This window comes from Medicago sativa, chromosome 7, assembly GCF_051527215.1.
Source record: "Medicago sativa cultivar Bolivia chromosome 7, Bolivia_mono, whole genome shotgun sequence".
In the NCBI taxonomy this organism is placed as follows: Eukaryota; Viridiplantae; Streptophyta; class Magnoliopsida; order Fabales; family Fabaceae; genus Medicago; species Medicago sativa.
In genome coordinates, this window is record NC_140755.1 from 17,128,311 (window position 1) to 17,250,605 (window position 122,295).

The 122,295-nt window shown below is 34.9% G+C and overlaps 6 protein-coding genes, 2 long non-coding RNA genes and 1 other non-coding gene across 11 annotated transcripts; 2 read left to right on the forward strand and 7 right to left on the reverse strand.

Annotated features, from left to right (window-relative positions):
* The first annotated feature begins 12,739 nt into the window (after positions 1-12,739).
* On the forward strand, positions 12,740-12,813 carry TRNAI-UAU (transfer RNA isoleucine (anticodon UAU)). Its single transcript has one exon. It is a non-coding gene; the product is annotated as a tRNA-Ile (tRNA).
* Positions 12,814-13,624: 811 nt separating this feature from the next.
* On the reverse strand, positions 13,625-17,899 carry LOC146904678 (protein CLAVATA3 INSENSITIVE RECEPTOR KINASE 5-like). The gene is made up of 11 exons (XM_085731095.1): positions 17,451-17,899; positions 17,232-17,364; positions 17,030-17,101; positions 16,696-16,839; positions 16,529-16,600; positions 16,371-16,430; positions 16,173-16,270; positions 15,938-16,087; positions 15,445-15,786; positions 14,461-14,840; positions 13,625-14,179 (listed from the first exon to the last, which is right to left on the reverse strand). The coding sequence occupies exons 1-11, from the start codon at positions 17,557-17,559 to the stop codon at positions 13,859-13,861; spliced, it is 1,881 nt and encodes a 626-aa protein (XP_085587221.1). The 5' UTR covers positions 17,560-17,899; the 3' UTR covers positions 13,625-13,858.
* Positions 17,900-65,019: 47,120 nt separating this feature from the next.
* LOC146904679 (small ribosomal subunit protein mS81 (rPPR8)-like) lies at positions 65,020-67,584 on the reverse strand. 2 transcript variants are annotated; one of them, XM_085724676.1, is made up of 2 exons: positions 65,508-67,584; positions 65,020-65,084 (listed from the first exon to the last, which is right to left on the reverse strand). In XM_085724676.1, the coding sequence occupies exon 1, from the start codon at positions 67,460-67,462 to the stop codon at positions 65,576-65,578; it is 1,887 nt and encodes a 628-aa protein (XP_085580802.1). In that variant the 5' UTR covers positions 67,463-67,584; the 3' UTR covers positions 65,020-65,084; positions 65,508-65,575. The 2 variants fall into 2 exon arrangements, with proteins under 2 accessions (XP_085580802.1, XP_085580803.1); XM_085724677.1 differs by having other exon boundaries at positions 65,020-65,252.
* A 5,560-nt stretch (positions 67,585-73,144) lies between these two features.
* Positions 73,145-74,251, reverse strand: LOC146904680 (uncharacterized). The gene is made up of 3 exons (XR_015017733.1): positions 74,143-74,251; positions 73,909-73,982; positions 73,145-73,662 (listed from the first exon to the last, which is right to left on the reverse strand). It is a non-coding gene; the product is annotated as an uncharacterized LOC146904680 (long non-coding RNA).
* A 2,336-nt stretch (positions 74,252-76,587) lies between these two features.
* On the reverse strand, positions 76,588-87,523 carry LOC146904681 (uncharacterized). The gene is made up of 2 exons (XR_015017732.1): positions 87,269-87,523; positions 76,588-86,026 (listed from the first exon to the last, which is right to left on the reverse strand). It is a non-coding gene; the product is annotated as an uncharacterized LOC146904681 (long non-coding RNA).
* Positions 87,524-87,985: 462 nt separating this feature from the next.
* Positions 87,986-89,494, reverse strand: LOC146904682 (pentatricopeptide repeat-containing protein At3g02490, mitochondrial-like). Its single transcript, XM_085728341.1, has one exon. The coding sequence runs from the start codon at positions 89,492-89,494 to the stop codon at positions 87,986-87,988; it is 1,509 nt and encodes a 502-aa protein (XP_085584467.1).
* Positions 89,495-94,851: 5,357 nt separating this feature from the next.
* On the reverse strand, positions 94,852-96,429 carry LOC146904683 (uncharacterized). 2 transcript variants are annotated; one of them, XM_085727381.1, is made up of 4 exons: positions 96,279-96,429; positions 95,744-95,851; positions 95,244-95,312; positions 94,852-95,139 (listed from the first exon to the last, which is right to left on the reverse strand). In XM_085727381.1, exons 1-4 carry the CDS (start codon positions 96,330-96,332, stop codon positions 95,062-95,064), a joined length of 309 nt encoding a protein of 102 aa, XP_085583507.1. In that variant the 5' UTR covers positions 96,333-96,429; the 3' UTR covers positions 94,852-95,061. The 2 variants fall into 2 exon arrangements, with proteins under 2 accessions (XP_085583507.1, XP_085583508.1); XM_085727382.1 differs by lacking the exon at positions 95,744-95,851 and having other exon boundaries at positions 96,279-96,391.
* A 2,531-nt stretch (positions 96,430-98,960) lies between these two features.
* Positions 98,961-101,682, reverse strand: LOC146904684 (S-adenosylmethionine decarboxylase proenzyme-like). Its single transcript, XM_085723487.1, has 4 exons — positions 101,585-101,682; positions 101,415-101,487; positions 100,517-100,672; positions 98,961-100,402 (listed from the first exon to the last, which is right to left on the reverse strand). The coding sequence occupies exon 4, from the start codon at positions 100,218-100,220 to the stop codon at positions 99,138-99,140; it is 1,083 nt and encodes a 360-aa protein (XP_085579613.1). The 5' UTR covers positions 100,221-100,402; positions 100,517-100,672; positions 101,415-101,487; positions 101,585-101,682; the 3' UTR covers positions 98,961-99,137.
* A 3,953-nt stretch (positions 101,683-105,635) lies between these two features.
* Positions 105,636-108,270, forward strand: LOC146904685 (S-adenosylmethionine decarboxylase proenzyme-like). Its single transcript, XM_085723489.1, has 4 exons — positions 105,636-105,733; positions 105,826-105,898; positions 106,628-106,783; positions 106,886-108,270. Exon 4 carries the CDS (start codon positions 107,068-107,070, stop codon positions 108,151-108,153), a length of 1,086 nt encoding a protein of 361 aa, XP_085579615.1. The 5' UTR covers positions 105,636-105,733; positions 105,826-105,898; positions 106,628-106,783; positions 106,886-107,067; the 3' UTR covers positions 108,154-108,270.
* The last annotated feature ends 14,025 nt before the right edge of the window (positions 108,271-122,295 follow it).

Consider the following 122,295-nt stretch of genomic DNA (forward strand, 5'->3'; position numbering starts at 1 on the left):
AAGTACCACACTTTGCATTGCATTTCTGCTTGAATTTGCATCATTCTAACAGGTTTGTTTTCCTTTTCTCCTTTGCTTTAATTGAATTGAAAATATCATGCTTTTAGCAATTTTAGAAATGGTTAGGTTAGGGTTAGAATTTTGCTTTGTGATTAGAGACTGTTATTCATTGATTATGGTTTGAAAAGGAACAAGAATCATAACCCACATGCAACAAACATTCATCTTTTGATTTTGACCCATTTTTTAAAAATTGAAAAATAAGGGTTTTGAATGATTTGTGTGCCAATTTGTAATTCTGATTCCTTTTCACTATTATATTGTGTTATAGAGACATAGGATGAAACCTAGGGTTGAAAATTGCTGGTGTGTGCTGTAAAATTGCAGGAACAAGAATTTTGAAAATTTGAAAATTGCAGGTACGAAGAAATACGCTAATAGCGAAATTTACGCTAATAGCGAAATTTTTCCAGAAAATTTAGCTATTAGCGTGGCATGCGCTATTAGCGTGGTTCTTCATACTTGCCCAGATTTTCAAAATTTTTGATGTTTTTAAATGACCAATTTTAGTTTGTGCTAATATTTTCTATGCAATATGTTGGTGTTTCCTGGTTTTGTTGCAGATGGCACCGAAAAATGTTGAAAAAACTACCGGGACCAAACGTCCAAGAGGCAAATCTGCCTCCACCTCAGCCCCACCAGTCAACCCTAACCGTTTTCCCACCCATGCCCACTCTGCCAGGTTTAAAAAGATGGCACAGTACAAAACCTGGCATGAGAGAACATTTGACATTCAACCAGGTGGTGAATACTCTGATTTACTCCACATTTTCACTGATTGCAAGTGGACCAAACTCCTTGTTCCCCATACTGAAATTAACACTGACCTAATCAAGGAGTTCTATTGTAATGCTGTCCCTGATGCCTCACCCACCACCCTTGCTGATGCTTTCTCTTGGACTTCTTATGTCCGAGGGAAGCAAATCCCATTTGATAGGGATTCCATTAATGATTTCCTTGGCAATGCTTTAAACCTTGAGCCTTCACCTGATCCCACTATGCCCACTTTATGTACTTATGCTAAGAGAAATGTTCAGGGGAACTGGAAGTTTGACCAAATTGAGCGGGATATCATGAACAAGGGTAGGTGCTTTGTAAAGAATGATAGGGGAGAGGTTAGACATGCACTCACAAAGGAGATGACTGCTAAGGCCCGCTTAGTCTTCCAGTTTCTTGTCCACAATGCCCTTCCTAGAGCCCATACATTCGATGCCCCAAAAGCCGTTCTGCCACTCATCTGGTGCATTATGAAAGGAGTGCCTGTTGATATTGCTCGCATTATAGCCAATGAGATGAAAGATGTGGCTTTGAAGGTTGCCACAGGTGCTAAGAAGGTTGCTTTGTTCTACCCGGGACTTATCATGGGATTGCTGAAGGTCTATGGAGTGCCCATTTCTGGACCCTTTGATGAAGACATTGAGGGGACCATTACTGACACTTCTATTCGTACCTGGGCGAAAGCAGAGAATAGGGCAGCTCAATACCATTTCTCTGATGATGAGGCTGGCCCATCTGAGGGCACTGGTTCTTTTGATTTTTCAGGTTTGCAGACCTTTATGCTGGAGCAGCAGATGCATAACCAGTACGTAAGGGACCAGAACAGCTTTTTGATGGATCAAAATGAGGCAATTTGGAGGAGCAACCAAGGCATTCATCAGAACCTCTATAATGCTCACATGTATCCGGGAAATGCTGAGTACCCGGTTATGTCTCCTGACCAGTATCAGAGCTTTGTTCATTGGCCTGAGGGCAGGCCAGGACCTTATGTGGGGGTGGCAGATGCTGTTGATGATGAGGCTACACCTGAGCCTGAAAATGCTGAAGGTGAAGATGATGATGTGGAGGAGGATCTAGAGATGGGTGATGCTGATGATGATCAGTAATTCATTGGATTTTTAGTGATGTTTTTTCTTTTCGCTTTCGAACTTTTGCTTTCCTTATTTCATGTTGGAACTTATTTAAGTGGTTGTATTTTGCACTTTGGTTATATTTTGTACTCTTCGAGCACTGTGGTTTTTAGTGCTCGACCTGATACTTTAGTACTTTATATTATTATGGTTTAATAACTTAGCTTGTGGATTTTAACTTATGTTTTGGATGAATTTTTTTTTTGTTTACATCTTGCTTGTGTTTCTCAAAAGAAAATTGCTCATTAACAATAAATCTTAAAGTGCTCCATTGAGCCAATGTTTGAGCAAAAGCAGGTGAGTGATAATGATATTACGTGTGAAAAAGCGTAAAGCCAAGGTATTGGTTTCCTGTTATTTTAGGTTTTTAATAAGAATTTGAAATTTGTACTTTGCACAAAATATATATCATTTAATTCTTGTCATAAACATAAATATTTTTGAACCACTTAGTACTTAACATAAATGTGAGGTAACTTCAATCTGTTGTATATATGCTGGAGACCGATAATCACCGTCTAACTTGTTTTAGTTATGTTAAATCTGATAATTATTTTGAACTGTTTGAAAGCATGGAAAGGATCAAGGCACCTTTTGAATTGAGAGTAACCTACTAGACCACATAAAGCCTACCTGTGAGAAGAGCGGGTATCTGATACCCCAATCTGAGCCAAATGAATCAAGTCCTCAAACATGAACTGTCAATATTCATAAGCACAATGCTTGTTGAATTTGCCTGAAATTTTTCAAAAATCCAGTTCATGGTTGAATCTTATAGGACTTTGATAATTTTACTTTGTTGAACCCTTAACCTTTTTGTACTTTGTCCCTTGCCTTAGGATAGGGGAACATTCAATTAGAGTTTTGTTGTATTCAAGTTGGGGAGAAAAAGGAGGTATTATTTGTCAAGTTTGTGGTGAAATTGTTAAAATAACCTGACAACATTGAATCAAAGAAAAAGTTGTATATTTAAAAAGAAGAAAAAAAAAAAGAAGAAAGAGAAAAATCAAAAATAGAATAAGTTGTCAAGGTTATTGGTTTGATTGTTAATCACCAAAGGTTGTAATTCTTGGTAGGAAAGTATATGGATTTCAAGTTGTGATACAAAAAAATGTTCCTCTTTGATAGGCTTTCTGATCAATTGCCCCACATATGACATTTCTTTTGTAGCCCGGCCAAGTTATAACCCTTTCAAGACCTTTTGATCCATGCTTTTATGCTTTTTGAGACGATATTTGGATGGACACCTAACTTAAATAGGATGTTAGCATGATTGTTGGATGTGTGTTCATTACCTTACTCATTGTTATCTTGGTATTCCATTTACTTTTAAAGAAGTGTGTTAGGTGTGGTTCATAGATAGTTATGTTTATGTTTTGAAGTTTATGATGTATAGTTTGTGCTTAGGACATATTTCGCATTCTTAGTTTGTACCTAGAGTATCGGAGGACTTCATGCTTGTCCACGCGATCATATTTGAATCACCATTTGTTCATTTTTGTTTTGAATTGTTTGACACCTTGTTGAAAACCTTGTCCAAAGCTTTGTTAGTTTCCTTTTCAATTGATTTGTTTGAGGACAAACAAAAAGCCAAGTTGGGGAGAGTTTGATAAATGTTTAAAAGTGATATATTTCATATAGGAGTTTAGGCATTTTAGTGACTTGTTTTGCAAGATTCTCTATGGAAAACTCCAATTATTGTGTAAATATGACATTTATGCTTTTGAGCCTTATTCTACCCTTTTTGTGCAGGAAAATACAAGCAAGGAGCAAGAAACGTCAAAGTTCAATTTCATACGCCATCAGCGTGTCCTACGCTATTAGCGTGATGAGGAAATGCCCAAGTCCAGAGAGGTACGCCATTGGCGCACCTGGGGCGTGCATCTGGATCACTCCTGAAGAATACGCTATTAGCGTATACTGCGCTATTAGCGTACAAGCTCCAGAGAGCTACGCCATTGGCGCACCTGGAGCGAAGCTGTCATGAAGAAACACGCTATTAGCGTGGTTTACGCTATAAGCGTAGAAGCTCCAGAGGACCACGCTATTAGCGTAGCTGAAGCGTAGAAGCAAGGCAAGGCCAACGTGGCACAAGCCCATTGGCCAGATTATAGGCCGACATACCACGCTATTAGCGTATCTTGCGCTATTGGCGTAGGTACAAAAATACAGGCCATTTAAATAGCATTCTTACCTCTCTTTTAGGTCATTCACTATTCCATTAAAACATTTTATACATTTCTAGAGAGAGGTTAGAGCTATTTCAAAGAGAGAAACACAAAGCAAGTGATTAAGGAGTAGATTCAACCCTAGATTCATTGAGACATCAAGGATCTTGGCATGGAATCTTCATCTTTCCTTCATTCCTTGCATTAGTTTACATGTCTATGTGTAACTATCATCTTCTTTGTAGTATTGAGGTAACAATCAAGCTATTATGTAATCTTTTGATCTTTTAATGTATATGGTTCTAGCTTAATGATTCAATATTGTTGTTATTCTTGCTTTTAATGCTTTCAAAGAGATTCAAGATGATTTGGACACAAACTCTTGAATCTAGAACTAGAATAACAATCTATCTTATGTTATATCACTCTTGACAAGTTTGTAAACCTTTGATAATTACTTTTAATCAAGATTTTAATGCTTTCGGATACTTAATCAGGCTGGATACGGTCGATTAAGTTATCCGATCGACTTTGTTATCGTTTAAGGAATTTGGACACGAATGTTTAAACGCTAACTTAGAAATAACGATGTCGCTTTGGACACGAAGGATGTTGTAGAAATGATTGTAATAATATTGGTTATAAAGCTAGAGTCTGTTAATCGATCGAGAGATTGTTGCTGTTATGCTTGCTCGTTATCTTATACCGCAAGCGAAATAGTTCGATCCCCTCTCGTTTTTACTTTTATGTCATCTGTGGATATAGTGTTGCAAACAAACAAATTATATCCAAACCCTTAATGTGAAATATTGTGAAAATGCTTATGATTAACGTAACTCCCTGTGGAAACGATCCTATATATACTCACGTGTACATAGTTATATGACATGTAGAAAAACTACATCAATCGTGAACCCGCGCTTCGCACGGGTCAACGATGACCACAATAAGGATACATAATGTACCTAGAGTCTTGGCATAGAGTACATATATTATATGATCATATAATTGTTATCAGACTATATTTGTATCCATTGGAAAAAGGGAAAAACAGAGAGAACAAATGGTCTAAGATTTTATTTATATACATCATTTGACATGCTGGCAGCATCCTTTTTAATTAGCTTGATCTTTTAAACAACTGGTTCTGTGACGGCATCTCAAAGTTCAGTTCTGTAAAGCATAACAATATCTAGATTTTCTTTTCTGCATTCAATCGGCCTTAGCTTGGACAATTTGTTACCTAGTTGTTTAAAAGTGAAGCTATTATCAATTCTTTTTTCCTTTCTCTTCCTTTGTTTGTCAGACCAACCATTCCTGATATAAATCTGCCCATTCTTCTTTTCAACCCGAACCTCAAACATGTTTTTTTTGGGTCACGCACCATAACGATGTCATCGACATGTAGGCCATATTCCTTCGCAAAACACGCAGGAATCCTCGCCTTTGGCTGTCAAACATAAAATGAACAATATTATACTTATGAACACTCAACTATTAATAACATAAGATCAAACTCCTATCAATCAATATCCCAAAATCAGACTTATAATGTTTCCTTGACAATCAAGTAACCGAAAAGTCAGCCCTTAAAGTAATAATAGACTCTAATTCTCAGGCAATTTAGATAATAGCCAATGGTAATGATCTCAATCACTACTGCCGATGCTGGTTTTACAGTCATTCAACGCAATCATATGAGGAATATACAGAGAGTACAGACAAATTCAATGGTGGACCTTAATGTCTAAAGTGGTAACCATTACTTTGCCATCGAGTAATCAACCAAATTATTATACCAAGGCCAGACTTTGATCCGATGACTATTGTGAAATTAGTCAATGACAATAATTTCAATTAATGGCCTCAGACAGATACAAAACACTTACAGTTGTTATCTCAAACTCCACATGGTGCATATTCAGCTTTAACATGTCCCTATGAACAGATGCAAATTCAACACCAGCCGTCGTTCCTGAGAGGCTGTCAATATAAAGAATTAAGTATCGTACCCTAAATGAAAATCATGGCATGCATATATAATAAATGCAGGTAACCAAAACAAAGACCTGATGGAGAGTACAATGCTAATACATTATTCAACAAAAATATATTGATAATCAAGCAGAAGCATGAAATAGAGGAAATGAAGAAAGAAATTTGGCGAAAAATGAATGAAGTAGTAGAAACGTGAATCTCAATATGGTTACACAAAATAGTTCATGCTACTTCATAGGTTGTAATCAATATATGATGAATTTTAACCCACTTGGGTTGGCCTGGTGGTATTGGCTTGGGACCTGGGAGTGTGCTCCTCCTCAAGGTCTCATGTTCGATTCTCCCCGGTGCCAATTTAGGTGGGCTAATTTATTTAGCTTATTCAAAAAAAATATATGATGAATTTTATTGAAAAACACTATAGTTGACATAAAGTTTAAAGAATAAAGTTTAAGTTTAAAGAATAAAGTTTAAGGAACTTTACTTGAAGTTTTGCAAATCTTTAAAAAAAAATGATATAATTCTTCGTTTAACTTCCAATTGTGTCTTTTTTCTATCAAGCTGCATAGTCATTTTTATTTGAATCTTCACAATGTTGAATGTGTGGCAATCTAAGAAAACAAACAGAAATGATCTCTATATAAAAATCTGAAATCAAAAACTCAAATATTACCATAACAGCATATACCTTGTTTGGTTGAAGAACAACAACCTTAGCTCACCTCAAAATGGACCCAAAGCTGCAACGAAAATTACAGCCGTATCACACCTCAGAACACCAAAGTTGAAGCACTCTGATGCTAACTTGCAGACCGTGATAAAAAAAACTCAAATTCTATTTGAATTAACCTCAAAGTGTAAAACAAACCGGTAGCCGAAAAATAAAAATAACATAATTAGTCATAACCTTAAAGCATTCACAAATGCCATCAACGAATCAACGTCTCTCTTTCCTGAAGGATACTTAATCAGCCAGGAAGAGTGTTTGGGGAAAGAAGAGTATTGTGGGGAAGCTTCCCAACCTAGTTCACTCTTTGCACATTCTTTTCCATCACCGTCCGCTCTAAATTTTCCAACCTTCACTCCTGACCTTGCTAAGTTCTCTGCCAAATCCACATATGATTCCTCCATAGCCTGTAAGAATTTAGATTAAACATGTTATTAATTGAAATTTCAAGTCAAATGAAGTAATCCAGCTTTTATAAGAGAATGGTAACATAATATTGAAAGTTCAGGCATATTTGCTTATAATAGTGACCACAAGAGTACATTGAAAACAACATTAATGCACTTTATTCATTCACTGTAAATTATTCCCTACTTTGTAAACTATTCCAAAGAGTTACAAAATGCTAATCCCACATCATAAACCTAAATTATACTATTCTCTATACATCAATCTACAATCTCTTAATCGATTATGTATTTCACTCAGACCCAAAAGCAATTCTATACAACAAAATCAATCAAAAAACCTACTAAGAATAATCAAATCAACCTGAAACCACTCACATGATCAAGCAAACCCAACAAAACCATAAACAAATTCTACACAACCTGAATCATTCAGAAGCACACTTAGAATAAAATAATCAACCTGAAAGCAATAGCAATATCAATGCCAAATTTCTCAAGCGCCCTGTCCATTATTTCAAGAGGTGAAGCAATTTCAAAGTTTTTCGCTAATTGTTCAAAATAGGGACTGGAGTGAGAGAGAAGAGGGACTGAAAATGGAAGATAAATTTCTCAGATTAGAGAAAAATGGGCGTGAGAAGAGAGGAGAGAGAGGCGGCGGTGGGAGGAGGTCGTAGTTGTTGAGGGAAAAGGAGAGATGGAAGAATGAGCTTAGAGAGATAGAAAGAGGAGCAGATTATGTGGTTGTGAAGGAAACTACCAAACTACCCCTTATCACCTGAATTTACCAAACCACCCCTGCCACATCAGCGGGTGTACCAAAAGGGTGTACCAAAAGAGTGGTTCACCAATCTTTTTCCAACATGGTACATTCCTTGTTGTTGTAAATAAAGTTTGTACTTCAAATTTGGTTTTGTGAATTCCTCTAAAGGCCACTTTAATGGCTCATAGGCCAATTTAAGATCCAAAAATGCCCCCCTCATATCGTAACTGTCGAACCTCTGAGAGCCTAACTTTCAAGAGTATTACTTTTCCCACCCTATGTCTTTCCTCGCGCGTCCTATTTTTTTCCAATTTTACCCCTGGTCCGGATTACGTATTCCGGAACGTATTGTTAGTATTCTTCAGATGTTTCCGGATTTTAAAATCCGGAATAGTATTTTAGCAGAACTTTTGCAATTTTAAGCTCTACAATTCGTAAAATAAAATCCGAATAAAATAAAAAACAGAAATAAAAAGACACAAACATAAAAACAACTCATTTTATTAATATATGAACAATACATTACAATAATTTTCAAGCTTTTTAAGCTTATTACATAAGACCCTAAATCTATTTCTAATCTCCTAAGAGCCTAACCACTGCTATGTGATAGGATATAGCAGTAGCTTGGCTATTGGAGGAAAACCGGAGGAGGGCGGAAGAGGAGGGCGGGAAGAAGAAACCAATGCCCCTGAGGGAGGTGGGTGGTGCTCAGACTTACGCCCAGACAGGCGAAGCTAAGAACCACATTGACCCACATGACCCTCAGATTAACCGCCCTTCGTTGCAGCGCGGTTCCATCCTCATTGACAGTTCATACAAAACCTGAAAGCTTTCAACGAGGCCCTTATCTATGAAAGGCCAACGATGGAAAACCATGGTTGTAGAAGGAAGAAGAGGAGGAGAGGGTTGGTGTGAGAAATGGTGGGGTTTGGAAGGGTATTTATAGGGAGGGGTGGGTGAAAAATGGTTGGGAAGTCATAAATGCAGTTAAAAAACGTGGTAAAACACGTTTTTTTGACTTGACCACTGTCAAAAACGTGTGGTGCAGACCACCGGCCATGACACTGACGCGGTCCGGAAAATACAATCCGAAATTCACCTTTGGTTTTCGGGTTATATTTTCTGGATTAATGTGATTACGGTGAACGAGGGAAAAGTTAGCACTTCTTTGTAGGGCTAAGGACATTCCGGAAAGTATAATCCGAAATGATTCAGCACTTTTGAAAGAGAGCCATTAATGTGGGTTTGGACGGTTACAACCACTAACACGTTTTCATTGACTGTATTAATGACCTAGGACTTGTTTTAGGCTATAAATAGGCTTCCATCTTCAACAAATACCTTCATTCTTCACTTCACCTCTTTTCTTCCATTTTCTTCAAATTTTTTAAGTTTTGTAGGAGTGTTTGTGGTGTTATGGTCATTGTTGACCGTTCCTATGAACCCTGCAATTGCATTGCAGCTTGTGTGAGGTTCATATAACGGTCAACAGAGACCCTTGACATCAAAGAAAGACACAAAAAAGCACATAACATTTGGTCCGGAGTACGTTTTCCGGAAATCACTAGCAATCTTGTCCGGATTATATAATCCGGACCAGAGGTATATATTTGGAATTTTTGCAGGGTGTGCAAGAAGGTCATATGATGGGAAAAGCAATACTCAACTTTCAATCACTTAAGTTCGGGAGTTATGACCCCATCCGCATCACTTACCTACAGAAACATAAGCTATGAGTTTCATTTGTGTTTCAAACAGTTACTTTACACTTTCCTTACTCCGATAATTGAAACTCAAGCAACTGGCCTCAAGGACATTGCATTTGTCGTGATATTCGTACCTAAACTCAACAAGTCAGTGTTAAATTTTTCAAACTCTACACATTTCTTCTCATTTTGTAGGTAAGGGTTTTTGTAGTTGATAAATTAGATTTCCCAAAAAACAAAGTCGGTTATCTTGTATCAAGTGAGGCATAGAAGGAGGAGCTTTCAGGAATTGCACACCGAGCAACTTAGTGGTTAGATTTTTTTTTATGTATCTTGATGTTTTCACTTGACATTTTTGTAAATTGGTATTTTAATGCCACAACATTGAACATGTTACGTTTATGGATTTTATTCCAACTTAAGAAACATGTAGTCAATTAGTAAATGCTAAATTTGACATATTGAGATCTGAATTGTTATTTATTAAATTATCAATGTTGTTTATTATTGAAGTATCTCACATATTTGGTTAAGCATAGTGTCGAAACACTTTATTTTTGTTCAAATAGTCTAGTGGTTAGAGCTTACACGTTTAAATATGGAGAAGTGGGGTGTCCGGAGTTCGAATCCGGCCCCTGCATATTTAATTCTAGTTATAAGCATATGTTGTTTAGTTATGAAAGCAGTAATGTTGTCTTACAAATTTGTTTAAAGTTATTTATTATGTACTATGCACTCTGCAATTTAGGCGTATCAGATCATAACTCGCAATCCATGATCGACATTTATCCCTTGAGAGGTTCGGTTCTTAACTCCCAAAACACAGCGACTTTTAGAATTTCAAATGGATGGTGAGCAATTGAAGGGGCCTATTGAGCATTTTTGGGAATGTACTAATTGGTTTTGGGCGTTACCTTACGTTGATATGTTTGTTATTACACCTAGATTGTTTGAAATTTTTTTTGAAATGTGCTCTTCCCCCATCACAAAACACTCGCGCTCTGCAGCCATGCCCAAAATGCCCATGCGTTAGTTAACTAGCGCAAGTGTAAAATAATGCGCTAGTTAAGTTAAGTGGCGTAAGTTAAGTGGCGCACAGTGGCTAATTTTTTTTACTTGTTCACTTTATTCTAAATTATTTATTTTCTAAATTATTTGTTCACTTTATTATAAATTATTTATTTGCTATATTCTAATTTATTTATGCACTTAAAATAAATTCGAAATTAGAAAATAAATTCGATTTTATTTATTCAATATTTATTTATTCAATACATAATCATAAACATAAAATAAATGCAAATATAAATACAAATAAAAAAAAATTAATAAATATAACTCTCGTTTTATTAATATCAGTCAAACATTACAATAATCAATACATATATTTTATTTGAATTCACTAATCTACTTATTATCTTTTGTCAAAAAACTAATCTACTTATTATCTTTTTACCCTATTGGGGTAAAAAATTAATTTTACCCTCTTCGGTATATAGCAATAGCTCTTGGGGAAAATAGTGATCAGTCTTGTTGGGGAAAAAGACATCAAGATCCTTTGAGGTAAATTTAAATTTGGTTCCTTTTATACCCCCATGATGATTCTTTTTACCCGCGGTAAAAAGATTTTGGGAGTAAAAGGAAGCAAACCTAATTTTACCTCAAGGGATGATGTCTTTTTCCCCAACTCGACTGACCACTATTTCCCCCAAGAGCCACTACTATATACCTAAAGGGGTATATAAAGAGCCTAGAGACTATAGAAGCAAAAAAGAAGAAGAGAAAGAGGGGGAGAGAGTGGGAGGAGATAATGTGAGGAAAAGAGGAAGTTTGTGAGGGTATTTATAGGTAAAAATGATAAGCTAGTTTGTATCTACCATAAATATGGTCAAAAAAACGTGTAAAAGTGGTTGAAAACATGTTGGTTGAATGTTGAAAACCTGACCAAAGTGAAAAAAACGTTTGTTCTTCAGTTTTGACCACCGGCTAACATGCGTGAGTTAACTCGCGCAAAGGTTCAGTGGTGCGTGACTTAAGTCACGCAGAGATTATAATGTGTGTGAGTTAAGTCACGCAGCATGACTTAACTCACGCAGGGGTATATTTGAAAAACATGATGGGCGCGAGCAAAATGTGCTGGGGGAAGGGCAGAATTCAACTTTATTTTGGATGTGTATTTTTTAATACATATTTTTCTGTCGAAAAGTAGATTCAAAAAACATAAGTGTAGTAGCGAAAATGTGGGGTGTTAGTAGCTTTACTTATAAAAAAAAAAAATGGATCGGATAAAGCGGAAAAGAAGTTTAAAGGCCTTTTAGATTTGTCCATATGGGTTTTTTTTTTAGGGAATATGGGTTCTTTTTTGTTGATTTAATTTAATTTTTAATCAATATGTATGTGGATTTGATGGCATCTTAATAAAAACAAAAATGTATTAAAAGTAAGTATATTGGTCCCACAATATAAGCCATTTTAATAAAAGACACTCACATATATATTAAAAAAATTATAAAAAAAATATATTGAAAAATGTATTTACTTTTATAAGCATATATAATACTTCACAAAATTACTCTTCATTAACTAAATTTATGACTCCTAGAAAAACCTAAATTTACGAATTATAATTGAAAATAGATTGTAAGAATCATAATTACAATAATAAATTAATATGTCTTGGTCTGGTGGCATTGACTTGGGATCTGGGAGTGTGCTCCTCCTCGAGGTCTCAGGTTCGATTCTCTCCATTTGGGTGGTTTTGAAGAAGCAATAATCTCTCCATTTGGGTGGTTTTGAAGAAGCAATAATGTAAATGACATATTAATTTTTTTTTTTGAAGAAGCTAAATTGGGTGGTTAATTTAGCTTCTTCAAAAAAAAAAATATGTCATTTACATTATTGCTTCTTCAAAAAAAAAATATGTCATTTACATTATAAATGATATATAATATTTTTGGTGGTGAATATAAATCATATATTAAATAAAAATTTAAAGGCAATGGTCCCGTAGCTCAGTTGGTTAGAGCGTTGGTCTTATGAGCCGAAGGTCGCGGGTTCGAGCCCCGCCGGGACCATTATTTTATTTATTAATTATTTATTTCTTAATTATTTATTTCTCCTTCGGGATTAATTCCTTATTTCTCCTTCTGGATTAATTTATTTCTTTATTTCTATTTCTTTCTAATTTCTTTCTATTTCTCCTTCGGGATTATCTCCTTCGGGATTATTTTTTCTATTTCTCCTTCGGGACCTCGTTATTTTTTATTATTTCTTTTTCTCCTCCAGGACCGTTATTTTTTATTATATTTCTCCTTCAAAAAAACTATTGAACGGCCACTACTAAGAAATTACGAAGCTTTCATTCGATTAAGTTTTGGGGATTGTTTGGGAGTTTAGAAAGGAGGAGCGCGGATGGCTTTGGGGATATAGGAGAGTGAAGGAAGAGAGATAAATATTTCACATTTTTTTATAATTTTTTTTTATAGATTGAAAATTGTGCTTATTTTTGAGATTTTTATATTAATATATATTGAATTTAAAGAATTTATATAAGCTCTCTAAAATCATCATTGATTACAATTGTTCAGTCCCATCATTTTAAAAGAATTTTATACTATAAAGACAAATAAACCCTCGATTCAAGTTGGACCCTATCCTTTTTTCTATTTTCCTTTCCTCTTTCCTTTTACACAAACTCTCCCCTCCTAAACTTCCTAACAAACCCTTAGGCTTTGTTTGAGAGTTTGGAGAGGAAGGGAGGGGAGGGCTTTGGGGGGTTTGGGGGGTTGGAGAGGAAGGGAAGAAGTGGAACAGAGACAAATAGAGTGCAATAGAAGTAACAAACCTCTTGTAAACATTGAAAGTTAGAAAAAGAAGACAAGACCATTGTACAATATAAGCACAAGATTTTTCACCACAAAACCAAATAACCAATACAAGTTTTTGATGTTGATTTATAACATTACAAAATTTGCATTACAAATTAACATTCAACAAATCAGATTATGTACATTTGAAAGTAAACAAAACAGACTCAACTATCATATACTCTTAATTTCATACTCATTCTTTAGAAACACTTTAACATAAAAAATAAAAAAAAATAATTGACTAAATCATTCACCTTGGTCCTGATAGCTCCATAGCTTGGACTAATAACAAAGAATCATCAGTAAGATCAGAATATCTATCTGATAAAGATGATTCTTGATGTTTGAATTTGGAAGTGTCGGTTTTTTGAGAAGCTTCCCATCTTTCGGCTAGTCCATCACCTTCGAGCATGCGTACAACCTCGGACATTTTAGGTCTATGGCTTGGAAGATATTGAGTACACAAGAGTGCCACTTGAACCATTTCTTCAAGCTCAATTTTGTCATAGTTGCTCTTTAGATCCTTGTCTACAAGTAATTCCAGTTTCTTCTCTTGATGAATTTTCTTCACCTGAATGACACCAATATAATAAGGTCTCATGGATTGAATGCAATTATATGTGTTAGTGTCATGTCAGTGATGAACGCTAACACATGTCGGACATTAGACATGACTCTAACATGAAGTGCCAGTGCTACATAAGTATATATTAATTGAACCTACGACCTCGAGGTCAAAAGGCAACAACCTTACTGTTGCTTCAAGGCTAACCCTCGATAATTTGATATAAGTATTAGGGAAAATAATTTTAATTAATAAATACGAAAGGGAAAATAAGAAGCATTAGTTACCCAATCAAGCATGGCTCCTTTTTGGTTAGCTGCTTTTCCAAATTCTAAGGCTCTCTGACCTGTGATTAACTCAAGGAGAAGAATGCCAAATCCAAACACGTCAGTCTTCTCGGAGGATTGTCCTGTGGAAAGATATTCCGGTGCAATATGCCCTACAGTTCCTCTCACTGCAGTTGTGACATGTGAATCTTGATGATCCAAAAGCTTTGCCAAACCAAAATCACCAACTACAGCTTCATAATAGTTATCAAGCAATATGTTTGCAGCTTTGACGTCCCTATGGATTATCTTTGGATCACATTGTTCATGAAGGTATAGTAGTCCCCTTGCTGCTCCTAATGCAATGTTCTTCCTTGTTCCCCAATCCAAGACTGGTTTACCTGAAAAATCACAAAATTGACATCGGGATTAGGTAGGGAACTCTAAATTTTCATATGAAACTGCTTAGTAGATGAAAGATCTAAAGTGGTCATTGAAATCGTAAAACTGTGTCAATCTAGTATTTCACAATTTCGATATTCCAAAATGGTCCCTAAAATTGTAAAATTTTGATCATATTTGTCCCTTTGTTGGAATTTTCAGGGGTTAGAATAACATTAAGTTGATAATGTCATAATGAATTTGAAACTATGTGAATAATGTTAGCGTGATCATTAGAATATTGATAATGTAAGTGACTAAGTTGTTACAATCCTACAATTTCAAGGACCAACTTGAGCATTTACTCGTGTTGAGTATGACTCATATTCCCTGATAAATGAGGAAGACGTTCGAGCATAGAGGATTTGTAATCTGTAACCCTAATTTATTGCAAACCGAGCAGTAGTATTTAAACAAAGCTTTGTACTTTGCAACTGTTGGTATAGATGTAAGCAGAAATGGCCGAACTATGTGATCAATTGTTTGTCTTCTTATGCATTTATTTATCTGCTTACTTTAGAACCAGAATTACTAATCTAACAAAAAGTTTACAAATGAACTTACCTTTCAAACGGGAAGCAACACTTCCATTGCACATGTAAGGATAAACTAAAAGCCTTTCTGATGATGTCATGCAAAATCCATAAAGTCTGAGAAGGTTTCTATGAACTGCAAGGCTAATCATTTCAACTTCAGTCTGAAATTGAATCTCTCCTCCAATTGCGTTGCCGTCTTTAAGCCTCTTTACGGCTATTACAGTGCCATCTGAAAGAATTCCTTTGTAGACATTTCCAAAACCACCTTTTCCGACTAAATTTTTGCTGCTGAAGTTATTTGTAGCAACTTGGAGTTCTCTGAATGAAAACCTCTTCAAGTTTCCAAGGTAAACTTCTTCATGGTGCCGGTCTAAAACATTTAATTATATGTCACAAATTCAAAATTATGAATTTATTCTACTTCCTCTATTTCAAAATAAATGTTGTTTTAGCATGTAAAAATGTTTCGAAATAAGTGTGGTTTCGATTTATTGCACATGGAAATTCTAATGGAAAAGTACCTTTGACATCAAAGAATGCTTGTTGATTATGCTTGTGTCTCCACCAAAGAACAAGTCCAAAACCAATGACTATTAGGCATAGACATCCAAGACTCAAGCCAAACACAATAGCCATTTTATGACCTTTTGGTTTACTTGGTGGTACAGAATCTAGGCAAGCAAAGATATTGTTATCAGCATTAAAGCAGTAACAATGAATGTACCTATGAAATGTCGGTGATGATTAAGATCTTACCTTGCGTATTGGTTAAGTTCATGGATATTGGCATCAATGTCATCCCATGACAGTTTGGTTCATTTCCAGTAGCACAAACAAGAGGATTACCAACAATGCTGAAACAACCAAAAAGAATTTCCAAAATCTTTCAATTAGTACTCAATTTTCTGTTTTCCATCCATGCAGAAAAACGCATACATTCAGAGAGAGAATTACCTAAATGATTTCGCCAAAATTCTTGGTACTGGTCCACTAAGATTGTTGTAGGACAGATCACTACATTGCGAATCGCAGAAAAAAGAAACTTTAGTAACACAAAAACTATAAACAGAATTAAAGAATAATGAAACAAAAGAATAGGTTGTGTATATTACAGTAAAACAAGCTGTGTCATGTTAGCTAGTGATTCTGAACATTCACCAACAAGACTGTTATTATTCAACCTCCTGAAACAATTTTAATAACTTTTCAGCTTCAAAAATCATAGACTAATACTAAAAAAATAGCTTAATCTTAAAATTTCAAAATCAAATATCCTTACAAGTATTGAAGGCTTCTTAAGTGACTAAGAGAGGTAGGAATTTCACCAATGAAGAAGTTATTAGACAGATCAAGAGTTTGAAGCTTAGGAAGTTTTCCTAACTCCGAAGGGATTGATCCGGTTATGTTGTTATTCTGTAGCAGCCTGAAAAAAGTAATCAAGAACAAATAACCTTAGTTCCTTTTTAGATGACTTAAATACGCGAAGAGGCATTGTAAGTGACAGAGTGACATTCCTGTCACGATCCACTGAGATTCAGCCTTTATCACTTCCATTCGTCAAAAATATAAATTCTTAGTAAATTGCATAATTTTTATGAATGCTGATTACTTACACCATCTGAAGGTTGGTTAAATTCCCTATGCTTGGAGATAAAGTACCTGATAAACTTTGACTTGGAGTGCCCCTAAACAAAACAAAACCAATTTCATATATTTGTTAAAATCAATTTGTAGCTAATTAACCGTAACTGCAATTTAAAACCGCCCATTTTTTCATCTTGATATAGAAAATTGAAGAAAAAGTTTACTACTTACAAGCCAGTGACAAGATTCTCACTAGAACATGTAACCATAGTCCAACTACATGGATCAACTGCATCACCATCCCAATTTTCTAGAACACCATGTGGATCCACTAGAGATTCTTTTATACTCATTAAAGCTTGCACTGCAAATACCACAAGAAAAACACAATTCAAAACTCCACATATTGAACTCGTATGAAACTCCACATATAGAAAGTTCCAAATTTACCTTCATAGTTTACTCCTTTAGAAGAAAGCAAAGCATTTGAACTTGAAAAGCTCAAAAACAAGAAAAACACAAAACAAAGAAGAGATATAACTCTTCTTGGCTTCATCATTTTCAGTTGGAATTTTGAAGAAACAAGACAGAAATATAGTACTAAAACTTTAGATTCCTTAACTAACTGAAACTTATAATGATGATGTTGTTGAAAATATGAACTGTTTTAAAATGGATGTTGTTTCTTAAATTTGATTTGATGTTCAAAAGAAGAAAAGAAAAAGAAAAGAAATTTAGTTCCTTCTTTCCATGGTAGAATAGAATCTTATTCACCCAAAAATCTTGTGTCAGAGTAAGTGAGTGAGGGGGGGAAAGAAAAGAAAAGAGAAAGATGATGTGTTTTTGTGCAGTATAAAGGGAACTAGCATGCCTGTCACTGAGTCACAGAAACTTTAAACAAAATATTATACAATGGTTTAAGTATTTATTTGGTTATGTAGTATTAAAAATTAATTTTGAATTAATTGATTTTGTAACATTATTATGGTTAAATGAGAGTTTATGTTATAATACATTCACGAAAGGAGGAGCGGTGAATAATAAATTTTAAGGAAAGAATCAATTATAAGGTAAAAAACATCAAATTTTAACTTCCAACTTTGCCTAAAACACGTTATAGTTAATTTTACACGTCTCGAATCAACTTTGCCTAAATCTTACAAAGAATAAGTGTATGTTTAAAATCATGATTAATTTGATAAAATCACCTTAACATTGTAATTTTATTGAAGCTGCAAAATGTAATTTTAGCTAAAATTACCATGCACACTGTTGTTCTGCCAAACACACCAATCAATTACAAAAATGGTATGGATTGAATAGGAAATTCACTTGTGACATAATCATGCACATAACCATAAAGTAGAAAAAAGATTTCATGAATTATTATCTATATGCATTAGCACAGTAATAAATAAAGGAAAGAAAAAAGTATTGGATGTTGAGGAATATGAGGTATCATTAGATTTTATTAAACATAAGCATATCCATAGATAGAATCAAATACCACATTGATTTTCTTTTCCCTTTTTTTTTTTTTGGTGAAAATGACTATATTCTACATAAATTATTCATATAGTGGTGTGACAAAAATCTAATAGTTAATATGTAGACATGACCAAAATTAATGAAAAAGTTATTTCAAACAAATTATTGTCACTTTATTTATCTACTAAAAAATAATAAAATCAAAATGTATATCAGTTACTTTACCATGGGCATTTTCAAAATTCTACAAGCGTATGGATTGTGCTTGGCTTTTTGGGAATGTGGAGAATCCAAAAAATTTCTGAGTTTAGCCATTCAGTAAAGTCCTAAATTAGAATTTTTAATATATTAAGGTATAGAGAGAATGTGAGAATCTCGAGGACGAGGAAGTAGTGGAGTGTGTACTGGGCGAACGAGATTGATGATGGATTTTGTGACCCACCAAATATAGATGAACCATGAAAATCTTTGGTGGCTTTCCTTTGTTTTTTAAACAAATCAATAATGTCAAATAGGCACTATTTGAGCTCAAATTTAGTGAAGGACTATATGTAAATTCTAGTTTTTTGAAAATTGGATAGAATCGGTAGATTTAACTGGTTGAACCGTAGTTTATCTTACTCATCTTTTTTATTAGAAAAAAAGTTTTTATATTTATCCATTTTATAGTCATTATGTTTAACCATAGTTGAATCAATTTAACACCATAGTTGAATCAATTCAACAATGACTCATAAAACTCGTTGATTCGATCTCTAGCTCGGTTCTCATGACATGATAATTCTATTAAGGTAAGGTTTACAGTGGTTCTTGCTCTTGAATGATGAGTGCCTCTCGGAACTGGATTTCCTGCTGTAACTGCTTCACGCAGTTACACGCTAGTTAATCTCAGCCGTAAAAAAAGTAACATAACGGTTCAAATTTGTTTGACCAGTTTTCCCATAGTTTGATCTCAGCCACCGATTAAAGATCTGACGGCTGAAATTAACTACTGCGTAAAGCAGTTAAAGCAGAAAATCAAGGTATGTGTCTCTCTTAATCAAATTGTTTTTTTATAATAAAAAATCATATGAAAGTAATCATTTAACAGAATTGATATATTTTTTGGTATAAATTAATGTTGGTGATGGTAGCATGGGATGTGCTTTATAGATTCCATAAACCACTATGAGGTAAGTACAATCACACTTGGGTCTCTTTGGTCAATTACGAAGCAGACAGTCATTCCCCTAAAATTGTTCTAAAAGAGAAAAACTTTGAAAAGCAAAAGCTGCAAGTGCAATTCCTCTCTCTCTCTCTCTCTCTCTCTGACCCACACATCTCTTTCTGCAAATCATTTTTGTTACTTTTTTGTGTGCTTAGCTAGGTAACTTATTATTATCATGGGGTCACCAATTAGCAAGTACATTGTAGTTGTTGCACTACTCTTCTTTATTCTACGCTAACAAGGGCGCGTGCTTCATTATATTCTAACAAACCAAAGTGCTTCTCAAGCAATTTTGCTAGCAAGAAAAAACCAAGTGCTTTCACATTAAGAAATTACTTTTCTCACTTTTTAAATTACTTCTTTTTTCAATTGTTATTGATCCAGCTACAATTAATTGTTGTTCGACTCTCCAATAACATTTTAGTGTCGTTGAACATTTTAAGACCGATTAAAACCGATTTAAAAAATGATTCAACCGTGTTAAAAAATGTTCAATGACATTTAACCGTCGCTGAAAAGTTGAATGATAATTAACGTATGTTTTTGAACACTTTAAAAAGTGAAAGAGTAATATTTTTCACATTAAATTTTTCACTCATTTGGGCTTGGACAATCCATATTTTACTATATAATCTAAAGTGTTCAACTTATATTTTGAAATCGTCAAACAAAAAAAACTTATATTTTGGATTAAATTGATTTCGATCCAATGGTCATTGATGTGTTAATTGTATGAATGTTTGAAACTTACAACTACGAATAATCTGAATTCATACTATTAATGTAGAGGATGCACTTGCACTTGCATTGTTTTTTTTTTTTTAGGATAAAATTGTAGTTGCATTGTTGTTTTGACAACATCAAAAACTATGGTATCATTTCTTCAACAAAAAGAATATTATATCATTGTTAATATCGTGGAGGCAAACCTTAATTTTATTCTTTTGTGGTGAGTGGGTTCGAACCTCAGACCTTGCATATATTATGCATTATCCTTACCAATTGAGTTAAGCTTACGGGGACAGACAAACCTTTATTTAAAACTACGGTACCACATCAGATATTCATTCCTTGTCTCGGATTCATACTAGCATATGTTGGCAACAGTCGCGGTTACAATGGATGCGAGAAGGTGATGCAAACTCGAAATATTTTCATTCTATTCTGTCTAGTAGGAGGCGAAGGAATGCTATTTCATTGATTTTTGTGGAAGGTGAGGCGGTGGAGGGAGTTCATCCTATTCGTCAAGAGGTTTTTTCTCATTTTGCGTCCCATTTTAAAGCGCAAAATGTCGAAAGGCCGAATGTCAATAATCTTCATTTTAAGAGATTGTCTCTTTCAGAAGGAGGAATTTTGATCAAACCTTTTTCTTTGGAGGAGGTCAAGTCGGTTGTGTGGGATTGTGACAGTTACAAGAGCCCGGGTCCAGATGGTATTAATTTTGGTTTCATCAAGGACTTTTTGGGGTGAGTTGAAGGATGACATCATGTGCTTCATTTCAGAGTTTCATCGGAATGGTACATTAACTAAAGGTATAAATAACACTTTTATAGCTCTTATACCAAAAGTTGATAATCCGCAAAAGTTGAATGACTTTCGCCCTATTTCTTTGGTGGGAAGTATGTACAAAATTCTGGCTAAATTCCTTTCAAATAGATTACGGTTGGTTATTGAAAGTGTCATTTCTGAGTCACAGTCTGCTTTTGTGAGAGATAGACAGATTCTTGATGGAATTCTTGTGGCAAACGAAGTTGTTGATGAGGCCCGCAAATGTAGAAAAGAGCTTCTGCTATTTAAAGTTGATTTTGAAAAAGCTTACGACTCTATTGATTAGGGTTACCTTGATGCGGTCATGAGCCGAATGGGTTTCCCAACGTTATGGAGGAAGTGGATTAAGGAGTGTGTGTGTACAGCTACGACGTCAGTGCTGGTGAATGGTAGTCCAACACCTGAATTTCCGTTAGAAAGGGGTTTAAGACAGAGAGACCCGTTATCACCTTTTCTTTTTTTATTGGCTGCTGAAGGATTGAATATTATGATGCAGTCTATGGTTGGAAATAATATTTTTACTGGTTATTATGTCCGGGCGCAGGACTCTACGGTGGTTTCCCATCTTCAGTTTACGGATGATACACTCCTTGTGGGGGTTAAAAGTTGGGCAAATGTCCGTGCTTTGAGGGCTGTCCTTTTTCTTTTTGAGGCAATGTCGGGTCTGAAAGTGAATTTTCATAAAAGTTTGTTGGTTGGGGTAAACGTCTCAGATTCCTGGTTGAATGAAGCAGCGTTTGTGCTTGGTTGTAAAGTAGGGAAGGTCCCCTTTTTGTATTTGGGCCTTCCGATTGGTGGTGACCCGATGCGTTTGGTGTTTTGGGAGCCGGTTTCGGATTGAATTAAAAAGAGGCTATCTGGGTGGCGTAGTAAATTTCTTTCATTTGGGGGTCGTCTGGTTCTCCTCAAGTTTGTCCTGTACTCCATTCCTGTCTATGCTCTTTCCTTCTTCAAAGCCCCGTCAGGTATAATCTCTGCCCTTGAATCTATATTTTTTTTAAAAATTTGGGGTGGGTGTGAGGATCATAGGAAAATTTCTTGGGTTGCTTGGAATAATATTTGTGTCAGTAAAGAGTCTAGAGGTTTGGGGCGAGGAGGATGCGGAAGTTTAATATTGCCCTGTTAGGAAAATGGTGTTGGAGGTTATTAGTCGATAAAGGAAGTTTGTGGTATAGGGTGTTGAGAGCTTGTTACGTTGAGGAGGATGGGAGGTTGGAGGTTGGGGGCCGAAGTGTTTCTTCGTGGTGGAGGGAGGTGGCGAGTATTCGTGACGGGTTAGGAGAGGTCGGTGATTGTTGGTTTAAGGAGAATGTTGTGCACAAGGTCGGTGACGGGGGAAATACGTTGTTTTGGTTGGATCCGTGGGTGGGTGATGCGCCTTTGTGTGTTCAGTTTAGCCGTCTGTATGACTTAGCAGTGAATAAGTCTATTTCGGTGGCTGACATGTTTTTGTTAGGGTGTGAGGAGGGTAGGGAGGCTTGGCAGTGGCGTCAGCGGTTGTGGGCTTGGGAGGAGGAGTTGTTAGGGGAATTTAGGATTTTACTATCTAACATTTCTTTGCAGCAGACTTCTACAGATCGGTGGGTGTGACGACTTGATCCGTCGAATGGTTATACTGCTAGTGGTGTTTACCATTTGCTAACCATTTGCTAGTGGTGTTTACCATTTGGCACAAACAGGTTCCTTTGAAGGTTTCTGTTCTTGCATGGCGTCTCCTTTGAAATAGATTGCCGACGAAGGATAATTTGTTCGCTCGTAGTGTTATTGCTCACGGTAATCAACATTGTGTGGCGGGATGCGGCGATGTCGAGTCACTTCAACATTTGTTTATTTCCTGTCCATTTTTTGCAGCCGTGTGGGGATACATTCGGTCCTTGTTGGGAATAGCCTCAGCTGATCCTTCTCGAGTGTCGGAGCATTTTTATCAGTTTGTTTACTCCGCAGGTGGCTTGCGTACTCGTCGTGCATTTCTGCAACTTATTTGGTTATGTTGTATGTGGATTGTGTGGAATGAAAGAAATTGTCGGGTCTTCAGAAATTCAGGAAGTATCATTCATCAATTGGTTGATAAAGTCAAATTAAGTTCCTTTTGATGGATGAAGACGTTTTCTAATTCTATTCGGTATAATTTTCATATGTGGTGGTCATGCCCTTTTGTTTGTTTGGGCATTGGCTAACCTATTTTTTTCGTTTTTTGACGCCTTGTAGCTGTATACTTTTGAGCTTTCTCTAACACACCTTGTGCTTGAGAACTCTCTTGTGTTTCTAATATATTCCATTTTTGTTTGTTCAAAAAAAATTAAAAAAATTAAAAAAATTGGCTGAAGGTTGTATTAAAGGAAATTGGATCCATACCGTATAAATGATATTTTCTATAATTATAAATGATATTTTTTTATGATGTTGTTTTATGGTGTCAAAGTTAGTTACGTTCAAATAAGATCACTCTTATTATAATTATCACGTGCACACTTTGCATGTTTTAACTTTTAAGGCATCTTCAATTGGAAGAAGAAAAAAAATACGACAAAAAATATGACAAAATTTAGGTGCATATAGCATATTCTTTAATGGTTTTTTTGGTTCTTCACATAAAATTCATTTTTTTATTTATAAACTTTAAAAAATTTGTGGATTTGATAAATCATTGACAGTTAGGAGTATTTTATGCAAAGAACCGCATAAAAAATATTTAAAAAATGCACCTAAACTTTGTAAAAAAAAAAAAATAAGCAATCAACTTTGAGTTGCAGTATACTTAAAAGTATATATCATTTATAATTATTGATATGATTTAAAAAAATGCACCTAAGTTTTTAAAAACTAGTTACTTGGCACCTATGAAGTTTCAAAGTTTTTCATATTGTTCCCTATAAATCTAAAAAAAATATTAAATTAATCCCTATATTTGAAATTGGTCCCTCAATTTTTGGAATTTCAAATTCGATCCAAATCTTTAAAGTTTTCATTTTGTATTACTTTATTACATATTTATTTTATCCCAAAACTTTTAAAATTTATGAAAGTGTTCCAACAAAGTTTAGGGATGAAATTTTTTATTATTTTATTCAAACAAACATTTTTTAAATGACGAAATTTAATTTAGTCGTTTGAATTGCGTAAAATCTAATTTCTTTAGAATTTTCAATTACCTCATTCAAATACACTTTAGATAAAATATTCCTAAGTGTTGGATCTTAAGGGGGTCTTGGAAGATCATCACGTTGAGCTAAGAGCAATTGCATGAAGAGAATTTGATACCACATCTTAGCCATCCAATAACAGATTTCAAACTCACACTTGTTATACCAACAATATCATCCTCTAGTGTGAGTTCATCCATTCATCAGGGTATGCTCCTCCTAAGCTGGAACTTTTTCATCACCATGCACTTCCGTCGTCGTTGCTTGCCCATAAACGGGACACGCTTCCTGATCACCTTGGCCATGAAAACTTTTGATTCAAGGATTCAGTCAAATCATCGCTTTGATACCACAGTTAGATCATAGGGGGGTCTGGATATGATTACAATTAGTCTTGAGCAACCAAACAAGTGAAATTAGACACCACATCTTTATTGAAAACCTTAAGGCTTTTGGTGGGGATGTAGTATCTCCCTCTCATATGGTTCTAGAGCAATTGTAGGTTGTTGCTCCCCTCGTTCTCCCAGACTCCCGGAAAAAAAGGTATCAAGCCTTAATTGGGTTTGGAAAGAGAGTGAAAATTGGATACTGATGTTTGGATCAAGCATAGGATGCGAGAGACTCATACTTTAGGCGGACAATATTGGGTTCAAGTTTGAATGATTATTACTACAACAACTATGAATGAGAAAAATGTAGATATATAAGAGATGACGCATATTACAACATCAACTATTAATGTCTTAAGCTATTGAGATGAAGATGTGTTGTCTGTCTCTCTTGTAGTCCTGAAGCATTGAATTGTTGTTGCTCTCAGAGCTTTCCAAGTCTCCCCACATATACAAATACTTACATTGGGCCATGTAAGATTTGAGTGATAATTAGGGATGGCAATTGGACCCAAACCCAATGGATACCCGCAAAAAATACCCACGATGGGTAGGGTAAAACCCCGCTTTCATGGGTATGGGCACGGGTCCGAGTAATACCCACAAATTTTAATGGGTATGGGCACGTACTATACTGCCCAGGCCCGCATCCCCGCATATACATATGTACTTGCAAAAAGTACGGTAAGGATTCTAGGGCTAAGAATCGTATGCTAGGGTTTAACCTGATGATTGGATGCCTTGAGAAAGCCCTCAAGAGTAGTATTTATAGCCTGTTATGGGCTTGGGTTTTGGTTGCTTGGTTTCCAAGCAACAGGGGTATTCTTGTATTTTAGGCGGCTTCCAGAGACTTCTAGAAGCTTGGAAGGGCGGCGCCTTAAGGCGAGCGCGCCAAGGTCTCAGGAGCCTTTCCTGAGGGCGCCTGGGCCCTTTTAGAGGCCTTAAAGCCCTTCTGGAGGTCTTAGAGCCTTTCTGGAGGGCTTCTAAGCCTTTAGGAATATTATGACGGTTCACAGCCCCCCAAGCACAAGTCTTGGGACAAGGCGAAGTGATGACAACATGAGTTTGGACCTTCTGGAAGTCATTAGGTCTTTAGGAATATTATGACGGTTCAACATATTTATATAATATCATAAATAATTTATTTATTTTTTGTGTATAATTAATTAATTTATTTAGCTATTTAAGCCTATACCTAAACTTAAACAAAAAAACTACTTAATATAATAACAACTCCATCATGCCGGTGTACAATTTTTTAGGGATATTTTGGATGTTTTTCATTTCACTAAATACTACGATTCGAACTATTTTTTGAGTAAATTTTATAAACTTTAGACCGTAGTTTTATTTCAATTATGATGTTTTTATTGTCTTTTCGTAGTTAAAGTGCAGGTAATGGGCGCGGGTATGGGCCCTTAGGTACCCATAGGGTATGGGGAAGGGCACTAAAGTTGTTGCCCGCGAGGGTACGTGCACGGGTACAGGTATTTTTTACAAATGCGGGTATGGGGATGGGCACTATAGTACCCTGCCCATAGGGTACCCATTGCCATCCAATAGAGAGAAAATTCTATAAATGAAATTTTTGCAAGTTGAGTATGTCTCTTTGAGTAGAATTTTACTCCTGAATGAAATAATTTTTGACCATATTTTATTTACCTTCCGACTAAACTCAGAATCACTAAGACCTTATTCTTCTGTAAATCGAAGGGCGAAAAAAAAGTGAATAAGTGGATAAAGGAAGAAAATTAAGAGTTGATATTCTAACCACGTTCATTTAATTTATTATGCATGTACATGTAATATCAATCATCGATTTATTTATTAATGGTTAATGTTATTTACTTACTTTATTAGTTTACTCTCAATGGTGAATTGTTTATTTTAGAGGAGTTTGAAGGTGAGAAAAACACAAGAAGGGGGGGTTGAATTGTGTTTTGAAAAATTCTTCGTTTCTCCTAAAAACTGAACACACTGATCAGAAGCTAAGTGAGACAGCTTCTGAAGTGATAATCAGAATCTAAATGCAGCGGAATAAAACAGAGAGAGAGAAGAAGAACGACACAAAGCAATTATACTGGTTCCTTCCACAATCCGGAAGTAGTCCAGTCCCCCTTGCACTTCCAAGGAGATTTCACTAAGAGTAATATCTGATTACAATTGCTCAAGCACACAAGCAAGAGACTTCCTTTGCTCAAGCACACAAGCTAGAGACTTCCTTTGCTCAAGAACACAATCAAGAGACTTCCTGCTCAAGCACAACTGCAAGAGACTTCCTAACTAAACAAAATTACACAGAAAATTGTTTAAGGTTGAACACTTGATATACAATCAGAGGTGCTCACAATACAAATCAGATACATACTCAATGGACTTCAGAATTTCTAAGATATGACTTTGAGACACAGAAATTCTAAGTGAATGCAGAACAATTTCAGCAGAGGTTTGACACTTGTAAAAATATTGAGAGTCTGTCGTTCAGCATTAGCGTTCTTGCATTACCAAAACTCTAAGTCTTCACTCCTTTATATAGAGGTGTGAAAGAGACGTTGTGAAATTGCCAGCACACCAAAGAGTCGTTGTTTGATGCTTGATCTTTCACCAATGATCTTTTGCCTGATTTGGTTGTTGTCCTATGAAGAACCAATTTGAAATCCATTCCTTATCCAAAGGAACATCTATGCAGGCGAAGCCGTATTCTAGAGTTGTTTTCTTGTCTTGTAGCGTGGGCACAAAACAGAGTAGTGGAGAAGGTGGTTGTACAGTTCGTACAATAGTACAATGTCAACGCTTTCGTCCAAATTGCAAGCACATGCCTTCAAACACCTTTGAAATGACCGTTGCAATGTTCCACTAATTTTCTGCTATGTTTTCGAATCCAATAGACAGCTTTTGCAATGTAGATTCTTCAATCTTTGAATCTTTTGCAAATTCAGTTGATCTTCAGCTTCTGGTGAAATGACTTCTGATGAGGCAGCTTCTGATGATGCAGCTTCTGCAACTTCTGATGGTGCAGCTTCTTCAGCTTCTGATGATGCAGCTTCTGATGATGCAGCTTCTGATAATGTGGCTTCTGGACCTCTTGTCTTCAGGAGCACTATTTCTTCAGGAGCGCTTTTACTATCTTCAGGAGCAGCTTGACTTCAGGAGCGCTTTCCACTTTCAGGAGCGTATTGCCTTCAGAATCGTCTAAGCTTCATTTTCTTTTGCCCTTTATTTGCTCATTCAGAACCAATTTATGATGTAACTTTTTAACTGTGCTCCTGTACACTTGAACAAATATTAGCTAGTCCAATTTACAATTTTTAATACCTTGTTATCATCAAAACTCTTTGAGGTTCATTGTTAAACACATTTTGTTCCAACAGAGTTTATTCCCTTGAAGTAGACATGTACTCGTGAAGGCAGAGTTCATATATTTTAGAGTTTAATATATTTGTACTTATGTAGTCCTTGTCTTACACTTATTGAATCCTACAGCATATATATCTCTCTGCCTTGTATATATACACATATAGTCTCATGCAAAAAGCTTTGAGAAATATTTAATATTCTCGAAATAAATTCATCGACCTCACCACTAGGTAGACTCAATGCATGAAGCTACTTCAACATTCTTCTTTTCGGAGCACCGTTGGTTGTGTATCACATCCCCTTGGACACCTATATTATAGACGTACAATAATGTAAATAAAATGTACTATATATTATATGTTTTTTTTACAAGAAAAAAAAAAAAATAATCTACTATATATATTATATGTTATATGTTGCTTCTTTTGTCACATCAAATTATTTCTTTCTTTTGGAATACTCGTCAGATTCATTCTATTTAAGAGGAATTATCTAATAAATGATGAATGATTTAGATAAAAAGACAACTAATTTAAAGATTAAAATAAGTATAATAATAATCGGAGCGGTTCAGGTGGTAAGACCAATAAAAACCAGGAACTAGACCCATGTCCGGTCCATCCTAGCCTCAAAATCGCTCGAGTCCAAAATCGGGTAAAAAAAACTAGGAAACGGTCGAAAATCGGGAAAAATTAGCAAATTCGAGAGGAATAGCTGATCAGTCTATATTTTTGCTTTTTTATATAAAAAACAATGTTGTTGATACACAGCAAATGCACGAGTGTAATTTACTCTTTATTTTATTGCCTTGTTAATAGCTTTAAAAGATAAATGAGGAAAAGGAAAAATGAATAGATAAAAAGGTTACCATAAAAAAAAAAAAAAAACAAACAAACAAACAAAGGACCTCAACAAGTTTTGAATTATTTTTTCCTCAGGTCATGAACGGATTTTTTTTTTTTTTATGTAAACCAAAAACACGTAAATTTTGGAGCATTGATATGTTTTCTTTATAAGTTGGTACGATCTGTCGTTTAATAATTTTTGGAAACTAAAGTAGTCAAGGTTAATTTAGGTTTTATAAGATTTAAGTCTAACGTACTTTTAAAATGTTAGAAATGATCTTATTGAAAGTCCTTTAACAATCTACTTCGCAATTTCATTACAAAAGACTATATTTCTAATCAAGTAATGTAGGCTTTCGTAAATAAACAACCAAACTAATAGATCACTGTATTTTATTATGACATCTAACACGACATGTAAACTGTTGGAGAGTCTGAGGAGCGCTAAGAGCGGTAATATGTTAAACGTCCATATTACTAAGAGACTTGTCATGACATCTCCACTCAAAACTTTAAGATATCAGGTATATGGATCTTCTCTTTTATATATCCAACATTTCCTCATTTTTTAGTCGATCTCAGACATAATCACTCATACTTGATTTTCCAACATAAACAATTTAATATTTTATATGACATCTTGTTTAAAATAAATTTAATAATACATTTAAATATGTCAAAAATTGATCTATGTGTGGCTTAGTCCCTCTTCCATTAAAGGACGAAAATAAAAATGATGTATGTCAATATGTTTAAATTACATTAGAAAATTTATGATTTAATCCAAAATACAAAATTAAAAAGATAATAATAGGCAGATAAAGACTAATTACTATCCTTCAAAAAAGACTAATTACTAATTAATTTAGAAATTATGAAAAAATAAGTCATATGCACTAAAGACTTTATCTGTATGGTGGAGAGCAGTAGGGCAGGGAAAAAAAAACTGGTGGCCAAAGCAATAAAGGAAAATAAATTGACTTAACATAAGAAAAGAACATAGCACTTAAATATTACAAAATGACAAAACTATCCACAAATTAAGGACCCATACTAAGTGATAACAGCTATAGGAAGATATTGTCACACACCTCAACCACAAGGTAAATAGATAAATGGCTTCTCATTTTAGTTAGGACCATATGCAATCTTTGATCAAGTTTAAACTAAATCTCAAATAGTTTTTATTTTCTGTCTTTTCTAATATTTTGTCTTTGACAATAAATATCACAATATGGTGACAATATAGTCACGGTCACATAAACATGACAAGCAATAAAAATATGACATAGAAGCTATAGGTACTTGGACTTAACAGAAGACCTATTGTAATGAGAAATCTTATTGGAATTAAACGGAGAAAGGACATTACCTGGTTCTTATAGTATGTACCAAATGTTATCAATAAAGTTATTTACGTAAAATAAAGTATAATTTGAAAACAATTAATCAGAAATGAATTCTTTCAACTTATTTTCTCTCATAATTTTCAAGTGTCCACATCTTTACCCTTCAATTACTCTCTCTCTCTCTCTCTCTCTCTCTCTCTCTCTCATTTTTGCAAACCTAGTATTCTAATTATATATGGAACTAATTCTTAAGTCGACGATATAACATCAATTTTTCTCAAATACATGACTTACGAATCAAATTCGAATTCTTTTTCTATAAGAGAGTCATGTCACCAACTCATTGAACGGGCTAGTCTACCGTTGGTTCAACCACATTTCTTTTTAAGTCATTTATATTCGGATCAAGCTGGTTTGAACAAGTTGACCGTTGTTCAACCACAGCTGATTAATCGGTTCAACTTTTCAAAAAAAAAAATCAAAACTTTTTAATATTTATTTTTATTTATCATCCGATCCAATTGTTGTTCAACTGACTGAACCAATTAAACTATGATCGAAAGTCTCATCGGTTCGATTTTCGACCTGAATTTTAAAACATTGATTTAAACCAAGTACTTGTGGTGTTGGTTATAATGTACCTGTGTGAATGGAAGAGAATTTATGGCCACAAACGAATACTACTACACTCACTTCCTATTGAAAAACTTGAAGAACTAAAATCACATGATTGAAATTTGACTGTGTTATTTATCGAGTTAGAAGACAATGCATAACATCCAAGCTAAGCTCAGATATATTGGACCCCATCTATTTGGCCTTTTATTCATTGCTCTTTTCAATAATCTTAAGTTGATGTAATTTATTCATATTCTTGAAGGTGTTATCTTCATGAAAATGGGCCACTTAATATGATCTCATGAACTACTAGTAATAATGCGTAACGTATTGTGGATCTAACATCATCATCACAATGTTCATTTTGGATAATATTATATTCGCAATGCATAGACAATCATTCTACACATTTTTTTGGGTTAATATATTGTAAAAAGGATACACTTTATTTCATTTATGTTTTTATTGTCATGTAAATATAACTCAGATGATAAAAGTCAACAGAAATATTTGATGTTGAAACGTAAATTTTAATATGTAATATCTTATTTTACACACTTTTTTTTAAAGATATTCTACGCACTTATTATGTGTGAGTTTTTCTTTTAAGCTTTTTAAAATAAAAAGAAGAAAAATATTAGTGCATCAATTTTTTATATATATAAGCATGCACTAGAGTTTTTTTTTAATATTAGAAAAACATTATGAGTGATTAATATATGCTGAAATTTGTCTTCTAATAATTATTGACAGGGGATACTGTCCATTTTATGTAACTATAGTAGGGAACTTTTAAGAAACAAAATGATTACACACATGATTGTCAATTTTTCAAATGTTATCCTATTAATAGTTTCACCACTTATCAACTTTCATTGAAAGTAAGTATGTTTATGAGGGGTGTAAAATTTAATATTGTAATCTCATGTATAGTAAAATTGATTTACAAATTGAATTTAGTCAAAAAGAAATTTCAAATTAAATTAGAAAAGAAATTAAAAATAAATTTGTTTTGATCAATAAATATAAAATTGTTATTATTCATATGGAGCTTTTTGCAGCACATGGACAACATTATTGAGCTTCGGCTACTTTATGGTTTAAATGCAACCTTTTTGACAAGGTGCGTTACTGTATTATTCATGTCTTTAATCAAAGGTCTTTGAGAGAATGTTATTAAATGAATGTTTCTCTCCACTGTATTATATTTTTCTAACTACTTTCTCCATTATTTTTGTTGGCACCTCAGGTGGCTACATTATTTGTCACACTAATGCTAGGGGTCCAAAGCCAATCACATGTCTCATTATTTTATTTGAAGATCATTAGGGATGTTTGGAAGCCATTGATAACATAGGATCATGTCTTAAATAAGTCATTAATACACAATCTTACCTTTTCATAAGCAAGAGAGAATGAGGTGGTAAATAATTTTTAGTGATACAACTCTACGAGACAAATCTAAACATATTTTTAGAAATTTATTTTGGCATGGTTTAATGAAACCATGTTTAATCTCACTTTAGAAAGTGTCATAATGATTTCAAATATTTAAAATTGATTTTGAAACAATGTTGCATAATTTTTTATTAGATCCGATTCTTTCTTGATTTTCACTTGAAACTACAATTTGTAGTTTTTGTCCTCAAACATGAATTTTATATAAATTTATTGTTCAAATCACTTTTATGTAAACGTATAATAAAACACAAATCATTTATCTCAAACTCACTTTTAATTAGTCAATTTTACAAAATCAGTTTAATCTATTTCAATTTTCATGTTGAAATTGTAGTGTGTAATGCATAGACCAAGTGAAAGACTAGAAATGCTCTTCCCAGAAAGTGACACCACTTACTAGTGGCTTAGAGTCTAGGACCTTGTTATAGTGATTGTATCTACAAGTTATAGTAAATAAATAGATTAACCACACAATATGGAACAAATAAGAGTACTAAAAATAGAAAATTTTCCATAATATTATGGTTTAAGTGCATGGCAATTTGCAAATGTGACTGTGTCCTAGACAAGAAAGTAAAAGTGATTCTTATGTCCACAAGATAAAAGACAGTGATGGAGCTGAGATAGCTAAGGGAAAAGATTGATTGAGGGAACACCTTGTCCTATTTTCTTACTTTTTCTTTTTGACACACCCCTCTACAACAAAAGTGTCCCATTTTTTCCTTTACTTTGTGAGAATGATGTTTTAACATTTTGAAAAGATTCCAATAACTGATCACCTGTGAACTTCCAAACACAATAATTCAGTCTTTGGTCCTTTCATTCTTATTTTTACTTCCTACCAATGTAAAACAATGATTTTTTTTTTTTTTTCACTCAATTATCCAAATTAACCTTTTTTCTTTCTTGGTCCTTTTGTAAATTAAAGAGCCAGTGTGTAGCCGTTTATGTATTGATGAGTATAAAACTTTTGAATGGTAATTGGTGATATTTCCACTGAAAATTAAGCCTAAATGGTTAATGAGTTTACTAAATAATGAATCATTTGTGAGAATTCGATTTCCACTTTTGAAAGAAACAATTTTTGATCCGGTTATATTTACGTTACGGTCAAACTTTATATTATCACACCACAAAAAAAGAAAAAATTACACCATTAAAGGAAGAAAAAAATGATATGCTGCAATTACACACTATAAACTTAAATGATAATATGGGATATATGACTGATTTGGTGGCTGTGGTGGGAAAATTAAGTAGTGAAATGATAAGAAAGTTGAGGGTTCAAACATATATAATGCCAACATATTAATATTGATCTTTAAAAAAATCACTTAGAATAGTTGAGCTAAAATAACTTTTACTAAAGAAAAATATTAGTTAGACAAATATGATGCAAGAAATTGAAGTGTTGAATGAGTATAGGAAATTTCTGAGTGTGTTCAAATATTATCGTTGTTTACCAAATAGTTTGATCTAAGTTTTATGTACGATAACTATCCGCTATAACTTAACGCTTTCTCTAGAGCTTTTGTGAAAGGAGGATGATAAAGAGTGTTTTAGAGGCATTTGATTAAGCAATTAAAACAAATAAATTTGTATAAAAAAGTGGTATAATTATTACTTGATCAAATATAACAACTTATATTTTGAAAACCAAATTTCTATTTATTTATTTTTTGAGGGAAAAACCAAATTTCTATTTATAAATTTCTTAATTGATGTCCTTGCGCAAAATTAACATATTAATTGTTCATAGAATCATATTGTTTGGTAGTAAAGCAATCCTACAAGAAGCCGTTATTCACCTGGACCATTTAAACTGCTTTTTCCATCCACAAAGCAAACTTCAAATCTTTAGTTTCAAGCAACAAGGTTTGAAATAGACATGATTAAAGCTATGATTAAGTTCCATAATCCATTCACAACAGAACTCAAAAACAATCGGTGGTTATCTAATTTTAATCTTGCTGCATGAAAGGTAGTTTTAGAAATCGCGGTTGGGCCTAACACAATCCCACAAAACCGGCTTGTGAGGTGGTGATTGCCCTCACTTCCAAATACATGTTCAGGCTATATTTTGTCCGACGTGGACTCTCTTTACACACCCCCTCACGACCAACACTATTGAGCTTGGTTCGTGGACATAAATGGTGGGTCGTCCGATAGCGGAAATATGATAGCAGGTGACCCAATGGATCTTAACAGGGGCTCTGATATCATCTTAGAAATCGTGGTTGAGACTAACATAACCCTACAAACCCGGCTTGTGATGTGAGAATTGCCCCCACTTACAAACACATCTTCAGACCATATTTTGTCTGACGTAGGACTCTTTTAACATGTAGTAATACTTTTTTTTTTTACAATAATAAATTAGTTAGCTTGTTAATGTAGCTAAAACTTTAGTCACATGTACTTTGCATATTGATAATAATAAATTAGCACATTTGATGTTTTTTAGATAAAATTTTCTATTATTGTTATGAATTTAATGAACATGCACAAACTAAGTAAAAAAAAAAAAAATAGTGTTATTCAATCGGATCTCACTATATACAACACCATTTTGTTATATTACTTTCTAAAACTTTTTTACAGTGCATGTATGCAGGTGAATTATTTAGAGTTAGCATACAACATAAACCATATTTAGCCATGTGAAATGCCAAAGAAAGAACTAAATCTAGAAAGGGTGGTAAATGATCAATTCCACTTCACCAGAAACCAAACCTTAGCCAAATATTAACAACATAAAGTTGAGTTCAGTGTTCGATGTACACATTTAAATTTTGTTTCTTCACATGTTTGGTCCCATCTTTTCTTTGAACAGATATGCATTAAATTCGGGGGGGGAGTAATAGTTACTAATCATACAGAGATGATGGCATTGTTGTCACATTATCTGTAAGGAACTGAATGTATAACTGTAGAAAGTTCCAAGAAACATTTAATTCCATTTGGAAAATTGGTGTAAGGAAGCACTTAAAAAATGAGGAATAGAATGAATATAAAAAATCTAATACAATAAGACATTATATTTGTGCTTCTATTGTCACACTCAACTCTACAGTCATCACGTTTTGTTTGTTGTTAGGTCTCATTCAATCCCTTATGCTATCAGAAATGGTAATGCTGTTGGCATGGCATGAAAATGACTTTTTATTGAATAAAATCTTTCAGATTTCAGAAGAATGAGGCATTTTCGAGCAAATGAATAGTATGTTCATTTAATGTATCATTTTTTATATGCAACTCAAAACATGCTTATATACATGTTCATTGAAAACTAGTCAGTTTTTTTATGACAAATAAATAAATATAAATAAATGAAAAGGAGAAATCTAAGGGTAGAAATAGTTACAAATCATGCGTAAAAGAAGTACTCAAGTCAAGCAATAACAAATCCAACAAACCCAAGTCGAACAAGAGAAAGACTAGGAACATAATCCTAAAGTCAATCAAACCTTAGACAAATCCATCACATGACACTATCAGCGTCAACATAGGATGACTTCATGATCGCACTCGTAGAAGGAGCAAGGGTGACCAAAATGTTTTTTTAAAAACCATTTTAAAGAGGTGAATTTAATCATATCAACCAACAGGAGCATATACGTCTCCTGCCCCAAAAAGATGTGAGCATTTTGAGATCTCCACAAGGACCGCACATTTGTCAGACTAATAAGAAACCTAACCTCTCTTTTTCCCCCACCTACGTCTAACAAAATACTAAGAATACTCGCTAAATATTGTTTTATCTTGGTTTTTCGGGTGTCAAACATTGATTAAGTTTGAACCTTTTGAACCTTTGATATCTCATTTTTTCTTGGGAAGGGAAAAAATAAGCAAAACCCTTGAGAATCGAGGTCCGGGAGTTGGTTTTGCTATAGGAAGGTGTTAGGCACCTATAGCAACTATAGTAGTCTATAGGAACCGTCTTTACTTTCTACGCGCGCGCTTTATTTTTAAAGGCTATTTGAAAAATGATATTTACACCTAAGAGTTTACTAAGTGAAGAATTGGAGGGAGAAGAAGATGTTTGAATTTTTATTTTATTTGAATTGAAGGAATTTTGGTTCCTTGCCTACGTACCCTTTTAAGGGATCAAATCCACCGTAGTTCTCTTCCAAAAAAGGTTTTTGTTTTTGTTGGTTGATTTTAATTTTGAAAACGGGATTTTGAAGAATGAGAGAGAGAGAGGCCTCAAGGGCATAAGATTGTGAAAATATGGGGTTGAATTAGTCATTTTTGCAAAAGAAAGTCTAAGTATTATTAGAATTCATTAAGGTTTTTATTTAAGAAAAGAAAAGGAAAATTCAATGGGATAATTTGATCCCAAAGTTTATTTGGGAAAATTATTTGAGTGAAGTCGTTCATATTATTTTTTTTTTTGGAAAAGGGAATTTTTCTAAGTATCGCGATTCCTAAGCATACATCTAAAAATACATTCCCTAAACATACATCTAAGGCATGCATACCCTAAACATACATCTAAAATATCTATGTGATGTGTGTACATGTGTCGGTGCTTGTGTCGGTGTACATCATTAGAGTCCATTGTCTTTTACATCATTTGCCTAAATACAAACTACATCCCTTGTGAGAACTTAATCTCACATAAAAATGAATTAAAGCCAAAATAAAGTGCAATAGAAAAGAAATGGAGAATGAGGTGAAGATGATGAGGGATGCTTATGAAACAATGAACAAAGTGGTTAGTAATAATAGGCATAGGATGATAGAAAGATAGGCAAAGAAATATTAAACAAAGAATAGCAAAAATAACAAGAATAAAGTGTCAAAATGCACTAAAATTTACCATAGCTTCTCAATGTGCATATGACTTATAGTCCTCATATCATGACAATTTTCTAAAGGGGTTTTATTACAATCAATAATATGGGGATTATGAGAACACATTCAAATCAAGAATCATGATATATCTTAGACATATTTGGCATTTTATTTTCACAAACAATTATTTGTATGACTTGTAACACAAGAAACCAATGCCAATGCTATGCATCACAAACAGTACCAAATACACTAAACTAAGGACAAACATATCACAAAACTCATCCATCAAGTATCAAGTACCATGAGACAAAACATTGGAACCCAAACCATGCAAAAAACTTCTCCAACATTGACAAAAAGCACCAAAAGAACACAAGGAGATTTACCTATATTTTTACTCATTTTCTATCATGTAAAATCATCACAAACCTCACGAGTACATCAAAAACATATAGGAATTGTTTTTAGTAATTTTCACGAAGTTTTGACAAGAATAGAAGACATTAAACTAACAAGAAACAAAAATATTTTCCCACATTCACAAGTCAAAATTAACATGTAAAAATATTCAAGAACAATTAAAAAAAACAAGAAAAGTCTTAATAATTTTTTCTAAGAATTTTTTGACCTAAAATCAGATACACAGGGGTTCAGATAGCAACACAACAGGTGTACATAGCAAGAAACCCAAAACAGACGAAGAATACAAGCCCAAACCCAAACCTGCATGGATCCTGGATCAAAAGGGAGATTATGGAGCGTTGGATTGATCCAAACGGATCAAAACCTAGATCCTACGGCTAAGGATGAATATAAGGTGGACCAAGAATGAACCGGACCGGTTCAGGGGTCTATAAAACCCCAAACCTACCGGTCCAATTCTTTTCCTACGTTCACTTCTCTCTCTTCTCTCATCCTAGTGAGAGAAACTCTCACTTCTCTCTTCTCCTCTGATCGTCTTCTCCGACGAACACAACGGAGGAGGTGCGGTGGCTCGCCGGTGGCGCCGCCGCACCTGAGTACTTTTTCTGGAAATTCTTACACCGTTGTGTTCGTCTGAGACTCCTCTCTATGATTCTGGAACTGTTTTTTTGAAATGAGGCTTAGATATGAGCAGATCTACGCTTGAATCTTACGGTTTCTAGGTTTTCAAATCTTTTTCGAAACTTCTTGAAACGAAACCCTAATCTATTCTATTTTCTACACTGATTATGGATATGAACTTAGATTTCGCAAATAAATGGTGAATCTCCATGGATTACATTTTTAGAGTTTCGGTTTCAATCTTTTTCGAATCTTTTCAAAGTTCTTTGAAAGAACAAGTCTGAGAACTTGTTGATCTACTTCGATTCACAGTTTATTTGTATTTGTGGACCTTCGTCGAGCGTTTGCGATGAAAAACGAAGAAGTTTTGGTGATTACCTGGTTTTGATCGGAGATTCGAACGAAGAGATCCTTGAGAATGTTTCAGATCCTTCTGGTAAGTGCTTGAACCGAAAATAAATCGGTTATTCTCTTCTTCTTCTTCACTGGTTCAAAATTTGCTTCGATTCTCTCTTCTTCTCACCTCTCTGAACTGTGATCGCACAAATTCGTTGAATTTGTGCTTGAATTGCAGTTGCTTCAGTTCAATGATGAAGATTCAAGTTCGAATCTCTGAGAACTGCAATGAATTGGCATCAATTCGATTCAATTTCTTGTTCTGGAAACTTAGGGTTTGATGAATTGGGGATGAATTTCTGGGTTTCTTTTGTTTTTGATCGTAACTGCCAAGAGAGAGAATGTGTGATTCTGTTTCTGTGATTGTAATGAGTTGGCATTGAATTAATGGTGATTGTGATGATTTGATCCTTTTATAGCTTGACATGTGTATTTGATAGCCAATGGGTGCTTGCCACGTTGAATTGGACACTGGACTTGACTTTGGACCAATCTGCAAATTACGAAAACCTAAAGCACTAATCTGCAAATAACAAAATTAAAAGGACTAATCTGCAATTAAGTGAAAGGACGAAAAATGAAAACTTGCAAAATTTGAGGACTGTAATGAAAAGGGACTAATCTGTAATTTTAGAAAAAGGCCTAAAAAAAACAAATTTAAAACCAAAAGGACTTATATGCAATTTTTGAAACTTTGAAGGACTAAAATGAAAAAAAAAAATTGGAATAAAATTGGTAAAATAAAAAACGTAAAGTGAAACGATTAAAAAACACAAAAAGGACTAAAATGAACCAATTACATAAATGGGGTACTTCAAAGTAGCCTCTCTCTGTCAAAATTTTGTGTGAAATGACCAAAATGCCCCTAGGGACTAAACTGACTCAAAATGTCTCAGATGCAATTTTTGAAATTGATTTTGGCATGGAGTTAAAGCAAAGATTTACAAATCAATTGGAAAGACTCAGAGACAATTTTCAAAGATCAAAAGGGTTTTAACACTGGAAATGACTAAAATGCCCCCTAGGGGCTAAACTGACTCAAAATGACTTCAAATGTAGTTTTTTGGAATGGATTTTGACATGGAATTGAAATAAAGATTTATACAACCAAATTGAAAAGACTCAAACAATTTTCAAGGACTAAAATGAGTTTGAATGCAGGAAATGACTAGAATACCCTTTTTCATGAATTTTGCAAACAATATTGAAATAAAATGCAGAGAAATATGCAATTGATCAGAGACAAATTCAAATGACTTGGAATGCAAGAAAAATGTTTTTGGATGACTTGAAATGCAAGAAAACATAGACAAATACACACTTGAAAAGATTTTTAAAGCTAAATTGAGAGATAAAGCAGGGTAAAATGTCAGTGTAAACAATAGCAAGTTGGCAATTCTTCAAGAGTAATAGACATATATTCAAGATAGGAGAAGTATTTTGAATAAGTATTTTTAGGTCCAAAATTAGGGTATAACAGCTGCCCCTATTTAAGTTTCTTTGTCCGGAGAGTCAAGAGACGAAGTCTTTGATTTGACAGGACGAAGATACTTAAATATTAACATTTGCACTGTTTTTGGACATAAAAATACGCTTTTCACATTTTCAAGAAACATGAATGCCATGCAACATTTTGATTATGAATGCAAGACAAACAAACTGGAGTCTACAGAGCATGTCATATCACTGGGGACCTAGGTAGACATTGACAGGGTAGACAAACCAGGGGACAAAAGAGAGGTACAAGCTGTTCTTTGGATCAAACTTGCCACTTGACCAAGAAATACAAACAGAGGGTGAGTACAAGCTATTCTTTGGATCGAACTTGCTGCTTGACTGGGGAATAGAAACACGGGACAAGTACAAGCTGTTCTTTGGATCGAACTTGTCACTTGACCGGAAACATAGACATATAGGTAGATACAAGCTGTTCTTCAGATCGAACTTGCTACTTGATTGAAGACACAAACAGATAGGCAGGTACAAACTGTTCTTTGGATCGAACTTGCCGTTTGACCTAGAGACATAGACAAAAGGTTGATACAAGCTGTTCTTTGGATCGAACTTGCGGCTTGATCAACATCACAACATGTAGATTGGTGCAAACTGTTCTTTGGATCGAACTTGTCGTTTGACCGGAAACATAGGCATATAAGCAGGTACAAGCTGTTCTTTGGATCGAACTAGCCACTTGACCAAGAACAAGACATACAGCAAGATACAAATTGGAAGTTTGATTTGAAAAGATACAAATTGAGAGTAAGTTGATATTGACTGTATTCGAAGATAGACATGACCATTTTTGCTGTCCCAAAAGCAAATTGGGAGTGGATTAACATTGACTTGAATTGAAGTGAAAGTTGACATTGAAGGAGACATTGAAAGTTGAAAATAATCAGGGGCGTAGACATAGACATTGCATTGAGAGTTGAAATTGAATTGAATTGGAAATTGAGATTGAATTGAGAGTTGAGATTGAACTGGATTGAAAGTGAAGATTGAGTTGAATTGAAAGTTGAGATTAAGAATGCAACATGTATGTATGGTATAACAAGATTATTAAAGGGATGAGTACATAAAATGCATGATTATGCATGTATGAATGCTTGAAATGCATGATTGGTTTGTAGTTTGACAGAGAAGTTTCACAGAGACAGACAACACATTGGAATATTGGGCACGTAGTGGCTCGTGCTATAACATATTCATATGGAAATCCTCTTTGGAGAGACCGTCGTTGAAAGACGTATCAAAACCATGGCTGAGGGCAATAAAACTTGTAGAGGAGGGACCTTGGAAGATTCTTTGAAACAAGTCGCCATTGCTAGGCGTGTCAGTGCTGGGTAAACATTTGGATGTTTGCATCTGCGGTCAATGCTTTTCATTCTTTCATTCTTTCATTTTTTCATTTTTCAATCCCATTTTTGCTTGAACCGCCCTTTCGGGTTTTCGATTCACCGAGAATAAATTCTTTTCATTGCCCCATTTTTGCCTGAATTGCCTTCATAGGTTGTCAATCAGCGGGGTGCTCATTTTTGCCTAAGTCGCCCTTTCGGGTTTTCAACTTAGCGAGCTTTTCATTTGTATTTTTTTTTCATTCTGTTTTTTCATTCTTGCCATTGACCACAGATCATCCTGGGGGAACAACCTGCTTGTAACACGTATTGGAATAGACATTGACGCTCATTTATTCATGCATGTTTCACTGGAATGTACCTTATTGCTCAGGTTTGCTTTCAAAATAGACGGAAAAGATTTTTCAATTTTCAAAAATGTTTGTTTCAGACATTGACATTATCAAACAGAAAGAAAATATTTTGTATATAGCGTTGAAAGTAGAAAGAGAGTAGAGTTTCAAACAACAGCACAGGCTCAAATTGATGTAGAAGAGTGAGGGTCAGCCAAAGGCATAACTCCATGGATTTACAAAGCTTGGAAAATGGTAATTTTATTGGTTGGTGGTACATTGAACACGATGACCGCTATATTTCATAGAAATTTTGAATTCACAAGTACAGAAGCTTCTGATGAAGACGATCATTGACAGTTGCAGATGCCCCAAGGAGTGATGGTGATTTGCCAGATATAGTTACTTGTCTTTTATTATCAATCTCATTTTTGCATGAACCGCCCTTTCAGGTTTTCGGCTCATCGAGACGCTCATTTTTGCCTGAGTTGCGTACAATCTCAGCGAGCTTTTTCATATTCATTTTTTTGTCCCTAACTTTTGTCTGGATCGCCCTTTCGGGTTTTCGATCCACCGGGAAGCGCATTTTTGCCTAGGCCGCCGTTTCGGGTTTTCTACCTACCACGTTGTTCTTTTCTTTTTAGACAAAGTATTTATTGACTATATCGGCATTGACAGGATTCGGAAGTTCAACACCATCCATGTGTGTAAGGATCAAAGCACAGCCAGAGAAAGCCTTCTTGACAACATAATGACCCTCATAGTTAGGTGTCCACTTGCCCCTTGGGTCGGGTTGCTGACTTATCATTCTTTTCAATACAAGTTCGCCTTCCTTGAATTCTCGAGGTCGGACTTTCTTGTCAAAAGCATTCTTCATTCGTACTTGATACAACTGTCCGTGAGCCATAGCATCCATACGTTTCTCTTCAATCAAGTTCAACTGATCATACCGACTTTGACACCATTCAGCCTCAGTTAGTTTTGCTTCCATGATCACTCGAAGAGAGGGAATCTCCACTTCCAGAGGGAGAACTGCTTCCATACCATACACCAAAGAGAAAGGAGTTGCCCCGGTTGAACTGTGCACTGTAGTACGGTAACCATGCAAGGCAAACGGTAGAATCTCATGCCAGTCTTTGTAAGTAGTGACCATCTTGCTTGGTCAAATTTGCATAGGAAGCAGCTTCAACCCACTTGGTGAAATAATCAATTGCCACCAGAATGAAACGATGCCCGTTAGAAGCTTTTGGTTCAATTCTCCCGATCATGTCAATACCCCACATAGAGAAAGGCCACGGGGAAGAGATAACATTGAGAGCATGTGGAGGCACATGGATTTTGTCAGCATAGATCTGACACTTGTGGCATCTCTTGGCATGCCTGTGGCAGTCACGCTCCATAGTTGTCCAGTAATAGCCGGCTCTTAACAGTTTTCTTGACATAGTGTGACCTGTAGCATGGGTCCCAAAGGTACCGTCATGTACATCATGCATCAATTTCTCAGCTTCTTGTTTATCAACACATCTCAACAAGACCATGTCATAGTTCCTTTTGTATAGGATTTCTCCGTCCAGAAGGAATCTGCTAGCCCATCTCCTCAGGGTCTTTTTATCCCTGTTGGAAGCACCAGGTGGATATTCATGGTTTTGCAAGAACTGTTTGATATTATAGTGCCAAGGTTTTCCATCATTCACATCTTCATCAGCTTGATCTGGCATATTTTCAATAGTAAACACATGAGCGGGTCTATCAAGACGCTGCACTTTGATTACGGGTACATCATTCCAGTGGTTCACACGAAACATTGAAGACAAAGTAGCAAGAGCATCAGCCATCTGGTTCTCATCCCGGGGGATGTGGTGCAGCTCAATCTTTGTGAAGTATGTCAACAGCCGTCTTGCATAGTCACGGTAAGGGATCAGCTTCTCATGATGAGTCTCCCATTCACCCTTTATCTGATTAATAACAAGTGTAGAATCTCCGTAGACATCAAGGTGCTTAATTCTCATATCAATGGCTTCTTCAATGCCCAAGATGCATGCTTCATATTCAGCTATGTTATTTGTGCATTCAAAAGTTATTCGTGCAGTGAAAGGAATGTGGTGCCCTTGTGGAGTTACAATAATGGCCCCAATCCCTTTACCGTAAGCATTGACAGCACCATCAAATACCAATCCCCATTTGTTATTGGGATCTGGCCCTTCATTAATCAGTGGTTCTTCACAGTCTTTTGCTTTTAGATACATAATCTCTTCATCGGGGAAATCAAATTTGATCGGCTGGTAATCATCAAGAGGTTGACAAGCAAGATGCTCAGCAAGGATACTTCCTTTGATTGCTTTCTGAGCTTTGTACACAATATCATATTCGGACAACAACATTTGCCAACGTGCAATCTTTCCAGTAACAGCAGGCTTTTCAAAGATGTACTTGATTGGATCCATTCGGGATATCAACCAAGTTGTATGATTCACCATATAATGACGCAGGCGTTTGGCAGCCCAAGCTAAAGCACAACAAGTCTTTTCAAGCATTGTATACCGAGTCTCACAGTCGGTGAACTTCTTGCTCAGATAGTAGATAGCATGTTCTTTCTTTCCAGTCTCGTCTTGTTGACCGAGGACAAAACCCACTGAATCATCCAACACTGACAGGTACATAATCAAAGGCCTTCCTTCCACTGGTGGGACAAGGATAGGTGGTTCCAACAAGTATTCTTTAATGCTATCAAAAGCTTCATGGCACTCATCATTCCATACAACAGGCTGATTCTTTCTCAGCAACTTGAAAATTGGTCCACAGGTAGTGGTCATGTGAGATATAAATCTTGAAATATAATTCAAGCTTCCGAGGAAACCTCTGACTTGCTTTTCAGTTTGAGGGGCCGGCATCTCTCTGATGGCTCGGACTTTGTCGGGATCAACTTCAATGCCTCTTTGACTGACAATGAAGCCCAACAACTTTCCAGATCTTACACCAAATATACACTTGTTAGGATTCAACCGCAGTTTGTACTTTCTTAATCTTTCAAACATCTTTTTCAAATACACAACATGCTGCTCTTCATCACTTGATTTCACAATCATGTCATCAACATATACTTCAATCTCTTTGTGAATCATATCATGAAACAGAGTAGTCATACCTCTCTGATACGTTGTACCAGCATTTATCAAGCCGAACGGCATCACCTTATAACAGAACGTTCCCCACGGAGTGATGAAGGACGTCTTTTCTCTATCTTCAGGTGACATTCGTATCTGGTTATAGCCAGAGAAACCATCCATAAAGGAGAACACTTTGGATTGGGCAGTACTGTCAACAAGCACATCAATATGAGGTAAAGGGAAGTTATCTTTCGGACTGGCTTTATTTAAATCTCTGTAATCGACACACATTTGAACTTTCCCATCTTTCTTTGGTACTGGTACAATGTTGGCAATCCACTCAGGATATTCAACTGTCATGAGGAAACCCGCATCAATTTGCTTTTGTACCTCAGCCTTGATCTTAAGAGCCATGTCTGGACGAGACCTTCTCAATTTCTGTTTGACAGGAGGGCATTCAGGTCTTGTCGGTATCCGATGTTCCACAATCTTGGGATCTAGACCCGGCATATCTTCATAGGACCATGCAAAGACATCTGGATAATCACGGAGAAGCTGAGTAATCTTCTTTTTCACCTCTGGCTCAAGTGCAGCACAAATCTTGATCTCTCGTTTGTTCTCTTCAGTACCCAGGTTGATAAGCTCAATTTCTTCCTGATGAGGCTGAATGGCTCTTCTTTCATGTTCAAGCAGTCGAGTGATCTCATACGGTATCTCTTCATCGTCCTCCTCATCTTCAGCTTCATATACAGGGAATTCAAAATTTTGAGGAACCATAGGGTCATTGTGTTCAACGAGTTTATTATGGTTCGATCTGCATAATATGATTGGGATGGTTTTAGAAAAATGTTTTTCATGCAGATTTTTGAAATTAATAAGAAAATACAGATGTTTTGGTTTTTTCTGGCATTACCATTATTTCCAAGAAAAAGGCACTAAAAAGTACAAAAACAAAGAGTCGCGGAAAAGACGACAACTTTTATTGATAACGGCAATGCCGAAACAAACATGCCCTTACAAGGATATCACTTTCGCCTGGGGCAGAGCGAAAGGATTGTTATTTTGAAAACAAAGAAAAGCATGAGCAACAAGACACATTACATGGAAGCATGCATGACTAAAGGAACATCAATGGCCTCCCAATTTCTCACAGTACCTCCTGGTACAACAAATGTAGGCACATAACTACTTTCAGCAGCATCTTCAGCAATAGCATTAATGAACCCAGCACTATAGAAAGTTCCTGTCGAAACGCCTGAGGTCGGGGAGAACCCAAGACCCTCTTTGCGCTTGTTCTCCAAAATCTGTATCACTTTGCCCCAGCCAGCAGCTTGCCCTTCTTGAACAGCTTTCTGGGCGTCTTTCAATGAAGTCCTACTAGCACTAGCCCTCCTGGACTCTGCGCCTTCAACAGTCAAGCCTTGGAATGACGTCCCTTCAGCGGACCCTGCTTCAACACAAGAGAAAGATGACACTTGGCTAACCAGATATGCTTCTTCACCATATACAGTTGTTGTGAAAGTGACTCAAAATTGGAGTTTGGAGGCCAAAATTGATGTTTGCTGAAAGTACAAATCGGTGGCCGATTTGGAAAATCGGTGGCCGATTTTGGCTGCCTTTTGGGAGGCTTTCTGTTCGGGAAAAATCGGTGGCCGATTTGGAAAATCGGTGGCCGATTTCGCGTGCTGTTATTTTTCAGAAACGTATTTTTGGGCCAGATTTGTTACAATTTTATGGGAGTTTCTTTTACTATAAATATAGGCCTTGTATCAGACTATTTAGAGAGACAGAGGGGGCTGAAACAAGGGTTTAGAAATCAAACTAGGGTTTGTATAGAGTTTGTCTCTTGGCAACAAACTAGGGTTTGAAGGTTGATTCACCTTGGGAAACACTATTAGGATTGAGTCTCTTGGTTACGGGAAGAGGCTGGGATTTGGGTAGAATTAGGCGGGAGACTTATTCTTGTAACCCATTGAAATCTCTTTTGTAACGTTACTCATCATATAGTGGAACGGAGGGCTGCTCTCTCCCCCAGACTAGGTCAATTTGGACCGAACTGGGTAAACAGATTCTTTTGTGTTCTCTCTGCTTTTCTCTCGCTGTTTTTCTACTTTTGCTTGTTTAATTGCAATTCACTTTGATATTGGTTGCTTAATTATCCCTTGCTCCACACATCAAGTTTGTTATTGGTGTGTTTTCTCATCGAATCCGCAACAATTGGCGCCCACCGTGGGGCAAAGGTCAAAGGATAATCAAGTACCATGGGTTCGAAGTGGGATATTGAGAAGTTTACCGGAGATAACGATTTTGGGTTATGGAAGGTAAAGATGGAAGCGGTGTTAATACAGCAAAAGTGTGAGAAAGCTTTGAAGGGTGAAGGTTCGTTACCGGTCACCATGACACGAGTGGAGAAGACCGAGATGGTGGACAAGGCCAGGAGTGCCATTGTCTTGTGCCTCGGAGATAAAGTTTTGAGAGAAGTAGCAAAGGAACCAACCGCGGCATCGATGTGGGCAAAGTTGGAATCTTTGTATATGACAAAGTCTTTGGCTCATCGGCAATTCCTAAAGCAACAACTCTACTCATTCAAGATGGTGGAGTCAAAGGCCATCATGGAGCAACTTACGGAGTTCAACAAAATCCTTGATGACTTGGAGAATATTGAGGTGAATCTTGAGGATGAAGATAAAGCTATACTCTTGTTGTGTGCTCTACCTAGATCTTTTGAATCGTTTAAAGATACCATGCTCTATGGAAAAGAAGGCACTGTTACCTTGGAAGAAGTTCAAGCAGCTTTGAGAACCATGGAGTTGACTAAGTCGAAGGACTTGAGAGTTGATGAAAACGGGGAAGGCCTAAGTGTTTCAAGAGGGAATGGTGGAGGTAGAGGTAACCGGGGAAAGAGTAGTAACAAGACAAAGTTTAAATGCTTTAAGTGTAACAAGATGGGTCACTTCAAGAAGGATTGTCCGGAGATTGGTAATTCCGTACAAATTGTCTCTGAGGGTTATGAGGATGCAGGTGCTTTGATGGTGTGCTGTTTAGAGGATGAAGGTGATGTTTCTCACCTTGGGGGTGATGCCTGGTAGAGCGGTGATCGTCTGGAGAGACGTTAAACACTCAACATCAGCCTGGAGAGGCGGTAGTAAGAATACTCATGATCTACCGGTTGAGGTGGAGGTTCAAGGAAGACATAGTGGGATGTACTCATTTGCTAGTTGAGAGGTTGGAAGCTCAGCTTTAGGTGGAGTTGAACACACCGGGAGTGGTACGACTATGGAGGACCTTGGGTGCTATGCTCTAGTGGTGAGCAAGGGATTTCTTCATGAAGACGGAAGGCATTCCGGAGGTTGAAGAATGTATAGCAGGACTTGTGGAATTACCCTAAAAGTCCAAGGGTGATTGGATGCAAGGTGATCTTCAAGGAAGCGGGAGATGTCTCGTATTGAAGAGGTATGGTGAATGCTTGTGGAACTACCTAAAACTCCTAGCGTAGTTGGACTGCAAGGACCCTTCAAGAAGGCGGAAGACATTCTGAGGGCTGAAGGGGTTGAGGTGTATACTTGTGGATTACTCTAAAAGCCAAGGGTGATTGGGAACAAGTAGATCTTCAAGGAAGCGGGAGATGTCTCGTATTGAAGAGGTATGGTGTAGTCTTGTAGAACTACCTGAAATTCCTAGTGTAGTTTGGATACAAGGATCTTCGAGAAGGCGGAAGACATTCCGATGGCTGAAGAGGTTAAGGTGTGTACTTGTGGAACTACCTAAAATTCCTTGAGTAGTTTGGACACAAGGATCTTCAAAGGGGCGGAAGGCATTCCGATGATTGAAGAGATTAGGGTGCAAACTTGTGGAGCTACTTGGTGTAGTGGGAAGCAAGGGAAAGAGCAGCAAGGTGTTGATGTTAAATGGGCATCATCACTAATTTGGAGTCAAGGTGGAGATTGTTGTGAAAGTGACTCAAAATTGGAGTTTGGAGGCCAAAATTGATGTTTGCTGAAAGTACAAATCGGTGGCCGATTTGGAAAATCGGTGGCCGATTTTGGCTGCCTTTTGGGAGGCTTTCTGTTCGGGAAAAATCGGTGGCCGATTTGGAAAATCGGTGGCCGATTTCGCGTGCTGTTATTTTTCAGAAACGTATTTTTGGGCCAGATTTGTTACAATTTTATGGGAGTTTCTTTTACTATAAATATAGGCCTTGTATCAGACTATTTAGAGAGACAGAGGGGGCTGAAACAAGGGTTTAGAAATCAAACTAGGGTTTGTATAGAGTTTGTCTCTTGGCAACAAACTAGGGTTTGAAGGTTGATTCACCTTGGGAAACACTATTAGGATTGAGTCTCTTGGTTACGGGAAGAGGCTGGGATTTGGGTAGAATTAGGCGGGAGACTTATTCTTGTAACCCATTGAAATCTCTTTTGTAACGTTACTCATCATATAGTGGAACGGAGGGCTGCTCTCTCCCCCAGACTAGGTCAATTTGGACCGAACTGGGTAAACAGATTCTTTTGTGTTCTCTCTGCTTTTCTCTCGCTGTTTTTCTACTTTTGCTTGTTTAATTGCAATTCACTTTGATATTGGTTGCTTAATTATCCCTTGCTCCACACATCAAGTTTGTTATTGGTGTGTTTTCTCATCGAATTCGCAACAACAGTGACAAGCTTACCATTCCTCACAAACTTGAGCTTCTGGTGTAGCGTAGAAGTTACTGCCCCAGCGTCGTGAATCCACGGTCTTCCGAGGAGACAACTGTAAGAAGCATTGATGTCCATGACCTGGAAAGTGATCTGAAATGTCTCAGGACCAATGGCAATTGGTAGGTCTACCTCCCCAAGAACATCCTTGCGAGATCCGTCGAAAGCCTTAGCCAAATAGTTACTTCCTCTTAGAGAAAGTTCATGATGACTCAACTGTCTCAGTGTAGACTCAGGCATTAAATTTAAGGATGATCCAGTGTCCACCAACACATTGGATATCATGTCAGACTTACAGTGTACTGAGATATGCAAAGCTAAGTTGTGGTGTTTCCCTGCTTCGGGGAGTTCATCGTCACCAAACCCCAAGTTATTGCAAGCAGTAATGTTACCCACTATTCCATCGAACTGATCCACGGAGACTTCGTGATCAACATAGGCCTGTTCCAGTACTTTCATCAACACTTTCCTGTGAACTTCTGAGCTCAGGAGTAAAGACAAGATGGATATCTTTGATGGAGTTTGCAGCAGCTGGTCAACAATCTTATAATCACTCTTCTTAACAAGCCTCAGAATTTTATCCAGATTAGACTCTTCAATAGACTGGCCTGATGGGTTGGCATTCTTGGTAATAGGAGGAGCAACTGGTGGAGTTATTGTAGCAACAGGTGTAACCACCTTCTTTTGGAACACAGGTGGACGGACTTTTCCGCTTCTCAGAGTTGTAACTTCTCCGGCAACGTTATCAACCGTAGCTGGGGATACCAGAGGCACTTCCACCCCATTCTCAATCATAGTTGCATCATACTTGTAAGGGATTGCCTTAGTAGAGGCATAAGATACTGGGCCAGGTAACCTGATCACTAAGGGTTCAACATTCTTTGTCTGAGATACACTTTCAGCAGGAGAATCATGAAACACTAGCACAATCACACAAACGTCACTGGCAATCAAGTGTTTATCATCCATTAGGCTCTGTATATCATCTTGCACCACACAACAACCCATGGGATTTTGAAGACATTCTGAACAAGAAGCATGATCGTGATTAAACAAAGAAGCCTGGCAAAGTTTGACATGTAGTGGCACCAAAGGAGTAGCAACATTACGGACATCTAACACGGGAGCCTCTCGAGGAACACGAACTCCTTCGAAAGCCTCGATCATATTAACGGCAGCATGGTTTGGAAGTGGGTTGTCAAGAACATGAGGAACACTATTTTCAAACGTCAACCGTCCTCTGTCTATCAGGTCTTTTACCACATATTTCAGAGCATAGTAACCCTCAACATCGTGGCATTGGGTGCCCTGATGGAATTCACATGTGAGATCCTGTCGAAACCTGGGAGGCAATGGTGTAGGTGGAGGCTTGCCTGGTCTGGTGACGCAGTGGCCTTTAGCAAGTAGAGTTGGGAGCAGATCAGCATACCGCATTGGTATTGGTGGGAAATAAGTCTTGGGCTGAGGACCCTGTTGTTGTTGCTGTTGAGCAGGAGGATGTTGTTGTACTTGCTGAGCAATGGCATTAACGGGCACTGGTGATTGACCCGGTGGCAGAGGATATTGCTGGTAGAATGCTGGGAAGAAAGGATGTTGAGAGTACTGCATATATTGGTAGGGTAGAGGTAACTGAGTAGCAGCTGTAGACTGGTTACCAGATACCATCCCTACTTCGGAATCTTTCTTCTTATGGTAGCCATTACCATACTTCTTTGGCGCGCTAGCTGACGACTCACCTTTTTCAAGAACAATGATACCTTCTCTGACAGCCTCCTCTATACGAGTTCCCATAGTAACCATGTCGGAGAAATTATTTGGAGCAGAGACTATCATTCTTTCAACATATTCCTTCTTCAAAGTTTTCAGGAATGTCTGTGTCAGTTCTTCCTCATCAAGCCGAGGAGAAACCCGGGCAGCTGCCCCTCTCCATCTCTGAGCGTATTCACGGAAGGTTTCATCTGACTTCTGAGATAAAGACTTAAGAGAATCCCTATTTGGCTTCAAGCGGGTGTTAAACTCATAGTGATTTTCAAAAGCAGCAGCGAGTTCCTCAAAAGTATGGATATTGCCTTTGCTTAAGCCAGTGTACCAGTCTGCCGCATCTTCCATCAAGCTATCCTGGAAGCAGTGGATCATCAGCGCATCATTATCTGCGTAGTTGGCCATCTTTCGGACGTACCGAATGACATGGCTATGTGGACAAGAAGTTCCATTGTATTTGTCAAAATCTGGCACTTTGAATTTCTTAGGAACCTCAAATCGGGATACTAGGCATAGATCACGAGTCTTAGCAGAAACACCGTTCCAACGGCTGGCTTTGACCTCACGGAGTTCTCCAGCTAGCTCTCTTAACTGTTTTCTCATAGCCTCCATTATAGGGTCTTGTCCACGCGGAGTGTCAACATCGATTACCTGTTGCACAGTGTGTACAATAGGATCGGTAACAACAGTAGTCACTTGAGGCATAGAGGTAGACGTAGGAGCAAAAGTTGCCACAGGGATCTGTCCTTGATTGCCAGTACCAGAAATACCAGCCGCCGTATTAGGAGCATAGAAAGCTGAGAGTCCATAAGGGCGTCCATTGGGCATAACAAACCGAGCATCAGACAACACAGTAGACAGTGGGATAGATGGAATCATTTCAATAGAAGCTGGAACAGATGTGGCCGGTTGTTCTTGTGCAGCCATCATGGTAGACATAGCGTCATGAGCCTTAGCCAAGTCTTCTTTCATATCAGCCAATTCGGCACGAAGCTGAGCATTTTCTTCTTCAAAGTTAGCCATGTTTCTTCTCTTGTACAATCTTGTTTGATGAACTCTATCTGGTTGGTAAACCTTACGAGCATGAGCCACTTTTCAGACTGCGGCAGAAGAACCAGGAGGCAATGAGCACGAGAGAAGTCTTTTGTGACCAATGAATGCATATGATACATGAGATGTGTTAATGCACATGCAAAAAGACTCTTTTTTGTGTTATCGAAGGGTTTTAGACAAATTAGAAATTTGTAAACATTACTTAAACAATTGAAACATCAAAACCAGACAAAACAATCAAACATCACAGAGTCTTACAAGATGATTCCCTTTGAAATACTAAGCCAAGGGATAGACTTTGAAATGTAAAACATTAATAACAACTGGAAATAACAGTAGGAAATAGAAATCCTCAAGCATAGGAAGTGGAAGCATCATCCTCAGACTCAGACCCAGACTCATAGCTGCAGTATCGTGCATAGAAGTTACGGGCACCCCTAGCCCGCTTGGAGTTTCTCATAAGCAGCTTATCCTTTTCTTTAATTTCTCTCCTAGCTTTAGCCAATTCTTTTTTCAATGTCAAAACCTCGTGAGTCTTCTGTTCATCTTTCCCATCCAAAGTCATGATCAAATTCTCAGCCTCATAGTATCTAGTCCTCCACTGATGTTTCTCTCGGCTCTCCATAGCTAGATGCTCCTGATACATCTCCTGAGTAGGTGGAAGTAGAGGCAAAGGCATGGTTGGAATAGATGCAGACACGTATCTCATGGCGGGGTAAGGCATGCCAATCTTCTCAGCTTGGTTTATCACCCACTGAGTATAGGCCTCATGAGCAAAACCGGACCTCACACCCATATGCTTCACCTCTTTCTTCCGAAGGTTAGACCAAGCTTCTATGAAATCTTCTCTTATTCCTGTGGGTGCATTGGAATAAGGGAAGAAGTAAGGAGATGTAGCAAGATTGATGGGCTTCTCTTTCATCGGGAAACCAAATTGTCGCAAGGCGAGCTCCGGGTTATAGTTGATTCCACCTCGGGTACCAAGGAGAGGTACATTAAGAAACTTTCCACCGCCAAGGATAATTTCTTTGACTCTAGCAGCGGGAGTGAGCCAAACCACTTCATTAGAGGTGAGAGCCATGATCCTTTGTGAAATAGACCAATTCTTTGGATTATCATGGAAGGACTTCGAAAGGTGCGAAATAAACCACCTATAGAGGAGAGGCACACAACAAAGAATGTATCCACGACCCTTGCCGGATCGATCGTGAATAGCATGGTATGTGTCAGCTAGCAAAGTAGGAACCGGATTCTTGGAGTGGAAGATCATAATAGCATTCATATCCACGAAGCCATCAAGATTTGGAAAGAGAATAAGCCCATAGATGAGTAGTGCAAGAATAGCCTCGAGAGTGTCCTGACAAGTGGTTTTGAGGTTGGCTTTCTCAAGTAAATACTCCAAAGTGAACCCTCGGATGTGAGCCTTAGTGACAAGATTCTTGGAGACATCGGTGGTCTTGAGATAGAGATCCTTAGCAATAACCAATGGAGTAGGAGGATTCTCAAGTCCCACGAAGGGTACCCCCTTAGCAATAGATAGATCCATCAAGCAAGAATAAGCCTCGAGTGTGGGCACCAACTGAAAGTCGGGAAAAGTGAAGCACCGATACTCCCGATCATAGAATTGCACTAGAGTGTGCACAAGCTTCTCATCCACATTAGTCTGGAGAAGAGTAAGTAAAGCCCCGTAACGATGTCGGAAACCAGTCAGATCCTCGATCTTGAGTGCCAAATCTCTCAAACTAGCCAAATCCACTTCCTTGAACTTGTAGGACTTAGTCTTCCCCATTCCTACAATGTTTACAAATTCAATTTGTCTAAGCCCTTCAATAAAATGCATGGAAAAAGTTTATGTATGTATGCATGTATGCATGATTATGTTCAAGTACGGGGAAAACATGGTGGGTTGAAATTCAAAGTCAAGGAGTCATGGGTGGACACGGTGTCCGGTGAATCTAGGGCTTTGGATAATAGTAATCGGGTTCTAAAAAGTTCCCAAGTCGCAACCTCTCCGATGTATATCACGGTGCCACGAGACAAACACTCGCTCCATGATCATCCGTAAGAAGGTCTAACTTGAGTGTAGTATCGCGTGACGACTAAAACTCGAGACAACACTCGGTTTAGTCTCCGCACTACATCCTAGAAAATGGCCATGGATGGGTTTGGTTATCTACGGTTCATAGCGTCATAGAACAATTAGAAGTAAAGTGCCTAAACGCGACAATAAGCGCCGACAACATCACCCCCAAAATGCCTCAGCTATGTGGGATTGATCGCATAATCCAATACACGATGCAACCCTCGGAATGAATTGTCGATTATATCCCCCCTAAATCCTAAGTTCACTCAGCCCGGGTGTAGGACTTTTGATATTCTCACCCCACACGTTAGCAAGAATTTAAACATTTATTCACATAAGGAAGCAAGTAAAAGAAGCAAGTAAAAACGAAAGCGCAAGCGTGGAAATAAAGACTAGGCGTAACTCTCGAATATCCCCAGTGAAGTCGCCAGCTGTTTTATCTTGGTTTTTCGGGTGTCAAACATTGATTAAGTTTGAACCTTTTGAACCTTTGATATCTCATTTTTTCCTGGGAAGGGAAAAAAATAAGCAAAACCCTTGAGAATCGAGGTCCGGGAGTTGGTTTTGCTATAGGAAGGTGTTAGGCACCTATAGCAACTATAGTACTCTATAGGAACCGTCTTTACTTTCTACGCGCGCGCTTTATTTCTAAAGGCTATTTGAAAAATGATATTTACACCTAAGAGTTTACTAAGTGAAGAATTGGAGGGAGAAGAAGATGTTTGAATTTTTATTTTATTTGAATTGAAGGAATTTTGGTTCCTTGCCTACGTACCCTTTTAAGGGATCAAATCCACCGTAGTTCTCTTCCAAAAAAGGTTTTTGTTTTTGTTGGTTGATTTTAATTTTGAAAACGGGATTTTGAAAAATGAGAGAGAGAGAGAGAGAGAGAGAGAGAGAGAGAGAGAGAGGCCTCAAGGGCATAAGATTGTGAAAATATGGGGTTGAATTAGTCATTTTTGCAAAAGAAAGTCTAAGTATTATTAGAATTCATTAAGGTTTTTATTTAACAAAAGAAAAGGAAAATTCAATGGGATTTTGATCCCAAAGTTTATTTGGGAAAATTATTTGAGTGAAGTCGTTCATATTATTTATTTTTTTGGAAAAGGGAATTTTTCTAAGTATCGCGATTCCTAAGCATACATCTAAAAATACATTCCCTAAACATACATCTAAGGCATCCATACCCTAAACATACATCTAAAATATCTATGTGATGTGTGTGCATGTGTCGGTGCTTGTGTCGGTGTACATCATTAGAGTCCATTGTCCTTTACATCATTTGCCTAAATACAAACTACTTCCCTTGTGAAAACTTAATCTCACATAAAAATGAATTAAAGCCAAAATAAAGTGCAATAGAAAAGAAATGGAGAATGAGGTGAAGATGATGAGGGATGCTTATGAAACAATGAACAAAGTGGTTAGTAATAATAGGCATAGGATGATAGAAAGATAGGCAAAGAAATATTAAACAAAGAATAGCAAAAATAACAAGAATAAAGTGTCAAAATGCACTAAAATTTACCATAGCTTCTCAATGTGCATATGACTTATAGTCCTCATATCATGACAATTTTCTAAAGGGGTTTTATTACAATCAATAATATGGGGATTATGAGAACACATTCAAATCAAGAATCATGATATATCTTAGACATATTTGGCATTTTATTTTCACAAACAATTATTTGTATGACTTGTAACACAAGAAACCAATGCCAATGCTATGCATCACAAACAGTACCAAATACACTAAACTAAGGACAAACATATCACAAAACTCATCCATCAAGTATCAATTACCATGAGACAAAACATTGGAACCCAAACCATGCAAAAAACTTCTCCAACATTGACAAAAAGCACCAAAAGAACACAAGGAGATTTACCTATATTTTTACTCATTTTCTATCATGTAAAATCATCACAAACCTCACGAGTACATCAAAAACATATAGGAATTGTTTTTAGTAATTTTCACGAAGTTTTGACAAGAATAGAAGACATTAAACTAACAAGAAACAAAAATATTTTCCCACATTCCCAAGTCAAAATTAACATGTAAAAATATTCAAGAACAATTAAAAATAACAAGAAAAGTCTTAATAATTTTTTCTAAGAATTTTTTGACCTAAAATCAGATACACAGGGGTTCAGATAGCAACACAACAGGTGTACATAGCAAGAAACCCAAAACAGACGAAGAATACAAGCCCAAACCCAAACCTGCATGGATCCTGGATCACAAGGGAGATTATGGAGCGTTGGATTGATCCAAACGGATCAAAACCTAGATCCTACGGCTAAGGATGAATATAAGGTGGACCAAGAATGAACCGGACCGGTTCAGGGGTCTATAAAACCCCGAACCTACCGGTCCAATTCTTTTCCTACGTTCACTTCTCTCTCTTCTTTCATCCTAGTGAGAGAAACTCTCACTTCTCTCTTCTCCTCTGATCGTCTTCTCCGACGAACACAACGGAGGAGGTGCGGTGGCTCGCCGGTGGCGCCGCCGCACCTGAGTACTTTTTCTGGAAATTCTTACACCGTTGTGTTCGTCTGAGACTCCTCTCTATGATTCTGGAACTGTTTTTTTGAAGTGAGGCTTAGATATGAGCAGATCTACGCTTGAATCTTACGGTTTCTATGTTTTCAAATCTTTTTCGAAACTTCTTGAAACAAAACCCTAATCTATTCTATTTTCTACACTGATTATGGATATGAACTTAGATTTCGCAAATAAATGGTGAATCTCCATGGATTACATTTTTAGGGTTTCGGTTTCAATCTTTTTCGAATCTTTTCAAAGTTCTTTGAAAGAACAAGTATGAGAACTTGTTGATCTGCTTCGATTCACCGTTTATTTGTATTTGTGGACCTTCGTTGAGCTTTTGCGATGAAAAACGAAGAAGTTTTGGTGATTACCTGGTTTTGATCGGAGATTCGAACGAAGAGATCCTTGAGAATGTTTCAGATCCTTCTAGTAAGTGCTTGAACAGAAAATAAATCGGTTATTCTCTTCTTCTTCTTCACTGGTTCAAAATTTGCTTCGATTCTCTCTTCTTCTCACCTCTCTGAACTGTGATCGCACAAATTCGTTGAATTTGTGCTTGAATTGCAGTTGCTTCAGTTCAATGATGAAGATTCAAGTTCGAATCTCTGAGAACTGCAATGAATTGGCATCAATTCGATTCAATTTCTTGTTCTGGAAACTTAGGGTTTGATGAATTGGGGATGAATTTCTGGGTTTCTTTTGTTTTTGATCGTAACTGCCAAGAGAGAGAATGTGTGATTCTGTTTCTGTGATTGTAATGAGTTGGCATTGAATTAATGGTGATTGTGATGATTGGATCTTTTTATAGCTTGACATGTGTATTTGATAGTCAATGGGTGCTTGCCACGTTGAATTGGACACTGGACTTGACTTTGGACCAATCTGCAAATTACGAAAACCTAAAGGACTAATCTGCAAATAACAAAATTAAAAGGACTAATCTGCAATTAAGTGAAAGGACTAAAAAATGAAAACTTGCAAAATTTGAGGACTGTAATGAAAAGGGACTAATCTGTAATTTTAGAAAAAAGCCTAAAAAAACAAATTTAAAACCAAAAGGACTTATATGCAATTTTCGAAACTTTGAAGGACTAAAATGAAAAAAAAATAATAAAATTAGAATAAAATTGGTAAAATAAAAAACGTAAAGTGAAACGATTAAAAAACACAAAAAGGACTAAAATGAACCAATTACATAAATGAGGTACTTCAAAGTAGCCTATCTCTGTCAAAATTTTGTGTGAAATGACCAAAATGCCCCTAGGGACTAAACTGACTCAAAATGTCTCAGATGCAATTTTTGAAATGGATTTTGGCATGGAGTTAAAGCAAAGATTTACAAATCAACTGGAAAGACTCAGAGACAATTTTCAAAGATCAAAAGGGTTTTAACACTGGAAATGACTAAAATGCCCCCTAGGGGCTAAACTGACTCAAAATGACTTCAAATGTAGTTTTTTGGAATGGATTTTGACATGGAATTGAAATAAAGATTTATACAACCAAATTGAAAAGACTCAAACAATTTTCAAGGACTAAAATGAGTTTGAATGCAGGAAATGACTAGAATACCCTTTTTCATGAATTTTGCAAACCATATTGAAATAAAATGTAGAGAAATATGCAATTGATCAGAGACAAATTCAAATGACTTGGAATGCAAGAAAAATGTTTTTGGATGACTTGAAATGCAAGAAAACATAGACAAATACACAGTTGAAAAGATTTTTAAAGCTAAATTGAGAGATAAAGCAGGGTAAAATGTCAGTGTAAACAATAGCAAGTTGGCAATTCTTCAAGAGTAATAGACATATATTCAAGATAGGAGAAGTATTTTGAATAAGTATTTTTAGGTCCAAAATTAGGGTATAACAAATATGAAGGTAAAACAAACTCTCATCCCAATCACCTAAGCACATAGTATCATATCAGACTTAAAAAAAGGACATCTAACAGAAAGGTGATAAGTCGACTCTACGGACTCATTATAGAAAACACAAGAAATAACCCCAGAGTCAAATATAATCCTTTTATAAAAGAGATTATGTCGGGTCAGAATCCTATCATGAAGCAGCTATCAAGAGAAAATTTTCACTTTGAGAGGATACCAAGACTCGCATACCCTTGATAGAATCTGCTCAATTTTAACTTCTCTTTTATCCACCTAACTCGCACTCTTATGAAGTAACATATAAGTTCTCCTCACGAAAAAAATACTCGATGAATCATTGCTCCATACCCAAAAGTCTACACTTTCAGAGAAGATCGAACTCTCCAAAACATGGAACAACTCACCCAAAACAACTAACTTCCACTCAAAAAGATCTCTCTCCCTCACTTAAGATCCCAAGCCCACACGGATCCCTTCTCAAACCCATATCAATCACTTTAGCTTCTTTTTGAATAGAGACCTGAAACAGTCTGGAGTAACGTATCCTCAAAGAAATAACACTCAACTGGAGGTCATTCAAAAAAATTGTAGATCGACCATCTCTAACCTTCCTCTAACCTTTCTGACAATAGAAATTTTTAAATTGAAAACTAGTTGGTGTGGTGAGACATTTTAAAATTGAAATTTATAATGTCAAATTAATTAATGATAAATTATATGATACACTTGAATTTCAAATGTACCATAGAATTTGTCCTAAATTAATCAACCTTTGCAATTTCAAGAACTAAAATTCTGATTTACTCCTAAAATTTATCTTTTGTGTATTAATTAACTATAAAGTCGTTTTGAGTAAAATAAGGATAAGATTAGAGAAAAAGCACAAAGCTCATTGGATTCTAATGAATGGATGTAGAAAATGGTAAGCCAAATGGCCCTAAAATACCAGACATTACAAAGACCACACACACGCATGCAGAATGCAACTTGGAAAGGCAAAATGGAAATAAAAGAGCATTTTGAAAATTCCTTCCCTCCTATGACTGAAACTTTACCAGTCTTAAGCATGTATTTTACAGAACAACAAAAAGCATATGCTTTGGTCCCCCCCCCCCCCCCCCCCAAGTCCCCCCAAATACACCCTTTTTTTTTTTTCTTTTTCTTTTCCTCCTTTGACGGCTTTGATGCAGCATTGTTGTGATCTAAACCCAACGTACATTTTTATTACTGAATGTTTTCGTCATGAATACATCAAAGTGACAAAGTTTTTTTTTTTAAAAAAAAAAAAAAAACATATTTTAAAACTACCCAAAATGTGTTTTCATCATGTAGGCATGCCATACTATGTAGTCGCAGTATCGGCCGTAGAGAATCTAAATCTCAAACTGATCTAACGGGAATTCGAATTTAATACCTCGAAGTTACAATGTTAAGTACGACTGAGCTAGCAACTCAAGTATACCGTTATTTTTTCATATTTAAGAAAAGAAAAAATATAGAGAAATTGTCACATCGCGCATAGTGAATAATTGTATTTTGTTTTTATTAATAATATTTGGATTGTTGCTTAACGAGTAATTAAGGAAGCTTCCAGCTACATTAATCTTTTTGTTTGATAATTAACATTTTTTGTAAGGTGTACTCCCTCCATTCCTTTTTAAGTGTCACTTTTGGAGAAATTTTTTGTTCCTTTTTAACTGTCACTTTCAAAGTTCAATGCAACAATAAATGTTGTTTTACCAACATTACCCTTAGTTATTTATTGTGGAGAAAGAAATATATGAAATAAGATATTAAATGACTAAGGCTATTATAGTAAAAGTATAGATTATTGTATAAGAAAAAGTAACATTTATTGAGTGTCTTGGTTTGTGTAAAATGTTAAAAAGTGATACTTAAAAAGGAAGGGAGGTAGTATTAGTTAGGGGAACCTTCAATAGCCAGCCGCATCTTGCTTTATTTAAGAAAAACAATTTTTCATGCAATTTATCTAAAGAAAGTGGAAACAAAAAAATAAAAGAATCAAATTTTATGAACGTTAGTTTTAGATTCGGTGATTAGTTAAACAATCATATCAAACTTGAACGTGCCCAAAATATTGTATACCATGAAAAGGAAATATTCAACTCTACTTTGCTTTCAAATAAAGGAAGAATGTCTATATAACTTAGAAATTAGTTTGGGTTGTTGAATTTGGAACTATCATATTTAGGGGTGGTTGGAAAAGAAAAAGAAAATACTTATACTAAGTAAAGAGACACACACCTTGGTTGGTAATAACTTGCCGTAATTATTTTATTAAGCAAACGTGGGACATGAAAACAACTAGACAGGAGAATTGAATCCATTTCATTTATAGGACTAAATTTAAGTTATTCTTGTCATTTTACTAATTACGTTGAAGAGATTTTTAGCACAAAAAATAGAAGAGTTTTTCAACTTTGTTAAATAAATTACCTAAGTTGATCTTAATTTAAGTTAGTTAAACACGTCCCGTTACATTTTAAACGGTTGATTAACTGACGTTCGACTTTTCTAGCGGTAGTTAATTGTTTAAGATAAGTTAAATCGATCTAAAAAGTGATTGAACCGCTTGAAAAAGAGTCTCCAACGGCAGTTAACTGTCGTTGGTAAAATCGAACGACGGTTAAGAATGATAGTTAACTGTCATTGGGGTAGTTTTTGAGCTATTTCAGAAGTGGGAAGAGTAATTTCCATCAAATTATTCCTTTTCACAATTGGGCTCCTAACAAGCTTTAATGGGCTCAATCGACTATGGCCATGCAATCAGGTGAAGGGGATTTCTTTTCCCACCCCTGACTCTTCTCGCGCACCCTTCACTCAATCGACTTTGTGTTTTAACGTGTTTTGGAGGGCATTTAACATTTTCAAATTATAAAATTCAAAATCTTTATGGCACATGAGAAACTGGTAATGTAGGAAAAGAAACACCCTCATGAAATCAGAGATAGAGAAGACATTGAAAACTTTTAAAAAAATAAATAAATAAATAAGGAGACCTGATGGAAAGTACATATGGTAAATTTAGAGTATGTTTGTGTCCATAAATCCTAGCTCAACTGACAATTAATTTTGGGTATGTTTATGTCCGTAAGTCCAAGCTTAACAAACAATGATGTCGAAATTGTTAAGTCGGACGCCATGATCGGAGATCGAACCCCATCACCTGCTCTTTTGTATGAGTTTATAATGGCTTTGACATTTCATCTATGTAACAAACAAAAAAAAAATATTACAATTTTTATGTATGCAATGGTAGTAACAAAGTTTGAATTTATAATCTCACGGTCTACTCAAAGTTTGAAAAAGAATTTATAATCTCACTCATCTTCAAAGACAGTTGGATCTTGGATTATCAAGGGCTTAAGCTTTAGTGGCCGGCATGGAGTTTGCCTCCAGAGGCAACAGTTGGTTTTTCAATTGATGAGGATACCCACCAGAAACCATTAACAGTTACATTGCAAAAACAAAAAACAAAACAGAATGTCCTATCTCATGGAGAAGTACAGAAGATAAACTTATTTGGGAGAAGAGATAGATGAGCACTCAATTAAATCAGCACACCATATGCTGAGAGAAGAACAAAAAAAATGCTTCCAGAAAACTCTAGTAGTCGTGAGAAAAGTGTTTGGAAGAGAATTTGGTCAATCCCTCTTATTCCGAGTGCTGAGAATTTCTTATGGAGACTAGGCAGTAATATTCTCTAAATAAGAAGCAATCTTTTGAAAAAAAGGTCATTATTTTTTCAATCCTATGAGTTTCTCGCGCACCCTATTCGGATTCTAAATTCTGAAATGTTTTAATATTTTTATAGAATGTTTATGCCGTTTAGATTATATAATCATAACAAAATAAGACGCGCAAGAAATCAATATGGTTGAAAAAAGAGTCTTTAAAAAAAAGGCATCAATCTCTAACACTGAAGAAAATACCCATCTCTTTATAACCTATAGTGCTCTATGGGACTGTGTGACCCCTAATTTTGATTTGCATGAGTGGTTACTGCAATGGCTTTCATCTACAGACAGTTTGGCACAACAAGTATCAAGCATAGTCTTATGAAAATTGTGGCAACAAAGGAATGCTGATGAAAATTGTGGCAACTAGGAATGCTTGTGGCACAACAATATTAAGTATAGCCTTATGAAAGGTGCACAATTTTATCCTTTCATGGTAGCAGCATCGACAGCTCCTTTGTCGAATAATACAACAAAGCAAACTTAAAAGAATGCAGCCTCCACACGCTGCTGCAACTCAAGTAAAATGGTTACCACATCCAGAGAATTCCAACAAAATAAATGTAGATGCAGGGCGTTTCTCAAATGGAAATACAGGTTTGGGGTTTGATTGCTAGTGATCACTGTGGATCTAATTTGTTTGTTGAAACAAGACAAGAAGATGTTGTAGTCTCTCCTTTAGTAGCAGAAACCATGGGTCTGTGCTGAACAGAAAAAACTCAGGAACTTCATCATTGAGATGGATGCTGAAACAGTAGTAAGGTGTATTTATGGTGCTGGAAAATTTACTGCTATTGATGATTTAATCATACTGTTTAGCTATAATGGCAAGATTAGGAAATGCTAGTTTAGCTTTGTTAAAGAGAAGTAATGTTGTTGTACATAGCCTTGTTGGCTTATCAATTCCAGTTGGTTGTATGTCATGGAAAGGCAATGTTCCTGTCCATATCATGACTACTCTTCATAGGGATTTCCAAGTTAATCAATGAAATTAATTCACTGTCTAAAAAAAAGCATCTTAACTCTAATTCAATACAAGTGATTTTTTTATTTGTTTTAAATCCAATAATAAACTCTGAACTGATAGTTTTCAAATATATGCAAATTGGCATTGTTGTGACATGCTTATGACTAATGTGGTTTAAGCAATTACTTTCCACATCGGCAAGGCCAATGAAAGGATAAATTATTTGAATCCATCTGGTTTTAGGATAAATTAATTCAAGATCAATTACTTTCCCACTATGGATTTTTTTTTCCTTCAGAACCAAAGGATTTTTTTTTTTTTTTGGCATAATTACCCCTTAAAACAGTCATGTATTCCTAAACGGCTAAAACATGTGATTGCTCAAGAAATCTTATTAACAATAACATCCAACCAAGTTTAACAACAACTCTTGAAGTCATCAGGCTAAACCAAATTGAAACACACACCCCACCCTCGAGCAAGAACAAACTGTACGAATTCGGTCTATATCAGAATGATAAGAGAACTACAAAGTGACTGATATGAACCACAGACCAACGCATATGTTTGTTGTCCTTCAATAATTGATAGTGATGCTTGAGACAGGGGAGTTACCAACATGTGAAACATAAATTGCATGGAAAAAAAAACTCAGATTGTCAAATTTATTTGGGTTCTTTGGCCTTATCCAATTTCTCACCACAAATTTCTGAACAAATGTCATTGCATAATTTTCTGGAGAGTACATTATGAGATAGATTTTGAACCATTAAGCAGCCAACATACCAGAAGCAGCAGCTTTTTTAGAGTTCGTGGAACAAAAGAGATCCAATACATCAGCACGGATGTGGCGTGAGAAAGAGGTTTTTTAGTAGACATTGTTAACAATATATTACAATTCTAATTCCTGTATGTGCAACGGTAATAATGAAGTTTGAACTTATAAATAATCCCAAACAATCTACTCAAATATTTACCACCAGTCCAATTTAAGTGATAGTAATTAATACTCTAAATTTTAATTAGATAATAAAAGAAGCATGCATAACTACTTTATTAAGAGTATGAACAACTCTAAAATACTGATCATTAACATTCATAGCTTAACAGGATGACATTAAAAGAAAATTATCTAAACTATAGAGTAAAAAGCAACAATTTCAGTTGTTTTCGTCCAACAGTCATATGCTCCTAAAAGTTAAAGGTTCCGCAGCAAACCATGTCACTGCTCAAAAAACCTTATTAAAATAACTAACCAAGTTTAACAACAACTTTTGAAGATTGCTAAAAAAAAACCTTATTAATAACTAACCAAATTTAACAACTCTTGAAATGTGTTGCATTACCATAATTCAGGCTGAAAAACAAGTGGTATCCCCATCTGAAAATTGTTAGTTCCAGGAGAAACAAAGTTACACATTAAATTGAAGGCATCAATCTCTGATAATACTGTTCAAAATAACAGAGGGCCAACCTCATACAGGAACAAATTGTATCATTTTTGTATGCGTAAAAGTGCTCCTCATATAGCATTATCTTGATCTACAATCTATACTAAAACAGTTTAGTAAATCAGAATGACGAGAGAACTACAACGTCCATTGATATCAAGCACCAACCAAAGAATATGTTTGTCGTCCTTCAATAAATAATGAAGCTTGAAACAAGGATTATCGGGAACATGTGAAAAACAAATTGCATGCATAAGATTGTAAAAAAATTATTTGGGTTCTTTGGCCTAATTGAAAGCTAGATTCATCTTGTCATATCAATATTTTAGATGAAGGACAAAATAAATTCTCACCAATTTTCCTTAACAAGTGCCATTGCGCAATCTTCTTGAGAGTACAATTTGAGATACATTTTGTAAACTTAAGCAGCCACCATACCAGAAGAAGCAGCAGCTTCTTTAGTGTTCATGGAACAAAAGAGAGCCAAGACGTCAGCGTCGTCACGAATGAAGCTTGGACATTTTGACAGGAAATTTTGTGCTTCTCCATGCCTTCCTTGCTTGAAGAATGCACTAAACATTACATGGTACACAGATGTAGATGGAAACTTCTTTGAGGTCATTGCCTTGAGTAACAGAACGGCGTCATCACCACTTCCACGCTTTGATATGTGTTCGATGAAGGGTTCGGTAAAAGGAGGGAAACCTTGGGTTCTCATCAGACCCAAAAGATTTAAGGCATCTGTGAATCCTCCCTGAGCCAATAACTTAGTTACCAAAAGCTTGTAAGTAGAATGTCGAGGCTTTAACTCTTTTTCGTTCACCCATTTACAAAGAATCTTGTATGCATCTTTCGCTCTATTCATTTGGCAATATGAATTCATCAACACATCAAAAGTATAGCCCGCAGATGCAACTCCCTCTTTCTCAACCATCTCTTTGAAAGAATCGAAGGCCTTATCAAGGTTCCCACCTACACAATGCCCCTCAACTAAAGATTCCCGCATCTTGCGGTCTGTACTAGACCCATATGCTTCAATTCTATCCACAAACTCATTAGCTTGTTCCTTGTTACCGGTAGCGCCGAGTCGAAATGCAATTTTACGCCTCAAACCACCGCTAGCAACAAACCCACAATCTTCTATTTCCTTCAAAACCTTATTCCACTCCCCAATCCTACCAACACTTGTTAAAGATTTCAGTACAGCATCAGCCATAGAATCTGTCAAAGCATTCCCGTTCCCGGTAAAAACCTTCAACACCCTCGAAAACAAATTCATATCTAACTCCTTAGCAGAAACAACCTTTCTCAACAGAAAGGTAAAGCACGGCGGCGTAGGCTTGTTGACACCAGCCATAGCAAACTCGTATAAATCAACAGCATCCTTAATCATTCTCCTCTTACAAAACCGTCCCAAAACCTTAACAAAAGTCTCCTCTTCCATCTCAAATCCACCACTCCTCATATCACCAACAACCTTCCAAAACCGATCGATCGAATCCTCCCTTCCAAGCACCCTCGCCACCGCATTATAACTCCCTACATCATGCTTAAACAATCCACTCTCCTCCACCCACCTAAAAAATATCAACGCCTTATTCGGCTCCGAACCTAAACTCTCCAAAACCAACTTAACCGATTCACTCGAAAACCCAACATCCAAATCCCTAATCTCCTTCTCCACTTCATCACTCCACACATTTTTCCTCACAATCCTACACAACCTAGTAAATTTCCTCTCAACTGTATCCTTACCAAACAACTCCTTCAACTTCACAGCATCATCATTCATTCCACCCTTTTCAAAATACTCCAACATTCTATCCTTCACCCATTTCGCAACACCAAAACCCTTTTTCCTCATAACAACAACCAAATCCCAAAACTCATCAACAGCTCCATTAATTCCCAACACTCCCAGCATCTGGTTATATGATTTCGAACTCAACTTTTCCGGACAATTCTCCGATACCCATTTGAACAATCTCCGCGCAGAATCAAGATCAGAATCAAATTTCCTCAAAACAGCGTTAACAGCATCGTGATTGATCAAATCAAGGTGTTTGTTAACTTCATTAAGATCTATGGATTTCGAGAATATATCAACGATGACGGTGTGATCGGGATTGGGTTGTGGGATAACTGGTTCGGAAGAGAAATGACGGAAATTAGGGTTTATAAGGAATTTGGAGTGATTGGTGTTGAAACGAAGGGGGGTGAAAGAGAAAGAGCGAAGTGTGTGAGATTGATTGGGGATTTTGTGGTGAGTGCGAAGAAGAAGATGAAGAATGCGCCATTGATTCCTCATTGTTGTTGTGAAGAATGAATCGAAGGATTGAGAGTTGAAATTGTAGTGAGATTTTGAGTGAGAGAAAGAGAGAAATGGGAATTAGGGTTTTAGGGATTTAGAATTTTTTGCTTTGGTTTTTGTTTGGGTCGATTTTAATTTTCAATTTGGTCCTTTTGTAATTGGGCTTCTTTATTATCTCACACCCTTCATGCTTCTTACACACCATTTGACTAGAAATTTGTTGTTGACACATCATCAATGGCTGAAAAACACATGTAAATGACGGAAACGCCCGACAGCAGTTACCTGCCGATAAATAAAAGAACCGGATGCAGCTAACCACCGATGGAGCCGGCGGCAGTTAAGTTCCGAGGATTCCATCGGCAGTTAAGTGCCGATAAGATCCTGATACAAATCCAGGCAGAAGCTCTCTCATTCATTATAACTTTCAAAATCTCACAAAATTTTCCCAATCTCTCTCAAAATCTCTCTAAAAATCTCAATCAAATTTAGTCAACAAAATCACAAGTAAGTAATCATAGTACTAACTTACATTTTAGTTGTTATAAATGTTTTTCTTTTTTAATTTTTGAGTAGATTTACATGTTATAATTCATTTTTGGAGTAGATGTAAGTTGATTAATTTTGTTAAAATGTTTGCAGGATGTTTATGTTATAGTTTGTCCTCTTGAGCTTAGCTCAGTTGGTTGGACAATGCATAAAATATGCAAGGTCCGGGGTTCAAACCCCGGCCACCACAAAAAAAAAATGTTATAGTTTTGAATTTTATGGTTATTTTAGATTTTGGTGTTTTTTAAAAAAAAAAAATAGTTCTTTAGTAGATTTACAAGAGTATATGATTTATTTTAAGAGTAGATATAAGTTGATTAATTTTGTTAAATTTTTTGCATTTTTATGTTATAATTATGATCTTTAAGGTTTATGTATATTTTGCACTCCAAGTGTTTGATGAAATGTCTGAATGAGTTTTTCATTGATTGTTTACTTTTTTATGGTGTAGATTTGAAACAATGACCGATTTGTTCAGTGTTAGCATACGCTTCAATGGTGGAAATTCTCAGATGTTCAAGGTTCGGTACATTAATGTCACGTTAAAAGGTCTCAAGGATCAACTGGATGAAATCAACCAAGGACTCAACCCCGGAGACACAAGGAGGGTGAAATACATTTGGTATGAACATCCAACGTTGGACGATGGGAGAATAACAGTCGGCTAGAAATAAAGAACGACGACGACGTGAGGAGCATGTTCTCGATTTTTTGGCAGCACAGCATGGTTCCGTTGATCGATATGTTTGTCACGTTGCAGAGATCAACTGAAGATATTCTCAACAGTATGATTCCGCCATAAGATTGTGATTAGGTAGGGAATGCACCTTCCAACTACAACAATTGTCTTACCTCTGAAATTGGATAAGTTCAACCTGTTAAACAACAACTCTCAAGCATTCACCTGGGAGTTCTATTGTTTCTTTCAAAAGATTAAATTCTTGTTAGTTTGTTGAAGATGTTGGTATTGAAGTGCCAAAAGATTAAGAGAACACAACATGTATTATGCAGAATTAGTTATAAATTCTTGTTACTTTTACGTGCATTTTTCATACTTAACCTTGTTAACATGGTATGTGAAACATGTGTATTTAGATCCCCGAGAGTCAATATGCTCCCAGAGTGAAGGTGATCGCTTTGTTTAACGTACAATATGTTTATTCTTCTTTTGCGCCCCTTTTGTATTGGCCTTTTTTGGAGGTGGATGCATAGAGGTCATCTATTACAAAACAAACTGTTAAAATTGTTCTTTCATGTGTAGCTTCATGTTGTAGTCGGCATCTTTGAACCGAGCATGTATTGTATACAAAACTGTTAGTTGAAATGCAGTAAAAAAAACCAGTGAAAATGCATTATGTTCTTGTTCTAAGACGTTTCAGATTATATAATTCAAATATGTAAGACCTAGTTCGACTTATCTAATTTGAAATGTCCCAAACACCCCTCCTACATGCAGTCCAAGTATGTTTACATGGGGCTTGAAAATTGACCTTTCAGATTATATAAGTCGGGGAATATATATTTTGTTCGACTTATAGAATTTGAAATGTCCTAGAACCATAATAGAGTGTAGAAAACAGAAATTCAACCAAACACAGTTTGTTAAAAGGACTTGAAGCAAATCCCATTATGGTAGAAGATAGATGACTGCCTTTCTATCCTTAGGATCACCTTGATACTGAAACTGCAATCTCATCCAGTGGGTGTGAATTTCATCAAAACAGAATGGGGTGTTGTTCTTTATCTTCTTGGCAATCGCACACGGTAATTCGTATGTGATGAAAATTAAGCAGCCACATTTAGATTTATCCATATCACACTCAACTGCTCGATTATCCTTGTTTGAGAGATAATGTAAAACGTTCGTTGATATGTTTCTAATCAACTTAGACCACAACATTTTTCCTTTGAACCAATGTTCAGGCAAGATCATGCTCGGGTGTTTTGAGTATGTTGTGACTCTAACATGTTGTGATCAGATGACCACTTTGTACATAAATCGCTCACACTACTAGTCAAATTCTTTTTCAACCAACTGTGCGCAGATTCAACTCTTTTTGTCGTTGTATTTCCCATAAGCATTAATTTTTTTACTCAAAACCTCACAACTTATTCTTGCACCAGTCCCAAATAGAGTTGGAAATAGGTCAGGCTGGCCTATAGGGGTCTACAGCCTGGCCTGTTTATTAAAAAAGTTAGGCTTAGGCTTTTGAAAAAACCTATTTAAGTAAATAGGCTATGCATATGCTACCAAAAAAGACTACGAAGCCTGATAGGTCAGCCTGTTTATGCATAATATTAAAACTTATTTTTTATTTATATTAAAATATAATTTATATTAAACATAAAAATCAAGAAACAATTCAAATAGTGAACTTTTTAAATATGTTTAAGACCTTATATTGAAACAGGATTTTAAGGTCTTATAGTGATAGACAAGCCTTACAGACAAATAAGCTTTAAGGCCGATTTAGCCTATTTAAAAGTAGATAAAATGGATTATTTAATGACTTTAATATGAAGTAGACCTGTAAATAGGCTTTCAGGCTAGGTCAGGCAAAAAAAAAATAGGCCTACGAAAGGTCATAGAGCAGGCTAAGGTTGCAGAAAAAATTCGTACGCCATGCTCAAGCCTATAAAATCCCGGTCTGGCCTATTCCCACCCTAGTCCCAAAATAGTTGTTTTAACATATTCCAAAAATTTATGAAACATGTTGCATATAATTTTGAATTGGTTGTAATTATCAATATACACCTGCTTTGTATCTGAATTCACAATACCCACCCAAGCATTCATTATCGTCTTTACCATTTCTCTTGAATTGTTATCTTTCCCATCCAGCCCATTGAGCTCCTTAACTTTGCAATTTGTCTTACATTTTTCTCTAACATTTTTTCCAATGTGATACTCAGACAACATATTACTAGCCTCTGGGAATACAGTATCAACAACATTCATCAAAGCATTATCCCAATAACTAACAACAAATTTGGGTGAAATATCTTTAAAATTCAACAGATCACGACACATCTCTAGAGCCCAATTGACGTTATATTCCTTCTTATACATCATATAAGCAAAGGCAATATAGAATTTACACCAACAAACTCAAGCAATAGAAGACGATATATGTTGGTCCTATAAGTGGAATCCAACACGAGCATAGTAGAGAACATGTTAGACAACTTAATGGAATCCTGATGCGCCCAGAAAATATTTCTGATATCATCAAAATCAACATACTTCCTACAGTGATACACATACTTATTCTTAACCAATGAGTTCATGAGATGGTGTATATATGTACTCGGACCCGTAATAGACTACCTATACCTATGACATGCATTATAAATATGTTTAGTAGTAGTTGAAGTTCGACCAGTCCTATTCCTTAAATTGGTAAGAATATGCCTCGAAGGAACCTTCAAGTCTCTAAGCAGATGTCGAAAAGAAATGTTAGGAATATGCTTCATTGAATCAAAAATCTTCACTAACAGTTAGGAATAGGAAACTGTTGCGCGAATTTCTTAGCCAAGCTCGTACACTCTTTAAGGGTATGTGTGGCTCTTTGGCAAGCTCCCCCATCGAAGTTGAAGTCAGTGTTGAGGATTGATGCCCCAGGCTGAGCCATGTTTTTAGTATTTTTTTCCCTATTTTTCTTTATCATTCTACCAAAATAAAGATAAATCAATTTCGTAAAAACCATAAATTAAGAAATTTTAGTAAAATTATAGATATGATAAATTCATAAATGATTAAAATACGCAAAATTATGTGTTTCCTCTGTCCCATATCAAGTGACCATATTAGATAATGCACATTATTTACATAACATATTTTGATCATATTTTTCTACTAATATACAAAGACAAAATAACATATAAGATGTTGTTGAGTTTGTCTCGATGAATATTTTCAAAATATCAAATTTTTATAGATTTTTTCTAATGAATAATTAAAATATTAAAGATCGCTTCTTAAAAAAAAAATTAAAGATCGAAATTGTGCATCGCATGTGTGACAAAGTTAACTGCGTTACCAACAATGAATTTGTTCAACTTGTGCCCCTTAAGCATCTAATTAGGGAGGGAAGTCCAGGCTTATGCGATTGGAAAAAAAAATCCGCTTGGAATGGGTGAACCCGCCTTGTGCTCTTGGCTAAGCGGCGGTGGAAATTTTGTATCAATATCATGATATCTGGAGAGAGAGAGAGAGAGAGAGAGAGAGAGAGAGAGAGAGAGAGAGAGAGAGAGAGAGAGAGAGAGAGAAAGATATTCAATTGTGTCACTTAATATTAAAGATCGAAAATATACATTAACATGTGTGACATCATACAATATAATAGAACAATGTTAGTACTCTGTTAAGTTTGTCATTTATCACTTAGATAGAGTGCTTATCTAGTAATCTTTTCTATTATTCTTTATTTTGTAATTTTTAATTGAATATCTAAGTTTTGGTGTTAATAGTATTAGTTTTTTAAAAATAGTTTGAAAGTTGCACTCTTTTTATTCAGTACAATGCAACTTTCAATGTTCTCTCAGCAAATCGAATGAAATTTAGGGGCAACTTTCGAACTATAGATTTAAGTGAGCACTCCTAAATGTACATATGAACAAGAACTAGGAAATCTATGATTAAGAATTTACTGTGTATGCAATTGCAAGTAGTGTCACCTGCAATATTATGAAATTTTATCCGACTTTCCATTTGTGAAAACATAGATGATATTCATCTCAATACCTTTTGCCTTAGGTAACATATATATCAAGTTGTCTCTTTATCACTACAAGAAAATATGTGATTTGCTACGCCCAATTTAGTAGCGAATTCTCAGCTAATTCCTAGCAAACGAGTTTAGCTAGGGATATACTACGGAATACCTATGGATTCGGCCGTAGCATGAATTGAGAGACAAACTTGCTTGGGAAATAATTTCAAGTAAGTCCGTAGCTAGTTTAACAAAAATCCTAGCAATTCCTTAGATAATCCGCAGCAAGAAAGCATTGAAAATGAATTTTCCGTAGCAAAGCAACTGTAACTTATCATAGCAATTTCGCAATAAATGTACAGTAACATAACTATGACTTTACGTAGCAATTCTGTAGCAAATCTACAGCAAAAATTTTAAAAAAAAATTAATGAATCCTAGCAATGACGAACTTTTATCCTTTTAAAAAGTAATATATAAATGGTCTTCCTACTGCCTATTTTCATGATACCCGACGGGTACACTTAAGAAATGACAAGTTACCCATATTTGGAAATATATTATTTTGGGATAATATGATCGATTTCTTTTTCAAAAGATCTTTCGCAAAGACTATGTAAGGTATAGATACACTTACTGACAGTAAAGGCACTAAACTTCGTACAATATGATTCTCGAGAGTTGCTCATCCTCTTCTGTTTTGAGTGCTTCACTAATAGAAGAGGTTGTATCTGTTCATGGTTAATTATCAAATTCAAATAAGCATGATGTTTGTAATGAACAGGATCACATTCAAAAGAAAATAAGCCAAGAAAAGTGTATACCATACAAGCGCACGCGCAAATCCTTCTTTGCTTCTTCAATGTCTTTACCCGATTTCCTGATAATATAACAAATCCTAGCATGTGCGTAGAGCAAATAAACTGCGGTATTCCCCTGTTACACAAAAATCTTAGGAAAAGGTGAGACATAAATAACTTCAAATTGTAAAGTTACCCTATACTTCAAAGGGTCCAAATATAGTGGTATTTTAATCCATTGTTATCAAAAGTTACCCTATACTTCAAAGGGTCCAAATATAGTGGAAAACGGCCTAAATAAAATGGCTACTAAATCTACCAGATTCTTTACTGTAAGTTCACAAGCCAACTCTCAATTTGTATGCAGTGAATGCCACCTTACCTTATCACTAAGCATGTGCTTAAAATCGAATGTGTGATTCGTTAATCTGTTGATCTTCAAGTCAGCACATATACCTGTAAACACAGATCAAAAGAACGAACATAAGGGACTATAAGCCTACGAGTCATTTAGAAATTGCAAGTGACATGCATGATTGTAAAGACTTCCATCACAGGATGTTGATTTTGCTTTAAAGCAGGAGAATGAAAAAGGCTTAAAGTTAAAGAAGCTTACTTAGCAGCCCCGTAACCAATTGTCTCTGATGTTTTCTCAATCTCCTCCTCAGACCAATCATTAGTTGTATCTAGAAGAATATAGAATATGGAATGATACCTTTATGGTGTCTAGACACTAAAATTATTAATGTCACCAATTTTCTTTTCAGTTCAAAAATAACTATTTGGAAATAGAATCAACATAAAAACAAATTAGTTAGTTACCTGGAAGAAATGAATGGGCAGGGAATTCCAAGATTTTGAGGAATGTCAAAGCTGATAAAAGAATTCAAGCTGATAAAAATGATACCATCAAAATTGATCAGGGCAATGATGGGTGACGTTACGTACATGGGTATTGATCTGAGCAAGGTTTGTGAAATTGAGAAAATCATCTACATTTTTCATGATCTTTTTGAGCTTCTTGAATCCACTATAGGGAGCTTCTTCTGCTCCTGAGCTTGCATGTATTCCTGATAGGTCCTGCAGAACTTCATCTTCTCATACAAACATGAGAGAAAGAGAATTCGAACAACATGATTATTAATAGAAAGAAAATAAACAAAAGAAAGATAAACAGGGCACAAAAGTGAATAATAATAATAATAGTAATAGTAATAGTAATAGTAATAATAATAATAATAATAATAATAATAATAATAATAATAATAATAATAATAATAATAATAATAATAATAAGAAGAAGAAGAAGAAGCAGAAGGAATGGGTTTGAATTTGAAGTTTGAGTTATAGTTTCCCCATAAACATATCTATCTCAAATTATTTTTGTTCTACGGAACATGTTAACGGCTTGATGTGTGAATTAAGGATACTATTGTACTTATACATTACTCACCATAAAAAAGTCAAACATTTGACTTTTTACTTTAATTATATATTTGTGTTAAAATCAATCAGTATTATAATGAAGCTAAATTACACATGAGGTCCTATTTGATTATAACAAACTGGTCCTTTAAGTTTTTTTTTTTTGGTATGCGAACGAAACAGAACTCTTTCATTCTGGAACCAAAACGCACCACTTTCCTTACATTATAATCTATTTTATTCCCCTTTTAATATGCAGCAAATATATAACAGACTACATATATTATACTACGCCATAATCTAATCAATCTACCAAACACTACCTAAATCTCATGCAACAACGTGTAAGTTTAGGAAAAATGAATGGCATTTGTGCATTAATTGGTGTCAATGACCACCGTGTCATCCTTAGTCAAACATTGAAACAAGAACTATGCCACTGTCAGATTAGTCAAAATGATAACCTGTTGTGCCTACTTCCTTTCTATCATCATCAATACCAAGATATATTCACTTGCACTCCGGCAGTCAATAAAATAAATGATCAAATTTTGCATCAATAGAAACAATATTATGATTAGTCTACTAGAATAAAACACCAGAAGTCATCCCCACCTTCAATACTTTTCTATATCCATTTGGCCGTTCATAAGCTCTTGTCACTATTTCCAACAAAGAGACTTCAGAAATGGAAGCTCACCATGAAAACTAAAGTTTCTGCTCGTAGCATTCAGGTCAACCTAATTAAGAAATTTTGATGTAGCTGCTTGACAAATACGCATACACCATAAACAATGGCTGCAAGGAAACTTAATTCATGACATATAAACACCTGATAGAAACCCACTAGTTGTTGCATTTTAGATGTCAAGCTTTACACATAGCAACAAACCGTATCCACCCGGTTACCTTTACTAACTGATATTTAGAGTTTAGGGACAGCAAACTCTATTCATACACATATAACACTGACCATGAACAACAGCAACATATATGACAATTCGAAAAAAAAAATCATTTAAAGCAATTGAATATTAAATCATATCGCATATAACTGATGTAGTATTTTTACAACAATCAAAAGTAAGTATTTTTGTGTATCGTCTCCACAGGGACTAGCGCGATATTCAAGCCATTCAACAATCAATATTATTCTAAGTGTATGGTTTAAAAGTTTGTTTGTTTAAAACTATTCTAAAAAATTTACGTTAAAATAAATAGAGATGAGATAGGGCAATTTCGCTTGCGGTTAGAGACACTCAACCAAGCGTAACAACTGCAATCTCACGATCAAATAACAGACTCTAGCTTTATAACCAATATTATCACAATCATTTCTACAATATCCTTCGTGTCCAAAGCGATATCGTTATTTCTAAGTTATCATTTAAACATTCGTGTCCAAATCCCTTAAAAGATAACAAAGTCGATCGGATAACTTAATCGACCGTGTCCAGCCTGACTAAATGTTCGAAAGCATTAAGTTCTTGATTAAAAGTGATTATCAAAGATTTACAAACTTGTCAAGAGTGATATAACTTAAGATAGATTGTTATTCTAGTTCTAGATTCAAAAGTTCGTGTCCAAATCATCTTGAATCTCTTTGAAAGCATTAAACACAAGAATAACAACAATATTGAATCATTAAGCTAGAACCTTATACATTAAAAGATCAAAAGATTACATAATAGCTTGTTTGATTACCTCAATACTACAAGAGTAGATAATAGCTACACATAGACATGTAAACTATGCAAGAGATGAAGAAAAGATGAAGATTCCATGTCAAGATCCTTCGAGTCCAAAGCGATCTTGAGTTGAATCTACTCCTCAACCACTTTGCTTTGTGTTTCTCTAGAAATGCCATCTCTCCAAAAAATGGTGCTGCTTTTACAATGGTGTGATACCCTTTTTTACTCCAAAATGTGAATGTTCCTGTACAAGAAAGCTACCCAAAAAAACGTGTTTTTGCTCTCTGCCAAAACAGTATATGCCGCCCCCTTTTTATCTAGCATGATGCCTTTCCTTTGTCTTCTCTCGGGTCAAAATCTCTCACTTGGTCAAAGCCCAACTTTTCATCTAATTATGCATATATTTCTATTCACACCTCCATTTCTTGTTAGACTAGACAAGTGGTACAACACTAGTTGTTTCTCATTCTCTTTAACCATAAAAATATGTCACACTAATTAACCAATAATAGTAATAATATACTACTTGATTCAATAAATCAAAAAGCGATAATTTATTTAAAATGAGTCTAAAATTAAACACTATACTAATAGAAATAAACTAAAAACTTAATGAAAAAGACTCTAAAAATGTGATATGACGGACTGTCATCACAACCCCAAACTTGAATCATTCCTTGTCCTCAAGGAATTCACTTGTAATATTGACAATCGACAGTCAAATAACAATTACCTAATCAAGCGATAGTACACAAAAGTTCATCTCCCTACTAGCTAAAAATGAGCTAGTTTGACTTGATTGCATCCACCATACACAACTCCACTCAACAATTTGATAAGGGTTCACACACAGTCGACGTGCTGGTCTACATATTACCATACGCTTGAAAAGTTTCTAAACGTCAATTAAAATCAATGTCATTACACACTTTGAGGTCTTTAAGGGTTATAACGGGGCTTAGGTAAAGGTGGGATAATATTTGGATAAGTAGGCTACACAAAATTTGAGTTAGTCACTCCTACGGAAATTAAAGCACATATTCAATCCCTCATCCACCCTTTGAAACAACAATTGTAAAGGTACTAGAGATTATTTGTAACTATCGGGACAATCGAGTTTGAAATTACTCAGATTTTTCATTGTTTGTCCCCTTTTTCTTTTCATTCTATTTTTTTTATACACCATTTTTGTGTGTATTTTTTTTCATGCTTTGTTCTTTGTTCTCTAGTACCCCACCCCAAACTTAGTTGGTTGCAAATTACAAAAGCAACCCCAAACTTATTGTTTAGCAACACCCTACTTAGCCTAACTCAAATATAACATTTTGGGTTAAATCCTAAAAGTCTCTAGGCTAAATATGTAGTTTGTCACCGAACAAAAAGATTTAAACCTACCGGCTCAATTTGGCTTTCAAAAAGGATAATTTCAAATTAAATAAGGGTAGGCTTCAAAGGCTCACAGGACCAAGCACTTTCGCCTCGGTGTGTAAATGACAAAGACCAATCAACAATAAAGAAACAATGCAAGTTCTAGAAATGTAGTTGCACGAAACACTCTATATAAGTAAATTGAAAAATAAAATTTGGCTATGAACCTTACAGTGTTAGATTTCTGGGAGTTGTGACTACCTATCACATATGCCGTACACTTCGCCTTTGAATTTCAAGTCACTACCTCCTTATGAACTTTTGGAATACCGCTTGACTACACAATTGTTACTAAACTGGAAAAAGTCAATAAACAAGCAAATTCATCAATAATTAACAAGTTCAAATTCAATTACATAACAGGGGGTACACTGAATTATTCAAATAAACAACACAACAATTAAAAGTTAAACTAACACAACTGACATCTGACAAATACGAGTTATTGTAAAAGAACTGATGTGGACTTTGATTTTTTTTTCGTCCATCTTTTCACTTCTTTTTTTTTCGAATAGAAATACCTTCTTCCCCTTTTGTTCGCATAATTATTTCCTTGCTAAGTAACCGTTCCTTTTTCTCTGCAACCATCATCACTTCTTCAATCTGAAACGGATATAACTAACAAGAAATTTTTCTTTGAATTCCAAAGAGGGGTTAGTGCAAACAACTATACAATAGCAAAAAATATTTACAAATTATATACAAATGCTCAAAACAATACAAATTGTCGTGATGATTAAAATATCTAAATGCCAGTCCCCGGCAACGGCGCCATTTTGATGTAGTATTTTTACAACAATCAAAAGTAAGTATTTTTGTGTATCGTCTCCACAGGGACTAGCGCGATATTCAAGCCATTCAACAATCAATATTGTTCTAAGTGTATGGTTTAAAAGTTTGTTTGTTTAAAACTATTCTAAAAAATTTACGTTAAAATAAATAGAGATGAGATAGGGCAATTTCGCTTGCGGTTAGAGACACTCAACCAAGCGTAACAACTGCAATCTCACGATCAAATAACAGACTCTAACTTTATAACCAATATTATCACAATCATTTCTACAATATCCTTCGTGTCCAAAGCGATATCGTTATTTCTAAGTTATCATTTAAACATTCGTGTCCAAATCCCTTAAAAGATAACAAAATCGATCGGATAACTTAATCGACCGTGTCCAGCCTGACTAAATGTCCGAAAGCATTAAGTTCTTGATTAAAAGTGATTATCAAAGATTTACAAACTTGTCAAGAGTGATATAACTTAAGATAGATTGTTATTCTAGTTCTAGATTCAAGAGTTCGTGTCCAAATCATCTTGAATCTCTTTGAAAGCATTAAACACAAGAATAACAACAATATTGAATCATTAAGCTAGAACCTTATACATTAAAAGATCAAAAGATTACATAATAGCTTGTTTGATTACCTCAATACTACAAGAGTAGATAATAGCTACACATAGACATGTAAACTATGCAAGAGATGAAGAAAAGATGAAGATTCCATGTCAAGATCCTTCGAGTCCAAAGCGATCTTGAGTTGAATCTACTCCTCAACCACTTTGCTTTGTGTTTCTCTAGAAATGCCATCTCTCCAAAAAATGGTGCTGCTTTTACAATGGTGTGATACCCTTTTTTACTCCAAAATGTGAATGTTCCTGTACAAGAAAGCTACCCAAAAAAACGTGTTTTTGCTCTCTGCCAAAACAGTATATGCCGCCCCCTTTTTATCTAGCATGATGCCTTTCCTTTGTCTTCTCTCGGGTCAAAATCTCTCACTTGGTCAAAGCCCAACTTTTCATCTAATTATGCATATATTTCTATTCACACCTCCATTTCTTGTTAGACTAGACAAGTGGTACAACACTAGTTGTTTCTCATTCTCTTTAACCATAAAAATATGTCACACTAATTAACCAATAATAGTAATAATATACTACTTGATTCAATAAATCAAAAAGCGATAATTTATTTAAAATGAGTCTAAAATTAAACACTATACTAATAGAAATAAACTAAAAACTTAATGAAAAAGACTCTAAAAATGTGATATGACGGACTGTCATCACAACCCCAAACTTGAATCATTCCTTGTCCTCAAGGAATTCACTTGTAATATTGACAATCGACAGTCAAATAACAATTACCTAATCAAGCGATAGTACACAAAAGTTCATCTCCCTACTAGCTAAAAATGAGCTAGTTTGACTTGATTGCATCCACCATACACAACTCCACTCAACAATTTGATAAGGGTTCACACACAGTCGACGTGCTGGTCTACATATTACCATACGCTTGAAAAGTTTCTAAACGTCAATTAAAATCAATGTCATTACACACTTTGAGGTCTTTAAGGGTTATAACGGGGCTTAGGTAAAGGTGGGATAATATTTGGATAAGTAGGCTACACAAAATTTGAGTTAGTCACTCCTACGGAAATTAAAGCACATATTCGATCCCTCATCCACCCTTTGAAACAACAATTGTAAAGGTACTAGAGATTATTTGTAACTATCGGGACAATCGAGTTTGAAATTACTCAGATTTTTCATTGTTTGTCCCCTTTTTCTTTTCATTCTATTTTTTTTATACACCATTTTTGTGTGTATTTTTTTCATGCTTTGTTCTTTGTTCTCTAGTACCCCACCCCAAACTTAGTTGGTTGCAAATTACAAAAGCAACCCCAAACTTATTGTTTAGCAACACCCTACTTAGCCTAACTGAAATATAACATTTTGGGTTAAATCCTAAAAGTCTCTAGGCTAAATATGTAGTTTGTCACCGAACAAAAAGATTTAAACCTACCGGCTCAATTTGGCTTTCAAAAAGGATAATTTCAAATTAAATAAGGGTAGGCTTCAAAGGCTCACAGGACCAAGCACTTTCGCCTCGGTGTGTAAATGACAAAGACCAATCAACAATAAAGAAACAATGCAAGTTCTAGAAATGTAGTTGCACGAAACACTCTATATAAGTAAATTGAAAAATAAAATTTGGCTATGAACCTTACAGTGTTAGATTTCTGGGAGTTGTGACTACCTATCACATATGCCGTACACTTCGCCTTTGAATTTCAAGTCACTACCTCCTTATGAACTTTTGGAATACCGCTTGACTACACAATTGTTACTAAACTGGAAAAAGTCAATAAACAAGCAAATTCATCAATAATTAACAAGTTCAAATTCAATTACATAACAGGGGGTACACTGAATTATTCAAATAAACAACACAACAATTAAAAGTTAAACTAACACAACTGACATCTGACAAATACGAGTTATTGTAAAAGAACTGATGTGGACTTTGATTTTTTTTTCGTCCATCTTTTCACTTCTTTTTTTTCGAATAGAAATACCTTCTTCCCCTTTTGTTCGCATAATTATTTCCTTGCTAAGTAACCGTTCCTTTTTCTCTGCAACGATCATCACTTCTTCAATCTGAAACGGATATAACTAACAAGAAATTTTTCTTTGAATTCCAAAGAGGGGTTAGTGCAAACAACTATACAATAGCAAAAAATATTTACAAATTATATACAAATGCTCAAAACAATACAAATTGTCGTGATGATTAAAATATCTAAACGCCAGTCCCCGGCAACGGCGCCATTTTGATGTAGTATTTTTACAACAATCAAAAGTAAGTATTTTTGTGTATCGTCTCCACAGGGACTAGCGCGATATTCAAGCCATTCAACAATCAATATTGTTCTAAGTGTATGGTTTAAAAGTTTGTTTGTTTAAAACTATTCTAAAAAATTTACGTTAAAATAAATAGAGATGAGATAGGGCAATTTCGCTTGCGGTTAGAGACACTCAACCAAGCGTAACAACTGCAATCTCACGATCAAATAACAGACTCTAACTTTATAACCAATATTATCACAATCATTTCTACAATATCCTTCGTGTCCAAAGCGATATCGTTATTTCTAAGTTATCATTTAAACATTCGTGTCCAAATCCCTTAAAAGATAACAAAGTCGATCGGATAACTTAATCGACCGTGTCCAGCCTGACTAAATGTCCGAAAGCATTAAGTTCTTGATTAAAAGTGATTATCAAAGATTTACAAACTTGTCAAGAGTGATATAACTTAAGATAGATTGTTATTCTAGTTCTAGATTCAAGAGTTAGTGTCCAAATCATCTTGAATCTCTTTGAAAGCATTAAACACAAGAATAACAACAATATTGAATCATTAAGCTAGAACCTTATACATTAAAAGATCAAAAGATTACATAATAGCTTGTTTGATTACCTCAATACTACAAGAGTAGATAATAGCTACACATAGACATGTAAACTATGCAAGAGATGAAGAAAAGATGAAGATTCCATGTCAAGATCCTTCGAGTCCAAAGCGATCTTGAGTTGAATCTACTCCTCAACCACTTTGCTTTGTGTTTCTCTAGAAATGTCATCTCTCCAAAAAATGGTGCTGCTTTTACAATGGTGTGATACCCTTTTTTACTCCAAAATGTGAATGTTCCTGTACAAGAAAGCTACCCAAAAAAACGTGTTTTTGCTCTCTGCCAAAACAGTATATGCCGCCCCCTTTTTATCTAGCATGATGCCTTTCCTTTGTCTTCTCTCGGGTCAAAATCTCTCACTTGGTCAAAGCCCAACTTTTCATCTAATTATGCATATATTTCTATTCACACCTCCATTTCTTGTTAGACTAGACAAGTGGTACAACACTAGTTGTTTCTCATTCTCTTTAACCATAAAAATATGTCACACTAATTAACCAATAATAGTAATAATATACTACTTGATTCAATAAATCAAAAAGCGATAATTTATTTAAAATGAGTCTAAAATTAAACACTATACTAATAGAAATAAACTAAAAACTTAATGAAAAAGACTCTAAAAATGTGATATGACGGACTGTCATCACAACCCCAAACTTGAATCATTCCTTGTCCTCAAGGAATTCACTTGTAATATTGACAATCGACAGTCAAATAACAATTACCTAATCAAGCGATAGTACACAAAAGTTCATCTCCCTACTAGCTAAAAATGAGCTAGTTTGACTTGATTGCATCCACCATACACAACTCCACTCAACAATTTGATAAGGGTTCACACACAGTCGACGTGCTGGTCTACATATTACCATACGCTTGAAAAGTTTCTAAACGTCAATTAAAATCAATGTCATTACACACTTTGAGGTCTTTAAGGGTTATAACGGGGCTTAGGTAAAGGTGGGATAATATTTGGATAAGTAGGCTACACAAAATTTGAGTTAGTCACTCCTACGGAAATTAAAGCTCATATTCAATCCCTCATCCACCCTTTGAAACAACAATTGTAAAGGTACTAGAGATTATTTGTAACTATCGGGACAATCGAGTTTGAAATTACTCAGATTTTTCATTGTTTGTCCCCTTTTTCTTTTCATTCTATTTTTTTTATACACCATTTTTGTGTGTATTTTTTTCATGCTTTGTTCTTTGTTCTCTAGTACCCCACCCCAAACTTAGTTGGTTGCAAATTACAAAAGCAACCCCAAACTTATTGTTTAGCAACACCCTACTTAGCCTAACTCAAATATAACATTTTGGGTTAAATCCTAAAAGTCTCTAGGCTAAATATGTAGTTTGTCACCGAACAAAAAGATTTAAACCTACCGGCTCAATTTGGCTTTCAAAAAGGATAATTTCAAATTAAATAAGGGTAGGCTTCAAAGGCTCACAGGACCAAGCACTTTCGCCTCGGTGTGTAAATGACAAAGACCAATCAACAATAAAGAAACAATGCAAGTTCTAGAAATGTAGTTGCACGAAACACTCTATATAAGTAAATTGAAAAATAAAATTTGGCTATGAACCTTACAGTGTTAGATTTCTGGGAGTTGTGACTACCTATCACATATGCCGTACACTTCGCCTTTGAATTTCAAGTCACTACCTCCTTATGAACTTTTGGAATACCGTTTGACTACACAATTGTTACTAAACTGGAAAAAGTCAATAAACAAGCAAATTCATCAATAATTAACAAGTTCAAATTCAATTACATAACAGGGGGTACACTGAATTATTCAAATAAACAACACAACAATTAAAAGTTAAACTAACACAACTGACATCTGACAAATACGAGTTATTGTAAAAGAACTGATGTGGACTTTGATTTTTTTTTCGTCCATCTTTTCACTTCTTTTTTTTTCGAATAGAAATACCTTCTTCCCCTTTTGTTCGCATAATTATTTCCTTGCTAAGTAACCGTTCCTTTTTCTCTGCAACCATCATCACTTCTTCAATCTGAAACGGATATAACTAACAAGAAATTTTTCTTTGAATTCCAAAGAGGGGTTAGTGCAAACAACTATACAATAGCAAAAAATATTTACAAATTATATACAAATGCTCAAAACAATACAAATTGTCGTGATGATTAAAATATCTAAATGCCAGTCCCCGGCAACGGCGCCATTTTGATGTAGTATTTTTACAACAATCAAAAGTAAGTATTTTTGTGTATCGTCTCCACAGGGACTAGCGCGATATTCAAGCCATTCAACAATCAATATTGTTCTAAGTGTATGGTTTAAAAGTTTGTTTGTTTAAAACTATTCTAAAAAATTTACGTTAAAATAAATAGAGATGAGATAGGGCAATTTCGCTTGCGGTTAGAGACACTCAACCAAGCGTAACAACTGCAATCTCACGATCAAATAACAGACTCTAACTTTATAACCAATATTATCACAATCATTTCTACAATATCCTTCGTGTCCAAAGCGATATCGTTATTTCTAAGTTATCATTTAAACATTCGTGTCCAAATCCCTTAAAAGATAACAAAGTCGATCGGATAACTTAATCGACCGTGTCCAGCCTGACTAAATGTCCGAAAGCATTAAGTTCTTGATTAAAAGTGATTATCAAAGATTTACAAACTTGTCAAGAGTGATATAACTTAAGATAGATTGTTATTCTAGTTCTAGATTCAAGAGTTAGTGTCCAAATCATCTTGAATCTCTTTGAAAGCATTAAACACAAGAATAACAACAATATTGAATCATTAAGCTAGAACCTTATACATTAAAAGATCAAAAGATTACATAATAGCTTGTTTGATTACCTCAATACTACAAGAGTAGATAATAGCTACACATAGACATGTAAACTATGCAAGAGATGAAGAAAAGATGAAGATTCCATGTCAAGATCCTTCGTGTTCAAAGCGATCTTGAGTTGAATCTACTCCTCAACCACTTTGCTTTGTGTTTCTCTCGAAATGCCATCTCTCCAAAAAATGGTGCTGCTTGTACAACCATGGTGTGATACCCTTTTTTACTCCAAAATGTGAATGTTCCTGTACAAGAAAGCTACCCAAAAAAACGTGTTTTTGCTCTGCCAAAACAGTATATGCCGCCCCCTTTTTATCTAGCATGATGCCTTTCCTTTGTCTTCTCTCGGGTCAAAATCTCTCACTTGGTCAAAGCCCAACTTTTCATCTAATTATGCATATATTTCTATTCACACCTCCATTTCTTGTTAGACTAGACATGTGGTACAACACTAGTTGTTTCTCATTCTCTTTAACCATAAAAATATGTCACACTAATTAACCAATAATAGTAATAATATACTACTTGATTCAATAAATCAAAAAGCGATAATTTATTTAAAATAAGTCTAAAATTAAACACTATACTAATAGAAATAAACTAAAAACTTAATGAAAAAGACTCTAAAAATGTGATATGATGGACTGTCATCAATAACCGCTTAAGAAAGTTGAGCACGCGATATGTGTAGCTTTATAACACAGTAGCAAGCCATCCCCTACATGGAAAGCCAGCACTCTCTGGAAGTGTAGCTTCATGGCCAATGCAGGCACATCAAAATGATCCATAATGAAAAAACCAGATTACTAGCTATCATATAACTTCACACTTTTAGGCATGATCCACTGCAGTACTCTACTTTCTACAAATTGAATAAATTTTTTCATAATGTCAGTCCCTACTCCCTGTTAAATACCAAGAACTTCAGCATTTTCATGAATTAAATTAAACTACATCAAGCCACACTAGAATACCTTATATCCCAAAGCTAAAACCAAAAAATCAGAGCTACATTATAAAAACTAGAACTATAGGTCAAAGAAAACTAGAAAGCTAATGAAAAAATCCGTCCAAATATTGCATAACTAGTTAGACCGACTTTTATTGCTTCCACAACAACAACCAAGCCTTATCCCACAAAGTGGGATTGACTACATAGATCAAACGAAGCCATAATGTTTTATTATATAACTTATTTCTATCCAACTCATTAATCTCTAAATCATTTTTAATAGTTTTTCTAGTTCTAGCTCTAGTGATTTGAATATTGTTCATTTGATCTAGCCACCTTACTACGGAGTCCACATGTCTTCTCTCTGCATGCCAAAAATGCATATGTATAGTCTAGTCTACCTTATTTCCAACATCTTTTTAACTATACTTGTTATCTCAACTATTAAAAATGGATTGAAGGAGAATGAATAAATAACCTCAAAGACCTATAGTCCTTGCATTAAATCTCATGTTGCACTTGCAAATCCCTTACTTATAAGTAGAATGTCCAAGTTCAACTAGTGCAAAGGTATTTTTCACACACATGAAGCAACTCTAGATTCAGTTCAACTAAAATCTAGATACTATATTCAACCCTTCCCATGCCTAAATTCTTATTCACACACATGTTAAATTGCAAAATCAAATCAAAGTGGTAATTGCAACTGAAAATCAAATCTAGAAACAAGCTTCATTTCATCACAGCATAAAAAAAGCTTAATACCATAGTCTAAATCTAGAACGATTCATTAATATACCTAAAACTATTTCATTCTCTGCCTCATGCAACAAAGTTTAAAATGGCAATTCATTTCTATGAACAACAAACACTTACATGTAGACACACTACTCATTAATTACTACTACTTCTCGACATAAAACACTGACATGTAGAACTACTATTTTAACTAAAATTTTGGTTGAAGCATTTTATCAAACAGAAAACATGCAAGTTAATTTTGATTCATAACTAAAAAATTTGAGTTAAATTGCAATTCATAACAGAAACACATCATGGATCGAAGATAATTTTGATGAGATCTAAACGAAATCGAAAGTGCGGAAGCGAAAACGAAAGCGAGAAACAGAAGAAGAATCTGAGAAAAGTTACCTTAGAAAGAAAGAGTGAAGCTCGATGGATGAATTGTGTAGCTCGACGGTGAGATTCGACAGTGAAGTTGGACGGTGTGAAGCTTGACGGTGAGAGCCGGCGATGAAGTATTGAAATTCGACGGTGGAGGAGGTGGATTTGACGGTGAAGCTCGATTGAGTTTGGCGGTGAAGAGAGAATCCACGACGGTGGAGTTCGATCGATTGTGGGTTCGACGATGAAGTACGAGGGTGAAGAGAGAACGTTGAATGTCTATTGGTGAAAAACCGTGACATATAATAATAATAATAATAATAATAATAATAATAATAATAATAATAATAATAATAATAATAATAATAATAATAAATGAGATAAAATGAAATAATGTATTATATTAATTAAGTAATAGCGTTTTAAAAAAAAAAGTAATAGCCATTTTTTTAGAGGAATAGTAATTCAGCGTATTTTAGTAGTATTTTTAATTGAGATTTGCTAGTAACACAGTTTCTAGTAAAATAATGGTAGCAAAATCTATATTTTCTTGTAGTGTATATAGCAATCAATAGATCAATGTGTCCTAATTCTTTGCAATTTTGCATGACTTATATAACTTGTGTTATTCTAATTTAAGGACCATATTTAAGCTTTAAAATTACTAGCTTAACTTCTAAAGTTTAATTATTTAGTCATTAATTATGGGATGTTACTAATATGGCACTGTCTTTACAAGTTACATTATGAGCTACATTTTGTAAACTTAAGCAGCCAATTACAGCCCAACATACCAGATTCTTTAGAGTTCATGGAACAAGAGAGATCTAAAAGATCAGCATAGTCTTGAATGTGGCTTGGACATTTGGAGAGGAAACTTTGTGCTTCTTTGTGTCGCCCTCTTCCTCGCAAGGCGATAAACATACAGTGGTATAAATACTTAGATGGAACCTTTGAGGTAGTAATTACCTGGAGAAGCAGAACGGCATCGTCAACACTTCCCCAGATTGATATGTTGTCTATAGAGCAGTCAATAAAAAGAGGAAACCTTAGACGTGGACAATTTTCGCAATATGAATTCATTAACAAATCAAAAGCATTGGTTGCAGATGCAACTCCCTCTATTTTAACTATCTCTTTCAAAGATTCAAAGCCTTTTTCAAAGTTGTGGTAAGATAATATATAATCTTGCATCCTGAGATATGGAGTAGACCAAGCAGATTCTTCGATTCTGTTCGCGAATTCATCAGCTTGCTCATTGTAACCAGCAGCACGAAGTCGAAATGCAATAGTACCAAGCAAAAGACCAGAAGCAACAAACCCATCATTTTCATGTTCCATTACCTTCAAAACCTTGTTAAATTCGCCAATTCTACCAGCACTGAATAAAGACTTTTGTACTTCTTCAACATCATCGTCACTCAAAACATTTCCATTTTCGGTAAAAACTTTTGCAACCCTTGAAAACAAATCCATATCGAGCTCCTTCGAAGAAACAATATTACTCAATATATTTCTACAACCTAGGCACTTGTTAGGACCAGCCATAACAAACTCATAAAGCTTAACAGCATCCTTAAGCATTCTCTTCAAACTAAACCTTTCATGAAAGGAAAGATAGGTCTTTTCTCCTATCTTGAATCCAGCTCTCCTCATATCATAAACTAACTTCCAAAACTGATCAATCAAATGCTCGCTTTGAAGAATCATCGCCATCTTAGTATACGTACTTTCGTCATGCTTAAACTGCCCACTCTTCTCCACCCACCTGAAAAATAGTAAAGCTTTATTCGACGCATTTTCTAAATTTTGCAAGGCCAACTCAACAAAGTCACTAGAGAACTCAGTTTTTGCGAGATAGGGTTCATAAGGAAATTGATAAAGGGTGGGGAATTTGAAATATTTGCGAGAATATATCCTCTCAAATCTATCCTTATCAAACAATTCCCTGGATTTCGCAGCCTCACCATCCATTCCACCCTTTTCAACCTTCCTTGCGTTAAGAGCATCGTGACTAATCGAAACGTGATTTGAATCGAGGTCTTTGTTGATGGCACTAAGGAGTTTTGAGAATATATCCACGGTGTTTGCGAGAACGGGTTCGGAAGAGAAATGGTTGAAATTAAGGTTTATATGGAATTTGGAATGGTTGGTGTTGGGAATGGAAGAGAAAGTGCCAAGTGGAAGAGATTGATTGGGAATTTTGTTATGAGTGCGAAGAAGAAGTTGAATAACGGGAGATTGATTTGTCATTGTTGTGAAAGAACCAGTTGATGGAATGAGATTTTGAGTGAGGGAAAGAAGGAAATGGAAACTAGGGTTTTAAGGTTTTGGATTCTTTTATCCTTTTTTTTTGTGGATTTTTGAGTTTTGATTTGGGCTTTCTGAACTTGGAGTATGTAGATATTTATGCTTTCACAGCCATTCAAACGAAATAAGCAAATATTTGATTTTTTTTTTTGACAAATATTTGATTTTTTTTGTCAAGTAGTTTGGTGGCTAGAATTCATCTTTTTCAAGGTGAATAACACATATTCGATTTAGTTCCAATATTTTAGAAGTTTCTATTAGGAAAAGATAGAAATGATTCTTATTGATGAAAAAGAGTGGTTACAGAGTATATATACAAATATGAAGGTGTATCATAAGGAAACATGAGCTAGCAAGTAGTAAACTATTGTTGCTTGAGCGCCAAGTTATCTTGTTCCTTTGTTTTCTTTTCTTCATTCTCTGAATACTCTAATATCCCCCCACAAGATGGAAGCTGATAGATGTCTTTCAGTTCCATCTTGGACAAGAGGCAAGAAAAATGCTTAGGCAGCAGAGACATGGTAAAGAAGTCAGCTAACTGCTCCTGAGAAGAAACTGGAAGCAGTTTCAGAATGCCATGCTGCAACTTTTCTCTGACTATGTGACAGTCAATCTCAAGATGTTTGGTTCTCTCATGAAACACTGGATTGGCTGCAATATGAAGGGCACTCTGGTTGTCACAATAGAGGACAGGTAGCTTGGAACATGTGATGTGAAGATCATGAAGCAGGTATAAAATCCACTGAAGTTCACAAGTAGCTGAGGCACGAGCCCTGTACTCAACTTCAGAAGAGGATCTAGAAACAGTGGTTTGTTTCTTGGTTCTCCATGAAATGAGAGAGTTGCCCAGAAAGAAACAATGACTAGAAATGGATTTTCTGGTATCTAAACAGCCTGCCCAATCAGCATCAGTGAATCCTTGCAAGGACAAAGATGAGTGCCTGGGAAAAAACAAACCTTTACCAGGACAACCCTTCAAATATCTGAGAGTCCTCAATGCGGCATTGTGATGAGTGATAGTAGGGTTTGAGAGAAACTGACTCAATTGTTGTGTAATAAAGGTGATATCTGGTCTGGTGTTGTTGAGATAGATTAATCTGCCAATTAATCTTCTGTAAGCAGGCACATCTGAAAAAGGTGGACTTGAATCACTGTGGAGCTTAATGGAAGGATCTGATGGTGTGGAAACTGGTTTAGAACCAATGAATCCTGAATCAGAAATCAAGTCAAGACAGTACTTTCTTTGACAAAGTGAAATGCCTGCTTTGGAATGAGCAACTTCAATACCAAGAAAGTATTTGAGTTCACCAAGATCCTTGATTTTAAACATAGCATCTAAAACATGCTTGATGTGATCAAATTCAGAAAGGGAATCACCAGCAAGGATGATATCATCAACATACACCAGAAGCACAGTGAAAGACTGGTCAGTTCTCTTAATGAAAAGAGAATGATCTGAGGATGCTTGAACATAATGATGTTGAAGCAAAACAGATGTTAACTTCTCATACCACTTCCTACTAGCCTGTTTCAATCCATAAAGAGACTTTTTAAGCTTGCAGACCTGATTGGATTTAGCAGTCTTGATGCCAGGAGGAACAAGCATATATACATCCTCTTGTAAGTCACCATGCAGAAAAGCATTGTTAACATCCAGTTGGTGTAGAAACCAATTATTGATTGATGTCAATGCTATAACAAGTCTAATTGTAGTCATCTTAGCAACAGGTGAATAGGTATCAAAGTAATCAAGACCCTCAATTTGAGTGTATCCCTTGGCAACCAGTCTTGCTTTGTACCTTTCAACAGTTCCATCAGCATGGTATTTAACCTTAAAAATCCATCTGCACCCAATAGGTTTGACATGGGGTGGCAGATCCACAATGTACCATGTACCAGTTTTCTCAAGAGCCAACAACTCAACTTACATTGCTTTGTTCCAACAATCATACTTGCTTGCCTCAGCATAGGTAGTTGGTTCAGAATGAGTTTGTAGGGAAAGAACAAAGGAAGCATGATTAGAAGACACATTATTATAAGAAATATAGTTAGATATAGGGTAAGTAGAAGTAGAGGAACTGTTACAAACATAATCTTGTAAATGGGAAGGTGCATTTCTAACTCTAGTGGATCTTCTGGGAGATGCATGTGGAGTATCATTATGAATAGGTGGTGTATCATTATGAACATGTGAAGGAGAACAAGGAGGTAAAATGTCATCAATGACAGGAAGAGAAGGAGGTGATGATTGATCATCAGAAGCAATATGGACATTAGAAGGTGAAGTAATGAAATATTGCCAATCATGTGTAGTGGAGGAGGGATCCTTGGGGTAAGGAAGAACAGACTCATGAAAAGAAACATGTCTGGAAATGAATATTTCTCTAGAGGAAAGATCATAGAGAACAAAGCCTTTGAAACCAGACTTGTAACCCAAGAAAACTGTTTTTCTAGCTCTAGACTGAAGTTTGGTTCTGTGGTTGTGTAAAGTGGAAGCATAACATAGGCAACCAAACACCTTAAAGAGATTTTGATCAGGTAATTGGTTATAAAGAATGAAATAAGGAGAGGTATTATGAAGCAAGGGAGTGGGGACTCTATTAATAAGGAAGACAGCATGCAAAATGGCATATGACCAAAAGGAAGGTGGTAATTTTGATTGAAATAATAAGACTCTACCAACATTAAGAATATGCTGATGCTTCCTTTCTACTCTCCCATTTTGTTGGGGAGTTTCAACACAAGATCTCTGGTGAACAATACCATGAGAATCATAAAAATCATGAATGAGAAATTCTGGACCATTATCAGTTCTGACATATTTGGGAGTAACATGAAAATGGTTTTGAATCATAGTAATGAAATTTTTGACATGTGCAGAAACTTCAGCTTTAGTTTTAAGTAAGATAACCCAAAGAAATCTGCTATGATCATCAAGTATGGTCAAAAAATATCTATGACCATGAATGGAGGCAGTGGCAATAGGTCCCCAAATATCAAAGTGAATCAATTCAAAATTAGTGGAAGCATTGGTAGAACTAACAGAAAAAGGTAAATGTTTATGCTTAGCAAAATGACACAAATCACAAACATATTTATTATTGATATGAATATAGGGATACAAAGAAGACATAGTTTGCAATCTAGAATGTGAGACATGACCAAATCTGAAATGCCATATAGCATCAGATGGTACAATATTATTTGAATCACAAATAGAACTAGAAATTCAATTACAAACTTTAGTAGAAGACAAAAGAGAAACTAAATTTGAAGCAGGGGCAGGAGGAATGTAATGATAGAGCCTATTCACTTGTTTAGCCAAACCAATCATCTTCATAGATAAGTTGTCCTGTATGAGACACTGAAAAATGAAAAATGAAATGAAATTTGCAGGACAATGAATCACAAAGTTTAGCAACAGATATGAGATTCAAATGGAAATGAGGTGAATATAAAACATGATGAAGATGAAAATCTGAGGTGAATGAAACAATGCCAGCAAAAGTAACAATGAGTGAATTACCATTTGGTAAGGTAATAGTGACAGGTTTAATTTTATAGAAGGCAGTAAAATATGACATGGTACAACTAATATGCTCATTGGCTCCTGAATCAATAATCCAAGTATGAGGAGGGGAACCAGAAGGTATACCTGAAGAGGCAGTTTCATTAACAGAAACACTAGAAGCTACAAGAGGAGAAACAGTGATGTTGTTAGATGAAGGTCCAGAAGGTGATGATGCAGGGCCAACCAAGTTTGCTTGATGTAACAAAGACACAAGTTGAGCATATTGTTCTTGAGAAAGACCAGTAGTGGAACTTGTGGAGGTATTCAAGCTTGCACCAGAAGAATTGTCATCAGCTTTAGCCTGCACCATGTTGTTTGAACGAGACTGGGGCTTTTTACCATTAGGATAACCATGTTTTTCATAACAAAAATCAACTGTGTGGTTATTACGATGACAAAAGGTGCAATATCTGTTAGGTTTGTTGGGATTGTTTGGTGCACCATTTTTACCACGAGGTGAAAATCTTCTTGCATCAGAGGCATTCAATTGCACAGAAGTATCTTCAGTAACACTAACAAGAGGAAGAGAAGCTGAATTACTCTCTTCCTGAATCACAAGTGAGTACACCTTATTCAAACTAGGAAGAGGATCAAGCAGTAGAATTTGAGTTTTCACCACTGAAAAATTTTCATTCAAGCCTGTAAGAAATTGCATGATTTGATCCTCATTTCTATGAGTTTTAGCAACTCTGGTAGCATCACAACGACAAGGATGAAGGCATACACATTGAGGTATAGGACGGTGTGAAGAGAACTCTTCCCAAAGAGCCTTCAATTCAGTGAAATAATCAATCACTGACTTATCACCTTGTTTCAATGAATTAATAGTTGAACGCAGATTTGAAATTCTTATACGATCAACTTTGCTGAAACGTTCATGTAGATCTTGCCAAATTTCCAGAGCAGAGTCATAGAAAACAACTGTTTGTGCAATTGACTCAGAGAGAGAGTTGATGAGCCAGGATTGCACCAAATGATTACATCGCTCCCATGCAGGACGAAGTAAATCATCACTTTCAGGAATAGAGATAGTGCCATTGATGAAGCCAAGCTTATTCTTTGTTCCTAATGCGCGTTGCATGGAACGTTTCCACGCCAAGTAATTCGTTCCATTGAGTTTTGGAGAAACGGTTAAAGAGTTCGGTCCTTCACTAGGATGAACAAAATATTCAGATTCTGTATCTGGTTGATTCACACCACGAGCCATAGATGAATTGGATCAAGAATCAGTGAAGAAATGCACAAGAAAAACTGTGAAAACGAACGAACAAGTTCAAGTGAAGATAGAACCAGAAAACAGAGAGATGAAAAAAAAACGCGAAATCTTCAACAATTGAAAGCAAAACAAGCAAATCAATGAAGAAGAGAAGCCAAGAAATGGATCAACATGGAAGAATCCATGGAAATCGATGAAGAATCGATGAAAATCTGAGGAAGAAGACGCAGCGGAAAACGGTTACGCAAGCGTAACAAACTTTCCCAAAGAGGGAGAAAAAGCTCGTGATACCATATTAGGAAAAGATAGAAATGATTCTTATTGATGAAAAAGAGTGGTTACAGAGTATAGATACAAATATGAAGGTGTATCATAAGGAAACATGAGCTAGCAAGTAGTAAACTATTGTTGCTTGAGCGCCAAGTTATCTTGTTCCTTTGTTTTCTTTTCTTCATTCTCTGAATACTCTAATAGTTTCATTCATTGTTAAAATATAATAAAAAAAGTAGTTGATTATTCTAATATAAATTTCATTGATTAATGAATTAAACGAGAACTACATCCTAGTTCTCTTGTTGAAACAAAGAGTTATTCACAAGATATCTAATTAGAGGAGCAAAACAAAATTACAAACACAAATTAGAGCACTTTTTTATACATAATGCCCTAGGAAACAAAAACTAAGTAAAACTGAATGACTAGGATCCCTTCTGCTTGATTTGATCACTTTTTGTTAATTCCAGTTGCATTCTTCACAGCTTCAGCAGCTCCTTGTGCTGATGCCATCACCTGCTGACCAGCCTACATAAAATAAAATAAAAATAGTTACATGGACTATATAATTTAGAAAATTTAAATCTAGACCATAAACAAAGCATTCAAGTTGATGAAATGAAAATTCCAACCCCTTGCACGGTTTCTTTTGCGGATTGAGCAGCATTGCTAGCCATGTCCGCCAAGTTGCTAGACTTCTCCTGAAATTCGTAGTATAGAGACCATATAAAATTCTTTGTAATTGCATTGCAACTATATGTAACTTCAAAACATAATACAACAAAAAAATTTCAATTTAGCAATCAAAGTTTTAAATTGGTTTTTTTTTTGAAGGAAAGTTTTAAATTGGTTGTTCAACGAACTTTGCAAAACAAAAAAAAAAGTTGTGGTTAAATGTTTGTGTTTTAATTGTTTAAATCATTCGTTGTTTGAGGGAGGAATTTCCCTAATCCCTAAAATAATTCAGATGTATAAATAAAAAACAATTATTGTATTATCCGACACTTTCGAACAGATCATACCAAAAAGAAATAAACTTTCAAAATGGTATATGATTTTCTTTAGAAATTTGGAGTGGAGAAAATTGCCACTTTAAAGAGTAAACACTAAATTTGAGAGAAGGTAAGAAAACCTGAGCTTGGCCTTGGGCCTGTCCAGTCTCATAGCTCATCTTTTGGGAATCCGACTTGGCGGACTGAGCAGCATTGCTAGCCATGTCCGCCAAGTTGCTAGACTTCTCCTGAAATTCATAGTATAGAGATCATATAAAATTCTTTGTAATTGCATTGCAACTATGTAACTTAAAAACACAATACAGCAAAAAAAAGAATATTGCAATCTAGCAATCAAAGTTTTAAATTAGTTGTTAAACGACCTTTGCAAAACAAAAACAAAAAAGTTGTGGTTAAATGTTAGTATCTTAATTGATTAAATCATTCGTTGTTTGAGTGAGGAATTTTCTCGATCCCCGAAATACTTTAGATGTAAAAAAAAAAAAAAAAACGCAATCATTGTACCATCAAAAAGTACACTTTCGAAAAAATTATACCAAAAAGAAATAAACTTCTAACATAGTATATGATTTTCTTTAGAAAAAATAGAGTGGAGAAAGCTACTCTTAAAATTAACACACACTAAAGATTAATTTTGAGAGAAGGTAAGAAAACCTGAGCTTGGCCTTGGGCATGTCCAGCCTCATAGCTCATCTTTTGGGGATCCATCTCTGAAATTGTAATGAAATGAATGAATTGAATATCAAGAATGGGTTTAAGATGAAGATGAAATGTCTAGCATTTCACTCATATATTTATATGTGAGTTCTAAAAAGAATTACATTGCTCCAGTTTTTAGCTACCATATGTTCAGAGGGCCACGTGGAATCTTAATATGTTCTTTGAGACGTTTTAACCGGTTGACCAAGAAAGCTGTGTGGATGATAACTTGTTACTATTCTCAGCTTGGTTGCTAATTGATGCATGGATGATTTTTTCTTTAGATATAGATTATAGTTGGATATATATTAAATATATTATATTTGTTTATACAATTTTATATACTGACTATGTAACTAAGAAGTTGGGGATCAAATAGTTGATGAGTTTCAAGACAAATCGTTTAAGAAAATTTAAGTTTGAATTATAGCTAGAATGATTATTTATTAGATTTTATTTACATTTGAGGTGAACTATTTACTTGTCTTTATTGTTATAAGTGGTTTGATTGTGAAGACATTTTATTGCTAATTGATGCATGGATGATTTTTTTCTTTAGATATAGATTATAGTTGGATATATATTAAATATATTATATTTGTTTATACAATTTTATATACTGACTATGTAACTAAGAAGTTGGGGATCAAATAGTTGATGAGTTTCAAGACAAATCGTTTAAGAAAATTTAAGTTTGAATTATAGCTAGAATGATTATTTATTAGATTTTATTTACATTTGAGGTGAACTATTTACTTGTCTTTATTGTTATAAGTGGTTTGATTGTGAAGACATTTTATGTTGAATTATTTCCGGTTTATTTGAGTATGTATTAGTCACTATATCATTAACAACAACAAAAAACAATGGTCTTTTTATTTTGCATTATCATGAGAATACATTCAAAGATGTAGACCTGTTATTGTTGATGTTCGCCACACCTAAAAACTAATGCAATCTCTAATAATAGACCTGTTAAATTTTTTGCATGTTAGGCGTGAAGCCAACCAGGCCGCCCATTATTTAGCTAAACATGTTCTTCATAATTTAAATCAAATATGGATCGAAGAGACTCCACCTTGTATTTCTGCAATCTTGCCTTTTAATTTTATTGTCAGACTTTCATTAATGAATTTTCTTTAACGTAAAAAAAAAAATGTTTCTCAAGCACTTTAAAATATAAATTGTTTGTCTTGGTTCAAATCACGGAAAGTCATGATAAAAAAAATTAAATAAATAATAATTAATCAATAATGAAGTATATGGTCTAAGAAGCGGGAAAACATGTGGTCAAGAGTTTGATTTCTAATCTATTATGAAAAAAAATTGATTGAATGGGGAGAAAGCACCTTGTGTGCCCCATGGATTTCTCCTGTCAAACGGTTTAGAAACTTCGTATCAATATCATGATAACCAAGAAAAATCACGAGATAATGATTTTATTTATAATTTAAAGAAATGGCGTTCTAATTTCCATTGTTGCTTAAGTTTTATTGGGTGTCGGATTCGCTATCTAGTTATGTTTTGGTTTTTGGTGTTTTGTGAGTTATAAGCAAGCTAGTTTGACACGACCTGTGTTTTAAATGATTTTTAATCATTTGACATTTTTTTAAAGTGCTTAGGTATCTTAAAGCATGTCCAAGTACTCTAAGTAAATAGTCTTAGATTGTTTATCACACGGTAGAAATTCACTTCAACGCAGAAGCTCATACACTTAGCTTCATGGCTTTCACATTGAACATGCACTAGAACGTGGTACTTGTGTGCTAAAAGACAGTAATTAATAGGCATAACATAGGCATAACACATATTGTTTCGGACGTAATTTAAACGTATTTTTAAACTTATTATTTAAACTTTTTTTTTTTTTTGACGAATTATTATTTAAACTTATGAATCACATTCCAAGCCAAAATAGGAGAGCCACATGTGTTGTCAATGCTGGCTTGCACTACCTAGCCATGTACTTTGCATGTAGAGAGAGACCTTCCACGAAAATGCTCTAAGTGCATTGACGTAAAGAATTTGATACTGATAGATAGCATATCTAATCTAAAGGAATCACGTGGTTTGTGTTTCCTGGTCCTACGGAGATTCGATCAACCAACAAAACCATTTCTAGCCACAAGTTCACAACGTAACTTTTATTTCTCATACTATTCCTATAGCCAATAAGGAAGAAGTGTGTTTCCTGGTCCTACGGAGATTCGATTAACCAACACCATTTCATTTCTAGCCACAAGTTCACAACTCCTATAGCCGCATACCTATTATTTTAGGCACATCACAGCCACATAGAAAAAGTGAATGAATAATTGATTTATAAAGTTATTGCAATGTTGTTGGCTATTTGATTCTAAAATCAAAAGTGCCACATACGATGCTTGTAAAGCTGACTCATAATTTCACTATCTTCATTATGCAATTTTTTCTCCGCTCTTATTGCGGAACAAATCTTCATAATTGAATTCGACTCTTTCTCCATCTGATAAATCTGAATAATTTGAAATTGACTTAACAAAATTCCCATAACTTTAATCAATATCAAGCATAACTTTAATTTTATATCACTGCAACAATGTTCATCCTTTTATTTTTGCAACAATGGGGCCATCATCGTTTGATGATTGAATGATATTTCTCAAAGCAATACATATTAAATTTATTTAGAAATATAATAAGGTACAAGACTCAAATAAAAAAGTAACAAGCAACATAACACGACACGTTTATTGACTCGCTTAAATTTATTCAGGTAACAACCCTGATAACAGTAAACATAATCAAGAACAGAACATAAAGACCAAAGTAGTATTATATCTCCTTAACTTCCTCCTCGTTCTCATCCTCACTCCAGCAACATTTCAGAGTAGACCTTGGAGATGTGCAGCCATCATTTCGAACAAAGGTACGGTACACGACTGCACCATCTTCACCAAGTACTTCATTGATCCTCTCTCCACAGTTGTATCCTTTAACCTCCAAAGGAAATTTGTCAAGTTTTTCACCATTTGTATCAATGTGCAATGCAACAGAAAACTCAGCTGGATAGAAACATGCTAAAACCCTTCCAACAAGTTCATTCAGAGATTTCTCTTCAAAGTTATAACCCACTGCTTCAAAGCTTGCATAACTGAATCCATCTTCAGGGGTGACGTGGATAGTGGATATTGCACTATCTTCAATTCCGTTCATTGAGTACCCGCAAGGTTCAAATTCGAAGTCACATATGTCAGATTTTGGAAGGATCTTCCTGATTCCAGAATTCTTAGTCATCAAACCTGCTGAAGATTCTTCTGTCTTGAAAAACACTGATGCCTTTTCTTTATCTAAACCAGTCATGCACATTTCAAGGCCATAGACAGCTTCCGGTGAAGCGTCTAGCTTAGCACTAGCAGAGTAAATGTGCCAAATTTGTGACTTATCAGCATCACCCATCATGTAAGCTTGGCTACCGGAACCTAGTTTGCCAAAATAGCTGTCAAGAACAGCAACTTCCACGGAAAAGCTTCGATGAGGGAAGGATTGAGCTCCAGGAAAGATGAAGCTTCCGCGAGTGTATCTCACCGATTTCACAGCAATGTTAAGACCATCGGCAAGCTTAAGAATTGCAGGGATAGACAGAAGCAATTTCGTAGTCCCGCAGGTTTTGATGATAAGTTTGTACGCATAGATGAATAAGCTTGACTCGGATAGGACATATGAATCAACATAATCATTAGATAGTGAGTCAACAATGGTGCATTCTGCTGGTTTCAGAATCTCGTCAATTTGGTCTTTGGACAATGCTCGGAGGCCTAATCCAGCAGGGTCAGAGAAAACACCATTTTCGAAAAAAGTTATCTCGAGCCTCTTTTCATAGCCTTCAAAACCGATAGCTGAGTTTGTCATGGTCATCTTGACTCAAAGGAAAAAACAATTTTTGTTGTTTGTAGAGAAAGGGAACAAATGTTGAAGAAAAAAGCAAAGAGGAGGGAGGACAAGAAAAAGGAGAGGAGGACACTAGAATAATTTTGCAGAATGATAAACCTAAAAACTAAATCAGAACCCAAAAAATCTCAGGATGGTTTGCGGGTGCACTGCATAATAAAGAAAAAAGGGTGTTAAAAAACAAAGCCAAATCAACCAATCTTATACTATATACTATAATGTTAAAATTAATCAAAGGAATTGAAATTGAAATGGGAAATTACGTTTGAGTAATCAGCAGATTTGAATTTTTCTACGCCACCGTTGGGTCGAACGTCTTCAATGATGTAACCGAGAGGAGCTTCGTACAAAAAGGAGGAATTACTACTGCTAGACTTCTTTTTACCACCTTTAGACTCCATTAGTTCATTCACACTTCACTGCAAATAGAAGAATAAAGCAAGATGTTAGTCACAAAAATAGACCAGGGATTACAAAATGTTATAATATATGTGAAATCATAACATTCAACATGTAACATGAAGTAATATATGCCAATAATAATTGTGCAGAAATCATATGTGAAATTATCAGAGAATAATTGAAATTGACAATCATAACAAATTCAACATGTAGCCTGAAATAATACATCTTGAATAACATACACCAATATTGGTAAATGATAGTACCATTGCAATTGAAAGTGTAAATAAACCTATGCAACCAAATGAAAATAAACAGAAAAGATTGAAAAGTTCATAACTATGTGAAAATAAAGCTATGCAACCAAATCTATGTGGTATCTGTAACGAAAATAAACAGCATTAACATTTTTTTCAGAAATCAACAATAAGAAAAGGTAAATTGATCAAAGTTTATAATAAAAAAACAACAAAAATAAGAATAGTGAGTTTTTGTAACAAAAAATAAATCCCAGATCCGTTTCAATCATCAAATGCTTTTCAAAAAATCATCATGAGTCAAAAAACAATCTTCAAAGCTATCATTGATTTCATAATTATCCAAAAATTGGAAAATAATCATGAGTCAAAGAAAAAATTATAAAAAACAATCTCAATAATCTCATTTTTATACAGAAATTGAATCATATTTCTTCATCCAAAACCATAAACAATAACCTAAAACAGCACAAAAAAATGAAAATGAAAGCGTTATACTCACAGTTTTTAAACAATTGGAGACCGATCTATGCTTATCGATTTCTTCTCAATGAATCAGGATTGTGAATTTTGACCTAAATCAAACAAAATCAAAACAGAGGAAAAATATCAAACATTCAAATAAAAAAAAACAATTGAAAAGAATACATAAAGGAATCGAAATGCACTTACAGAAATGAAGGAAATTGAGGACCGAAAGAGAGAATCGGAGAGAAAGAGCGATGGAAGAGAAGAGAATTAGGTTTCGGAGATTGGAATTGATTTGGGTTGTTACGATGTGAGGAGAGGGGTGGTTTATATAGGGGCTGAGGTGAAGTTCAATGACAATAATACCCTTATATTTTTGGTATCTTTTGAATTGATCATATCGCTTTGCCACGTCCCTTCTCCTTCAAATTTGGTATAGAATCTGTTTTTTATGTTACTTTATTTTTTATGCTACTTTATAATTTATAAATGAAATAATTATAAATGTATGAGACAAAATAAAATATATAATAATCATACTAGTAATGATATTTGTATATATACCCAAGAGCGTTTAGATGAGATGCCACTGTCCACGTGAGCTTAGTTCAGTTGATATGGACAATGCATAATATATGTAAGGTCTGGGGTTCAAATCTCGGCCACCACAAAAAAAAAATGAGATGACACTGATCTCTTCTAACTTACCCAAGCATCCCGGTTCATAATCAACCTTGGACATGCAACAACGTTAAAACTCTTAGGGAGAGTTTGTTGTACATTTGGGTCCCGCAATGCTCGAGTATTAGTCTTCGTAGTTGCGTGCGAGGATGCCCGGTTCACACCAAAAAAAATTGTTGTTCAAAAGTTCTCACAAAATGTTTGTACAAATATCATTTCTCTAATTATAATACCCAGAAACAATTCCTCTATTAAACAAAACTATAAAAAACAATTAATAACAAATAAAGACTATCAAAACAACTGATTGTTGTATTAAAAAAGTTGAGGTTAAATATGTTTTTGGTTGCTATAACTATATCAACTTTTTGTTTTAGTCTTTCTAAAAAATTCTTCGATTTTTAGTCTTTATAAAATTTTCAATCACCGCTTTTAATCCCTATTTTTAAGTCAAATCATATGTAGCCTTTGAAATTTTCAATGAAATTGCGCAGAAATTTGTAGAATATTGAAAAAACTCTCCCAAAAAAGTTTAGAATTTTTTAAGAAAACATGAATTAAATATAAGTTTTTAACCGCAAAAAATTTAAAAATTAATATTTAATTCTTTTTTTTTTTGTGGTGGCCGGGGTTTGAACCCTGGACCACCAACTGAGTTATGCTCACGAGGACAAATTCTTGTTTTGTTAACAAATAAAAAAAATTGGGAGAGATATTTCTAATATTATAAACTTTTATGCAAAATTTTATTCAAAAATATGAATTCTACATATGAGTTTACCTAAAAGGATAGACCTCGTCAAAAAAAAGGAGGGACCAAAAGTGAAGATTAAAAATCTTTGAGGGACTAAAAGTTGAAGAAAAAATCTAGAGGGACTAAAACAAAAGGTTGGTATATTTATAAGAAGCAGAAACATATTTAACCTAAAAAACTATCAATAACAAGATAAGTATGTGGATGAGTTTTGTCCTCAGCGAGGTCTCCAAACTATCAATAACAAGATAAGTATGTGGATGAGTTTTGTCCTCAGCGAGGTCTCCGTTAAGGGAACTATTTATCTTATGTGCTCAGCATTTTCCCGGACTTCTAATTTCTTGAGGTGTTAAAAAATAAATCATTTATTTTTTTACATATATGTATGGGTTCTATTCAAGATGCTTAGAACATTCAAGGAATGCTTAATACTTACTCCCTTTTGTCACTATTATAAAAGCAAAAATTCATTTTTCATATTTCTTGAATAATGTATCTGGTTAATAATAGTGCCAAGTACGTTAATTATTCAATGAATATGAAAAGTGAATTTGTGCTTATAATAGTGATTGGACGGAGTATCAATATATTTCTCATCAACTTATCAATTTGGATAAATCAGAAATCTCTTTCAGCCGAAATGTACCTGGTGATCGTAAAATCTTGTTACGAGGTTAGATTCAAAGTAAGGTTATTGAGAGTCATCTGAGGTATCTGGGACTACCTGTTTTTGTTGGTAGGTCTATGTAATAGTTTTTTTAATTATGTCAAATATTGGTTGTGGAAGAAGCTGAAAGATTGGAAAGAAAATTTTCACTTGACCGTTGGGATAGAATTTGGGGCCTTAAAAGTGTGATTTTCAAACTAGTGGCCAAAATTGTTAATTTTGGAAACTCTGAAGGACCAAAAATGCATTTTAGCCAAAATAGTAATCAAAAGATAAAATATATTTAAATTCTTCAATTTTATTAGACGTTGTCACTATTTCAGACACGATTATTCATTCCGGTTGAAAATATCCGACTAGGTACTTAATATTAGCAATTGTGCTTGGGATCCTTAAACCCTGACAATTCGACGAAATAAAACTGATTTCCCTTGGCGGACATGGTGTTCAGTTCCCGTCATTACATTATTATTGTCAATTAAACCATATGCCCCATAGTAATGTCTAAATGATGCTCATGATAACTATTCTTAATCAATGGCGGAGTCCTTCATGGGTTGGGGGTGGGCCACGATCCATTCAGAAAAATAAATTTTTCTACAACCATATATCCATTTTGCAATAGTTTTAGTTTTCGGCATATCCAAATCCCCGCAAAGTGACGTAGTGTCTCATCCGAAAAAATAAAAAATCATATGTCCATTTTGTGAGATTTTTAAACAACTTTTCAATAGTTTTAAGTTTTAGTGGTTCCAAAATTGACATACATGATTTTTGTCATCTTAAACTTGGTTGATTAGCTGTTTATAGACTTTCTAATTTGCGGGGGTTTCAAACCTCCAATATATTGTTCTATCAACTGAGAATGCCTACAATTTACAGTCGTATTGTAAAAAACAGTTTCATAACTTATAGGATTAGTAAAATATGTTCCTGTTCATTTTTTTTTTTAAGTACTCATCCGAGCTTTTAAAAGTCAACCTCCACCACTTCAACTTTGTACTTAATGTTTATTATAACTTTAATTTTATGTTTATATATTATATTTATTTTAGTGGTCCATTTGGATTTTTTTTTGGGAAATGCTAACAAGTGCCCTAAGGGCACTTGATAAGAAACTTAAAGTAGTAACTTTATCTTGGAAATTGTGCATTCAACTTATTGAAATAGTAAAAAGCAACTTTTTCTACATGAAATTTCACAATTATTTCCTTTTTTGATTCCTTAACCATTGCCCTAAGGGCATTGGTTAGCAAAACCCTTTTTTTTTTGAACTCCGCCACTGTTATTATTGATCAATGTGAGTCTCCCACCTCATCGCAAGGTGCACTCTCTTCTAGCCTCAACCTCTTCAACCATATCAAACCTTCACAAGAAAATAAATTCTCTTGAAATTCTCTTCATTTTTCTAAATTGTTTTATTTTTTTGAACAAACTAAAATGATATATATATATATATATATATATATATATATATTCTAAATTGTTACATCCCAATCACACACTCAATATTCTATTTTCTTTATAATATTATATATCTCTTTTTCTATTTCATGTTTAATGGTGTAGATGTATGTAACAATTGAAAAAAATGAAAAAGATTTCATTAGAGAGAATTCATTCCCCCTCTGCGAATATTTTGTTTTTTGGTGTTTAATATTATTTTATATTTGATTTTGTCTGATATGTTTATGAAGAAGTTGAATTGTTATTATTATTTTTTATGGAAGTTGAACTAGTATTATCATATATCTATTTTTGTTGGTATTTATTATCATAATATTTTTTTTAGGAAAGTATTATTATATATTTTATTTTGTCTGATATATTTATTTTCATTCAAAAAGAAAAAGTGAAATATATAATTTTTTTAGGAAAGTATTATTATATATTTTTTTTTGTCTGATACATTAATTTCATTCAAAAAAAATTCTATTTATAAAAAAAAAAGTTTTTTTTTTGAGAGCTTATAAAAAAAAAAAGTTCTATACCAAATTTGAAGGGGAATGTGGTACGTCACGTGCCACGCCGTGAAGAAATGGGACAACAGAAAGCAATGAGATAAAATGATACGAAAAGAATAAGGGTATTATTGTAATTGAACCTCACCTAAGCCTCTATATAAATAAACTACTCCGCTCTTCTCTAACTCCAATATCTTAAACCTTAAACCAATTCCAATTATAATTTTCTCTCTTCGTTCTTTCTTTCCGTTGGTTTTCTTTCGCTCCTCAGTTTTTCTTGATTCTCTGTAAGTGCATTGCGATTTTCCTTATGTGTTTTTTCTCAATTGCGATTTCAATGTTTTGATTATTTTTCTGTCTTTGATATTGTTCGATTTAGGTCATAATTCAGAATTCTGATTCATTAAAGGGAAATCTAGAATCTTCAATCGGTCTCCAATTGTTTACAAACTGTAAGTATCACACGCTTTTATTTTCTGTAATCTTAGGACGTAGAAATATGATTCAATTTCTGAATGAATTTTATTTTCAATTTTGTGTATTTTTTAGGTTATTGTTTATGGTTTTAGGACGAAGAAATATGATTCAATTTCTGAATGAATTAATGAAATGATACCATTTGATGAATTTTTGTGAAAAGCAGTTAATTTAATGGTTGACCCAACCTGTTTTTAAAATCTGAAAGCTTTTGATTACTAAAATTAATTATATAAAACTCAATCATATGTTTCTCCAAAATTTATGATAATTTCTGAAGTCTCAGTATTTATCATAATTTCTGAACATCGTCTGAAACTATTGTTAAGAATCTGTTTATTTTCCAACATTGATGTATGTGTTGTTAACAAAACATTATTTCGTGTGGCATATTGAATTTTGTTTTATTTTACATAGACATTTTGTGTTGATTTATTATTCTATGAATAAAAATATCACCCGGATTTGGTTGCATAGCTGCTGTGTTAACTTTCAATTGCATTTGTAACAATTCATGTTAAATTGTTTCATTTTCATGTAACATGTTGAAGTTCTTATGATTTCCAATTCCATTTCCAATTATTCCTTCGTGATTTAATTATTATTTTTGTTATCTACCACAAAAAGTAGCCCAGAAATCATGATTTCATTGCAATTATTGGCTTATTTTTGTGTTTCACATTTTGATTTATTCTTTTTTCCAGGAAAGTGTGAATGAGGTAATGGAGTCAAAAGGTGGTAAGAAGAAGTCTAGCAGTAGTAAATCCTCCTTTTTGTACGAAGCTCCCCTCGGATACATCATTGAAGACGTTCGACCTAACGGTGGAGTAGAAAAATTCAAATCACCTGATTACTCAAACGTAATTTCTCATTTCAATTTCAATTCCTTTGATTAATGTCAACATTGTAAGATTGATTGATTTGCCTTTAGTTTTTAACACCCTTTTTTATTTATTATGCAGTGCACCCGCAAACCATCCTGAGATTTTTTGGGTTGTGATATAGTTCTTAGGTTTATCATTTTGCAAAATTATTCTAAGTTTACTCCTCTCCTTTTTCTTGTCCTCCCTCCTCTTTGCTTTTTCTTCAACCCTGGTTTCCTTTCTCTACAAACAACAAAAATTATTTTCCCCTTTGAGTCAAGATGACCATGACAAACTCAGCTATTGGTTTTGAAGGATATGAAAAGAGGCTTGAGATAACCTTTTTTGAGAATGGCGTTTTCTCTGATCCTGCCGGATTAGGCCTCCGGGCATTGTCCAAAGACCAAATTGATGAGATTCTAAAACCAGCAGAATGCACCATTGTTGACTCACTATCTAATGATTATGTCGATTCATATGTTCTTTCCGAGTCAAGCTTATTCATTTATGCTTACAAACTTATAATCAAAACCTGTGGGACTACCAAGTTGCTTCTGTCAATCCCTGCCATTCTTAAGCTTGCTGATGGTCTTAACATTGCTGTGAAGTCGGTGAGATACACTCGCGGAAGCTTCATTTTCCCTGGAGCTCAATCATTCCCTCATCGTAGCTTTTCCGAGGAAGTTGCTGTTCTTGACAGCTATTTTGGCAAACTGGGTTCCGGTAGCCAAGCTTACATGATGGGTGATGCTGATAAGTCACAAATTTGGCACATTTACTCTGCTAGTGCTAAGCTAGAAGCTTCACCGGAAGCTGTCTATGGCCTTGAAATGTGCATGACTGGTCTAGATAAAGAAAAGGCATCGGTCTTTTTCAAGACAGATGCATCTTCAGCAGGTTTGATGACTAAGAATTCTGGAATCAGGAAGATCCTTCCAAAATCTGACATATGTGATTTTGAATTTGAACCCTGCGGGTACTCAATGAACGGAATTGAAGGAAGTGCAATATCCACTATCCATGTCACCCCAGAAGATGGATTCAGTTATGCAAGCTTTGAAGCAGTAGGTTATAACTTTGAAGAGAAATCTCTGAACGAACTTGTTGGAAGGGTTTTAGCATGTTTCTATCCAGCTGAGTTTTCTGTTGCATTGCACATTGATACAAATGGCGAAAAACTTGACAAATTTCCTTTGGAGGTTAAAGGATACAACTGTGGAGAGAGGATCAATGAAGTACTTGGTGAAGATGGTGCAGTCGTGTACCGTACCTTTGTTCGAAATGATGGCTGCACATCTCCAAGGTCTACTCTGAAATGTTGCTGGAGTGAGGATGAGAACGAGGAGGAAGTGAAGGAGATATATTAGTACTTCGGTCTTATATTTTATGTTATCAGTGTTATGTTTCCTGTTAACCTTAAATAAATTTGAGCCTTTGTGAAAGCGAATCAATAAAGTGTTATGTTATCAGTTCCTTAAAAAAAAGTGTTATGTTATCAGTAGGGTTGGCAATGAACCGAACAACTCGACAATAGTTCGTAACTCGATTCGATAATTAACTCATTGAACTTGGTTCATGAACCAAATGAGCTGAACTTGGGCTAAAAATTAAGTTCGGTAAATAAATGAGCTGAACTTGAGCTGTATATAGTTCGACTCGGTTGGTTCATGAGTTGGCTCGATAATCAATAATATAAATATTTTTTCGATAATATCTATATTAGTTTAGTAAAAATTAATAAAGTACAAGATTAAATATTCAATATTCAACATGTAATTTATTGCAAGCTTCCTCTAATAATAAAAGAGAAATAATATTAAAAAAAAAGAGAAATAATATTAAAAAAAAAGAAGCAAATGGGGTAAGTAACATACTTTTGCAGGATTTTAACTAAAATATGTGTATTACAATTAGTCCCACATCGGGGAGTTTAAAAACAATAGTGAGAGGGAGTGGTTATAAAATAATAGCGCTGCATGTACAGTATAGTAAGCTACAGTTACAGTTGTTTTAATTATAAATGACTACAATTTTATTTCTTTGTAGTCTTAAAACAAACATGTTCTTTAGTTTTATTTTAGTTCAATTTTTGTTTTTTTTTTCAAATAAAGTAAAAGGTCAAGATATGGACGATAAATACAAAAAAAACTTTTGAATGATGTTAATCGACCAACGAGTTGAACCTAACGAGCCGAACCGAGTTGTTCGTGAACTTTAAACGAGCCGAACTCGAGTTAAAAAAATGGCTCGTGTCGAACTCGAGTCGAGTTTCGAGCCGAACCAATTCTTATCGAGTCGAGTCGAGCTCAGACGAGTTCGGTTCGACTCGACTCATTTCCAGCCCTAGTTATCAGTGTTAACCTTGAATAAATTTGAGCTTTTGTTGTGAAAGCGAATCACTAAAGTGTTATGTTGCTTGATAATATTTTAGTTTATTGAGGATTCCATATGTGAGTGTTGTACCTGGATTATATCTCTAAATAAAGTATATGCTGTATAAGAAAAACAAAAATCTTATTTAGATTTTGTTGTTAACCGACCAGCAAGGCATTTGTAGAATTCAATCATCATATGATCATGAAAGTTATGCTTGGTGGTGATTAGTGAATCAATGAAAAACATAATTTCATTTTTAAAAAAAATATTTGATCTCATGGAAATTTTGTTTGGACAATATAAAATTATTTGGATTTACATGCATCATCATACATCTTTCATGATGATGCTAGAACAAAGTGATTTCACAAACAAATAGCCAACAATAACTTTTTTTTTTTGAGGGACCAACAATAACTTTATAAATCAATTATGTATGCACTTTTTTATACTATTATTGCGCAATAAAAAACAAGTTCGTGGCTGTGATGTGGCCCAAAAATGTGCGTGTGTGGCTGTAGTATAGTATGAGTAAAAGTTGGTTGAATTTGTGGCTAGAAATGGTTTTAGCTTTTCGATTCTGCGGTAGGACCGGGACGCACGAACCACGTGATTCCTTTAGATATGCTATCAAATTCTATTGCGTCCATAGAGCTACATATTGAGATACATCCTGAATGTTATGATAGATAAACATATTTCTCATCTATGGATCATTGCATTTGTGTGGTATTGATCAATTCAAGTGTAAATTGAGAGAAAATAGTTGAATTTGTTGGAGCGACTAAATAATCTCATCCCTCTATGTCATGCTTGTTAATATAAAAAATTTAAAGTAAGTTTGGGATGTTCTTGTTGTATTTTAAGTTGTTATTATTATATTTCAAAAATTAATTAAAATTATGCCCTTTTCTTTGGGGTGAGTAGTGACGATGGGCGGTGTTGGATATCGTTTTTATCGTGTCGTTTTCGTGAAGGAGTTTGTTTTAGGTGGTGACGTGAATTTTGGTGGGTATTGTCCTCAACGGTGTTTTATAGGGTGTTTATTTTCGGGTGTTCTGCCTATGTATGACGCCTTTTGTTTGTATGCTCAGTTTCACCGGTCACTGTTTGTCTTGAGTATGAATCTAGTTGTTTAATAAAATTTACTGTTTCAAAAAAAAAAAATTATGCCCATTAAAAATATTTTTCACATGTTTGCTTACTTGCTTACTCAATACTTGATCAAAGATTTATGTATGAGGTGTACCGTTTATATTACACAATAGTCAGGTGGCATTTAACATGGGAAAGGTGAAAACTTTCCCACCATAGAAAAGTTGTTTTATACTCTCTCATCACTAGATTTTTTTTGCATTATCTTTCATCACCGTTTATAATTAAATGATAGAATGATGAATGAGGAATTAGAAAACGAGGTATAGTCCGTCTCCGACGAGATTCCGGTGAGATTGGGTTAGTTGCACATGGTTGAAGAAAAATAGAAGAGTAAGAGAGTGGTGGAAGATGGTGTGAGAAAATATAGTGTTGAGAGACTACAATAATATCATATTCCTTACTTGATCTAATGATCTAAAACAACTTTCCCATGGTGGAAAAGTTTTCACCTTTCCCATATTAAATGCCACCCTATAGTCATTCCTTATTTTTTTTTTTGGGTACAAACTATGGTCATTCCTTTTCATGCTTAAAATTAGGAACTACCACTGCTCATTAGTATTTGATACATATTGTCCCTTATTTTTCTCTCCAAATAAAACAGTATTGACTATAAATGCTTTGGAGTCACATACGTACATACTTATTCAGAACTTTTATACAAAATTACTCGTATAATACATCCCTCCTATCAATAGAACATATTTTACATCATGCATTGTTCTATCAACTGAGTTAAACTCACAATAACATTTCAAGTTATTTAGTTATGTGTATTATCATGAAACTAAAACTATTGAATGAATAAAGTGATTTTCATTGATCATAATAGTTGGTTACACACTTATTTATATGTATATGAGGACATACAATAAGAAAGCTATGCATGCTGTAGAATATTGAAGCTAAACCCTAAGCTGACTAGGTAACTTGCTGCGCAAGTTATCTTCTTCTTCCTTATTATGTAATAGCCCCCCACAAGCTGGAGGTTGATAAATGTCAATCAAACCCAGCTTGGATAGTAATGTAGCAAAAGGTTGAGGAAGGAGAGGTTTAGTAAAGAAATCAGCCAACTGATCCTGGGAAGAGACAGGAAGAAGCTTCAGAATGCCTGCATGAAGTTTTTCCCTGACTATGTGGCAATCAATGTCCAAATGTTTAGTTCTCTCATGGAAAACTGGATTGGCTGCTATGTGTAAAGCACTCTGGTTATCACAAAACAACACAGGAAGCTTGGAACATTGAACATGTAAATCTCTGAGCAAATAGAGGAGCCACTGAAGTTCACAAGTGGCTGAAGCCAATGCCCTATACTCAGCCTCAGAAGAAGATCTAGATACAGTCAATTGCTTCTTTGTTCTCCAGGAAATCAATGAATTGCCAAGGAAGAAGCATTGTCCACTAATGGATCTTCTGGAGTCAATACAGCCTGCCCAGTCAGCATCAGAGAAGCCTTGCAAGTGTAAAGAAGAACTTCTGGGAAAATGAAGACCCTTGCCAGGACAACCCTTAAGATACTTGAGAACTCTGAGAGCAGCTTGATGATCAGTCTGAGTAGGTTTAGAAAGAAATTGGCTCAGTTGCTGTGTAACAAAAGTGATATCAGGTCTTGTAGTAGTGAGATACAAAAGCCTGCCCACCAATCTTCTGTAGGAAGAAATATCTTCATAAGGAGGAGAAGCATCATTGTGAAGTTTGATGGAGGGATCTGATGGAGTGGAAACAGGTTTGGAACCAATGGAGCCTAAATCAGATAAAAGGTCTAAGCAGTATTTTCTTTGACACAATGAAATACCAAGCTTAGAGTGAGCAACTTCAAGCCAAGAAAATATTTAAGTTGACCTAAATCCTTGATTTTGAATGAAGCATGCAGTATGGATTTGATATGATCAAATTCAGATAAAGTGTCTCCAGCTAGTATGATATCATCAACATATACTAGCAACACAGTAAAAGATGATGCAGTTTGTTTAATGAATAAAGAATGGTCAGATGTGGCCTGAATATAATGTTCCTGAAGCAAGACAGAAGTCAACTTCTCATACCATTTTCTGCTTGCCTGTTTGAGGCCATAAAGGGATTTAAGTAGCTTGCATACTTGATTTGGTTTAGAGGATGAAACACCAGGAGGCAATGTCATGTAAACATCCTCTTGCAATTCACCATGAAGAAAGGCATTGTTGACATCAAGTTGATGCAGATGCCAAGAATGGATAGAGGCAAGAGCAAGAACCAATCTAACTGTTGTCATTTTAGCCACTGGTGAGTATGTATCAAATAAGTCAAGCCCTTCAATCTTGCCTTTATTCCTTCAATCTTCCCTTAGCTACCAATCTTGCCTTATATCTTTCAATGGACCCATCTGCATGATATTTAACCCTATATATCCATCTGCAACCAATAGGTTTCACATGCTCTGGTAAATCAACCAACTTCCAAGTACCAGTTGACTCAAGAGCTGAAAGCTCAACTTGCATAACTTGTCTCCAACACTCAAATTTGTTTGCCTCAGTAAAAGATGTAGGTTCAGGATTGGAATGTATGGAAAAAATGAAAGAAGAGTGTTGGTCAGACAGATTATGATGAGAAACATAGTTAGAGATATGATAAGAAGATGCATGAATATTATTACATACATAATCTTGAAGATAAGAGGGAGTGGTTAAATTTCTGGTTGATTTTCTAAGTGGAACAGACTCAGATGGGGTAGGTGAAGGGATATCAGAAGTGTCATGAAAAGAAGGAGGAGGGTCATCAATAATGGGAGGAGGAATGGTAACAGCATCTGATAATATGGAAATAGGTTTACTAGGAGTAGAAGAAAAATATTCCCATTGGGAAGTGATAGAGTCTGGATTGGTAGGGTAGGGAAGGATGTGTTCATGGAAAATGACATGTCTTGACACAAACACTTCCCTAGAGTGTATGTCTAACAAAGTAAAACCTTTATAACCTGATGTGTAGCCTAGAAAGATGGATTTTCTGGCTCTAGACTGAAGTTTAGTTCTATGTGCATGTAGAGAAGAAGCAAAACATAAACAACCAAACACTTTGAAGGATGAAATATCAGGTAATTGATTGTATAAAACTTGAAAAGGAGATTGATGCTGAAGAACAGGAGTAGTGATTCTATTAATGAGGAAAACAGCATAAAGAACAGCATAAGACCAGTATGAAGGTGGTAATTTGGATTGAAAAAGGAGTGCCCTCCCAACATTAAGAATATGTTGATGTTTTCTCTCAACTCTAGCATTTTGCTGAGGAGTTTCAACACAAGACTTTTGGTGTAAGATGCCATGAGAAGCATAGAAATCATGAATCATGAATTCAGGACCATTATCAGTTCTCACAAATTTAGGGGTAACATGAAATTGGTTTTGGATCATGGTTATAAAAGACTTGACATGATGAGAAACTTCTGATTTGGATTTCAGTAAAATGATCCACAAAAACCTACTATGATCATCAACAATTGTTAAAAAATATTTATGACCATGTATGGAAGAAACTGATAGAGGACCCCATATATCAAGATGTAATAGTTCAAAATTGCAAGAAGCATGAGACATACTAGGAGTAAAAGGAATATGCTTTTGTTTTGCAAAGTGACAAATATCACATGTTGCTTTATTATCATTAGTAATAGAGGGATACAATGATGACATTTTATCCATTCTTTGATGAGATAAATGTCCCAATCTAAAATGCCAAAGGGCTTTAACAGGAATACAATGACTTGAATTACAAGAAATTGAAGAAACAGATGCACTAGGTGCATTTATTGTACTAGAAATAGAGGGAACAGAAGATAAACTGGAACTGTGAAATTTGTAGAGACCATCATGTTGACTAGCCAAACCAATCATCTTCAAGGATTTCTTGTCCTGTATAATGCATTGATTAGCAGAGAAATGAAACACACAAGATAAAGCATGACACACTTTAGCTACAGAGATAAGATTTAAAGTAAAAGTGGGAGAATATAAGACATTTGTGAGATAAAACTGAGGACTGAAAATGATAGTGCCAGCTTGGGTAAGAGTAACATTGGAACCATTAGGTAAAGTGACACAAACAGATTTAATGGTGTAAATGGAGTCAAAAAGAGACAATGTGGTGCAAATATGCTCATTAGCACCTGAATCAAGTAACCAAAGTGAAGTATTAGGTAAAGAGCAGGAATTGACATTGAATATACCTGCAGAAGAAGTGGAAGCAATGTGACTGGAATGAATTTGAGGAGAGGCACTTATATGATTGGTGGTGGGGCCAGGAGAGGGATTGGGAGCTGAGGCAAACAAATTTGCTTGTTGAAGCAATAACACAAGTTGATCAATCTTATCCTGAGCCAAATCAGTACCACCAGAAACATTACTAGCATCAGAAGTCTCTGCTGAAGCAGCATTTGTCTGAGATTGAGCAGGAGCTTGATTTTTGTTAGGGAAACCATGTTTTTGGTAACAAAACTCAATTGTGTGATTGTATCTATTGCAGAAAGTGCAATATCTGGAAGAAGGCTTATTGAAAGAGCCTCTACCACGACCTTGAGGTCTTCTTGCATCTGATGCATTAACCAAAGCAGAACCATCTTCAATAGAAGGAAGAGAAGGAATCAACACATTGTTACTCTCTTCTTAAACAACTAAAGAGAAAACCTTGTTCAAAGATGGTAAAGGATCAAGTAAAAGAACTTGAGTTTTCACAACTAAAAACTGATCATTGAGTCCAGTGAGGAACTGAATGATCTGATCCTCCACTCTGTAATTCTTGTTAGTACGCATTGCAGCACAACTACATTGAACAGGGCAAGTGCAACTGAGAAAAGGACGATGAGAATGCAACTCTTCCCATAAAGCTTTCAATTAAGTGAAGTATTCTAAAACAGATCTTGATCCTTGTCTAAGGTTGTTAATGGAGGAACGAAGATTGGCAATTCGAATACGATCAACTTTGGAAAAACGTTCCTTAAGATCTTGCCAAACTTCAAAAGCAGTGTCATGGAAAACAACCGTTTGAGCAATGGAATCAGAAACAGAGGCTATAAGCCATGACTGAACGAGATGATTACAACGTTCCTTATTATGTAATATGTATCTAGGTGCCTTGAAAGATAGCAAATTAGCATTTCTCAATTTTTTGGCAACAAAGAAATGCCCATCTTGCAATTGCAAATAGTGGACAAAATCAAAGTGTTAGCTTGTTGGTGGTTAAAGGTTAGGAACTAAATTTGTTTATTGATTTGAATATTCGGGGTACTAGACCTGTCTTGTTGGTTTTATTTAGCTGTGTTGTGTTTGTTTTTTGTATTTTGAACTACTGTCGTCTTCCATTTTATGCACATCTTGTATTTGAATGACTTATTAATATATTTATTATCTGGCTTCTTATAAAAAAATTGTAAAACCCTTCGAAAGAAATTGTAGAGAAAATTTCTATAGTTTTATAATAGTATAATATGGTTTATTTGTTTTTTTAACAGGCAAAAATGATATATATATATATATATAGAGGGTGTATCAAATGAGAGAAGTGTTATAATGAGAGGATGAGAGGGTTTAATTATAACCCTTGGATGAATATCAATGGTCAAGATTAAATTTATCCTTATCATATCATAGGTACCCACAATTCTTCTTTCATTTGTCTTCTCTGTAGGCGCATCACCCATCTTCCTTTCTTCTCCCTGAGTTATGTTTTTCCTTTTTCCAAATTGCCTTCTCCGATTCCAGCACAAAGCCATTTTCCCTGCATCAACGCTACTACTTTTCTTCTTCTTCTTTTTTTTCTTTCTAAAAGTCCATCACTTTTCAATTCATTACTGCTAAAAAAAATTAATTTGGGATAAATTATGAAATTCAATGAAAAAACTATGAAATTATGCATTCTTTAATTGATGACAGGAACATTGAACAAATGCAGCACAAACGAAATACATGAAAATTTAGAAAAGATTAGATTTCCAAAAGTTGATTGATTGCAGAAACACTACATTTGGATCCTCTATTTTCTTAATATTAAATAAGCTCTTTTTTTGTTGCTGTAGATTATCTTAAGTTGATTGATTAAGTTGCTTTTGTTTTTTTCTCAAGAACAATTAAATCTTGTTTTGTTGTTGAAGAAAATAATTGTTGGCTGATTGAAAGAAAAAATAAAAATGATGCTTTAAGGTCTAGAACATGGATAGAGCAACTTGAAAGAGATGAAGGAAGCACGCGTGAAGATAAATGAATAGGAAATGTGTGCATGTTAATAAAACACCATCTGAACTGTTGGCTTAAATCTGATGGCTATTATTCAATGCTCTCACCCTCTCACAATAACCACTCCTCTCATTTGAAACATCCCCTATATATATATATATATATATATATATATATATATATATATATATATATATATATATATATATTAACAACAAAAATGTCGCATCTTCCGCACAAACCGTGCTAAAAGAAAACGACCATAGTTACAACGAGAACATACAACCAAGAGACAAAATCAACCTATGCCCAAACAAATTAGAGGGCAAGTCATCCAATTATGAACCCCTAACACATAAACAGATTAGCTGCCTTCATCCACCAATAAAAATGGATTTGAACCTTGTCGACCAACTGGGTAGTGATTGCGGTATTATTAAAATGCTTATTATTACGTTCAGACCACAACACTTAAACACACAAAAGCCACATAAGTTGCATAAAAGAGCGTCTAGTGACCGCCCCACCTGACAAGTAAATAAAAAAGTGTGAAGATAGATTTCGCTTTCGTTGCAATTTTTTGACGGTTCAATTCAGCCTTTGACAAAATAAAATCCATTTTAAACATTGACATTTTCATGATGGAGAATAAAGTCTTAATTTATCATAGTAGAATGATTGATTTGTTCTCAATATACAAATATTAGACCATTTACAATGGTGTTGAATGATGGTGTTGAAAGCAACCTTCAACATGTGGTGCAGCTCCAATGGTGTGTTGAATGATGATGTGGAGGAGAGAGATGTTGAATGCATTCAACATGTTGAATCTGTCTCACAGAGGGCCACGTGGCGCGCTTTGCTTGGCCAGAATCGGCGCGTGCAGCACACGCGCAGACAACAACGAGTGAAGTTGTAGGAGGCGGAGAGAGAAAGTGCTTTGTGGATAATTGTGTGACACGTAGCTGATTCTGATTGGCTGTTCGGATTTTTCTCATTTTAATAATTTGAACTCAATTATTTAATTGTAAATTAATTTTTTAATTTTAATTTTTTCACCAAAATTCATGATTTTTTTTCTCTATAAATAGAGATATGGTTCATTTGATTTGGACACAGGAAAAAAACCAAATTTTTCACTGTTTAATCTTTTTTTTTGAAGGAATCTTAATCTTATTATTAGCTTTTCTTTTGAAGTTTTAAACTTCTTTTTAGTGAAATTTTTCACTATTTTAGGGTTTATTGTATTGCATTTTAAGTTAAGAAAATAAAAATAAATTATTTAAATAATTTTTTTTTTTACAAAAAACTAAAAAATAATTTGTTAAGTGTTTTTTATTTTAATTTAATTATAATCGATAATTGTAATTTTATGTAATTATAAAAACAAAAATATAAAATTAAATAAGAATAAAAAATATAAAAAGTGGTGGGGTAGAGTGTTGAATGAAAAACCATTGGAGATGGTAAAAGTTGAAGAGGAATGATATTTTGACAACCAATTTTAAACAACTTTGGGTGACAACCTTTTTCCTCCTTTCTTATTGGATAATAACAATGGAGAGAGAAAAAAGAAGAGAGAGAATAAAAGTACAATGAGAGTATGAGAGAGAGGGTTGTCACCAAAGTTGTTAAAAATGGTTGTCAAAATATCATTTCTCGTTGAACAAGAGAGAGAAAATGATGTGGAGTGTTGAGAATTGAAAAAGTAGGTGTTGAATGAAAAAACCACTGTAAATGGTCTTAGAAACTACTTCATCCGTGTCAAAATAAATGTTATATTTTTGCAATGTGCACTGTTCACATGACTTACTTTGACTCTACTTTTTAACTAATATATAAATACAAATGTTAGCATGTAAGATGTTGTTTCATTTGTCTTGACAAATATTTTTAAAATATTAAATTTTTATAATTTTTTACTTTAGATAATAAAAAATAGGTTTAAATGTGTCATTGGTCCCTGCACTTTCATCTGATTTTGCCATTGGTCTCTGCACTTTTTTTGTTTGACATTGGTTCCTGCACTTTGTAAAAATATTGGTATTGGTCCCTCTGTTAACTTTCTGTTAAAAAAACACAAAACTAACGGAGTGCCACGTGGCCCAATCATTTCATGCCACGTGGCACCAATACCAATATTTTTACAAAGTGCAGGGACCAATACCAATAGGTTTGTGTTTTTTTAACAGAAAAGACACAAAAGCCACATAAGTTGCATAAAAGAGCGTCTAGTGACCGCCCCACCTGACAAGTAAATAAAAAAGTGTGAAGATAGATTTCGCTTTCGTTGCAATTTTTTGACGGTTCAATTCAGCCTTTGACAAAATAAAATCCATTTTAAACATTGACATTTTCATGATGGAGAATAAAGTCTTAATTTATCATAGTAGAATGATTGATTTGTTCTCAATATACAAATATTAGACCATTTACAATGGTGTTGAATGATGGTGTTGAAAGCAACCTTCAACATGTGGTGCAGCTCCAATGGTGTGTTGAATGATGATGTGGAGGAGAGAGATGTTGAATGCATTCAACATGTTGAATCTGTCTCACAGAGGGCCACGTGGCGCGCTTTGCTTGGCCAGAATCGGCGCGTGCAGCACACGCGCAGACAACAACGAGTGAAGTTGTAGGAGGCGGAGAGAGAAAGTGCTTTGTGGATAATTGTGTGACACGTAGCTGATTCTGATTGGCTGTTCGGATTTTTCTCATTTTAATAATTTGAACTCAATTATTTAATTGTAAATTAATTTTTTAATTTTAATTTTTTCACCAAAATTCATGATTTTTTTTCTCTATAAATAGAGATATGGTTCATTTGATTTGGACACAGGAAAAAAACCAAATTTTTCACTGTTTAATCTTTTTTTTTGAAGGAATCTTAATCTTATTATTAGCTTTTCTTTTGAAGTTTTAAACTTCTTTTTAGTGAAATTTTTCACTATTTTAGGGTTTATTGTATTGCATTTTAAGTTAAGAAAATAAAAATAAATTATTTAAATAAATTTTTTTTTTTACAAAAAACTAAAAAATAATTTGTTAAGTGTTTTTTATTTTAATTTAATTATAATCGATAATTGTAATTTTATGTAATTATAAAAACAAAAATATAAAATTAAATAAGAATAAAAAATATAAAAAGTGGTGGGGTAGAGTGTTGAATGAAAAACCATTGGAGATGGTAAAAGTTGAAGAGGAATGATATTTTGACAACCAATTTTAAACAACTTTGGGTGACAACCTTTTTCCTCCTTTCTTATTGGATAATAACAATGGAGAGAGAAAAAAGAAGAGAGAGAATAAAAGTACAATGAGAGTATGAGAGAGAGGGTTGTCACCAAAGTTGTTAAAAATGGTTGTCAAAATATCATTTCTCGTTGAACAAGAGAGAGAAAATGATGTGGAGTGTTGAGAATTGAAAAAGTAGGTGTTGAATGAAAAAACCACTGTAAATGGTCTTAGAAACTACTTCATCCGTGTCAAAATAAATGTTATATTTTTGCAATGTGCACTGTTCACATGACTTACTTTGACTCTACTTTTTAACTAATATATAAATACAAATGTTAGCATGTAAGATGTTGTTTCATTTGTCTTGACAAATATTTTTAAAATATTAAATTTTTATAATTTTTTACTTTAGATAATAAAAAATAGGTTTAAATGTGTCATTGGTCCCTGCACTTTCATCTGATTTTGCCATTGGTCTCTGCACTTTTTTTGTTTGACATTGGTTCCTGCACTTTGTAAAAATATTGGTATTGGTCCCTCTGTTAACTTTCTGTTAAAAAAACACAAAACTAACGGAGTGCCACGTGGCCCAATCATTTCATGCCACGTGGCACCAATACCAATATTTTTACAAAGTGCAGGGACCAATACCAATAGGTTTGTGTTTTTTTAACAGAAAAGACACAAAAGCCACATAAGTTGCATAAAAGAGCGTCTAGTGACCGCCCCACCTGACAAGTAAATAAAAAAGTGTGAAGATAGATTTCGCTTTCGTTGCAATTTTTTGACGGTTCAATTCAGCCTTTGACAAAATAAAATCCATTTTAAACATTGACATTTTCATGATGGAGAATAAAGTCTTAATTTATCATAGTAGAATGATTGATTTGTTCTCAATATACAAATATTAGACCATTTACAATGGTGTTGAATGATGGTGTTGAAAGCAACCTTCAACATGTGGTGCAGCTCCAATGGTGTGTTGAATGATGATGTGGAGGAGAGAGATGTTGAATGCATTCAACATGTTGAATCTGTCTCACAGAGGGCCACGTGGCGCGCTTTGCTTGGCCAGAATCGGCGCGTGCAGCACACGCGCAGACAACAACGAGTGAAGTTGTAGGAGGCGGAGAGAGAAAGTGCTTTGTGGATAATTGTGTGACACGTAGCTGATTCTGATTGGCTGTTCGGATTTTTCTCATTTTAATAATTTGAACTCAATTATTTAATTGTAAATTAATTTTTTAATTTTAATTTTTTCACCAAAATTCATGATTTTTTTTCTCTATAAATAGAGATATGGTTCATTTGATTTGGACACAGGAAAAAAACCAAATTTTTCACTGTTTAATCTTTTTTTTTGAAGGAATCTTAATCTTATTATTAGCTTTTCTTTTGAAGTTTTAAACTTCTTTTTAGTGAAATTTTTCACTATTTTAGGGTTTATTGTATTGCATTTTAAGTTAAGAAAATAAAAATAAATTATTTAAATAAATTTTTTTTTTTACAAAAAACTAAAAAATAATTTGTTAAGTGTTTTTTATTTTAATTTAATTATAATCGATAATTGTAATTTTATGTAATTATAAAAACAAAAATATAAAATTAAATAAGAATAAAAAATATAAAAAGTGGTGGGGTAGAGTGTTGAATGAAAAACCATTGGAGATGGTAAAAGTTGAAGAGGAATGATATTTTGACAACCAATTTTAAACAACTTTGGGTGACAACCTTTTTCCTCCTTTCTTATTGGATAATAACAATGGAGAGAGAAAAAAGAAGAGAGAGAATAAAAGTACAATGAGAGTATGAGAGAGAGGGTTGTCACCAAAGTTGTTAAAAATGGTTGTCAAAATATCATTTCTCGTTGAACAAGAGAGAGAAAATGATGTGGAGTGTTGAGAATTGAAAAAGTAGGTGTTGAATGAAAAAACCACTGTAAATGGTCTTAGAAACTACTTCATCCGTGTCAAAATAAATGTTATATTTTTGCAATGTGCACTGTTCACATGACTTACTTTGACTCTACTTTTTAACTAATATATAAATACAAATGTTAGCATGTAAGATGTTGTTTCATTTGTCTTGACAAATATTTTTAAAATATTAAATTTTTATAATTTTTTACTTTAGATAATAAAAAATAGGTTTAAATGTGTCATTGGTCCCTGCACTTTCATCTGATTTTGCCATTGGTCTCTGCACTTTTTTTGTTTGACATTGGTTCCTGCACTTTGTAAAAATATTGGTATTGGTCCCTCTGTTAACTTTCTGTTAAAAAAACACAAAACTAACGGAGTGCCACGTGGCCCAATCATTTCATGCCACGTGGCACCAATACCAATATTTTTACAAAGTGCAGGGACCAATACCAATAGGTTTGTGTTTTTTTTAATAGAAAGTTAACAGAGGGACCAATACCAATATTTTTACAAAGTGCAGAGACCAATTCCAAACAAAAAAAGTGCAGGGACCAATGCCAAAATCCGATGAAAGTGTAGGGACTAAAGGCATATTTAAGTCCAAAAAATATTAACG

Bases quoted from the DNA above. Each gene is read 5' to 3' on its own strand.
- LOC146904682 (XM_085728341.1), bottom strand. From the start codon at position 89,494: ATGACAAATCAATCTCCCGTTATTCAACTTCTTCTTCGCACTCATAAC.
- LOC146904678 (XM_085731095.1), bottom strand. From the start codon at position 17,559: ATGATGAAGCCAAGAAGAGTTATATCTCTTCTTTGTTTTGTGTTTTTC. The intron at 16,840-17,029 runs GTAAGTAATCAG...TACTTTTTTCAG, and splicing joins TTAACCAACCTTCAGATGGT to GCTGCTACAGAATAACAACA. The intron at 14,180-14,460 runs GTAACTAATGCT...GGTGTCATTCAG, and splicing joins AAGGAGCCATGCTTGATTGG to GTGAAGAAAATTCATCAAGA.
- LOC146904684 (XM_085723487.1), bottom strand. From the start codon at position 100,220: ATGACCATGACAAACTCAGCTATCGGTTTTGAAGGCTATGAAAAGAGG.
- LOC146904683 (XM_085727381.1), bottom strand. From the start codon at position 96,332: ATGGATCCCCAAAAGATGAGCTATGAGGCTGGACATGCCCAAGGCCAA. The intron at 95,852-96,278 runs GTTTTCTTACCT...TATGAATTTCAG, and splicing joins ATGCCCAAGGCCAAGCTCAG to GAGAAGTCTAGCAACTTGGC. The intron at 95,313-95,743 runs GTTTTCTTACCT...TACGAATTTCAG, and splicing joins AGGCCCAAGGCCAAGCTCAG to GAGAAGTCTAGCAACTTGGC.
- LOC146904685 (XM_085723489.1), top strand. From the start codon at position 107,068: ATGACCATGACAAACTCAGCTATTGGTTTTGAAGGATATGAAAAGAGG.
- LOC146904679 (XM_085724676.1), bottom strand. From the start codon at position 67,462: ATGAGGAATCAATGGCGCATTCTTCATCTTCTTCTTCGCACTCACCAC.